Source organism: Lytechinus pictus, chromosome 2 (assembly GCF_037042905.1).
Source record: "Lytechinus pictus isolate F3 Inbred chromosome 2, Lp3.0, whole genome shotgun sequence".
NCBI classification, from domain to species: Eukaryota; Metazoa; Echinodermata; class Echinoidea; order Temnopleuroida; family Toxopneustidae; genus Lytechinus; species Lytechinus pictus.
In genome coordinates, this window is record NC_087246.1 from 27,721,505 (window position 1) to 27,847,230 (window position 125,726).

The 125,726-nt window shown below is 35.9% G+C and overlaps 3 protein-coding genes across 4 annotated transcripts; all 3 read left to right on the forward strand.

The window, feature by feature from the left end:
• Positions 1–6,238: 6,238 nt before the first annotated feature.
• LOC129273165 (insulin receptor-like) lies at positions 6,239–16,616 on the forward strand. The gene is made up of 8 exons (XM_054910204.2): positions 6,239–6,346; positions 7,115–7,250; positions 8,240–8,483; positions 9,415–9,535; positions 10,179–10,335; positions 11,092–11,204; positions 12,043–12,250; positions 12,721–16,616. The coding sequence occupies exons 1-8, from the start codon at positions 6,259–6,261 to the stop codon at positions 13,625–13,627; spliced, it is 1,974 nt and encodes a 657-aa protein (XP_054766179.2). The 5' UTR covers positions 6,239–6,258; the 3' UTR covers positions 13,628–16,616.
• A 13,985-nt stretch (positions 16,617–30,601) lies between these two features.
• Positions 30,602–85,106, forward strand: LOC129254471 (CCR4-NOT transcription complex subunit 1-like). 2 transcript variants are annotated; one of them, XM_064114646.1, is made up of 46 exons: positions 30,602–30,894; positions 33,953–34,057; positions 34,810–34,908; positions 35,550–35,673; positions 36,759–36,815; positions 37,896–38,042; positions 44,132–44,244; positions 45,500–45,682; positions 46,408–46,689; positions 48,156–48,283; positions 48,954–49,086; positions 50,312–50,419; positions 51,684–51,923; positions 52,741–52,904; positions 54,777–54,912; positions 55,623–55,944; positions 56,342–56,356; positions 57,986–58,161; positions 58,945–59,069; positions 59,761–59,950; positions 60,517–60,696; positions 62,315–62,455; positions 63,229–63,408; positions 63,715–63,831; positions 64,610–64,855; positions 65,881–66,082; positions 66,627–66,763; positions 67,137–67,277; positions 67,994–68,149; positions 68,658–68,903; positions 69,543–69,662; positions 70,592–70,780; positions 71,249–71,397; positions 71,887–71,995; positions 72,337–72,503; positions 73,557–73,791; positions 74,308–74,544; positions 75,396–75,559; positions 76,146–76,263; positions 77,393–77,494; positions 78,970–79,143; positions 79,611–79,694; positions 80,342–80,591; positions 81,476–81,608; positions 82,221–82,355; positions 82,742–85,106. In XM_064114646.1, the coding sequence occupies exons 1-46, from the start codon at positions 30,793–30,795 to the stop codon at positions 82,833–82,835; spliced, it is 7,155 nt and encodes a 2,384-aa protein (XP_063970716.1). In that variant the 5' UTR covers positions 30,602–30,792; the 3' UTR covers positions 82,836–85,106. The 2 variants fall into 2 exon arrangements, with proteins under 2 accessions (XP_063970716.1, XP_054748911.2); XM_054892936.2 differs by lacking the exon at positions 56,342–56,356 and adding an exon at positions 56,499–56,573.
• A 1,415-nt stretch (positions 85,107–86,521) lies between these two features.
• On the forward strand, positions 86,522–115,723 carry LOC129254470 (DNA repair-scaffolding protein-like). The gene is made up of 15 exons (XM_064114651.1): positions 86,522–86,715; positions 92,544–92,666; positions 93,586–94,124; positions 94,836–95,176; positions 95,319–95,416; positions 96,019–96,253; positions 98,302–98,446; positions 99,367–99,590; positions 99,923–100,187; positions 102,354–102,488; positions 111,574–111,907; positions 112,539–112,670; positions 113,037–113,127; positions 113,824–113,944; positions 115,190–115,723. The coding sequence occupies exons 2-15, from the start codon at positions 92,549–92,551 to the stop codon at positions 115,364–115,366; spliced, it is 2,955 nt and encodes a 984-aa protein (XP_063970721.1). The 5' UTR covers positions 86,522–86,715; positions 92,544–92,548; the 3' UTR covers positions 115,367–115,723.
• The last annotated feature ends 10,003 nt before the right edge of the window (positions 115,724–125,726 follow it).

Here is a 125,726-nt window from a genome sequence, read left to right on the forward strand (position 1 = left end):
TGGAGAGTTAGATGAATTTGCTTTTTTTTGTTCTTATCTGAACTTTATTTATCTTTTGGAAAATAATCATCAATTTTGATTTATCATACAAAGTCTGAAAAGCAAATCATGTTTGTTTTCTTCAAGCGCTCCATCCGTCCTTTGAATGTGAAGTGTTTATGGTTTCGTTTTAATGAGTTTAGCTGTTCCATGTGCACCAACCCCCTTGTGGGAGGGGGGTTTCAACTGGAATTAATAACAAGCTCCCTCACCCATCCACCAAAGGAGAGGAAACAATCCGCAGTGAGAGCTCCATTGTGCACCTCTAGATTACATGTCACCCGACGTCAGTGTCCAGGGGAACTGATTTGTCATAATTGGATGTGATACATGTCAGGATCGATTTGGAGAATGTTCGCAGATGCGGCGGGAAGTTTGGTTTGAAGCGCAAGATCCATCGGGCGTAGGTGTGTGACTGTGTGTGATAATCCGCGCGTATCAGGTGTTGCCGATGCCCGATGTTTGGGTAATCCCCCCCAACCCCGTCTCGACCTCCCTCTCACTGTCTCTGCAGCAACCGTGGTATTCCCTCAGCCATGGTGGCGCTGGGAGCTTCGGGAATATCGTCAAGCACTTCTCACCTGAGGCTGTCCTATCCATGATCCAAACCACTCCCAAGAAAAGTACACTAGCTGTGATATCTCACAAAGATAACACCGTACCTGATGGAACAAACAAATGTTCATGATCAAGAAAAGTGACGTCTGATTAAAAAGTGCAGTGTCATTCTATATGCTGGAATAAACGTTTACTCAGAAACAATGACTAAACAATTGTCGATAGAAACTCAAAAACCTTGAGAAAGTTTACAAATTTTCCCAGAATAGCTTGTTATACACTTCTTTTGTCCAGTGGGGTCCTAATAAGATTAAAGTAAGAGTGTGCTTCATTTAATCATGTATGTAAGTTGAGCAGAAAAGAAAGTTATTCACTGTAGAAAAAAAATTATACAAGTTATTGTCCTGAGTTTACTATAAGGAAGATAAAATGTGATGAAGATTTAGATTTTAGATATTTTTTTAGCTTTTATTAAGCTAATACAGAGTTTATGAAATACTTTTATGACAGAATGAAATATATATCTGATTTGAATTTGATATATTATAAAAGATTTATTTCAAAGATTTAAAATCCTTAGTTTTTACATGGACTGTCCCTAAAGAAGTCAAAGAGTGTGTTTTTAACTAAACAACATTTTTTTTTTATTATCAAAATGGAGAATCATATTTTTCTTCATGGCAAACTCCTTGATGACTCAAAGATCGAATCAAAATGAACATTCACCAGCCCTATGTCAGATTAAGAAATAGAGTATTTCACAAAAGGCAAGTTGTTTTACAGATGTGATTGAAAATGTCAAAGAGATAATTAATCAAAAGTCTCTTTATTAAGAAAGTAATAACATTACCAGGGGAAGGCACTGGATCCATTAAACAATCAAATTTTCATTTTCACAAAAAATCAGCCAATGAAAAAAAGTGTTATAATTTTGACTAAAATAAGTTTAGAACGTTTTTTTTTGTTGTAAAATAGTAGTCTGTTAATAAGTTCCATTATCAAAGCTTTACAGAAACTTATGATATTTTGACTTTAACAATGTTCATGGGCAAATTGACCCTTTTGATTACAATGACCTACAAAGTGCTGAGATGTTGTCAATGTGTGTTTGTCCAATCTTTAACATCAAAAAGAGGAAAAGGTGAACAGTCTCTTGTGCATGGTTAGATGTAGGAAATTGTAACTTCAGGATAATTCATTATGATTTCAACTACCTGACACGATAAAAAAAAATGGAAATTGAAGAGAACATTATCTGGTCTTAATCAGGGATGAGAGACAGAGTCACTTTTTTGGCCAGGCATCGTGTTTTTGACATTTTCTTGACCATGAACGAGTAAAGGTCAAACCATTCAGGTTTATGGTGTGAGAAATTAACAAAAAAATAATGACAGTAGTGATAATATTCAAACTATTCTTATTATGTTTTTCAGTTTAACACATACGCTGTACATATCTATTAAAGCACTGACAGGTTAGTACCCCAGTCATTTGATTGAATCAGTCATTCCCTTACACATATGCACATCTTTCACTCCCTATGGAGTATTACATTCATTGGCCATGTGGAAAATCCATACATTTATCTTTCACCTGAAAGGTACTGGGTTATTTAGAGGTATAAAATATGGAAGGGGACCCTTGCCTGCCCTACCCTTTAGCTATCTGATCTCTGTCGTTTATTGTATGACCATGCAGAGACTCTTTTCCATATCCTTTTAGTATGAGAAATATTCACCCTGTTTAATGAATTTCAAGACTGAAGCCGTCCTCTATTGTATAGGTACATGAATCACACACACACAAATATCATCATTATTAGTAGGTGTGGTTCTGTGATGCTTCACTGGTATGTCTTGTTGAATTTGGTCTCCAAAGTTGTGCGAGACTTCAAAGGAGAGTTATAAAATTCTCTTGCTATTTCTGTGGACTTGAGAGTATTACTTTTAGGGGGGGGGGGACAATCATGGCATTCAGTCATTTAGAGATAAATCTTTTCTGCAGTGTAAGATTGCTATAGTTTCTTGAACTGCATCTGAAAAGTATGGAGAGTTGTCAATAGATGTAGGAAATAGGTATCTTAAAAGGGAATATGGCATGTTTCCACATTTTTATTTTTCTTGATATTATGCTGCAATCAGTTATGCCATGTTTGAAATTGATGATCAGTGGAGGGGTTGGTATTTAGTAATTCATTTAAAATATATAGTAAGAAAATAATCCCTCCTACAAAACAAATATTTGGAAGAAAGATTTGATGTGTTATAAGAGCATCTTCCCACACACTTCTTTTTGCTCAGTCGGTGAAGGTCAAAGAGAAACAGGCATAATCCACTCCAATCTCTCTCAAAATGATCAACCCCAACATTATCTGATGCGATCACCTTCCCCTATCCAAGCGATGCTTAACGCTTCTGACATCGGCCCTGCCAAGATGGTAACGTCAGCCTATAACCTGCGCTAGTAAAGCGCTGGTCTCGTGAGGGTTAAGAAGGAAGGATGCTGGAAGCTACGGGCCAATGCCTTCTAAATAAAGACAGGGATGTAGCCAGTGACAACATAATTCAAAGAATGTGTGGATGATGCCCAAGTTTTTGATGGGGTGGGTTCACATTCAAGGACGTCAAAGGGAGTTAACCTGTCATGTGTCACTTTGTCTGCCTCTGAGGTACATGTTCACATTAATGGACAGGGCATGACCATGTCATGCATCACGTCTGTGCTATTGAAAGTTGATGTGGGTTCAGATTTATGGATATAACGTGCCTTTCAAGCCTGTCTGTGCCAATAGATGTTACACAGGTGTGTTCACATTTATGGACATCAGAATGTTTCATTCGAGCTGAGGCTGTGCAAATGAATATATTAATGAGGTAAGTAATGTATGGGCATTCAATATTTCTTTTTTACCTAGTCTGTGCCAATGAATATTTGTGAAATGTTTGTGAGGCAAGTTCACATTTATGGATATAAAAGTTTTATTCAAGCCTTCTGTGCCAGTTAAAGTTGATCAGATTGTCCACGTTGAAGAGTGAATATATCCGCAGTCTGCTTTTTACTACTGAGATGAATAGGATGGGTGTAGGCGGTGCAAGGCCAAGTTTTTGAAGATCATTTTGTCACTTTCCAAAAGATGTGACCTACATGTAGGGCTTGAACCTTTGCATCAGATTGTAACTATTAGATAAGCATCTATTTAAACCTGAATACTCATAATTCCATAGTAATTAATTCTGAAGGAAAACATGTTATGGTAATGGTAGAATACTGGGGCAGAATTTGACCATGTATCTTTGGTAAGACTCTTCCCAGTATTTTGCAGCAAAGACTGTTCCAGTTTAGAAAAAGTGATCTGAGTTTCCAGCATAAAGGCCCTGACTGGGACTTGTTTACCAACTCTAGACACCTCAAACTCAGAGATAAGTTCCTATCGCGTTTTGCTCCTACGGACTGTAGTACCCAAGTACTGAACATGCAATATTATCATCATCACCTGATAAATTCAACATTATTTTGATTGACAGGTGAGTCAAACTTACTCATCTCTTCTGTTTCAAATACCAAAATCCCAAGAGTCGAATGTCATGCCATCATCGAGCCAGAAAACCCGATATTCTCCAAAGAATGTCGTGACATCAAGCCTGCATGATGTATGCTAGATTGTGGTATTTCATGAGAATTAATGCCGATGATGCACCAAGAAACAAATATTTCTACTAAGTAAGAAACAGGATATTCCCTCAAAATTACAATACATGACATGAGAAAGTTAGTATCTATGCAAAAGTCTCCTGATACAGTGGTTCTTACTTATTACTAGTGCAGACTTTTCCTCTTGGAATTCAGAACTAAAGATCATGCAAGCTCTGGTAGCCGAGGTCGAGGAGAACATTGTCCGGATAAGCCACTGCCCTATTTGCACCATGTGCATAAAAGCCCCCTCAATGGTAGCCAATGATGTAGCCTAGCCTAAAAATTTCGGAGAGGGGGTCATATATATGTTTAGAGTAGGCGGATGTTTAAAAAGGGACCCATGTACGTTATAGGGCGCGTCGTGGTATAGTGGTTCTGACTCTCGCCTTTCAAACAGAGGGTCGTGGGTTCGAATCCTAGCCATGGCGTGTTCTCCTTCAGCAAGAAATTTATCCACACTGTGCTGCACTCGACCCAGGTGAGGTAAATGGGTACCGGCAGGAAGTAATTCCTCAAAAAGCTGTGCGCACCAGAATCGGTAGACTAGCTTAGCCGGGGTAATATAGGAGCACCTTGAGCACCTAGCAAGGTGGATACGTACGCTATACAAATCCTATATAATTATTTTCTTGTGAAAAAGCAGCCTGTTTGGTCGGCTCATCGATGTAAAGCGTTTCTTTTCAATGGATGAGGTTTATACTTTGGAAATACCTCCCCGATGTATTTCACTCATGGTGGTATTTTCAAGGGTATCATCTGACTCACTGAGAGTTGAGACCTATGTTGAGTCAAGTCATTGTTAATGTTGACTAAGAACAACACATGGTCTGAATATCGTCCATAGGTAAATCACCAATAACACTCGAAACCATCATTCAAACAATAAAATGTGCATTTCCGCTGTCTTTATCTGATCAAATACCTTTCTTTTCTCTCTTCCTGTCGCAATTCCAGTCAATATCAAATAACCGCCAGAATGCCACGAACAATTAACTGTCTGCTTCACAAAATGAGAGGAAGTAGGATTTCAAAATGTTGGTTGTCTGAATCAGGGAGTGTCTGGGATGGGTGGTCACTGATTGAAAGGAAATTTCTCAGTCAGACCATATATATCTAGGTCTTCCTCTTACTACAGGTTTGCATATTTCAGGTGCTTCCTGAGTTTGACCATGAGTTGTTGCTCCACTTTTTGTTGTTGTAGAGATCGTTATCAAGAATGATGCATGATTTCATTTTAAACAGGGTAAAAATATACAGACTTGTGATCATATTTTCTGTTTCCTTTTCTCAGGCTTTTTTTTATCTGTTCATGTCTGTCATTTTCCCCCTTTTTTTTGTCCTCTTTGTTGCCCATCTCTTTTCTTCCTACATGTATGCCCTCTATTCTTTCTGTAATGATATCCTCATTCTTTAACTGATTCTTTCATTCTTGTATTTTCATTCCTGTCTTTCCTTTTGATACTTTCACGATTTACCCTTAATTTGTCTTTATTTTGTAAAATGTATCAGCTACTTCAGATCACCCCTGTTTAGTTAAACCTTCAAGTCTTTGGAAAATGATTATTTTTTAGGAATGCACTTCTTCAGACTTCATACGCCATATTCATCTTTTTGGTTGATGTTCAACTCCCCAAAGCAAAGGGAAATTGAAAAGCATTTCCTTATTAATCATGCTCTCTCTCTCTCTCTGTCTTTTTGCTTATTCACCTTTTTACCCATTCATGATGTACTTTTAACAATTATTATTTTCATTATTTTGTGTAGATCATTAGTACATACAATATTAATGATATGGACAGGGCTCGGAGTAGACTCACTGGAGAAAACAGACTCAAGTAAGCTTGTTGACGACTCAGTGGTGACTCAGAGATGATTTAATGAGGAATCAAAGAAGACTGTCAATTTTCAAATTATTTTGCTCATTTTTGTTTTGTTTTTCTGTAGATCATTGGTACATACATTCCTGATATGGACACTAAGGACCAGGGCTCTTTATCTCTCAATACATCAGGTATCGTGTGGGCCTCTGGTTATCAGCCAACGGATGGGGCTAATGGTAAGTAGTTCAAAGAACTCAAAGAAAATTTGAGAGATTACTCAAAGAAACTTTTTTTAAATCTATAAGGAGATTCTTAAACTTAAAGAAGAAAGAGAACTTAAAGAAGAAATAGAACTTAAAGAAGATCTCTAAGAAACTAAAGAGCAGTCTTAAAGAAACTTAAACTTGAAGAAGACTCAAGAGGAACTCCAAGGAAACCTAAGAAGACTCTGAGAACTGAAGTAGGGATGGGAAACTCAAGGACAGACCAAAAAGACTCAAATAAATGAAAGTTCAAAGAAGGAAAGGAAACTTACGGAGCATTCACAGAAGACTCAAAGAACCTTAACAAAGTGATAACCCAAAGTTGATTAAAAGATGTCTTCAAATAAGCCTACAAATTTGAGACTAGGAGACTAAAAAAACTTAACGAAGATTAAGTGAAAACCCAAAGGTGACACAAAGATGATTTAAAAGAAGCCTCAAGGAATCTTGAGACTAGAAGAAGGTTTGAATAATACTAAAAGAAGACCCAAATAAACTTCATGAAGACTCAAAGGTTACTTAAAGGAGACTTCGAAAAGATTCAATGCAGAATCTGAATAGAGAAGAGAAACATTTATTCTTGAAAATAAGATCAAACAATAAATTTAATTAATCACATTATACTTTGTGTTTCACCTTTCATGTGTTGATGCATTGACCCTTCATAAAGGCCTTAAATTAACCATTACTAATTCTATTTTTAACATGATTTTGAAATTGTGTTTTCTTACAACATTTTAGGTCCAACCTGTATGGTAGAAGGATTAAGGCGAGCTCTGGGATCTGACTGCCGAACAGCTATAGCACTCATGAATACCATTCTCCTCCTTGTCATACTGGTTTCAACCATCATCTTAGCAGTTTTCATCAAAAGAAGGTATAAACCTCAATCAAAACACTGGTATTTGGAAAGGCAAAGTCCACCTCATTGAAAATTTAGTTAAATTAGATTTAAAGATAAAAATCTATAAACAATTCTAGATTTTGAGTGATTAAATCATAAATGAAAGATTGAGACAAGTGTGATAGATAAATTAGATTAAATCTATAAAGAATTCTAAATTTAATCAGAATTTGCTAGAAGAAATGTGTAGCATATTAAATTCTGCATCGTGTCATGGAACAAGAGTAATTTAGGCCTAATGCAGATGAGTGAGTGAGTCGAGATATTATGTAGATATGTTTCAAACTTATTGTTTGGTGCATGTAGTGATATGCAACTGATTTGTTCTTTGTGAGAGATGTTTCATTCAAATTTAGAATATTTCTTTTTTTTTAGCTATAATATTACTTTGAATCTGTAGGTAATAATTCTTGCAGTTTGTCTTGAGAGGGCTGTGTCTGGTAGCACTGCATTTTGAGATATCTTGTCTTTCTTTATTGAAATACCATGCATTTCATCTCCCGATCCGTCAACTCTTGTCCTGTATAACTATTTTTAAATTGTTATAATTATTATTAGAAAGTCATGCCCATAAACAAAATTCCTTGCCTGGAATTTGATTCATGGCCTTTTGCTGCAACTTTCACACATTGTCATTGCTTGGCTATGCTGAAATCAATGAAGATACGTAGAGCAGAATTCCTTGAGCAGAATTTGAAAAACAAAGTTTGGATGTATGTGATTCTGGTTTGTGTGAAGGGCATACGCATCAGTAACCTTAAGTCCAATACTACTCATATCTGGCCAGGTTCGTTACCATGTTTAAAGCAAGGTTTGGATGTTCATAAGGTGCCTTCAATGGCTTAAATAAAGTCAACCATCTCTCAAATCATTGCTACTATTGCTATTTCTTTATCTGACCTCTGCTAGAAATTTTAAATAAAATTCAAAATTTGTATTCCGTCTCTCTCTCCATGAACCAGATACGACAGGAAAGTGAAACGTACCGAACAGCACATCAAACAACTTACCTTGATGGGGCTGGGAGAGGGCGCCCTAATCACTCTTGACGAATGGGAGATGCAGAGAGAGAATGTCGTACTGAATAGGAAGCTTGGCGAAGGAGCGTTCGGTACGGTGTACGGGGGTGAAGCGTTGCTGGATGATAATAAATGGGCAGCAGTCGCTGTTAAGACTCTGAAACTTGGTGCATCAGTTGAGGAGAAGGTAAGAGGGGGATGGCCTACAGAGTACCGAAGTGTGACGTCATCAATTTTCACTTTTTGCATTTCAGCGCTTTATATACCATAATTTGGTATAGCATGATAAAAAAAACCCACAACCCAAATTTGGTGGGATTGGTCCATGTGGGGCCTTAGATATTACCTCATGAATACATAATTAGCCCCATTGAAGTCAAGGTGTTATTTGCCTGGTTCCTAGCTTTAAGAACCAGGCCAAGTATTGACTTCAATGGGGCTAATTATGTATTCATGAGGTCATATTTCAGGCACCCATTTACCGATTCCCACAAAATTTTGGTTGTGGGTTTTTTTCATCATGTGCTACCAAAATATGGTATCAAAAACGCTGAAATGCAAAAAAAAAGTTTTTTTGTGACATCACTTCGGTTTAACTGAAATTAATGCTGTTATGGTCATTTATTTCTACGTTTGGTATTCAAAACCCACAGTGTGAGTAAGCTATCCCTGTCGAAATACTCTTATGATGTATTGATGGAAAAGGTTTGTAAAAGTTTCAAATGACAGATGAAACTACTATTAGAAATTGATATAAAAATATGAAGACCCTGTCACAATATAAGCCATCTAAATCAATGTATGCCTAGCATATATGATACGTTAGCATAAGTTGCCAATAGTTTGTGTTTGGCCTTGGTAGATGACAACAGATCTATTGATACGCTATGTATGTATTGTTTGTTATTGTTTCTCACAGCAATATAGAATTCATTTCTTAGTATTTTGATGATTCCAAGGTTCCACAGCACTTACCTAATCTAAAGGTGAATTGTCATTTACATTTCCCAATCTCTTTGATCCATTTCTTCCACATAACTATTTTAGCAGAACTTATTTTGATTTTCAATTACGATATTGGGTTATTTCTGTAATTTATTTTTCTTTCTTTTTTTCAGCTTGATTTTCTGAGTGAAGCTGAGGTAATGAAGAGATTCAATCACAGGAACATTGTCAATCTTCTTGGAGTTTGTACCAGAGGAGAACCTATGTATGCAGTCATGGAATTCATGCTTTATGGTAAAAAAAAGAAATCTTTAAACCTTTTTCAGTTATTACAGAATTCACTATCCTTTACATTTCCCGTATATAGAAACATGTTTGAAATTATTTTATATGTATTATGGTAATATTTATATATGTGATATGCGATCTTATTTACTGGGTGTAAGCTAGAAATTGTATATACATTATCACACTTTCCCAACAAGCCTTCAGCGTTTGAATCCATTGTTCATGGTGGACTAAGAATGCAAGTTAGGTAAGAAATGAGGGGAGTGTTTCATCAACATTTTCATCCGATAAGTTGTCAGATTTGACATCTTTCCCTGCATGTTGATTGGCTGAGAGGCACTGTTCCTATGGTAACTGTCGGATAAAATGGGACTTGTCGGATAAAACGTCCGACAAGTCCTTTCATGAAACGCCCCCCTGAGATATTGAGGTATTTGTTCTTAGTGTCATCATGACTGTACCACGGACAAGTGATGGCCTGGTGGTTGAGTCGCTGACCCGCAATCAGTAGATGACAGGTTCAAATCCCGCTGGTTCCAACAACAAAAATGTCTGACTTATTTTTCATATCAAATATGCGATCTTATTTAGTGGGTGCAAGAGAGAAATTGTATCTACATTGACTTTGTTTTTATTCCCCTGGTCTTAGGTGACCTGAAAACTTTCCTGCTTGGGCGGCGCCATCTTGTCGGTGAGAATGGATACGCGAGGAACCAACATGTGATGGGTCCGAGTCAACTCACTTCTATGGTGTTAGACATAGCTTCTGGTCTGAGCTACCTAGCCAGTATCAACTATGTGCATAGGTGAGTGATTGGAATGAGATAAAAAAAAATGTCTATCAATGTAGGAAATACTCTTTATCTTCATCAATATGGCCACCATCATCATCATAATCATAATATCCATCATTGTCATTGATATCATCTCCATCGTCAGCATCATCATTACCATCATCCTCATCATCATCATCATCCTCATCCTCATCATCCTCACCATCATCTCCAACACAGCTACACTACATCCTGTACTTTTTATCATTTAGAACTAAATCATGTTTTACTCAAATCTGCTAATACTAAAATGAAGTTTGATTAAATCTGTGACTGTTAAAGCCATTATTAATTCCTAATAAATTTTTTATGAACATAAGCAAGGTTGTTTTTTCTCAGGATTCAACTAAGATCAGGTTACCAGTAACCATTGTTTACAAGCTTTCAGATTAAACATGAATGGCCTGAGCTTTGAGTTATCATGCCTATTGCAATAGCATACTCCATCCCATTCAAATTCTTCATTTAGAACTGGTCTCTGTGTGTCGAAGTGCAACTGTGCTCCTGCTCCCCCCCCCCCCCCGTACTGTCATTCATGGTGTTTAGAGAATCTTGATCATTTGTTGCTTTTAAGATAGTTTATATGTCTAATTTTGTCTGTGACTTTGTCTCTTGATTATACACTAGAAAAAGATACAATTTTAACCGCTTTTGTCAAGGGCCATCCGCATGAATCAATTTGATTTTCAATGTTTTTCATTCATTAGTCTTCATATTTCTTGTATCTAGGGATCTAGCATGCAGAAACTGCTTGGTGGATGCGTCATATACTGTCAAGATTGGGGATTTTGGCATGACACGGGCGCTGTATGACTCGGACTACTATAGACTAGGCAAAAGAAGTAAGTCCTTGTCCTTAGTGATAATTTTTGTCTTTTCTGCCGAGTACAAGACACTTATTTTGCAAGGGTTTTATTCATGTAAGGCTCTTCATAACGCAATAAATAACAATTTTGAATTTGATTGGTTCGATTCATGGCAAATACCAAGTAATCATAGTTACCATTCCACTTAAATTGTAATGTTTACATGTATATATCAACTTATAAACACAAACAGATCATTTTCCTTGAATTGCTTGTGCACTGTAAAAGGCTTGGCGGGCTAAAGCTAATGTAGTAATATCCAAACTATTATGGTAGCGCATAGAGATGTTAATATAATGGTACTTGATGATGTGTGCTATATAAGAACTGGATATAATTATTTTTTAATTTGCCAGGCTTAGAGAATATCACCTAATCTAGTTTGAAATCAATATGTATTTTTTTTAATAATATTTATTTTCTTCCTCTTTCAAATCAATAAGTTTACAATCACAATTCATATAAATCAAGATTTTGTACATGTATACCAAACAAATAAATATATCAATATCAATGAGATTACAAGTTTTCAGAATTATAACAAATGAAGTTAACTGCCCAATTTCTCTTCCATAACAATGTGAAAGCAGAGAGAAAAAAAAAACAATATCAATCGACAAGTAAAAAACAGACTTTGTAAGAAATTACTTTTTTCCCTGAACAGAATAGAAATAAACATTTTTGCACATGATATTGTACAAGAAAAAAAATGGAGAAAAGATTATTTTAAAGGTTAATTAGAGGAAGGTTATTTTGCCTAAATATTTTGCCTAATATTTACACTCTTCTCTAAACTGTATACTGCCCTCTCTAGGCAAACTGCCAGTACGATGGATGGCTCCAGAGTCTTTGACAGAAGGCATCTTTACCACCATGAGTGATGTATGGTCGCTAGGCGTGGTCATCTATGAGGTTGTGACCTTTGGTAGTTTCCCATACCAAGAGCTATCCAATGCTGAGGTGTTAGATTACATCAGGAACGGAAACTCCCTCCGACCTCCTGAGGGGTGCAGCCCTGCACTGTGAGTAGATAGGGCTTCTGTTTTTTTCTTGATGGATGTTATTTATAAAAACAAGATATAAAAAACTATTACGACATAATCAGAACATCTTCTGTATACAAGCATTAAAATTATGCGATAAAAAAACAGTAATTTGTTAGGCAACATAATGTCTTTTTTTTCATTTGAATAAGAATATTTTACTGTTTTTTGTTTTCTTTTTATGAATCCAACTGAATTTCTTTCCAAGTCATTCTGTACAATTTCTAGTGTACCATTTGTATGAGGTTTGATTTCTTATTTTTCATGTGTACCGAGGAATAAAAATGTTGATTCCTTTGATGTTGAATAATGAATTGTTTTTGTGTTTTAAACTATAAATGCCATGGCTGTGATCATTTGGCTGGATTATTTTGCCCATTCTAGATTTCAGCATTATAAATAAAAGATATGCAGTTACATAAAATACTTCTTTCTTTTTTATTTTGCAGAGGAGCGTTGATGATGCAGTGCTGGGCCATCCAACCGCAGCATCGACCAACAGCCAAAGATGTAACAGACATCCTCTGTCAAAGGCCACACCTTATCACCCCGTGTCTTGGTGTCCCTTTAGGCAGCATCCCTCCTGAAGAGATCCACAACACCGGACTACCCTTATCACCCGTCCGCCCCAAACACCCCCTCCCCAAACACAGCACTAGGAGCAATAGCAGCACTGAAATGCAGATGGGACGCGAATTCAGCCGCATACACGAGGAAGAGTTCCTCACGGGTCACCTGGCAAGCGTTGGCCACATTTTCCGTGCCTCCAAACGCAGATCAAGGAACAAACAGAGCTTCAACCGGTGTAGCTTTGAGCTTGCTCCAAGCGGGTCACGGAGACTGAGACACGACTCTGAAACTGAAAGAAACTGCATCTCGATTATCAGCTCCACCGCAAGTGCCCCGTCAACATCCATGTCTAACACAAGCACCCCGTCCACGTCGCAGGACTCCTGCCTTGTGGCCGTAGAGGATCCTCCACCTGTAATTCATAGAGGGCGCTCTAGGACGTCTGCTACCTTAGAACACCACTTTCTCCATAGGTTACCCTCAGGGGGTACCTTCAATAAACTCCTGAAGAAGGCTGCAACAGAGGACAATATTTACACGGAATCCAAGCAGAACTCGTGGTCTCTGTTCAGCTGTATTGACAGTGGAAAATTTGATGGACTACCTCTTCTGCGGTCACAGTCCAGCCGTAGAGGGAGCAAGAGACCGAGGAGTAAATCGCTTGGTAGCAAGTCATCGGGAAGCAAATCACCTTCTAGTAAGCACTCCTTATATGTGACTTTATCAAGAAATGGCTTTGATGATAGTAAGGAAGAAGAGACTATGATATCCTTCGTCTCCACCTAGTTGTTGGTCTTCTCACCTTTGAAAGCAAATGGATCTTATCTTGAATTATATAGTGATATTCTCTCAGTCTTGTCCTAGCTTTCAAACAATATATCACACAATTGACAATTTTGTTACTAGTGCCTTTGAGGAACAGGACCAATCGTGAAATGAAATACTAAATCATACTGTTTTCTTCATTAAATCTTCATTACAATAATCATAACTAGATTGAATGTTATTTATTTGATTCATACTAATCAACACTTGATGAGTTTCAGACACCTATTCCGGAAAGACTTTATTTGAGTGCCTCTTTACGTATATATGTTTATTTATTATTCTTCAAAATGATTTGTTCAAAGATTATGAAGATGAAATTCATATCTCTATAAAAATAATCATTATGTAAACCTAGTTAAGGTTTGATGTTGATGTATAGTGATTTTGGACCTCTTGCCTATGTACTGTATGGTTACTGTATTCAGCGCAATATTGACTCGCTAATAGTACTATCAAGAATATTGTAAATACTTGATTACTCTTCAGAAATGTATGTCATGCTCGATTCTTATTTTATTTAAATCAATATACATGTACATACCTATTTAATTGATGATAATAATGAGATGATTATCATGCATTTATTATTTAGAGTAGATGATTCATCAAGGACTATATCTAAGGGATATATATTTATTTGTTTAATGCCATTATAAAGGTGCAAATTTGATCATGCTAATTTTATCCCAAGTTGTTTGATGTTAAGTGTTATTGATGGAATATATATTTTTTTTTGAGAAATGCTACAGCTATATCTAAAACCTAAATCGATCATAATGATACAATATGTTATATTCTAGAGGTATGTTTGATTAAATGTGTTTATTCCAAATATTTGGCTTTATGGGAACTATTACTGAAAGAGCTGGGATCAAACACAAGTCAAAAAATAAAATGCAATTTGATTTTCAACCAATCTGAAGTGCATATTTAGGACTTTTGAAATTTCCTTTGCTCTCATTGCTTTTTTTTCATTTTACATTCATATATCTCCCATCCATTTAGACCTTCAAAGAAAGTTAAACCTATAACTGCATCTGACATGAGAAAGCTTTTTTTTTAGATCATAAAATTTTACCTGTAAGTTTTCACTTGGGAAGTTGCAAGCTTCTTCAAGTTTTCTCATGTCATCAAACCAAATAGATGAACTTTTTCAGTCATATAGGCCTGAATTCACAAAGGTGGTTTTGAAAACCCTCGGTTGAATCCATGGTTTATGCAGATTTCCTGTATAAATTACGCTTGATTTACCGCGTATATTTGAAAATGTCCAATGTGTTGCTGTGGTTATCCACGCTATTTTATTAATGAGTCCACTGTTTTTAATGAGTCCACTCTTCAAACAGTAGACTCATGAATAAAATAGCTTATCTAACCATGGCAACAGGCGTCAATTTGGCGCACTGCGACAGTAGCGCGCATCAGCATTGGACATTATTTGATATACGCGCTAAATTAAGTGTAATTTATAAAGGAATTCTACATAAACCATGGACTCAACCGTGGGTTTTTCAAAACCACCTTCGTGAATTCGGGCCATAATGACAGATGTCAAATTTATGCCTCCTGTACCCAACCGGTCATTAATTGTGTAAAATTGGTGTTGCTTTGAATTTCTTGTGAATAATGAGGATTTTTCTCTCAAAGAGTGATAAATTTGATGTACATGTAATACTGCCCTATAACCTAACCCAGGGGCCCTTTCATAATTCTGTTCATATAGTTATGCCCTCTGATTACCTTTTTACTAATTGAGCTGCACTCAAATATTCCGTGTAATAGCAACAATGAGAATTTTTATCTACAGAGATTGGATTTCCTGTTTAGCTAATGCGAATTAAAATGATTGAAATTTGTATTTAGCACCGAAATAAAGCCCCTTTCAGTGGTGGTACGTCTGCTTACAACCGTTGCGATTGTGTGCAACATATATTGTGAGAAAATGATCGCAAACGATCGCACGGGCAATTGTGAAAGCCCCTTAAGGGTCGCTTGTCTTGTGTAAAATTGTGTTTAACTTCAAAGATCTTCACGAAACACCACACTAGACATGAGTTTTGTGAAAGTGTTAACTGTCCTGACACAGTAAATCAAAGAGGAGTTCCACTCTAATATAAAATTCATTTGTAAAAAATATGAATGATTGAGGAATTGGTATCAATTGCACAGAGCTGATCAACGATAAATATTGTTAGCATTTTTCAAGTGCCCATCGAATACCAGATTTCTGTGGGAAGTAATCAGTGATCATAAAGGTTATTGTTCATGGATCATTTATTTGCATTTCTGAAACTGACCACCCAATTGCTTTATCAATCTGTCAATAATGTTGGAGAGGGGAACTGAACATGGAAAACAGTACCTTTGTGAAGTTAATCAGGTGTTTTGAAATATTACATGAATAACTTCTAACAAGGTTGTTTCTATTCCATTTTGGTGTGTGTTACTGTGATATTAGTGATTCCACTGTTATGTCACAGGTTTGTCCCTGTTACTAAGGGTGAATTAATTCCAGCGATATAATGATTGATTTTGTTTACAAATGTTGGGAAGCTTTGTTGTGCCATGTAAGAACAGATGTTTTATTTCCATTTTAAGAGTGCAATATTTTCCATTTGCTTTTTCTATTCTATGTTGTGCAATATTTTTGACCATGTCATTTTATCATTTTACAAGTTGTATCATTTTTATCATCAATGCAATGTTTTCTTTATCAGTGCAATAATTGGAATTCAATTTCATCACCAGTGTATTTTTCTTTGATATTTGATAGGATAACAATCCATGCAATTGTCTACCAGCTTGAAGAGTTAATTCATGCAAAATTATGATGATCTTCTATGCTGTTTGTCAAAAAATATACTTGTGCCTTGTTTTATGTCACTTACATCATATATATTTTTTCTCCTTTGAAAATAAATGAACTGTAGTCAAAACTACACTGTAAAACTCAAATGATTTGTTGTGGGTTTTTTTTTGTACAGTTCAGTTTAGAGGGTCTTTTTTTGTTTATGTTTATTTTACTTGTTAGTATAGAAGATTTGATTTGATTTGATTTTATTCACCAACGATAACAACATATTTACAGATGTTTACATATTACATTATTATGTCATGCATATAAATATTACAGAAATGAAACATACATGTATATGTTAAGAGCTGATAAAAGGGACCAGAAAATAGCACAAGTGCTAGTCGAGCCTGGCCCCTACACATATTAGTAATATAGGCGAATATTGAACTTTAAAGTATGTTTTTGTAAAAAACACAACAACTACAAAAAAACAAAATAAAATTATGAGTGTAACATTTTATGTTATATACAGAGCAATATGATAAGTTATTGATTTAATAAATGATTTTGTAATGAATTCCTGAAATCGTTTCTGGATACTTTTAGTTTGATGGCTAATGGTACATTATTCCAGTAATCACTTCCTAAGAAAGATAGAGAGAATTGTCCTTGAGTAGTCCGTAATTTTGGTAAATGTACTTGTCGACCTTCTTTTTGTCTTGTTGGGTATCTATGCTCTATTACATCGCAATAATCTACTAAAGAGTGAGGTAAGTTATTATTACCCAGGTCATACATGTTGGTACATATAGATAAATTGTGCATTTCAAATACATTTAGGATCTTTAAATTCTGAAATAATACACGTGTATGAGCTCGCCACTCACTGAATGTGATGGCACGTACTGCCATTTTTGGGGTGTAAAATATACAATTTAAGCTACTCTTGTAAGTACTCCCCCACACCTCGATTCCATAAGTTATGTGTGGCTCTATGAATGCCTTGTATAATAATACTAATGTATATTTTGGTACAAAATGTCGCAACCGAAATATAATTCCTACTCTTTTACGTATACATGAATTAACTATTCTAATATGGTTCTTCCAAGTTAGATGTTTATCTATTGTTATACCTACAAAAGTTGCTTCATTAACCTCTTCAATCTCCTCTCCGGCTATTTCCAATTTACCAGCTAGTCTAATATTTTTCCTTCTGCTACCAATCAACATGAATTTCGTTTTCATAGAGTTGATAGTAAGCTTGTTTGCAACACACCATTCTTGTATTTTATTTATGTTAATATTGACTTCATTTACATCAATTTCATCTTGTCCAGCTGGGAAGGTATGAAATAGATTAGAATCGTCTGCAAATAATCTGAAATTGAAATAATTAGAAACAGATGGTAGATCGTTTATATACAGTAAAAATAATGTTGGTCCTAGAACCGAACCTTGAGGAACACCGCATGTGATTTCCATTTTCTTAGAGACTGTCTCTTCATATTGAACAAACTGATATCTTCCTCTAAGATAGTCTTCGAACCATTTAAGCGGGAGACCGCGTATTCCATAGTGAGAGAGTTTGTTGATTAAGACATTATGATTGATCGTATCAAATGCTTTTTTGAAGTCAATGAATATCCCAAGTGTAGCTTTACTCTCATCAATTGCTTTTAAGAGAGTGTTGGACAAATTTATTAATGACAACTTAGTACTGTACTTCTTACGAAAACCATACTGGTGGTGGTAAAAAGCATTGTTTGTTTCTAAAAACTGTACTAATCGCCCGTTTGCTACTTTTTCGAAAACCTTTCCGAGCACTGGCAAAACAGATATTGGTCTATAGTTTCCAGGTTCATATTTTGGTCCCTTTTTGTGGATAGGCGTAACTTTTGCTATTTTCATTTCATCTGGTACCCTCCCACATTCTAAAGATAAATTAAAGATATATGCCAGGACACCTGAAATGTAAACAGCACTATCTCTTAACAATCGTGCTGGTAAATTATCATGACCACAAGCTTTCTTTTCATCTAGAGTTATAAGATGATTAAAAACCTCATCCTCAGTCACAGGTTTCCAAAATAAAGAATTGTTAACTCTTGCCCCTAAGTAACGTCTGTGTGACACATTTTCATTTGGCAAAGTATCTGCTAGATTCGGACCAATATTTACAAAGTAGTTATTGAATTCATTGACAATATCATTTATAGATGTAATGAGGTTATTGTCTCCATTGACCTTTTTGATAAGCCTGTCTACTTCAACAACCCTTGAATTTTTTTTTTTCCAACCAATAATTCATTAATGATTTCCCATGTCTTACTCGTGTTACATCGGTTTTCATATAGTAAATTGGTGTAATAAGTACGTTTTGCATTCTTTAAAATCGTAGTGAGCAAGTTTCTATATTTTTTATATTTCTTCACAATATCTTCATTGTAGTTTGTCTTTAGGACTTTTGCATATAACTTCTGTTTAACACGTATTGATTTAATTATTCCTGTAGTTATCCAGACCTTCTTTTTAATATCTTTCTTTTTTCCAATTTGTTTAGTTTTCATAGGTGCATGTTTGTTACATATATATGAGAAAGACTTGCAAAACGTAGAGTATGCAATATTTACATCATGGCAGTTTAATACCTCTTCCCAGTTGAAGACAGAAAGGTCTTCTTTAAACTGTTCAATATTGAATTTTCTGTAGCATCGATAGGTAATTTTCTTTTGATTTGAACATAACTTGGCCATGTTCTTGAATACTACAAACACTGGAAAATGGTCAGAGATATCAGTATGTATGACCCCTGAATGAGTTTCAACAGTATCAACATTTGAATAAATGTGATCTATTAAAGTTGAAGAGTCCTTGGTTACTCTTGTCGGTGATTTTATTAATTGTTCTAAACCCACACATTGTAGAGAAGAAGTGAAGTCATCAGCTATGTCTTCTATACTTAAAATATTCACATTAAAATCACCTAACAGTACACACTTACGTTTATCTACTTTAATTGTTTGTAGTATATCTAACAGACTATCTTGGAATTCTTTTACATTTGTATTTGGTTTTCTATATATCACGGCTATGATTATCTTTAGCTCATCAGTAATATTAACTTGTAACCACAGAGATTCTGCATGGGCAATGTCATAACTTAAGCGAGTATATTTCAAATTTGATTTAATATAGGCTCCGACTCCTCCTCCTCTCAAATCATCCTTGCGACCATTTACTTCAAGAGTATACCCTTGTAAATTTAAAACAGAGGTATTAGACGCATTCCAGACTTCTGATAAGCCAATTATATCAAATTTAGTATTCATACTATCTTCATACAACAGTCTAAGGTTATCAATATTTTTCACTAAAGAGCGTATATTTATGTGGGTTAATTTCAAAGATAGGGATGTCTCAAAATTAAGGACTTTGTCAATATTACATGGTAATAACTCGTAAGAAATATTTGTATCATCCATTATTCATATTTATCAGACATATGCAGGCTAGTCAAGTTATTACTCCATATAATGTAGCTTGAAGTTTTGGTAGTTGATAGTGTCCAAGCCAATATCGAAGAGATCGTCCGGAGAAGCGATCGTCTTGTAACTGTCATCCGTGAGCTTACATACAATGTTCCCGTTTTGCGTACTCACTCTCTTCACAAGAGGACTTGCTTTTGCTGTCTTTAGGACAGCAAATCTCATGGGGGTAATATCCTCATTGATGTATACACCATCCATGCTGCTATCCCCTTTCAGTTTGAAACGGCCAGCATGGATGGCATCTCTCTTGCTCCTTGACACAAGGCGAACCAGAATCTGCCTCACCTTCCCTTCTGATTTTCTCCCTATGCGATGGCAGGTAGAAAGGTCCTCTTTCTTGATGGTTACTCCAACTTTTGCTGCACATTGAATAACTTTGCTCTTAAGCTTCTCCTCACTTTCCTCCTTTTTTGCACCTTGCTCACTCTCCTCTTCTGTCTCCTCTTCCTCCTTCACACCTGTGATGCGGAGATTGTCCCGCCTCAGCTGTTGTGCCAGCTCATCCTGCTTGTATAGCTGTAGGCGAAGGAGGTGGGGGTTGACCTCCTCCTTCACTGCTGAGAGGCAGACATCAAACAGTAAGTGTGTGTGAACTTCACTGTAGCTCTCAAAGTCATTAGTAGTTGAGTAAATTTTGATTGATTGATTGATTTGATTGATTGATCGATAGATTTAATGATCGATCGATCGATTATATTACACTCCACAAAAAAATACATATTGAGCCCAATGAGAAAATGACAATTAATACATGTACAGTTGTACAAAGAAATACATTAACATGAAATATGAAGGACCTATACAGAAGCATAGCTTGTAAATGTAGGTTCTATATTGATTGATAATGTACGTTAAAGAATTATCGATCTACAAAGTGATCATATTATAAGAAACAGAACATTGAATAGATTAAGATATAAATGAAAAAAAACATTCCATTTAAACTTAAGAAAATAGGTGTTGAGATAAAGATCATGCCAATATTTTTTTTTACCTTTCGTGTCTCCTACCTACCCCCCCCCCCCAAAAAAAAAATAGAGAGTAAAATACATAACAAAATAAATGAATAAAAATAGAATCGAGGCATGTATTTAAACTCTTGCATTTTTATTAATTTTGAAGTATGGATCTTGGAAGGTTGTCCATGGAAAGGCAGTCAGTACCAGAGAGAGGGGGGATGAGAGGAAAAATAGCAAGATAAAGAAAGAGGGATACGAGAGGTGAAGGGAGAGGGACAGAAGAGGGGAATCAATAAGCTTGATTGGGATGGTTAAATACAAAATGTTTGTGTAAAAAGAAAATCGAGGTTTCGACTTGTATTGAACCGGATTATGACAGACAATAAAAAACAAGACAATTCAAAATGAGAGGGAATAGGATGTGAACAAAAGACGGGTAATTATAGTCCAAAGGTGAAAGAAGAAAAGCAGAGAGAGCGGGTCAACAGAAGAGGAAGGAGAAGGAGAAGAAAGGAAACCTTAAAAAAGAAAAATAAATGAAAATAGTTTTCCTTCCGAGACGTAAGACCTGATCAAAAGAAAACGCACCGTCCGAAACGTCTTTCAATTAGGGTAATGGATGACAGTGGTATCAAGAAAAACAACGGATGGGTGTATTTTGAGGAACACCGTTTTACTACTTGGTCGAAGCTTCTTTTCACTTTGGCGTTTTCATTTGGAATGGCACACTGGACTCGCACACGCACTGATATTTGAATTTGTAGTATGGCCATTTATATCTATATGAGATATGAAGTTATTGGTTTTAACTGTTTGTGAGCTAACCAACGGTTGTCAACGCAATATTCATGCCTTCTTGTTTGATATAGCTCGTTATGCTTGCATTGTTTCACATGTGATAAACATAATGCTTAATGTTGAAGAATGTATGCTAGTGGAAAGTGTTTGAGATGCCTCCCTTGCAGCGACCGGTAGTCTTTTTTTTCTTCATCTGGGAACACCGGTCCGAGAACTCGAGGTGCGTTTTATGTTCCGAAATGGGGAGGTTAGCAAGGGGCGCAGAGCGGTGGGCATACACGTACGTGCATCTAAATCGATTAAAGGAGAGAGTAGGAAAGGGAGGTGGACTCAGAGGGGGAGAGAGAGGGGGAGGGTCAGATGAAGAGGGATAGAAGGCCGAGGGGGGGGGGGGTAAGGAGATGGGAGGGGTGAGAGATGGGGGTAACAGAGGAGAGGTGAGACTGGCGCATTGAAATGCGATAGACAGGAAGATAGCTCAGGAAGTCGTGTCAACTATGGTGAATAGACAGTATAATTATGAAAGGAAGAAAAGGAGGGAGGGGAGGGAAAGAGAGGGGAAAAGATATGGATAGAAGGATAGGCCTATATTTCAGGTGGGAATGAAAAGGAAGGAGAAATTCAAAGAAATATAAGAGAGTAAAAAGAAAAATACCAGTGCTCTCTTAATGAGGATGAGGTAGAAAGAAAGAAAGAGAGAGAGAGAGAGAAAGAAAGAAAGAAAGAAAGAAAGAAAGAAAGAAAGAAAGAAAGAAAGAAAGAAAGAAAGAAAGAAAGAAAGAAAGAAAGAAAGAAAGAAAGAAAGAAAGAAAGAAAGAAAGAAAGAAAGAAAGAAAGAAAGAAAGAAAGGAAGGAAGGAAGGAAGGAAGGAAGGAAGGAAGGAAGGAAGGAAGGAAGGAAGAAAGAAAGAAAGAATAATAGAGATAGACAGAGGAGAGGATAGGGTGAGGGGTGGGGTGCACGGGAGAATGAGAAAGGGGGTAGAGCTCGAGTGAAAAAATGAATAGTGATAGGGGTGAAAGGGTTTCTATAATAGCTAAAGAGATAGGAAGGAAGAGAAAAGGGGAGGGATGATCAGGAAGAGATATACTAATCATCTTGATAAAGATGAAGTGGGAATGCAACAGGGCCCTGGGAACGATTTCTTTGCAGGGGGTCCCAAAATAATTTGACAAGCAAAAAAATAAAATGGTTTTAACACTAAATGTTGATCATTTCCATATATTTCTCAAATTTTACACATCTACCGGAATTCCAGGGGTGCTGCCTATGCTATGGAAAATAATACACGCAGCATCTCCCTGGGAAATTCATGGGGGTGCTTCAGCACCCCCGCTTCCAAGGGCCATGGAATGCAAGGCAAGTAATATATTTGGGTACCTTTTCAGCTCCACGCATCAACGATGTTAAAAGTATCATCAACTCTATAAGTGGTGCATCGTTACCATCCTAAATACAGTAAAGAGCAAAATACACATTGAGTGACATATAACGGGAACGGGGTATAGAGAGAATTCCCTTATATATATAATATCTTACAGATCTAACACTGTAGGCCTACTTGTCTCTATCTCTCGAATTTCCCTGTCCCTCTTTTCATGTATTAACCTCCTGAGCGCCCTCCTCGGCCAGGCCCATAGGAGGGGGTGGGGTCAACTCATGAGGGCCGGGATTTTAATTTTGTTACTTATTTCGATATCTTTTTCGGTATTTTTTAGATCAAGGAACTCATTTTGCACTTGATAGGCATAGAAAAGAATAACTTTATCGTTTTGTTTTAATTCATTTTTTCAATTTATTTTTGCTGATGGCCAACAACCCCTCCCCCTAGTTACAGGCCAGCAATTTCTGTGTACATAGATATCTACATAGACCAAAATAAACGATGTTTATCTTGATTCTAGGACATCTACCCCATGGATATCCACCCCCGGACGTCCACTCCAGGACAACTACCCTCTAGGACATCCACCCCGATAGGTCTAGTACTCTCTAGACCAAATTCTCATTTGGTCTAATGACCACATGGTCTAATACCCAATTAGTCTAATGACCACTTGGTCTAATAGCCAATTGGTCTAATTACCACTTGGTCTAATAGCCAATTGGTCTAATGACCTCTTGGTCTAATAGCCAATTTGTCTAATGACCTCTTGTTCTAATAGCCATTTGGTGTAATGCCCAGTTGGGCTTATCATTACTTGGTCTAACTTTCATTTGGAGTAATTGCAATTTCGTCTAATGTATTTCATTGTCAGTTGGTCTAATTGCATTCGGTCTAATACTAGATCATCTAATTGTTGGTTAGTCTTATACTAGTTGGTCTAATACCAGCTTGTCTAATCCTCACTTGGTCTATTATTCATTTGATCTATTGCAGTTGGTCTAATGTGCAGTTGGTCTAATTTCCATTTCAGCTCATTTCCACTTGGTCTAATTTCCACTTCGGTTAATTTCCACTTCGTCTAATTTCCAGATAGTCTAACATTCATTTCGTCTACATGTCACTTGGTCTAATTTCCAATTTGTCAAATTTCCATTAGGGATAATGGTTTGTTGGGCTATTCCCATTAGGCCAACACACATACAGTTTATTAATGTTATTTGTGTTTTTGTTTTTCATTGTTGAACCTGACCACTGTAGAAATTGAACATTGCATTACATGTTGTCCGCTCTAGGCCTTATATTAGGCCTATCAGGGGATGGGGAAGGAATAAAAAATAAGAACAAGCGAAAATTAATCAAGTGGAAATGATAATGATAAAGAAGAATGAAGAAGCCCAGTACATTTAAAACAAAAGTTGATGAAGAAGAAGGAGAAGAAAAAGAAGAAAAGAGAGAAAAGAAGGAAAAGAATGAAAGGAAGGGTGAAAGAGATAGAGAAAAGAAGAAATTGAAGGGAGAGGGGAGAGAAGGGAAGAGAAAAGAAAAAAAGAAGGAAAACAAAGGAGAGGGGACGAAAAGGAAGGGGAAAGGGAGAAAGAAACAGTGAAATGGAGAGAGAGAAAAAAAATTAAGGAAAGAACAAAAAAGAGAAGGGAGCATTGGCGTAGCTAGGATTTTTTTCCTGGAGGTCACTGGGGGGTCCTTGCTTTTTCAGGGGGGGCACCATTTTTTCCGTTGTGTGTGTATGTGTCACAAGGGCGGATCCGACTTTCGCCAATAGGGGACGGGGCCCGAAATTATCTTCACCTATAGTTCCCCCGATCAGTCACTTCTTAGTTTTATTCTTATAGAACAACATAAACATGAAATAATCTCATAAGCCTTATAAAAAGTGCGAGCGCGAAGCGCGAGCGATTTTTTTGGGTTACTTTCATGTATTTTGTCCTGAAAATGTAATATTCTGTGGAATGTTATGTGTGATCCTGAACAAGATTCGTATGTAACTAGATGGTTACTGCGAAGGCCAAGCGCAAGCAGAAATTTTTATTAACTGTTCTAGCATTATCGAAAAGGGACCTGTTAAGGACTGCTTACAGTTACTCACGAAGACGGTATATATTTCAATAATGCGAGCGCGAAGCGCGAGCAAATTTTTTTGACATTCCGACCTAAAAAATTGTCATTCTAAGCACTTTTTGTATTAATAAATGGGATAGGTATGTAACTAAACAATTGATGCGAGCGCGAAGCGCGAGAGGAAGAAAATTGAGATTTTAGACATATATAAAAGCGGGACACTCTATTCATATTTTGTAAATCATAAATAGGATATAGTTAATTGGGTATCATTAATAATGCGATCGTGAAGCGTGAGCAGACAATTATTGATATTCTTATGTGAAACTGGATAATTTAAGTATATTTAATATAAAGAACATGCAGGCTATCGCGCATGACCTAGATTTAGACCTAGAATCTGGGCAGTCTGAATACATTTGTTTAATGGAACATTATGAAATACACGTAGACAATAGGAACTTGGCAAATCAAACAATTTGACCACGCAGCGTGAGCTTAAAAATGCTGATATGTAGACTATAAAAGGGACATTTTACAGCTAGAACACTTAAATTTGTTAATGAAAAAAAATTGATGAGAGCTCGATGTCCGAGCTAAAATATATTTTGTATATTGACTTCAAAACTTGCTCCATATCAGCCTATTGAGCAAGATATGAATTTCATCGAACAGGCAATTCTGGCGCGAAGCGCAAGCAAAAGTTTGGTTTTTTTTGCAAGTCTTCCCTTCACATTATTTCATTCACTCGTCTTCCTCCTCTTATTTTCCTCTTCTTTTTTCTTCTGTTTTTCATTTTCATTTTTTGGATTTTTCCTTTTTTTTTTCTTTCTCCTTTTTTTTTTTTTGCTCTGCCAATTTTTTTCAGGGGGGAACCTGGGGGGCACACCAAATCTCAGGGGGGGGGCACGTGCCCCCAGGCCCCCCGTAGCTACGCCACTGGAAGGGAGGGAGGGAAAATGAGAGAGAAAACAATTTAGTGAGAGGGGAGAAGAAAGGAAGGGGGAAAGAGAAGGGAAAAAGGTAAAAGGGGGAGAAAGAAAACGGAAAAATATAGGGAAAGGAAACGAAAAGAAAAGGGTGGAAAAAACATACGACATCGACAACAAATTTATTTTGCTACCACATACAAAACTGCAAATTCTTTCAAATATTTTGTTGGGGACAACATTCATATGTTAGGGATCGTGCGCCCGTTGCCCCCCCCCCCCCCCCATCCATTTTAAGTAGGATGAGGCGAAGAGGTAGAAAAAAAAAACAGAATGAGAAAATAAGATGAATGACTTCTAACAAAATATTCAAAACAAAATTAAATGATCTAATGTCTTATTTGTAACTTTTGGAATTCCCCAAACTGCATAACTTTTTAAAAAATTAAACCAAGTGGAAATTAGCCGAAGTGGAAATTAGACCAAGTGCTGTTAGACCAGCTGGAAATTAGACTAAATGGTTTTAGCCCAACTGTTCATTAGACGAATTGAATATTAGACCAAGTGGGAATTAGACGAACTGGTTATAGAAGAAATGGGTTTAAAATATATTTAGACTAAGTTGGACGAACTGATAAGTAGACCAAGTGGTATTAGACCATCCGATATTTCACCCTTTGATTCGTTTATGATTAAAGTTATAATTACATTTAAAATTCATTTGAATCATGTATTCATAAATGGACTGATTATAACCATACATCCATGATGTAAGAATATATTGAGCGCGGGAGCGGAGCAGCCGCGCGAGAATTTTTAGAATGCAAAATTAGGCCAGTTTAAACACTTAGTTAGTACAGTATTTGTGATTTAAACAAAAATATCACTTCTGTCTTGAAAAGTGTGGGGATGATTGAACATGCTACCCCGAGCCCTCTCTCCGAAAAGTGGGGGGTATTTATCACCTGACATTAAGTTATGCTCTACACTTTATTCTCTCAATGCTGTTTTGAAGAGAAATACACTGTTAATATATATAATACCTAAAATCTCTGTGTGTTTCGTACCAACCGATATTACAACCCCCCCCCCGCACTTGCACTCTCGCACACTTGCACTTTCACTTTTATCAACATGATTATAACTTTCTCATTTGAATTTTTCTTTCCCTATCTACTTTTTTGTAATATTCCTATTATTTTGTGCAATAATATATAAGTCTCTTTTATTGCACTGTTTGTCTGGTTTTCCCCTTTCCCTTTGAGGCCTTTATCAATTTCAAGCTCTAAGCTTAAGATGGAGGTCTCCCACATTTCAAAATGAATTATTTATTTTTTCTGCTATTTGTTTTAATGATAATTAAAAAAAATCATCAGGTATAAATATATTCAAATTAGATTGTTTGAATTATTCAATTCAATTCAATTCAATTGAATATATATATGCATATGTTATTCATTATGTCATTTGCTTATTGTTATGTTATGCTAAGAAAAAGTGATTACACTTGTGTATATATACTTTTGTTATTGGAATGTGGAAATAAATAAATCAAATCAATCAAATCATATATCCCCAAGCCCAATTGCCTATTATACTGACCTATAATAAATACATTTCAAGGACAAGGACCCGATATGTATCTCACTGATCAGATAATGCGAGCGCGAAGCGCGAACTGAAAAGTTTTGATATATTCGGACCTAAAAAGGGGACATTTAAGGACTATCTTTTAGGAATTCATGAGAGCATACATATCTCACCATAGTCATCTAATGCGAGCGCCAAGCACTTGCTGAGTTTTGTTAGAATTACACCTAAACCAAAGACCTAAACACATGAAGCACTTTTTGTAGTCATTGTAATCATGAACATGAACATTTTTGAAAGGACTGTTTTTAGGAATTCATATAATGATCAGATCTCACCAATCCACTAATGCGAACGCAAGCACGAACTGGAAATGTTTTATATTCAGACCTTAAAAGGAGGAAATCACTTAAATAAGTCATGAAAAAGAAGAATATGTCACTATATAAAACAATAATAACTCGAAGTGCGAGGAAATATTGTGTATATTAACTAGAAAACGGGATGCTTTAGTATAAACAGTATTATAAATCTCATTAAACAGATAATGCAAGCACCAGGAATGATGAACACATAGGCCCAAAGCAAATTACGTTTCATAAAGTTATGAAGAAAAAAATCTTATGCAATATAATATAATATAATACAATACAATACAATACAATACAATACAATACAATACAATACAATACAATACAATACAATACAATATAATATAATATAATATAATATAATATAATATAATATAATATAATATAATATAATATAATATAATATAATATAATATAATATAATATGATATGATATGATATGATATGATATGATAATAATAATAATAAGACATTTATAATGCGCAAAACATATCCACCCTATTAGGGGTGCTCAATGCGCTTACAATAAACTTAACTCACTACTGGTACAACTTACAATTTGGCCATTAGATAAGTTTTCAAACTGGCCTTGAAATGTTCTACTGATCTACAGTCTTTTAGTTTAGTTGGAAGATTGTTCCATAGACGGGGAGCTGCTGATGCAAATGCACGATCTCCCCATGACCGTCTGGTTTTGGGAATAGAGAGATCAAAAGAAGTCTTAGAAGAGCGAAGACCAGAGCGACCAGGTTTGCGAAAATCAAGAAGAGATGAGATGTATTCTGGTGAAGAGAAGGTCAGCGCACGATATGCTATCAGAAGAATTTTATAGGTTATGATAATGATATGATATAATATAGATATATGGCTTTGAGAGGCATGGTTGTTTCTAGAGGCTCAAGGGGACCGCAACGCGACTATGCCCGAGGGCATGGTCTGGCCGAGTGCGGTACCCGCGAGCCGAATTGAAACAACCAACATGTCTCGAATATAAAAGCAGTCCATATATATTTTATGAACCGAATTATTAAACATAAACGTTAGGGCCTGGTCTAGGTTTAGATCTAGTAAAACTAAAACAAAAAAGCCTGCCCCTGGCCTAGGCCCAAAGCTAACGTAAGGTCTAGGCCCTTACTTAGCCCTGCCCTGAAGTTAGGTCTCAAAATCGAATATCAAAGCAGTTCCCGAGCAGTTCATACCGATAGTCCCTACTAGGCCTAGGCTAGATATTTTTAGGAACCAAATTAGGGTCTGATTCTGAATAGGGTCTAGGGCCTACAGTGCATGTAGCTAGATCTAAAGTTCAGTCTTAAAATTTAGACTAGAGTATAATCTAACGTTAGATCTAGTCGACTAAACCTACGTCCTAACGTTAGATCTAGAGTCTACTCTTAACTTCTAAGCTAACGACAATTGTCCCAGGCTAAGGTTAAGTAACGACATGAACGAGTTAAACGTTTATTGTTAGAAAGTGCAGTGACCGTCTAATCTTTTCACCTGACTCACTATTTGCGAGCATGCATTTGAGCGAACTTCCCCAAGACTTGATGATTGATATACATCCGTTATGTCCTTAATAAGCTAGTTTTATTTTCAATAAATGCCATATATTTTAACAGGAATTAACAAGCAAAAGTCAAAGATCGGCATCGTTCCATCGATATGTCATATCCGTTGCGCGCACTTGCGCAATAAGCGCGTAAATGCGCGAATTGTCTAAAACTTTCGATCAAATCGCGCGGATATTTATGGTATCCGTAATCACCGCAGAAAGCAACATTTTGCATGCAATCAAATGGGGATTTCAGCCAAATTTTGCTATGCCCGTCGTTAAGGGGCGGATCAGGGGGCAACGGGCAGTATTCTTGTTAACTATGCCCGTTGCCCTTGGTTACCACCTTAGTTTGTTGTTTTGAAGGCATGGTCGTTTACATGACCTCCGTTTTGACCAATCAGAGGAACGGATTATTCGACATTGAGGTTTATAAAAAATAATATAATATAAATTTCTTCTTTCCCCACTATACGTTTCTCTTTTTCTCCCCCCCCCGTTTTTTTTTTTGGGGGGCAGCCGATTGTTGGGGGGGGGGTCCCCCATGTAGTTACGCCACTGATTTGAACTGAACTCTAATCAATTCAAATTATACATCTCTAACTATGACTCAGCCCTTTACTGACATTACTGCCACTCTGCTGCACGTTGAGATCATGTAGATGAGTAAACCGAAACCATTGAGTGATTGTGACCGATTAACGAAACGCGAACCGAACCGAACAGAAAGACGTATTCGTAGGCCTAATTTAAAACTATTATTGGTATTATTTTTATATGTTGAATTAATCATTTGAATAGTCACTTAATTGCAATTTATTAAAAATTAAGCTTAATTTAATTTAAAGCTTAAAATTCATGTCTTATAAAATATAACATAAGCTTGATGTCAAAATGTTTACGAGTATTTCAAATTGGCAACTTCTTTGACCTGAAACAGCAATATGGCACCGGAAAAGGTGTCCTAGATATCGTCAAAAACCACCAAATATTTTACCGAACAAAATTACTGATCGGAATTTTCACTTGCTTATAGTTTTCTACAGTATCTACGGGATCAGCGGGGGGACATTTCAGCCCACTTGATGATCTACAACTTGAAAGAATGAAATAATGAATCTGGATTCCCTGTCGCTGGCCTTTTCTCAGATTACCAATCTTGTGGCCAATCTCAACAAAAAGAATTACAAGCAAAGTGTCGGGGAAATCTCTCGCGTAAGTAAAGTAACGTTTATAGATGTCGTTGGTTGAGTAAAAAAAAATTATGTAATTTTTGTTTGTCTTAAAAATATTCATGAAGTTAGAACGCTTCAGGATTAATTTTGGTCTTCATTTGGATTTTAAAATGACAACAAAAAAATTCATTTTTCATGACACTGTCAGCTGGTCAGTGTCACTGATCATGGATTCATTAATATCGCGACGCTCAGAACAGAGACAGAGGCGGATTGCGTTTTGGGATCGAAAAGGGGGCAAGCAAGCTTGCTCCGCGCACTCGAGACTGCGGTGCGCGGAGCTACATGTAGCTTGCTTGCCCCCGGCCCCCTTTTCAATCCCATACAAAAGAATCAATGCAAGGATCCGATGACCGGGCCGGGGTAATAATATATCTGTAAAGCGCTTAGAGACGTCGTTCCGATGTGTTAAGCGCTATATAAATGCGGAATATTATTATTGCGGTTCTGATTAGCCATAAATCTATTCATCAATTTGATTTAGGATGATGACAAAGTACCGACTACCGGTAAGTGTTGAAAACAACATAATAAAAAAAAGAATCAAGTTGACTGTCGACTGCCATATCTTCATTTGCAATTCCTCATTTGCTATGACTGCAGAGTGTAAAAAAATAGGATGAAAACCAATTTATTTACTCTGGCCAATGTACATGTAAATCATCGTTCTGAATTCTGAGTTCTGACCATCACCCGGGGCCGAAGGCCGAAAGAATGAAACAAGAACAGGTCTGATTTTGCTTTGGCATGCATTGACATTGTTGTTTCATTTATAATTATACGGCGCATATCATTCAGCAGTGATTATTTGCGCTAGCATAATTTGCATGTTTTAGAAGAAGAGTAGTCTCAGCCAGGCATTTGGAGAATTAATCGTTTGCTAATGTGAGAATATCTCTTCTAATTTTAGACTCCTGGCGCTTGTTTGTAATCGATCAAAGAGCGCAGGTCACAAAAAATACTGTTCTACATAAGCATGACAAGGCCTAAGAATTTCCCGCCAGCAGATGAAAAAATGAAACTTGTAAAATTATATTAATTCTGCCTGCTTTAAAGGTCAAGTCCACCCCAGAAAAATGTAGATTTGAATAAATAGAGAAAAATCAAACTAGCATAACGCTGAAAATTTCATCAAAATCGGATGTAAAATAAGAAAGTTATGACATTTTAAAGTTTCGCTTATTTTTCACAAAACAGTGATAAGTATGCACAACTTAGTGACATGCAAATGAGACAGTCAATGATGTCCATCACTCGCTATTTCTTTTGTTTTTGTCTCACCTGCATAGCAGAGTGAGACTATAGGCGCCGCTTTTCCGACGGCGGCGGCGGCGTCAACACCAAATCTTAACCTGAGGTTAAGTTTTTGAAATGAAAGCATAACTTAGAAAGTATATGGACCTAGTTCATGAAACTTGGCCATAAGGTTAATCAAGTATTACTGAACATCCTCCCTGAGTTTCATGTCACATGACCAAGGTCAAAGGTCATTTAGGGTCAATGAACTTAGACCATGTTGGGGGAATCAACATCAAAATCTTAACCTAAGGTTAAGTTTTTGAAATGTCATCATAACTTAGAAAATGTATGGACCTAGTTCATGAAACTTATACATAGGGTTAATCAAGTATCACTGAACATCCTGCATGAGTTTCACATCACATGACCAAGGTCAAAGGTCATTTAGGGTCAATGAACTTTGGCCGAATTGGGGGTATCTGTTGAATTACCATCATAACTTTGAAAGTTTATGGATCTGATTCATGAAACTTGGACATAATAGTAATCAAGTATTACTGAACATCCTGTGCAAGTTTCAGGTCACATGATCAAGGTCAAAGGTCATTTAGGGCCAATGAACTTTGGCCAAATTGGGGTATTTGTTGAATTACAGCCATAAATTTGAAAGTGTGTTGGTCTAGTTCATAAAACTTGGACATAATAGTAATCAAGTATCACTGAATATCCTGTGCGAGTTTCAGGTCACATGATCAAGGTCAAAGGTCATGTAAGGTCAAAGAACTTTGGCCACGTTGGGGGTATTTGTTGAATTGCCATCATATCTCTGTAAGTGTATTGGTCTAGTTCATAAAACGTGGAAATAAGAGTAACCAAGTATCACTGAACATCTTGTGCGAGTTATAGTAGTTTTCAAAATCAGCACTGCTGCTATATTGAATCGCGTGATGCAGGTGAGACGGCCAGAGGCATTCCACTTGTTTATTGTTTGAATTATACAATATTTCATTTTTTACAGGTTTGACAATAGGGACTAATTCGACTGAATCATATAGTTTTAAGCAATGCTAGTTCCAACTGTTCATGGTGGAATCAAGCGTTGTTTCACTTGACAATGAGGAGAAAATTAGAATATTTAATGTAATAGAATACAAAAGAAATAGTGAGTGGATGATGTCATCAGTCTCCTCATTTGCATACCGACCAGGATGTGTGTATAACTGTTTTGTGAAAATTAAGCGAAACCTTAAAATGTCATAACTTTCTTATTTTAGGTTCGATTTTGATGAAGTTTTCAGTGTTTTGGATTTTTCTCTTTTTATTCAAATCAACTTTTTATTGAGGTGGACTTGTCCTTTAAGTTAACAAAATGATATCAAAATCTGACTTTCCTTTGCAAAATGCTAGACCTTTTAGGAACCGAAAGAAAATTTTGCCAATGGTTACACCGCCATCTTGGCTATCATGGAAAGCACATGCTCAATGTCAAAGGGCCAATCACTCAGTAGGACACTCATATCACTGCATGCTTGGTTTCAATTGTTTATATCATTTCTTTTCAAAAAGTTTGATACAGCATCAGATTTCTTGGAATTTATTCCAGATATCTTTGTCACCCACACCAAAGTTGTTGAGGATGGTTTAATAGACAAAACTGGAAATTAGAGAATGGAATCCACTGCTCACGATCAAGAAAGAATATTTAGACAACTGCTTAAAGCACTAATGCTGTTGCACCTTGGTGTATAATGCAAATAATGATTTTAAAAAAATGGTTTTTGTTCTTGATTTTCTTCCAGCTCGTTTCTCACAACGGGCCAGAGGCAGACAGGCACCTGCTGCGCTGCCTCTTCTCCTACATTGACTTTTGTGATGGTAAGAGCAGCGGCAAAGACTTTTATGAGGTGAGAGAAAAGAAAAATCTTTCATTTATAACAATGCAAAGCTTACTGGATGTATATAAAAAAAGGAAACACATGTTTTCATATAAGGAAAATTGTTATTGTAGTGACAACATGAAATTAATCTTGCTGAAAGTACATTTTATTAGCATTGGAATGGTACATACATAAGCATCTCTGAAGAAAAAAAATATATATAATTGTGCAATACTCAACCCATGAACCCAGTGGACTCAGTCTTATTAATTGGGGAAATTTAACATTTATTGTTGCATCATCTATTTTGGTTTTTTTATCTGTTGTAAACATTCTCCTTTTTACATATTGATTAAATTGAATTTTAGCTATTTGTAATTAAGAATTATTAAGTCGACAAAGCAAATGGCCAAATACTCATTTATATTATTTGTAGACACAAAAGTGCCTATTCAATATGCAGTAGAAGGGAAACACTTTGTCTTTGCCCATTATTTTTTTAGAACATTTGTGTTCAGTGTTTCTTGGTCATACAATTTACCCGATTCAGTTATTTTAGAATTATAATGATTCATACTTGAGCTGCTTTGTAGAACACTTTATATACATATAGGCTTCTGATAAAGAAATTTTGTTTTATTGTTTACAAATTTCTGACATCCCTCTATTGATGGTATAACTCATCAGTAAGATGCCATCAGAATCCAGAAAGAAAAATTTTGGACATGACTCCATCCCCCTTATTTACAATTTTCCTTTGTACATAATTATTTCAACAGACGCAGCTGCTGATACAGGAGTGCTCTTTACTTATCACCAAACCTAATTTTGTTTCAACTTTGTGCTTTGCTATCGACAACCCTCTGCACCAGCAGAAGGTGAGTTGAATACTATGTGCATAACCTTTGAACTTAATAGAATGTAATGTTTTTAACTGTACATGGAGGCATGGCATACATGTAAGCCATGGTGAGATGCTCTGGAGATATTCTTTTCTTCATTTGTTAAACTGTTAGTGGAGCTTGCATGCAGATGACACTAAACAACAGGCCAACTTCTCTTGTTCCCATTTTGAGCTTGCAGATCTCAGTAAGAGGTCACAGCTCAGTACATGTATGTGAATTGGCCGCTTTACAATAATTTACATGTACACTGTAAGCTTCACACTGTAACCAACACAATTTAATTTTTATTTTTAAAAAAGGTACATGTACATCATATATATCAAAATAAAATGCAGGTGCAATGAAGAAGATTTGCAGTGAATATCGATAGAATTCATGTACCGGTAATTGTTGCTGCTATCCCTTAAAAAATTTAGAGATTGATAGAATTCCTGCTAAGCATTCATTTTGTATTGTATTTTTTTTTATTTACGAGTTTGTTTCCTTGTTATATAGATTTAAAAAAGATAGATGTAAATGTACATTTATACTGTTATACAATTCCCTATTACAGCTGTACAGCATTGCATGTATGTACCCACCTATCTCTTTTTTTTTCAAATTCATAATTTCAGAGTCTAAAGCCAAGCCAGCAGTTCTTCACCCAACTGAGCAAAATCTTAAAGCTCACTTCAGTTCAAGAAGTTGTCTTTGGGCTTGCTCTGACACACTCAGTTAAATCTGAAACCAGGTCACTAGGTAAGTCAACTTATCCCATTATCCTTGCATAATATTCCCCATTTTCCAATCATGTTTACAGTGTTCAAAAGAAATGAAATCATGGGATTGATCTTTCTCTGATGATATTCTTGCATCTTTTTAGCCTGAATTTGTCGTAACTCCACATGGATCGCAAGACTTTGAAACCCATGCATCTTTTTAGACTGCATTTGTCATACTTTACATTGCAGTTTCACAGCGGAATATAATTTTTGCATTTGCAATATGGACCGAGAATTGCTCAAAGATGCGTTTTCATGCTGGTAGGAAAATATATACAGAATCATTTGTTCAGTCAAAATGATAATATACTCCCTCACAATGGACATTTATAAATAAAATTTTTACTTTGATAGATAATTTGTCCTATGATGTATTACTGAGAAAATTCAGGTGAAATAAAAATATTTTATAAGAGTACATGTACATAGCAGGTTAAGGTAATATTAGCATGTATAAAATTTTGTGGATACCACATTACTTTTTTTTTAAGATTGCATTTGCAAAGAATATCTAGACCAAACTTTGATATATATGAACTAAAATTTGAACTGCAATGTAAAAAAAAGAGTAATCAGTAGAATTATACATGTGCATTTTTTCATGATTGGTCATGCAGGCTTTGAAAAAAAATAAACTTGCTAAGAAAACATGATAAATGGTTACCTACATATAAATTTGATAGCATCCTAACTCATGGTTACCATTTTCCTGTATTTCATGATGTTGCTTCCCAAGTTACATATATATTTCCTCTCTCTATATGAAGATGTGGCTTTTTTTCATTTCTTCAGATTGATTTTTAATTCAGCTATTGTTAATTTTTCTCTGTCTAGTCCTTTTTCATTTAACCTTTCACTTCCACCTACATGTGAACATAACTCCCATTTTTCTTCTACACATCCGATCTATCAATCATATCTTTCATCATTATCCAAGTTTCTTAGCAATACACTGCAACACATACATGTACATGTAGATTGCTGTGAACAATTTTTCTTAGTTTTTAATTTTGACTACCAAGCCTTCTTATTGATTTATCTTTATTTTTTGTGTGTCAACAGCTCTCCAGTTTGTAAAGCAGAAGTTGCCTGATCTTGTCCGTGCCTACATAGATGCTGGTGAGAGATATTACTATTCTTCATTTATTTCTTCATGCACTTTGTTAATTTAAATCAATTTAATCATGTCTATGGGCAAATCCTCAACATACGTGTTTTACATCCTTTTTTCATTTTAATAATTTATATTACCATAACAAATTCTGAGTAGTTATTTGATAAAGCCAACGTGGAAATATTTTACCAGGCCTTGGAAAACCCACAAAAAGTCACCAGAAATGAAATTTTAGTTAAATAACCCTCACAGAAGGAGACTCTCAGCTTTGAAGTGATATGTAACTCAAAACTATTAGACGATCGATGATCCTAACTCTCATTCCAAAGAAAAAAAATGTTCATTTCCACAGAATGTTACTGTTGAGATAAGAGTGATGGAAGTAGACAAGTCTATTGAAGTACAGTTACCCTTGCACTCTAGAGTGTTCATATATGTCACAAGCAGTCATATTGGAGGACAAAACAATAAGGAATCTGTGCACCATACTATAAAAACAATGATTTGTCATGGTTTGATGAACAGGTTTCTTTTGTTAAGCTTCCCAGTGTGGATGAAGGATGAAGTCACTGTGTATGCTCTATTGTGTAAAGGTGACAAAAAGAGGATTAGAACTCATTAACATCTTTTCAAAAGGAGTCATTAATTTAGCTCCAAAGTTATCACACCCTGATTCGACACATCCTGTTTATAATTTCAGAGAGGTATTGAAGCAAGAGTTTATCCAGTTTTTAATTTAATTAAAGGAGTTCAAAATAAGGATATTTTGCAACATATAGACAAAAAATATGGGTCTAATTAAAACTATCAAAACAGCAGCTTGGTTTTACATAAATATTTTATGTTCAGTTCCAAACTTGGCATGCAATCTGGATTGAAAAAATATTTATTTAACTGGTAATGATATCATTATAGCATTACCAGCAGCTTTCCCTCATCTTTTCTTCTTTTCGTAATGCGCATTGAGACCTTTGTAAGGCGTAAGGCGCTACACAAAAACTGTTCTTTAATATTATTATTATACTAATGGAAAGAAATCCATATCATAGCTGATATTCATTCAAATTACCGTTTTGCCTGAATAGACATACGTAACCAGCAAGAGAGTGGATTAGCAGACTTTTCTGTGGAGATACTCCAACTGCTCTTGAGCCATCTACTTTACAGATCGCCTGATCAGCTAGGACTTGGAACTGTACAGCTAGAGGCCTTCACCAAGACTCTCAAGAAAGGTAAGGAATGATTTTACGATGAGGATGATAATGGTGATGAGGGTAATGAGGAGGATGAGGAAGAAGAAGATGGTGGTGTTACTAGTGATGATGATGATGATGGTGGCGGTGGTAGTGGTGGTGGTGATGATGGTGATGATGAATGATGATGTCATGATGATGATGATGATGATGATGGTGATGATGATGGTGATGATGATGGTGATGATGGTGGTGGTGGTGTTGATGGTGATGATGATGATGATAATGGTGATGATGGTGATGATGGTGATGATGATGATGATGATGGTGATGATGATGTTGAGGATAGTTGTTAGATGGTAGTTGTTATATAGTGATGGGTGTTAAACTGTCAAGTAAAATAAGTACACATAGTAATTTGTAGAGATGGTGATAATGATAATGTTCTTGATTATTGTGAGCAAAATTAATTAAGAGATAATCATTACATACATGGTAATGATAATGATGGTGTTCATGAATATGATGGTTTCATGTATAATGATGATAATGATCACAATGATGACAAAGATGATGAAAATGATGGTGATGTAGGCCCTGAAGTTCTTAATTTATAGGAAAAAGTCAGTTTGGCCTTAAAGGGATACTCTAGGCTGAAAATAATATGTTTTGTTGAACAGATAAAGAAAAAGACAAAATTTCATCAAATTCGGACAAGGACTATGGCATTCTAAATAATTCTTGTAATAACATAAGAAAAAGGAAAGTAGGGATGTGACATCATCAACCCACCTAATGAATATCCATGATAACATGCTTGTAACTCTTTTCACAAAATATTGCTAAACTTTAAAATTCAATAATTTCACTAAATTTTTTTCTGATTTTGATGAAATTTTTAGCATTTTACTCTATTTATTTAGATATAAACATTTTCAGCCCAGAGCATCCCTTTAAAGTACCTACATATATAATATGTTTAGGGAACTGTGACCATGACTAAGGGCACCACCAAGGTCTACATCTTTATTTAAAAAGGATTTTTTTTACCTTGATATCCAATAGCAAGTTATCACATTAATTGTGCATGTTCAAGAGGGCTAGCAATAAGAACTATTCAAATATTTGCCAGATGAATAGGATTTTAGAAAGTACAGTACTTATAGAATTAATTCAGTATATGAAAAAACAGATGGATTCTTGACTGTGCGTAGGCAAACTATATTCTTCCGCCATTGCCTGACCAAGAATATACATGTATGAGACACCCATCTTCTGAAATCATCAAATTATGAGCTGTAGGTGGTTTCAGACCACCTTGATGTTCGTCAGTTCCAGGTATTTTCTGATCGGGAAATTTACCCCGATCAGAAAATACCAGGTAATATTGGCAATGTGAAAGCAAATTACGCCTCTCCCCGAAAAAAAATACCCACTAAATAGTAGGTAGGCCTACTTGTCAAAATTACGAGAAATTTCGCGGGGATTTTTCAAAGGTCGCAGGTATTTTGACAATGTGAAAGCAATTTACGGGAACTTTTAGCCCAGCGTGTAGTTGGTTGTGGGCGCCGTGGGTGGCTGCTGAGCTAGCGATTTTGAATCATGCGCCTTGCTTGCTTCTCAGACCATACTGCGCATGCTCGTAACTTCAGGAACTTATTCCGAAGGGTATGTTTCGGGGTGGTGTGAATGCAGGAATAATTAATGGGTATTTTTTTAGCCTAAAAATGTTCTCGTAATTTAACGGGGATTCTTATGATCGAGGCGGTTTGAAACTACTTTGTTTGAAACCACCTTAAAAATCAATGGATCGTTGTTAGTCTTATAAAGTACATGAGCCAGTTTGGAAGATGAACCATCAAACTGTTCTGTAAATGTGGAGTGAACAAATGTTTTGGTATAACCTTTGCTCTTTGACCTCATGACCCCTAAAACTCATTGGATCATTGTCATACCTACATGCATACATGAACCAAGTTTGAAATTGAACCTTCAAACTGTTCTTTAATTTTGACAGTGTTTTGGGGTATATGAAATCTGTAACATTTGACCTTTGATCTTGATACCCTGAAAACTAATCAGGGGTGGTATTCTGAGATCCATTTTATCTCAGATAATATAAAATATTTTATCTCCGTTAAAATCAGTGAGATAAAATACCCTTGAAATCTTTCCGAATTGGTATTCTGAGAACAATTTTATCTTTATTTTATCTCAGTAAGACACACCTATTTTTTAATCAATATCCAATGAGAAACACGCTTTTAAGTTCTCTCATCTTACTCAACCAATGGAAATCCATTCCGCTAGGAGGTGTGGCAGAGGAGTGAGATTGTGTCAATTTATTGACTTCAAATACGCTTGCACTATATGCTTAAACGTCTTTACAGAGATTTCTTTTATAAAATAATGACAATACTCTCATCTTTTTTTTTTCGAAGTCTATATTGCATCTTTTCAAGCATCATGTCAAAGACAATATCAGTCGAGAAAGTCTTATGAAATAATTCCTGATTGTACAGGAATAACGTTAAGGTGTTATTCTCAATAGATATATAATTTTTCTTTATTTCATGTCAACAATTGCAGTTACATGTAATTCACCTAGAAATATTGATGAAATCAACCGTCAATGTCACGGAGATAAAGTAGCCCCTACCCTCTTTTAAGTTTTTTTTTTTTTTTTTTCAAAGTAACATGGGCGCAAGCACATCATCATTGCAATGGTAAAATACGCAATTGGCAAGTCTACGCAGGCACTGCTAGATATGCAAGATAAAATTTGAAATTTTATGTGAGATAAAATGTCATCTCAGAATACCAATTTCATTTTGAGAGATAAAATAAAATAGTTTGAAGATAAAATGACCTCAGAATACCGCCCCAGATCATTGCCACTCGTACCTACATACATGTGCATACTGGACCCAGTTTGAAATTGATCCATCAAACGGTTGTTTGGTCATTGTGAGAATGCAAACGGAATGGATAGAATGATAGATGACTTGAATACACAAGGACTGTGTGGTTTGCTTTAAAAAGGGACAGAAAATTCTGACAGTACATGTATTTTTGAATGGGAATGAATGATAAAATGCTAGCAAATTTGACAAGAATCATTGCTTCAAAAGACTTTGATTTTGTGTTGATTTTTTATTACATGTACTGTGAACACAAAACTGCCTGGTACTGGTTGGGTTCAGTAAAGTTGCTGTTTCTTTCAATAAAAGGAACATAACTCTTGAATGAAGGGGTGTAGCCTATAATGTGTGATTCATGTTGTATGCAAATCCATCTTGAACTTGTAATTATCTTTATTTTAATTTTTCGCTTGAAGCATTTGGATATTGGTAAGGCCATTTAAAATGTCCCAGCCTGCATCCATTTTGTAGGTTGCCTATTTTTTAAGGTAATATATTTGTGGGGGGGGGGGTAAAACCCCAAAAATGTAACTACATTTTTTTCTCAGGTAAAATTATTTCAATGATTTCCTTAAGTCTAACTTAAGTCTAACCATTTTGGAAAATTAGTCTGGCCAGGTTTTAAAGAATAGATTATACATGTAGGTTTGTCGGCTAATTTTGAAAGAAAAAAAAGGGGGGGCCTTCTTCTTGGCCTTTTTTTTCAAAGAAGCTGGACACTAAACATGTTATGAAGGTTGGGCCTACATGTACATGTATTGAAGAATGTGTGTTATTCCATGTGAGAATGTTATGCATTGTCAATAACCTTTTCATGTCTTGCACAATCTCTGTTTTGAGAGGTACTTGCATCAGCTGGTCTTATTGTTTGTTGTCTCATTATCATAATTTGTAAACATGAATGGTGGAATAATCACTGTCCAGTCTGGGTACCTATAAAGAAAATATGCTTGAACCGGGGAATTGTGCACTTTGGACTGTGATCAAAGTATGTGTTTTCAGTCAAAGTACACAGCTGCAAAACAGGGAATGTATGTTCTAGATGCTTGCATGTAAACAGCCATTTCACTCTTGAATTGCTGCTCGGATGTACATGTAACACTTCATGTACATTTCTACAAAGCTGTATTTTTGGTGCTTATCCCTTTGCTTTTATAAGGAATTATGTATCAGCAGAAACAAATTTATGCTTTCCATGGCGGAGGTGGATTTTTATCATGCTATATGAATCCCTTGGGCATAGGGATGATAACAGGTATCTATCAAATTTATCAGAAATGTACTCTAAATTGTGTTTGTAAAATTTTGCAATATCATAGTCATTCTATCAGTTATGCATTTTAAACATCCATTCATGTCCCTTTACCTACCATTGAAAATTAATCTGTGATTTCAAGGCTGATAAGGATCAAATGTTAATCCTAGGTCACCCAAGGGTTCATTTCATGCCGCCGCGCACAGAAAAATCAAGCCATAGAAGTCGTGGATGCCAGAAGTGGCGTCGCAGCATGCGCGACCCACTAGTTAGAAATCCACTGCCAAACGCGGTTCTTGGTGCGAGCTTTACTACAACTGTAATACTAATCTCGCACTAGTGTGAGTGATCCTAGGTACTCTGACTTGGTCCAGTCACTCTAGTGTAAAAATACATTTTGTTATGTGCACTGTCATTTGTATGTCCCATTGTCCACATACAATGCAAGTAGCTTGGAGTTTTCAGGAAATTAGAATTCATTATGCTTCTGAGAACGTGTATACATACATGTACATGTATGTATTCTCCATGATGCCTGATATGACGGTGTCTTTAGTTTTGTATTCAAGCCGACAGAACAATGGGCACTTATCATATACGTACAAAGTTTTATTGTTTGTTACCTTGGACCCCTTGCATGAAAGGGTCTTTTGTAGAACCAGTCTTTGTAAAATATCGCAAGGGGCTATAAATCAATATCACAAGGTCTTTTCTAAAAAACAAAATCATGAACATTAATGTGAATGTATACTGTATACGTAATTGATGTATTAAATATGGATCAAAGAAACAATGGGAAGAAACAAAAATCAAAATCGTGCATAAATTCTAGAGATATCTGTGATGAAAAATTGCCATTTTGTTTGTCTCCTGGGGAATTGAATGTTTAATACAATGCAGTATATGGCATAAAATTTGGATGGTGTTTCTGCTCACTTCATTTCTCACCTTTTTTTATTAAAGCACCAAGTAATGATTTTTGAGTGATTTTCGAATAGTTTTCGGGGCTTTTTTTACAACATATCACAGACATATTATAGGATGTTGCAGCTCAGATTTTTAAGAGTCAAATCAATGTTAGCTGGTCCCTTTAATCTTCCAGAAGAATAAAGTCACAATTTTAAAGAATAATGTCATATTAAAGATAAAGAGTTTTTAAATAAAAAAAGGCTCTCCCAGACTGTGAAGCAATCTAAACATAGTATTTAACAATTATTCATCCATAGTGTCAGGTTTTAAGATTAAAATCACTATGGCTCTACAGCGCCAATTATCTCGGGGCTAGTATTACATGTACCTGGCTCAGCTATTTCATTTGCCAACACAGACCAGGCCACAAACCCCCAGCTCTTTTATTGTTTGTTTATTGATTAAAAAAAACCTGCTCTTCAAAGGATTTCCCCCAGTATCACTGCAATTTTCAATCTGGTTTTTATCAATAGACAAACGAAATGAATGCTTAATTTTTTAAAACAAATAGTGATATGGTTCACATAAGAGTGAAGTAAAGAAATGAAGCAAAAATCAGGCCAATATTTGTTGGTACATGTATGTTACAGGCTGTAGATTTGTCTACTTTAACACTTGTATATTACCGTGTATGTGTTTGCTGAATTTCCTCTGTGTCAACACAGACAGGAACCTTATACTGTACATGCATAGTATCCTACATGTACATGTATGTACATGCCTGGAAGGTCCTGGGTAGTTGGTAATCAAATGCATGTACATACAGTCCTACAGTCCGGCTTGCACATGTATTATGTATCTTCCACACTGCATGTGTTTGATAATGATATGATCAATCTTTCATTGAATTGAAAGTGTTAAAATGAATGATCTTTAGATTAACTCAAACTGAATTAAGGGCTTCAATATTAATACTACTTCATTCTTAATAGTGTTTGATACATGCGCTTATCTATATAAATTATTATTTTTCCTTCCTGCAGAATTTCCGCCCGAGCGAGTACCAGTGGTACTTGCTCCTCTGTTATATGGTGACAAACAAGATATTCATATGGACAGAGTGATTTCTGACAGCATTGCAATACCTAAAGGAGTGGTGAGTATATCATGCACCTTTATCGATTAAAATACGGTAGATTTCAGGTGTAGCCCTTGGTTTGCTGGAGAATTTAAAGTGGTCTGAATTTTCAGACAACTAGGTTTAAGTGGGACAGTGTATTGTTCCTGGCTCAAGCCCAAGTTGAAACTTGTGTTAGCCTATCTGAAGACCCACTTGTTGAATGCAGTGATTTTAAGGGTATGTGCCTGCATCAGAGCTGCCAACCATTACGTTTTTGATGTATTTAGAACATTTTTGCAACCAAATTAAGCACTGTTTTTTTTTCTTCCTAAAATTATTTCATATTGAAAATGATATTAAAAAAATTGAAAACAGAAAATTATATTTTTGAGAAAAATCATTTATTTACATGTATGTCAAAACTTACAGAAGTGTAGGTTATTTGAAGAATGTAATTTCAGGTAACTTTCAAGTAACAAAAAATATATGTATAATTATTAATTTTGTAATCACATCAACTAAAAGCAATCTCTTAAACCATTTTGTTAAAAGCAGGGTGAGGTAAATGTGTGTTTTTAATGTGTTTTTTGTTTTCCATCTGCAAGAGCAGTGCACATTTTATCAAAGAATATAGTATACTTTGGGGTAAGAAAATACAGTTTGGGATCAAAGAAAACAATTTTTCATTCCCAGAGGTTGGAAGTTCTTCTGCATACTATCAGTCATTGATATTTTTCAGTCTGTCAGAAGTGCATGTTGCATTTATTGACCTCGAAACTATCCCACATTGGGCTGCAATTTCCTGTAAAAAAAATTTTGGGGGGCCATTCCGCTTTGTACTTTATCCCGCAAAATTGACATTCCAATACAATGTACATGTATGGACATAGCTCAATGTCCCTGTGTATGGTGCAATACCTTACACTTATCTATGACTGAATTGTTGGCACACAAAATTCATGTTCAACATATGTACTCGTGTTTACCATTTGTATTTATGAATGTTATGATCTATTACAAGCTTCCTCATTTACTCTGTTGCTCCCCATGTGTGTAATGAACATTGTTTTCGAAGGAAGCTCTAGTGTAAAAAAAAAAACTACACAAAATACAATTTTTGTAGCATTTCTAAAACAATAAATAAAAAGAGGGGTATTGCATATTGCAATTCAATGCCATTAAACGTTTCCTTAAGAATAATCGAATGTTGAATTAGTAGAAAAGCATGACATACATACATGTATGTCCGATAAACTTCCAATCAATTGCCTGTATGTTTTTTTCTCCTCAGATGGATGGCTCTCTGGCAGAGCTTATGCAGGAGATGGGGTACAGCTGTTGTGCCACGGTGGAGGAATGCCACAAGACCCTTGTCCAGTTCGGCATCAATGGATTGACGGCTGGCAATGTAGCCAAGGTCATCGGTATGATGGCCAGGACCCATACAGGCCTTATGGATAACCTTCCTCTGCAGGTCAGTTAGTTTAAAGACATTGAAGTTAGGGGGGAAAAAATTCCATGGGGGCTTGGGGGCAATTTTTCCCCAAAACGCTCCAAAGAGCCCAGGAAATTAAAAAAGGAGCCCTGGAAAATATCCCAATTCATTGCAATGTTAAAGCTTATCAGATGTTGCAGAATTAGGTAGTAAGTTGTGAAAAGTAGCCCCTGAAATAAAAAATAATTATTTTATGTTATTTTTTTTGCCTGATTCAGGTACATGACAGAACTAGTTTCTGGAATATGGGCCAAATGCAGTAAATATATGTTCTGCGAGCAGTACATTCTGCTGACCAAGAACAAGAAGTCTTCACTATCATTAATGATACATGTATCCCCCAATCTTTGTGCTTGAAGCTTACGTTTTGTTCCTTATGTTGCAGCCATGGTTATTCCATTGAGGTGTTTCATAGAGCTATTTGTATAGTTTCAAAAGTCTCTTTAGATGGCTGCGATTTGGAAAGCCATTACGGTTTCCTCAATATTTTTCAATCCAATTAGCTTAAGTTTAAGTATGCATAAGTCAATTCACATTCATAGCGTAAACATTAATTTAGTACAAAGTATGTTATTTGCCTCAATTTATGTGGAGTCATTTGAGATGAACTTTGGTCTCACAGTGTGTAACTCCATATTCCTGTCTTTCATAGTCCTAAGGCTTTTAAGTTTCATTTGTTGCTATTTGTATTTTCTCCTGCACAGTCGGTGTCTGGGGCTAGTGTCTGGAGCGATGGCAAGGACAAACAAGACCAGTCTGGCCAGCTCTCCACCTGGGACGTTGACACCTTCATCAAGGTGGTAAGAGAGCTTGCCCCACACATCAACTTCAAGGAGGTTGTGTTTGAACTGGATCATCCAGGATTCTACATCGGGGACAGCCAATCACTGAGGCTCGTGAAGACGGCATTGATCAGAGGTCTTCAGCAGGAGGTCTTCCCTGTTGAAGCCCTCTACACTAGAGTATGGAAGAATTTTGAAGGACAGGTGAGTCTGTGAGAATAGATACCTTGGTCCCATAACACAAAGCTTAGCAGTGATCATACAACAATTTTCTACGATTGATTCCATTGACTACAACGTACAATCAATTGTGAAAATCAAGCGTACGATCAATTGCTAACCTTTGTGTTACTGGACCCTGGGGCGTTTCACAAAGAGTTAAGTATGACTTAGGGGGTGTTGCAAGAAAATATTTGCGATCAATTGCGAATATTCAATTGCAATTTTACAACTGATAGATCAGCGTTAGCTGTAGCAGATCAGATTAACAGACCTGCCAACCAGTACGTTTTAGCCGTATTAAGTACGTTTTTGCAACCAAAATACGGCAGTACGTTTTTTCTTCAAAAAATACGTTTTTTGTAAAAAAAACGATTTTTTTTTTTTTTTTTTTTTTTTTTTTTTTTTTTTTTACAAAATCGTAATTTATTGAGAAAAATCATCTCTATTTCATAAAACGTACACAAATATGGTCATTAGATCAATGTAATTTCAGGTAACTTGTTTTTTTTTTCAATCATTTTGTAAAAACCAGGGTGAGATATACACAAGTTTCATTGGTTTTTTTTTTCATCTGCAAGAGCAGTGCGCATTTTAGCTTCCATGCAGCTTGAGCGCCGTGATGGGCGAGTGCGCCAAGCATTTTATTATGAAATACACTTTTTTTGGGGAAAATACAGTTTTTTGTATCACAGAATACAGTTTTTCATTCCCAGAGGTTGGCAGGTCTGGATTAAACTTCTTGTTTCAAGGAGCATATTAGCAATCAATCACTAATCAAAAATTGACTTGCAATTGATCGCAAGTTTCTTGCAACACCCCATTAGAGTCGCACTTAAATGCCTAGTTGCGTGCGTTATAGAAGGCATGGCCGCATTGGTCAGATCATGCTAACAGGACGCGCGCTACTGCGTATTAACAATAAGATTGCGTGTTGCATATCGTATACATGTCGGCATTTACGTGCGACTCATTATTAAAACTTTGTGAAACACCCTTGGTAGTTCAGAAAAGGAAATGTTACAATCATTACAAGTTTTTATTGACCGGCCCGCCATAGGGGGCAGTGTCCAAAGAAATTTTTCAGGCCTTTGACTCTTCCATCCTGTTAGCATTTAATTTCAAACTTTTAGAAGTTAAAAGTATCTAACATTAGATCAGGAGGCATAAGTTGTGATTGAGTGCAGTTGAGAATCCTAGTTGACGAAGGGGGAAAAACTGGTTAAAATACTATGGAATCACAGTAGTCATTTAGTAAAGAGAGATGGAGAGAAATTTTAATCCTAACTAGGCTTGGCTAGATTGTTAGTGTCATTTGAAAGCCTGTGTCACTCTTGTAATTAAAACATTAATCAACTATAGTTCTCAGTTTGAAGAGCAATCATTAATTTTTGTATATTCATATTTTTGTGTGTGTGAATAATGAAGGAACAACGTTTATTTTGTTCTAGTTATCATGGATCCAACAAGCCCTATCACAGCCTGATATCTTCTGCTTTGCTGACTATCCTTGTCATCCAGTTGTCATTGACATTCTCAAGGCACCACCGGAAGAAGAGAACAGAAAAATTGCTACATGGTATGTGAAAGCTGGAAAATTAGAACATAGTTTTAAATTCATTCAAATTTTACCATGACATTTGTTCCTGCAACAGTGGTTCCTGTGGAAAATAACACTTTGAGCCAAACATAAGCCCTAACCTCAAACCTAACCCAAATCCTAATCCTCACGTCACTTTGAGTCGAAAACCCAATATGACAACCGAACCATGTATCTTCAGGGAAATGAGTAAAGGAGCCATTGTTGTAGAAGCAAATGTCACATGATCGCTAGTTTTATCATATTCAGCAAGTATAGGGCATAAATGATACAATTGATATAAAAGTTATAATAAGATGATGGAGGTAACTATCAGTTTGTCATCATCATCATCATTGATGAGAGTAGTAGAAATAATATCAATAACAGCAACAGAAGCAAAATGAATGATTCCTATTGTTGTTTTAGAAAAAAATCCTTTTAAAGTGAGGACACCATTTAATGATAAACAGGTCCCAGAAGATGTTAAAAACACAATCATTCTAAACACTAGTCTAGTTGATAGTTCTCAATCATAAGCCATTTTAACTTTGGCATGATCTTTCGCTTGATCTCTGAAAGCAACCTTGGAAAAAAGATCAACACAAACATGAACAGAGGTCTGATGTGCTCATATTATTTTCTTATTCTTCTCTCTTTATGTTCACAGGAAATCCCTTGAGCTGGTTGAAGTGTTGCTGAAGCTCTCAGAGACTGGGAAGTATGAACAAGTCAAGAACCTTTTTAGCTTTCCCATCAAACATTGTCCCGATATGCTGCTTCTTGCTTTACTACAAGTACAGGTGAGTAGTAATGCCTGAACATGATTATGATAGTGGTAACAATCGTTATTGTGTGAACATATCTAGATAGTATTTAGCTTCCCCATACCATAAGATAATTTACATCAATAAATTGATATTTGTGAATTCACTGCTGCTCTGAATGAAGTAACTTAGTTTTCATGCAGCATATATGAAGATCTATTATTGAAGCAGTCATGTTTTGATGGAAGAGAGTTTTTATTATTATCATTTTTTTGTATTTCCCAACTTGAGTAGGCAGTTTTCTTAGCTAATTTGTAATATGAAAATACTTTACACTGTACATCTCCTTTCTTGTTTGTTAAATGTTCAATTATATTAATGTATGCTACTTAATCGTTTTGTAAAGCGCTTAGAAACACCATGTTTTAAGCGCTATATAAATACAATTTATTATTGTTATCATTAGTTAAGTCTTATGGGTCTGGTTTACCATAAACTCTGATCACATATAAACTCGTCAATAGTTTGTAACTTGTGCTGCTTATTGAGTCATTTAAATATGGCATTGTTGTTGGTGCTCAGATTGTAAATTAAGGTGTCTCAACTATCTGACACCAAATTTTACAGCTACAAAGTTCTATCAGAGATATTTTGTATTGCTTAACACCTTGTCACCCCAATTCCTGCAGATCCATTTCAAGTTTGGTGTTTTGTCTAATATTGCCTAAACACCAGCACCCACTTCAATACCATCACCATCTTTCAAGTTATAATAATAATAATAATAATAAGTATTTATAATGCGCACTTTCTAATGGATCATTACTCAAGGCGCTACATATTAGATAAACAAAAACATTGGAAATAATCACAATTAAAATCATCAAACATAACATTCATATGAGGAAAAGACATGGCCTTCACTAATATGATTGTAAAAATAGGTAATATTTGACACTTGATTGGAATGTCTTCAGAGTGTTCATATACCTGATAGTACTTGGCAGTCTATTCCACATAACTGGGGCCACATAGCTAAAAGCCCGATCTCCATAATGCTTGGTCCTGCTACGCGGAATCACAAGGGTGGTAGATGTGGAAGATCGTAAAGAATAGTTCAATCGTAAATAGTAGTTCAATGCATTGTCTAATGCAAATTTTGCATGAACACAATCACTCATTTTCAACACAGAACTTGAAATCAGTGAGTTATTGAGGTCACTAACAAATTATTTTGTATATATTGTGTATCTCCCTGCAGCCGACAATGACTCCATTACGGTTAGAGCTGATAGCAGTTCTCATGCCAATATTCCTTGGGAATCATCCAAACTCTGGCATCGTACTACACTATGCGTGGCATGGACAGGTAAGTTGTGGGTGTGGTAGAAAGTCATTGTTACAATTATTCAATTTCAATTCATTTATTTTCCACTATGAAATTACATCAAAATTGCACATTCATCAATCCAAGAAACAATGAAACAATAAATAGAATGCTTACAATAACTATAGATAAACAAAGTATGCAACCTTAACAAAATTTTAAAAAGTGGAGGGACAAACAATGGCTAGGTGCATATCAATGGCTTGTCCCCAACATATAAAGATAACATTTAACTGATCATAAACAAACAAACAAATACACAAACAGTAAAAAGTTATTAAAATATTAAAAATAGAATCAGAGAGTATAGGACTCAATCAGATTACTTACATACCTCTTTTTAAACATACACATTGTAGGGCAATTTTAAATGAATAATAATTAAACAAATAATTATCATCATTAGTATTATCATCATAATCAATAGTGTCAATGGTATAATCATTAGTATTATCATTAGTACATGTACCTTTATTACAATTTTATTATAATTGCTACTAATTCTCTGAAAGTTGTATCTTAAAGGAGAATGAAACCCTTGAAACCAGCTGAATCCATATCAAAGAGAAAAATCAAAGAAACATATTGTTGAAATTTTGAGGAAGATTGAATGAATAATAAGAAAGTTATGAGCATTTGAATATTGAGATCACTAATGCCATGTAGATCTTCCCATTGGCAATGCGACCAAGATCTGTGATGTCACACACGTACAACTCCCTCATTACTTTAGTACTTATTTCACTTATATTCTCACTTTTATAGAGTCTATCACAAGGTGAGGTGTTCTCTTTATATGAGAGGACAAGTACAGAGGTTTCACAACATTATATCATTGATGAATCGTTTGTCATATCATTAGAATGAGCAAAAAGAGATGTTTTGGGGTATATTTTCAGTGTCCAAAACGGGAGAGTTGTTCATCTGTGACATCATAGATCTTGGTCGCATTGCCAATGGGAGGATCTCCATAGCATTAGTGATCTCGACATTCAAATGCTCATAACTCTTCTATTGCTAGTCCTATTTTACTCAAACTTTTGTTGATCTTATTCTTTGATTTTTCTGCTTTCACAAAAGCTAACTTGCTCCAAGAGTTTCATTCTCCTTTAAATTTTTCTCAGAGCACATTTTCCTGTGAGGTATAAATCTGATGGCACCTACGTATATTATGTCCCATTGAAAGATTGTTTGCAAAATCAGTTTTGGTCATACCAGAAGAATTCTTTTTTTTTCTGTGTTTCAGGGGCAGTCACCCACCATTCGTCAGATTGTGATGCACTCCATGGCTGATTGGTACATGCGGGGCGACAGCGACCAGACTCGGCTGTCAAGAATCCTTGATGTGGCCCAGGATCTCAAAGCCCTCTCTCTCCTCCTCAACGCAACACCGTTCCTCTTTGTGATTGACCTAGCCTGCCTGGCATCGCGCAGGGAGTACCTCAAGCTCGACAAGTGGATGACAGACAAGATCAGAGAACATGGAGTAAGATGATTTATTTAGAAGTAGTTAGTACTTGACAAAGTCCAGAGACCAATTAGGCCAGAACTTATGGCCCGAATTCACAAAGGTGGTTTTGAAAACCCACGGTTGAATCCATCGTTCATGCAGATTTCCTGTATAAATTACGCTTAATTTAGCGTGTATCGGGCGGGCGCGTTTATAAAAAATGTCCAATGCTGATGCGCGCTTTTGGCACAGTGCGCCAAATTGACGCCTGTTACCATGGTTAGATACGCTATTTTATTCATGAGTCCACTGTTTGAAAAGTGGACTCATTAATTCAAAACAGTAGACTGATGAATAAAATAGCATGGGTACCCACAGCAACAGGCGTCAATTTGGCGCTCTGTGACAATAGCGCGCATCAGCAATGGACATTTTTTAATATACGCCGTAAAATAAGGGTAATTTATACAGGAAATCTGCATAAACCATGGACTCAACCGTGGCTTTTCAAAACCACCTTTGTGAATTCGGGCCAATGGGTCTTTCTTCTTGTCACCCATGGATTTTGTAGTTGATATAATCCAAATAGAAGTTATACTACAGATGATAGCAAATGAAATATTAAGAACTCTTTAATATAAAGACTGGGCTCTTGAGTTTTTCATTAACTATTTGCTGGCCCTCTGATAAAAGTTAAAATCTCTTTTGCATCATTTGAGTCTCTATTTATCTCATCTTAAGTGTGTTTTTATTGTGGACCCACTGCAAACTTGGCTTGTTATTTTGAAGATCAAACCACAAATACCCTGCATGGTCTTTAATGAAACATTTTGCTCTATTTTTTGTAAAACAGGAGTCCTTTGTTCAGACATGCGTGAAGTTTCTGAAGAGACGTGCCCCTCAGGTAATGGGAGGGATGCCCCCAGAGCCCAGGGAGTTGCCAGGAGGGGGTAAGACAGGCGTGTTACCACCTGAAACCATTGGGACAATGTTAGCCTGTCTACAAGCATGTGTCAGGTGAGTTTACAAATGATGTCAATGATGCATGTTCAAAGGTGATATTGTAAAGAAAATCATTTTGCACTTGCATGTAATATATTGTTTGCACTTTGCCATAGTGTCGTTCTCTTCTACTATCAAAAAATTATTTTCCACTTCATATTTCTTGTGATATTTCTATATTTTTAAGTGATGAAGTCTTCTTTTACATTTTGTAAATCTTAAGGTGACTCATCTTTTAAGTTTGTATTCCTTATCAGATGAAATGAGAGATAGTATCTTAGAACACGTGTAGATTGATAGATTTAGTCTAAAATCTAATATATGGGAGTGTAATTTGCAAAGGATATATATATTTTTCAAGTCCCGAATGATAAGTTTATTTTTTAATCTATTTTTGGTATAACACCTTGTCCCATACATGGAGTGGGGGGGAAATATCAGGATACAATTTTCATACATCATCAATTGCAGGAAATAAGTGTTAAAATAATAACATTGCCGATAAAGAGTGCTTAATCGAATTTAATGCTAAATTTTAAGAATTGATGAAAAGTAAAATGAGAAAGTCACTAGTTTTTGTTACATTTTGATACAAGTTAAATATAATTCACATTGTTGAAACTATCCAATTTTTTTTAAGGCTTTAATACGATAATTGGCTCAAAGTTAGATAAATGGTGAAATGGTTGTGGGAATAATGAGCTGAAAGTAAAATATCAGGAACTTTATTATGATCAGGAAGTGAAACATCATATGATTCAGTCTTTCCTGTTAATCTGACATACAATATACTGTAATTGCATTGTTGTCAAAAGGTCAGAAGAGTGGTAATTCCCTAGATCATTGTACTTGATCTTGTGGATGCAATTTCTATGTAGAAAATATTTTGAAAAGGTACTCCTGTCTGCAGACTAATTTATCAAGTTAAACATTAGTTTCTCTTCTTGTCATTTGATCGCTAATCAACAGTAAGATTTTTGGGATTGCCAAGAAGACACCAGAATTTTTCTGTATGGAGATCAGTTCATCTTTATTGGTAGTGTGTTATTATTGGTAGTGTGTTCTTTAAAGGAGCTTCAAGGTTATTGCATTTGAATTATGTGATCACATTTTATGTGCATGATCTGTTTATTATTACATAATCATTTCCTTTGTGATCCATCCATATTTTATTGTTTGAAATAGACGTAAGAAATGAAATACTCCGAAAATTTATTTACCCAATTGTTTGTGGGCCCGGCAGCCACTCTGCAGCGCCAGATCGACGAGGCTCTATCCCTTTAATCGTTTAACGCCAAACAGGGTAGCACCAACTTCCATCTTTTAACGTCTTTTGGTCTGACGCGGCCGGGGTTTGAACTCTCGGTTATGAGACGGACACTGTACCAACTGAGCCAACACACCGGTAGATGAATGATGCACTACTTTGAAGAGATGTGACCATCGACTGAGTTGATTACGACATAGCATTTTAGCTGACCCCTGATCACATACACCTCAGTCAAAATAGTGAAATATTTATGGCAATTTTCTGAGGTGTATAGGAGTGAACAGGGGTTTTGATAAAGTGCCGACTGATGTGCATTAGTAATATTATGGTTCCATGACAATTTCTCTGGTGACAATTGCTCCTGTGTAAAATCTACATGTTAAGCCAAACATAAAGCCTGACCTCCAAAACTAAATGAACCCTAATCATTATCTTCACATTATTCTGAACTAAAAACTCTATTGCGATCCTAACTCTGACCCCATGCCCTCTGATCTATTAAGACCAGAGCAAGTGTCGCAGGAGCATTTGTCGTGTCACCAGAATTTCTGTACAATTGATGTATACCAAATTGATTAATAACAATGTATTTTTGTTTTGTTTTATCGATTGGTCAGTTCTGTGTCACCTGAGCTTGCTGAAACCATCATGAACATGGTGGCTAACTGTGGTAACCTGCTCAAGTCTCGTCCCCCACCAGGAGTAATGAACAACCAGGGGATTCCCCCAATCTCCCCGGGACCAGGCACGCCAGTAAGTGTCTTTACATTCTTCTTTAGCTTCAATAAACAAAATGGAAATAGGGTTTAGTGTTTGTTTAAATGATTGTAAACATCTCTATGGCTTTGTTTTAAAGTGTCAAGGTTTATGTTTCTTAAAGGAAAAATTCAGTGTTCCTTGGTGTTCCAAAATCCCATTTCCACTTACAGATACTGCTATTACCCATTATATGTCACCTAGGTAGATCCTTTTCATTTGATTGGTGATTTGATAGTGATCATTCATGATGCAATTTTGGATCCATACGATTTTGTCCATTGCTCGTACATGCTTAGACCACTGGCACTACACGTGTACTACTGTTAAGCATGTATGCGACAGTCAACAGACTGCACTCGGTAGCATGCCCTCACATGTACTTGTGCACTTAATTCATAATGGTAAATAACAAGGATCTTTTTCTAGGTGTCATATAACACAAAAGAATGTATATTTTTCATCCGTGCAGTGGACAGAATACTTCATTAGGTGAAAGATAAAAATGATCCATTCAACTTGGCTATGCCTCGTTGTTTGGGATATCCATGATCATTTCATCTTTTATCTCATGAAATATTCTGTCCATTGAACATTCATTATTTGCTAATTAGATTCATACTTGGCCAGTAGACAGTCTTCACATTCCAGCCTGGATATCTTAGCCATCCCTAATGATCTATTCCACTTGTCTCAATTCATCACAGATTGACTCGCTACCAGGCATGCCTCCTCTAGGCTCTACAATGGGAACATCCATGGGCTCCACCATGGCCTCAAACATGGGCTCCACGATGGCCTCAAATATGGGCTCCACGATGGGGTCCACCTTGGGCTCCACGATGGGCTCGACAATGGGATCGTCTGCACCGTCCATGACCACGCCCAACCTACACCCCTTCAGCTCAAACCCTCTGGGGTCCAGCTTCGGCCAGCCTCCTCAGTCGCCACAGAAAACATTTCCAATGCTGTCAGGACCTGGTCCCAACCTAGGTGGACTCATCAATCCGTCCCAGTCTACCAGTCATCGTAAGAAATGTGCTCATATTCAGGAATTTGCTCTAAGCCAATCAGATATAAATATTTCAGTAGTTTATAACAGTTCTGTTTGAAAAAATCACAGAAAAAAGACTTCAGAAATGCTCCGGTATCTTGTAAAACAAAGATAAACTTCTTGTAAATGCTCTTCCTGTTATTGGTATTATATTTTTTCATCATGAGCAGCATGAAATTAATTGATTTTTATCAGTAAAAATTCAAAAGAAAGATATTTTTACCGTGTGGCTTAATTTGGAAAGTTTATACATTCTATTTTACTTTTATTTAGTTCATAATTCAAAGAAAATACAATTCAATTTGCAACCTTTGGAATTAGTATTTGTAAGTATTAATGTTTACATTGTTTTCCTATTTCCATCATGAATAGCGTCTTCTGAAAAAAGTAAGTACTAAAAAGAAATGAAGTTACTAATGAGTGTGTGCTTCTGGTTTTTTGTTTTTGAGTAATTGCAGTTTGGAAAGTGGGTTTTCATTCTTCTTGCCTTTTCTTGTTTCCTCCTTGTTTCACTCTCTCTCCGAACCAGAATCTTCATTGCACACTAACAGTCAATCAACAATGAGCCAACCCCCTAAAAGTGGTGCCGGTGCTATAAGACCAGGTATTGTCATACATGTATTTCCAATTTTCCTCTTGAGTCTTTTTGAAACCCACTCCACCTTCAGACATTGTCTGCGGGGAGGGGATTTTTATGCACCTCTGAGAAATCTTGTCTGAATGGTCACCCTCTCCTTTCAGACATGGGAGGTAGAAACAAAATATGAGAAAAACGACTTTGGGTGCAAATTGATAGGACACAATTGTTTCCATTGAACGTGCGCTTGTGTGAATTGGGACCCCAGGCATACAGATTTCTTTGTTAGGAAAGATAATGCTTCTTTGCCATGACTTTTGTGATGTGAGAGCAAGAACTAAATATGAATATTACATTTATAGTACGCACATGTCTCCTGTATTTCTGTTTTACCAAGGAACATCTTATACCAAATCATCTGTATGTGTTTATCTTTGTGTTTACATTGAATGTTGAATTTACTTGGTTCTTTATGGTGAGGGAAGAAAATCTGGATCAAAGGCTCCAGATATGGTATTATGCACATGCTCTTAACTTTATAATATTATTCTTTAGTTGAAATGCCCAAAATTGTAATACTGCAGTCTTTAAAGGTTTTACATTACATTTTTTATACCCTCTTACTCCATTACAATAGCAATGTTATTCTGGAGTGTGCAATGTCATTTTTGTCTTGGATTCTAATGTGTGGGGAACAAGCTATGGTACTGAAGATAATGACTCTACCGAAGTGTTCATCCATTGTCATAGGTTGTTTTTTTATACCCCCGCCTAACAAAGTATAAAGGGGGTATATAGGAATCGGCAGGCGTTGGTCCGTTGCAAATCTTGCCCATCGAAGTACTTCCTCAGGTTTTGACCAATTCTCATGAAACTTGGAACACATATTGGTGTTGGGGTGTAAGACACCTTTTTTGCATTGGTCGGAAATTGTATTGCCATGGTAATGGTATATTTTGGCAAAAATAAGGTAAAAATCGTGCAGTTTTCGAGGTAAAGATGTGCGAGACACATATTTTGTGTGTATGTCGGAAATTGTGTTGCCATGGTAACCACATAATGCCCCAAATTAGGTAAAATCTTTCAGTTTAACCGTCTTGGATCAGTTTTCAACCAATTCTCATGAAAATCGGCTCACACACTGGTCTCGAGGTAAAGATGTGCAGGAAATATTTTTTGTATGTGTTGGAATTTGTGTTGCCATGGCAACAATGTATCATATGTCAAAAATTAGCAAAAATCTTGCAGTTCGAACTATTTCATAATTAATTCTCATATTTTGCTCACACGTAGGTCTTGGGGTAAGGATGGGCAAGACATGATTTTTTCCATGTGTTGGAAACTGTTGCCATGGCAATGGCATTGGGCGGGGGTATTAATCAACTTCAGTGGTAGTTCTAGTTTTATTTGGCTCTAACTTTTTTTCATTTCTATGTAAGGTGATATATCAAATATATGGCCCGAGTTGAACCAGTCTTTTTCACCGGAGATTGACGAGGAAGCAAACAGCTACTTTCAACAGATATACAACCAGCCTCCAAACCCTATCATGTCAGTGGATGATGTTCTTCAAATGCTTAAACAATTCAAAGATTCACAAGTCACCAGGGAAAGGGTAAGTTAAACAATAGTTGTGTAAATTTTTGTTAAATAAGTGTGTGTTGCGTATTCATACTGTCACAGAGGTGTATGCTTTGGTATCTGAACTTTGTGTGATATTTTTTACCTTCTGATGTTCATATGACCTTCAAATGCCTTAAACAGTTAAGAGTTTCAAATTTCAGCATGGAGCAGGGAAATTAAATGAAAGTTGTTGTAATGGTAACATTACCTTCCGATGGTTACTTTCTTGGAAACAATGATTTTTCATTTGCTCTCAAGTATATTTATCATGCCATTTACCATTGAATTGCAGTGAGGCCTTTTCATTATACAAGAGTGAGTTGAAAACTTGCATTCTTTCAGACATTGTATGTAAACTTTACATTTCCCATTATTTCTTTCGATTTCTAAAATTTGCATTTCAGTATGTATTATGTAATGCTTGTTCCAACTGCTGTAATTCTTGTATTTTTACTTTATGATGATAAGAAGGCTGTCCTTTGTAAAATAGACAATCAATGGATAAATATACTCTAATATAAATGTCGGAGAAGGTCTGGTGTTGGTGCTTAGGCGGTATCTAGGTCCCGTAACACAAAGGTTAGCAATTAATCGTACGCTCAATTTTCACGACTGATTGTACATTGTAGTCAATATAATCAATGTTCTACGATCATTGCTAAGCTTTGTGTTATGGGCAAAAGGGCATCGCCATGATGGACAGCTCTTCGCCTTCTCATGCCGGTCATTTCTCCTGATTCATTCATTTGTTATATTCTTATATCTTAAAATTCAGGAGGTGTTCATGTGTATGTTGAGGAATTTATTTGAGGAATACAAGTTCTTTCCCCAGTATCCAGAGAGAGAACTCTTGATTACTGCATGTCTGTTTGGAGGCGTCATTGAACAAGGTTTAGTCACGTGAGTAGTAATCAACCTTTACCGATTCTTATACAGGGGAAAAAAATTATTTATTTCCTATTCTTTCTATCATTTATTTTCTGCAACTTTAGATAAGCTTGAATTTTTCAGTGAATTGAGATTTTTCAGTGCTCTTTAGAACATTTTGAGGTTGAAATTACTCAAGCTCCTGTGTAACTTTTTTCCCTGCTCGAATTACTGGCATCATATGTCACATTATTTTATACAATTTTCTATGAAGAAAAGGTTACTTTATTTATAATGAGCCCCCTTGTTGAAACAGAGATCTGAAATTCAAGTAGTTAACATTGGACCAGGAAGGGAGGCAGTTCACTTGTGCCGTAAAAACAAACAAGTGTGTAAAAAGAATGATGATTTTGTTAGCTTTTTATGGATTTGATTATGTGCCTTTCATAAATGAATGCCAATAATGCAGACTTCCACTTTATCAGGGTATTCCTACCCCCTGTTTGCTTAACTTTTCAAGTGACATCAATCAATATTCTTGCAGGGTTTGCTGCTTTAAGAATGGCTCTGTACGGTGTTCTAGAAGCCTTTGGGATGTCTCATTTTTAATATGCATTTGTTACAACCAGCGGTAAATTATGGTGGTCTTACCCTTTAACTGTCCCTTCCCTCTTTTTGCATATATCTTTTCAAGTGACTATGTGTGTTCATATATTTTTTTCAGGTTTATGGCTCTAGGAATGGCTCTGCGCTATGTGCTGGAAGCCCTAAGGAAGTCTCACAACAGCAAGATGTACATGTTTGGTATAGCAGCACTAGATAAGTTCAAGCTACGTCTCAAAGACTTTGCCCAGTACTGTACCCATGTTGCTTCCATCCCTCACTTCAAACAGTTCCCAGAGCATCTTATTGAGGTGAGAAATCATTTTCTTCTCATCTCACTATTAAAGATTAAAGCTAAACTTATGTTGTTGCAATAAACGATCTGTTACATTTCCACCAATCTAACTGTGTGACATCATGAAATTTGAAAACGATCACATTGAAGATTGCCAACGCAGTTATCATATTCACATGTGGGACACTGTATTGTTATTACGTGGAAAAAGTCCATACACCTGGATGGAATTCCATGTTTATTTCACTCATTTTTCAGCTGCCACATATTGTTGCCAAATCATTTAGCACTATTGATGTCTATACATATAAACAGCTGGGTGATCATTTTATTTGAATCTGGTTACACTCACACTGATGTTTGTGCTCAAAAGTGATAACCCAATGAATGGAGTTATCACTTCTTGAGGATGAATTGCATGAAACTGATTAATATGATTGTGATTGTTCCACTTCCAATAAAATGTCCATTGAATATATTCTGATATTCATATAACATTTTCTTCTGACTCAGTGAGTTTGGTTAATAATTCAAATGAAAACATATCAAGTGTCACTCTCTATTTTTGAATAATATCTGCAGTATGTGACGTACGGTCAACAATCCATGGAACCACCGGTAGCAAGCAGACCACAACCCACACCCACAACTACTACAGCAACAGTTACAACAACAGCTTCATCTATACTGTCAACAACAAAGCCTACAACAGCAACTACCACCGTGTCAGCCATCAAACCCATTGCCAAAGCAGCTCCCAAGGTGAGAGAAATTTGCTAATTTAGTTATCTTGAATGTCAAGGCTTTTCTTGCAAAATTTAGTCATACAGCTTGTTGTTGCATAATTATTAGACCATACGGTATGTGAGAATAGTAGGAAAGTGGTCTAATAGTTATTTCCCAAACTGTATGTTTGAAATTTGAATTGTATCAAATATAGGGGATACATTTGAAGCAATCTTTTTTATGAGATTTTGGAATGTGAGGGGAGGAGGGGGGGGGGGGGTTGAACAATAAAGCCCGTGAAGCAACTTCCTTTAATTAGATTTTAAAAGATGAGATATTCCACTTTTTTTAAATGGATAACTGTATTGATATTCCCAATTTGCTAATCCCAATGCAAGCGAAATAATTAGGATGGATGGAGAGATATATTTGAGTGATTTTTGTCTCACCTGCATAGCAGAGTGAGACTATAGGCGCCGCTTTTCCGACGGCGGCGGCGGCGGCGTCAACACCAAATCTTAACCTGAGGTTAAGTTTTTGAAATGACAGCATAACTTAATATGTATATGGACCTAGTTCATGAAACTTGGCCATAAGGTTAATCAAGTATTACTGAACATCCTGCATGAGTTTCACGTCACATGACCAAGGTCAATGGTCATTTAGGGTCAATGAACTTAGACCATGTTGGGGGAATCAACATCAAAATCTTAACCTAAGGTTAAGTTTTTGAAATGTCATCATAACTTAGAAAATATATGGACCTAGTTCATGAAACTTATACATAAGGTTAATCAAGTATCACTGAACATCCTGCATGAGTTTCACGTCACATGACCAAGGTCAATGGTCATTTAGGGTCAATGAACTTTGGCCGAATTGGGGGTATCTGTAGATTTACCATCATAACTTTAAAAGTTTATGGATCTGATTCATGAAACTTTGACATAATAGTAATCAAGTATTACTGAACATCCTGTGCAAGTTTCAGGTCACATGATCAAGGTCAAAGGTCATTTAGGGTCAATGAACTTTGGTCAAATTGGGGTATTTGTTGAATTACCGCCATAACTTTGAAAGTGTGTTGGTCTAGTTCATAAAACTTGGACATAAGAGTAATCAAGTATCACTGAACATCCTTTGCGCATTTTAGGTCACATGACCAAGGTCAAAGGTCAATGAACTTTGGCTTAATGGGGGTATCTGTTGAATTACCATCATAACTTGGAAAGTTGATGGATCTTTCTCTTGAAACTTGGACATAAGAGTAATCAAGTATCACTGAACATCCTGTACGAGTTTCAGGTCACATGATCAAGGTCAAAGGTCATGTAAGGTCAATGAACTTTGGCCACGTTGGGGGTATTTGTTGAATTACCATCATATCTCTATAAGTGTATGGGTCTAGTTCATAAAACGTAGAAATAAGAGTAACCAAGTATCACTGAACATCTTGTGCGAGTTATAGTAGTTTTCAAAATCAGCACTGCTGCTATATTGAATCGCGTGATGCAGGTGAGACGGCCAGAGGCATTCATCTTGTTTTATTTACGATTCGAACCAGGGCAGAGCATTGTCACCTGTAAAATTCATAGACTTCAATAGATAAACAATACTTGATCGTCATTCTTAATGTGTGTTTTGTTTGATTCAGCCTTCCATTGCTAATACCACCAACATTGATACACTCCTGGTGGCTACACCTAAGGAAGAGATCAAAGAACCTTCAGAACAAGTCCAGGACAAGATTGCTTTCATCTTCAACAACCTCTCTCAGGTCAACCTAGTGCAGAAGGTGAGTCCACTCAAGTATGTGACCACTTGGATGAAGCATCACCCTTTCAAAAGCTTACATACAAAAGACAAGAATGAAAACCTATGCTTGAACGACAATAAAAAAAGCTGTTAAATATCAAAGCAATGGTGCATGCATTTTCCAATCATCAGTTCAATCATCAATGTTTGAGCTTTCGTGGTTTTATATAAGTTGACTCGCAAACACTAGACTTCATTCCCATGAAACAATGATTTATGAAGACTGATTTACTCTAATAGCTTTGGGGTATTTTTTTTTATTCTTGTCAGTCCCGGGTGATGCAAAACCCCAAGATCTTGGCTGTGGATTGGATGATTATAACAAAAATTTATATGCCAGGAGAAAATGATGTGATCTGCAGGGATGCGTAGTCAAATTTCACTATCGTTAGATTCAATAAGTATGTACATCCAACTCGTGTGTATGTTGAAAAGGGGGACGGGGTCTAATAATTTTTCTCTGTTTTCTAGCTTATATGAAGAGTTGTAATGCCTACATATTATAATGGCTTTTGGAAGTAAAATTGGCAAAAATGGAAATCAACAAAAGTTGATTATTTTCTGAAATTAGCCATACACAGCAAGTTTTGGGTATAAGAACACCTGAAAGAACAAACAAATACAAGCAAAGGGATTGGTCACTGTTTGGGATAATGGATGGTTTGAGAAGAAGAACAAGACTTAGTTGTTGATCTGTATTTGATTTTACTAAATGCATTCTTTCTTGAATTTTTATTTTTTTCATGTTTGCAGTGTGAAGAAATGAAGGAGCTTTGTTTGGAGGAACATCTGGAGTGGATATCTCGTTACCTGGTCCTGAAGAGGGCTAGCATCGAGACAAACTTCCACACACTCTACTCTAACTTTGTAGATCAGATCAAACTCGCTAAGCTCGCAGACCTGGTGCTAAAGGAAACCTACAGGAATATCGGGGTGAGGCTCAAGTCTGGTTTTGTCATCTGATATATATTTTGAATTGCAAATCAGTTGAACTTGGAAGCTGTTTAGTATTTTATTTTGATTACTATGGTACAAAATGCAGACATACATGTAAACTAATGTGCTTTTAAACGTGGTATTCATTGAAAGGCACTCAGAATTAAGATTTGTTGTTTACTTTATACTTTGGTGATGATGTTAGTGGCGTAATTGTGTGGGTTTTTTTTTTATAGAATGTATACCATGGGAAACTTCAAAGATTTTATGTATTTTAATTGGTATTGTATATCTGAATTTCAGGTGCTGCTAGCATCCAGTAAAAGTGATTCAAACTTCTCAGATAGGACCCTATTGAAGAATCTTGGACACTGGCTTGGAAAACTCACTTTAGCAAAGAACAAACCTATCTTACAAGTGGTAAGTACAGTCTCATTGTTGTATCTTCTAACAAACATAAGAATGTCAATGTTGTATTCTTTTAACTTTCCCAATCTTGTCTCTTATTATATGTGTAATTTGAAATATCGAGGATTGGTTTGTACATAACTTAACAGAACAGTTTGGATGAATTTGTGTGTTTAGTATCTCTCTAAATCAGGGGTGTAAGAGTTCAGATTTTTATCTGATTTCAGATTTTTTTTTTTTTTTTTTCAGCTTAATTTCAGCTTATTTTTGGCCTTCCTCTGTACAAAAAGTATGGGAGCTCTTTCTATTTCAGACTTTTTCAACACTTCAGCTTTTTTCAGATCTTTTTATTTGTGACCACTCACACCCCTGCTATAAATGAAAATACTCTTATTATAAAAGATTTACCTTTTTCTCATGATATACTAATGGTCAATGTGGACATCTTTAAACTTTTACTGTAAATCATAATATAACTTAGAATTATGTATATATGTGTAGAAAACTAAATGTTTCTGTTCAATCTTTCAACTTGATGTCTTTGGAATGGAGGTATTTATTTCATGATATACTCCTGTATAATTGATTTTTTTCTTTCGTATGGCTGTTTGATTTATATAATTTTGTCCCGCGATGGTGAATTCAGCAACTTGCAAAATGTCTTGATCCCAGTCATTTGCGAAACATATGTGAAAATAACAGCTTGTACAGTACACTGTCAAGAATGTTACAAATACTTATACTTCTTGCTGTGTAATATCACAATCCTGCCATCATCTCTTTCTCCCAGGATCTGGATATGAAAGCCCTAATCCTAGAGGCCTACCACAAGGGCCAGGCTGAACTCTTGTACGTGGTACCCTTTGTGGCCAAAGTGATCGAGTCTTGCACAAAGAGTCGCATCTTCAAGCCTCCTAACCCCTGGACCATGGCCATCATGAATGTCCTGGCAGAGCTTCACCAGGAACCCAACCTCAAGCTCAACCTCAAGTTTGAAGTAGAAGTCCTCTGCAAAGCCTTCAGTATCACCATGGATGTAAGTTTCCCACATCAACCCTTCCTAGTCCTGGGCCCTGTTGCATATAATTTACTATTATGATAACTTTGCCAGCCAATGGTAACTACCATAGTTACAGTGCTAAATATCCAATCAGAATAAAAGATTTCATGGAAGTTACCATCAGTTGGCAAAGGTACCATAATAGTGAACTTTATGCAATGGTTCACTGCATATAAAAGAGTGACACCTTGACACAATCGGAGCATTTTATCAATATTGTTATTGTTTATTCAAGTTGTTAGATCTGACAACTTTTTGTGATTTAATTGGCCGAGAAGCACCATTACTATGGGGACTGTCGGATAAATGGGACTTGTCGGACGAAACATCTGACAAGTCTTTTCATGAAACGTTCCCTGACATTTTTTCATTGCATGGTAGAGTTTGGGTTTTGTTGTTTCCTAAAAACATCTACTTACAACAATAAACATAATAAAGAAATTTTTCGTATCTATTATTCTAGTTTTTCTAACTTCCAAATATTTGAGATATTAAAGGGGGAATTCACCGTGACGTCGTGTTTGTTCTCTGAAAAAATAAAATCGGGTATGATTTATCTGATTTCTGAGAAAATTTACAGTGATTTTATCTGTTCATTCAATGTAATACCTCGTACATTATTTCAAACTTGTTTGTATTATACAATATCTTATGTCTTCATGAATCAGTAAAAAATTGAAAATTACATGTGACACCACAAACCCTAAACTTTAAAATGTCATGAAATCAATGAAAAATCAATCAAATCATCATCTATGGTTTATAGCCAAAACCTCAGTAATATGTTTCTGTAAGTGTCCTTGATCGATTGATTGCTCATAATTTTTAATGGAATCAATTTCCAAATTGAGTCCTCTGATCATTTGTGAACCTTTGTATTACAAACCATCAAAGTTGCTCAGTAAACTTTTTTTCTAATTTCCTCAGCTGCATAATTATGCACTGTGCATTATTTGTAAACACTTAGAATAAAAACATGTTCATTTTGTCATAAATCTCAGGACTTGAAGCCTGGTATGTACCTGAAGGATCTGGAGATGGTCGGTCTTATCCCTCACAAATTGACGACTTCCAAGAAGTTCATGGAGGGTGGGGCGTTTGGTATCTCTGTCGGTATGGGTCAGGACAACCCCCCTTCATCAGTAGGTGGCTTGGCTGTGCCCCTTCCTACCGTACCTAATAGTTCACTTGTTGGTGATCAAGGTAAGAAACACTATCCTTCAGTCACTTCATTAGGCACTCTGTGAGATAATTGATTATTTGGGTTTATTTTGTATAAAGAACAGGTGAGTATACAGTGTAATATGTGATGTGTATAATGCAATTGTGAACAGTTACCTCTCTTGGAATAAACAGCTTTAAACAGCAATTCCTATGAGGAGAATCCCAAATAGGCCAATAAAAGTGGTTTGCTGCAGTTCAGATCAACTAAAAAGAGCATTTATCTATACTTAACTAAAAGAAGCAATGCTAACACAGCACATAACATGAAGGTCAAAGCATATTCCGACATGAAAGAAAGCAAGTGCATGAAGAAACAACTAAATAAGACCTAAATGAAAATTATAGGCATATATTGCCAAGTATTACTGCATTATTCTCTGGTAGAATATTAAGCCAACTCATAAGTCACAAGAGCTCTAGTAAATCAGGTGATGCATTGCCTTACAAATACATCATTTAAGTAGTACTTTATTATATTGTACTGTACTATCTTTCTGATATACGATAAATTTCTTTCTGATAGGGATTGCGTCAGCTGTTCCTACACCGCCTACTCCATCATTGCCTGCCACACCTGCACCTGTTCCTCAGTTTAGCTTCCAAGATCTTAACACGTCAGCCTTGACAGGAATCGCTCCTCTTACATCCGTCAATGCGCAGGTCAGTCATCACTGCTCATCATTTGTATTCTCCCATATTCCCATGTTTTGTTGTAGTCTACCATCATTTCAGAATGTTTTCTTCCATTTCTTATCACACATTTTTACACCTTCACTCACCTTAGGTGGTGCTGGAGGGATCATGTTTTCGGGTTGTCCATCCTTCCCGTTTCTGTTCTCTCGACAACTAAAGAACCATTGAAGGGACAATGATCTGATTCAGTTTGGGATATAAAGGTCAAATGTCACAGAAGTCATGATACACCTGAAAATATATTGCTGTTACGAGAACTAAAGAGCCTTTTTAAACATAACTCATGTATGTCTGTTGTATTGACTTTGTATTTAACTTTCCTTTTCATCACCATTGACAGTTGGCGATCTTCCAGGCCCACCCTCAGTTGCGTAACTGTGTACGCCCAGCCGTTGAGAGGGCAGTCCAGGAGCTAGTACATCCTGTGGTTGATAGATCCATTAAGATAGCTCTCAGCACCTGTGAACAAATCGTCAAGAAGGTCAGTTCTTAACACCTTAATTGTCTTGGAATTCATGTAGTAATAATTCACAAATTTAAAGACTATTAAATTATAGTTAATCTATAGATTATTTATTTTCAAAGTTGTATTCATTTTCAAATAAAATGAATGATCATATGATAAATCATATATCATGTGAAAGATGCTTTCTGTGGGGGTGTTGTGGTCTAGTGGTTAAGACTCTCGTCTTTCAATCTGAAGGACGTAGGTTCAATTCCAAGCCATGGCGTGTTTTCCTTCAGTAAGAAATTAATCCACTTTGTGCTGCACTCAACCCAGGTGAGGTAAATGGGTAAAGACAGGAAGTAATTCCTCAAAAAGCTGTGAGCATTGGTAGACTAGCTTAGCCGGGTAATATAGAGCACCTTGAGCACCTAGCAAGGTAGATACGTGCACTATACAAATTCTACATTATTATTCTTTATATTATTTCTTGAATCTTGTATAAGCTGCTGAAATTTACTATAGAAATGTCCAAAAAGCATTAGAAAAAATGTTGTCTTGATAAATTTACTTATTTTTTTTCAATTTTAATTTAAGTTTTCTTCTACAGCATGGAATGGATGAAAAAAAATTGAAGATCCCATCACTGTAATTTGCCTTTTGAAATACAACAACTAAAGGGCCTAAATGAGAGTATGCACTAAATCTGTCTTAAATTCCAAAATGATTCTCATTCTTGTTTGTTCTTCTAGGACTTTGCCCTAGATCCTGAGGAGAATCGTATGCGTCTTGCTGCTCACCACATGGTGCGGAACTTGACGGCTGGTATGGCCATGATCACCTGCCATGAACCACTCATCTTCAGTATCATCAACAACTTCAAACTATCCTGTATAGCAGCTCTCAAGGTAAACTGATTCTTCTATATGCAAATGGTGACAGCTTATGAAAGAAAATATATCTATAATTGATGTGCAGGCATTTCGATGGGATGCACCCATCATTATTGCACTTTAATTCGGGCTGAATGAATGATAGTTTTACATAACTTGTATTGTAACGTAAAAATTTCATGATTGACATAAACTAAGAGTAGTATGATTGATAATTTACTAAGAGAATTATCAATATTTATGATTGATAAAAACTTAAGTACATTGTCTTCCATAGACTTATGATTCAATTAGATTGTACTAATGATTGTTTGTGTTACTGGGCCCTTGTCTTAGACTTTTCTTCATCCTGGGATGCATCATGTCAGACAATAAAAAGTCATTAACTTCATCCTATTTTTTAGCAATTGAAAACAATTTTATGGATACAAAAAGGCTCACTTTAGATGGTTTTCCTCTTTATTCACACATTTTTTGTGGCATGATTGATCACTCATCCAACATCTTGTGTTGTTTTCCTCAGGGTGGTACTCCACAGCAGAAGGAGCTGATAGAACAGGCAGCATCCGTGGTTGCCAATGACAACGTAGAACTGGCCTGTTGCTTCATTCAGAAGTGTGCTGTAGAGAAGGCCATCCCTGAGATGGACCGAAGACTTGCCACAGAGATTGAGCTGAGGAAGCATGCAAGGAATGAGAATCGTCGCTACTGTGATCCAGTGGTTCTTACCTATCAGGCTGAAAGGATGCCAGAACAGATTAGACTAAAAGTGAGAAATATAAACATCTGTAGTATGTTTTCCCCTGTCTTTTTTCATAGGACAAGGGAGGATCCTTGTAGGGAGGAACCTTGTATTCATTAAATTGATGCTCATTGAAGATGATAGTCATTTTCCCTCACAAAAAGCAATATGCTGTATCATCTTGTTAATATTGGAAACAAATTTATAAAGCCAAGGGCATGTTGGAAAAACTTGGAGACTGGAGCAACTGTCCAGTTGAGTAATTACAAGTTGCAAACAAACAATAAATATGGACGTGTCATACATAATGCAATGATATAAACTTACAGGCTGATAAGTTGAAGCAAGAAAGTTGAGAAATCCTGCTTGGTTATTGAGTTTCCAATGTTCTACTCGGTTGATTAAAGGTTTGAAGTGTAATATCATGTTAAAAGTATTAGTTCTTAAAGATAAATTGGTTAATTTTCACAGTCTTTGGTGACACTTATTTATTATGTATTTCTTTATTTCATCAGTCTACAGTTTTTTGTTGAAAAATCAATGGCAGGCACTGGTGATAAAAGTTATGACTCCGGCCTAGGTGCCTGTCAGTTTATTTGCATTGATGATTGTTAAGGTATCTTTGTGAAATTCTTGATGAATTCTATGTTTATTTGTGTTGTTCAGGTTGGAGGAGTCCCTCAAGGTCAGATAGCTGTCTATGAAGAGTTTGCTCGTAGCATTCCAGGATTCCTTCCTACACCAGAAGCAAACCAACCACCGGGTTTTTTAGCCAAGCTCACCCAGGTATCTATCTCATTTATTCTTTGGATAAAGAATATCAACTTTGTTTTCATTAGGAGATTACAAGAAGTTCTAGTCTATAAAATGTCAATACCTGTCATGTTTTCTTTTTTGTTTGTTTGTTTTGTTTCACATGAATATTAACCAATAAAAAAATATGCAACCTCATTTCTGCACATGTATTTATACTGTGGAAATGACATTAATATAACAATTAAATTTACATAACTAACGAATTTGTGTTTATCATTTATCTCATTTCCTGATCTCAAATACACCCATATCTTGTATATAGGTGGGGGAAAAGGCTTTTCTGAACAACAAGCTCATTACAATCTGACCTCATTCTGGGCAGGTTAAAAATATTACTGGTTCCAATTCAGTGGTCAACAACAAAAATTAACCATGCATTACTTTGGTCAGTTGAAGAAATAATTCAATCGTGAGCAATTTGGGAAATCAGGGGAGCATTTCATCAACGTTTTTCATCTGACAAGTTGTCAGATCTCACAACTTTCCTTGATTTTGATTGGCTGATAACCACTGTTACTAGGGCAACTGTCGGATAAAACCTCTGACGAGTCCTTTCATGAAGCGATCCTCTGATGAATAGAATCTGGATTTCGTCAATTGTGATTACAGTTGCGTCCGCCTCATGAACGGGAGGTCGTGGGTTCGATCCTCGGCCGAGTCATACCAAAGACTTATAAAAATGGGACCTTCTGCCTTCTTGCTAGGCGCTCAGCATTTAGGTTAGAGATGGGTAATAATAACATATTATGTTATGCAGGGCCCGCTGGTAGAGCAGTTTCCTAACTCAAGTGGCTACCCTGGGTAAATAAAACATTATTATCACAGTTTAGGTAACAGCATTGTGTCCTTTGATTTGAAATATTTGATATTCTTTTATCATTTTTTTCTTCTAATTGCAGTCCTACGCAGTTGACGAGATCACACAGATCTATGATAAATGCATCACGGAGATTGATCAACATCTTCAGTTTATCAACCAAGTGATGCCTCAATCCCAGCATGTACAGATCTTACATGCCCTGTTAGAATCAGTCATGGTAGCCAGGAACTCACGGGAGATTGTCACAGCTCTTGCCTGCCTCCAAAAGGTGAGGAATTCTGTTCAGATTATAACATGCATTCATTATTTATTTCATTATAATTTGATGACAGAATCGATGACATCATCTAATCTCTATTTTATATTAAATATGAAATATTTTGTTTTTTATTCCTATTTGACCTAGTAATCAAAATAATGTTCTTGAGGAAATTCCACACTATTGAGATCTAGAATACTCTGTTCAGCCAATTTATTTAGTATTTATTCTACATTTCACTCTCCTAATTTCATGGAAAGAGAGCTAAATAATATACAATTTGCAAAGAAATAGGAAATTTCATCAGCCAGTAACTTTAATAAGGGAAGCTAGAATGAACAACAGAGTTAGTTAATGTCAAGTGTAAGTGCTTTGTCATTTTAAACAAAGAGCATTTTTAAAAACTTGTGGAATTGGTTCCAAGGATATACTTTAAACTGACTTGTCACTGCATATTTTGTTTTCTGATCTCCCTAGGCTGTTGAAGGTCTTCTAGAAGGCTACACAGTAAGTTCTCTGGACCCCAATGCAGCCTTGCGCTACCGAGATGCACATATTCTAGTTCTCAAGTCTCTACAAGATCAGAGGGCCTATGGTCCACAGTGGACAAACAAACAGGTCACTAGGTATGTCGCAATCTTTCTTGATATTATCAATACTCTTAACATTTATTCAAACATATTTGTTCTCATGGAAATTCTTATCATTAACCCAAACTTAAAACAAACCTCAAATGTAACTAGGTCCCATAGTCATTACATATTCTTTTGATGTAAATGTTTCTAAATTTGCGGTCATAATTAACCAGCAATGTGGGAGGGGGCATTACAAAAAGATGCTAAAAGTCACATTTCACACCTTTAATCAGAAAGATTATTTCTTGTAAATTTCAGTCATTGTTAGACTACAAACATCAATTTGTACATTGAGGGACTAAGTCATTCTGGCTAAACCAACAAAAAATTGTGATTGGTATATGTATAAAAACACATATTTTGCCAACACATAATAATTCATGAAGTGGAACAACAGCAGACACTTGGGAGGAGGGGGTATTTACTAAAGCTTAGGAGAGGTTTTAAATTAAGCATTTTTATTCTTTGCTATCAATACAGAGTTGTCTGCGAGACGAATAGCGAGAGGAAGTACAACCTTGATGCCATTGAACAGCTGCTGAGGACGCACCTTGTCAACCTACAAACTATTGATATGCATATTGCCACCGTAAGTCATTCTACATTCATTATAAATTACCCCCCCCCCCTTCCCCAAAGAGAAAATCTTTTACAACCATATATTGTTATCCTTTCACCTACAATTTTACAAAGAAACTGTATGAGATTCCTTTTTACAAGGGTAGGCTATGATTCACCTCCATAAAACTTGGTAGACTTGCTATCTAATGAAAAAAAATATTATCTGGTATTTGGTATACATGAAAGTAACTGAGTAAAATTTAGTGATGAAATTATAACATTTCAATGAACTTTTATAATTGTGAAGACACAGGAGAGTGACTCCCCTTTATTTTCATAAATAAATTTCCATTCAATTCTTCCTTACAGTCGATGGAGAATGGCCTTAACTACGGTGCTGTTGGTTTTGCCATGAGCGTAGTCAAGCGATTCCTCATCGATGAGAAACAAAGCAACGTGCTGAATGAAGCCGATCTCTACAACACACTACATGTTCTGGCTAGGATTGCTACACAGAGTCCTAATCCACCAGAGGGGTAAGTAGCCAGGGGGATGAATGAAAGTTAAAGAGCAGAAAAGAGAGAGGCAGACAGAAGGGGGATAGGGAGATAAGAAACGTCAGACCTTCACGTTTATAATTTTGTGGAGCTCAATAAATCGCTCTCCTTATTTTTCTGAGGAGCTCAATTGAGCTCAGAATCGCTCTCCTTTAGGAGCTCAAATCAATTCAATACAATACATGTATGATAAATTGTAGATTTTTCTTAACATCGTATATGCAATAGCTGTGTAGCTAATCTGTGGTGAAACTAGGCCTGGGTCAATACGTTTACAAAATACCGCGCTCCTGCTCACAAAAAAAAAATTGCTAAAATTTCACATTTTACATCTTTAAATCCAAGAAATGGCCATCTATTTTCCATAATTCCTTAAAATTATTTTGATTTAGTTGAAAACTATCAGAAAAATGAAGAATATTCACCTCTTTCCCGACTCTGATTTGAACTTACACTCGGTAAATATTGTAGTCCCACATGCAGACTTCCATGGTGTTGCCATGAAAATCTTTTCATCATTTTTTTTTAGGAGCGCGATTTTTTGTTCTGATTTTTTTTTAGGAGCGCGGTAGGAGCGCCGGCGCGATCCGCTCCTCAAAAATGAAGGTCTGAAACGTACATTGGGAACTTAAAGATTAGGAAAGAGAATAGGAAGGAGAAATAGATAGATGGAGAACAAGATGGACATCCAGATTGGGGGGAGGGTGGAAACAACACACAGACACACTTCTAAAGAAGCAATTTTTCTAGCTTTTAAATTTTGACTGCCATACACAACTATACCTATGCCTCAGTCATCTATATTTTCTCCTACCTCTCTTTCTCTTCATCTTTCATCTTGGATATCTAGATGAGACATCTTTTATTTGTGGTTGACTAGGTAAATACCACACAACGGATGTCTTGGTCTTGATATAATTATGTCACTTCATTGCAATGAAATGATTTTTCTAGCTGCCATCATCATTGCTATATTACTCTTTAATGGAGATAAAGTAGACTTATAAAAGAATCAAACCTCTCTTTTACCAGCTTGCCTCAGTTGATTGAGCTTGTAAGACAGAACCACGACCCTGCCTTTCTTGACAAAGCACCCGGTGGCCCAACCTCCATGATGCACTCCGGTATCTCCCAGGCTCGCGAGTTTGATGATCCACCGGGCCTCAGGGAGAAGACAGAGTACCTCCTGAGGGAGTGGGTCAACATGTACTACTCACCGGCCGGTGGTAAGGACAGCACCAAAGCTTTCTCGGCATTTGTCAATCAGGTGAGTCGATGTATTGTACTTTCCCCATGAGTTGGTATGTCCATGTTTTATGTTATAGTTCATGAGCAATATGTGCAAACTTTTGCTATTTCCAGAGATGCCAACCTTTCTGTAATGCACTATATACAGATGTCAATTGTTCTTTAATTCTCAAATTCTTTATACTTTTGTCTTTGATAAATATACTTCAGGTTTCATTAACAAAGAAATTTTCTTATATTGTATTATTCACATGTCTATTGCTAAAAAGTTGATATACCATTTTTCCACCCAAAATACTGCAACTTTTTTTTTACAAAGCTTGGATCACTGAGTATTTCGAATTGTTCTTTTGTTGAAAAAATTGCAAGTTTCTAAGTTGATACATTTTTTTTTAAATATACGTTGAGTACAAAATCTATTGCATATGGGTGGAATGATAGAAACATATAGTGCTTCCATTGCATTCATGATATAAATGTACACCTCTGTCTCTGACCTTAACTCTGTATTCTTACTTTCTTTCATGCAACACAGATGCACCAACAGGGTATCCTGAAGACGGACGACCTGATCACACGATTCTTCCGGCTCTCCATTGAGCTGTGCGTGGATGTTTGCTACCGGGCCTTGGCGGAACAGGTCCACAGCCAGGCCCTGACCAGAGCCAAGTGCTTCCAGACCCTGGATGCCTTTGTCCGTCTCATTGCTCTTCTCGTCAAGCACTCCGGAGACGCCACGAACCCAGTCACCAAGATCAATCTTCTCAATAAGGTGAGAGGTCAGAGGTTATCGCCCAAAAACATGAAGGGGCTATCATGAATAGCCGTTGAAAGTTTTAAGGAAAGTTTGCCGTAGAATAAATATCATCAATAGCCCTTTGAAGTTAATTTTAGGTGAATTTGCCCAAGAAATATCATACATAGCTCCTGTAAGTTGACTGAGGGTGATCCATACACTTGTTTCCTCTGATCGGCTTTGTATTTGAATATACTTGTTTCCTCTGGTTGGCTCCCTATTTGAATATACTTGTTTCCTCTGGTTGGCTCCCTATTTGAATATACTTGTTTCCTCTGGTTGGCTCCCTATTTGAATATACTTGTTTCCTCTGGTTGGCTCCCTATTTAAATATACTTGTTTCCTCTGGTTGGCTCCCTATTTAAATATTTTGTATTCCCCGTAAGATTTTTTGCTAGAGAAATATCTACTGATACGTACAGATGATCTATCTGGTCTGCAGCCATAATGATTTCAATCTTCAGTGCGTAAAGTAAACATGTGTAGTCAGCAGGCATGAAGTATTTCTGTGTTTCTGCCTGTTTCCGCCTTATCTCTGATTTTAAGGTCTTTTTCTGCAGTTGCAAGCAGTGGAAATTTCCCAAATATCTACCCTTTCAGTTAAAAAAAGTATATTTAGCGTTACCTTAGACATTGCTATAAAACATGGCTGACCTCTTTTTTTTTCTCAACTATGTCCTTCAAAATATAAATTATGAGCCTATCGCATTGTAGGGATTTTATCATTTTATACACATTACCTGGTAATTATATGTGCATAAATATTTCATTCTGCTGCTGTTTTCATTTGCTAATTTGTTTGGTGCACTTTATTATCTCTTATTCAGGTGTTGGGTATCGTAGCAGGTGTGTTGCTTCAGGATCACGAAGTTCGTCAGACGGAGTTTCATCAGTTAGCCTACCATCGTATCTTTAGTATGCTTCTCCTGGAACTCAATGCTCCCGAGCAGATCCTAGAGGCCATCAACTTCCAAGTCATGTCAGCTTTCTGGTAAGTCCCTGACCTAATAATAATGATAATAATAGGCATTGTATGGCGCCATCTATCTAGAAACAATCTATTTCGAGGCGCATTGTTATTATTACCCCGGCTTGAGCTCGACCATCCTTTCAGCGCTTGTGCATTCAAGGAATTAATCCTGCCGGGTACCCATTCACCTCACCTGGGTCGAGTGCAGCACAGTGTGCATAAATTTCTGGCTGAAGGAAAACACGGTATGGCTAGGATTTAACCCTAGGTTTTGAAACAGTGCAGGGAGGTGATTCATAAATAAAGTTTGCTCAAATTGGCATTAAACAAATTAAAATTGGTCTTGTAGAAATTCCACGAAAACATCCATTTGAAATGTTTGATGTTCCACTCAAGTAATAAAATAATCTGTCACAATTAGACTTTGGTTATTCTTTTCAGCAATGCTCTTCATGTACTGAGACCATCTAAAGCACCAGGTTTTGTATATGCTTGGTTAGAACTGATCTCACATCGTATATTTTTATGTAAAGGTTTTACTGAGAGAATAAAACAATTTGAATTTGAATTTGAATATTCATGTATCTATTTTCTTTATTCTTTTCAGCAATGCTCTTCATGTACTGAGACCATCTAAAGCACCAGGTTTTGTATATGCTTGGTTAGAACTGATCTCACATCGTATCTTTATTGCTAGGATGTTGGGCATGCTTCCACAACAGAAGGTAAAAATCACACATTAGTATCTAATGTTTTCTCTTTTTGTTTTGCTAATTGTCGTAACTATAAATTTCAATTAAATTTAATCATAAAATCATATGTGTACTGTATCTATTAAAGTATTTTATGATTGTGGGCCAATTATAGCCTTATTGTTCTATTAAAAATTTCATTTGAAACAACAGTCTACCAAAAGAATGACATGATAGTGTGAATGAAAAAAGATTAAAAAGAACATTTTTAATAAGAGAATATGTTTAGAAATGAACACATTTCATCTTCAGCCTGAAAATCATTCACTCAAAGGTATTCATACGCTTAAGATATCCAAGTAGTTAATGTGTTCATTTTGAAACATGTCCAGTTCACAATAATGTTATATTTTTCCTGTATGTGATACTCTAAATGCACTGATGAGAGTCTTCCTTGCAATTTTGAGTATCTAAATTCAGATGGTTAGCTATATGTACAGTGCAGAAGATGTGTACTTGTTTTGACCAGCTTCTTAGTTGACCCATTAGAACAGTCTGAATGGTGAAGTTTATCCTGCCAAGTGGCTTGTATCTCATCCAACATCATACAGTATCAGCTATAACCTATGATACATCAGGGCCCAGTCTTACAAAGAGCTGCATTGATCCAATCAACCACAACTAAGGATGGCCAGCAACATCAAAAATATATGTGTTCAAAATATTTTCTAGATATGCATACATTCATCATTCTCTTGAAAATTCAGTGTGATTCTCTTTGTTTGATAAGGTGATTGTACAAATCTCCTGTAGAAAAAAATATTGTATGGATGGATTTCCATGCATTTGAGATTGATTGGATCAATCGTAACTCTTTGTAAGACGGGGCCAAGGAATGCATATTACTTCCTATTTTCTTGTGTTCTCACAGTTCAATCTTTCCTGATCCCGGAAGCAGCTAGAGCTTTAGAGACATCATTAAAACTTTTTTTCATAGGACTGTGATTCATTTTTCAAACAGATTTTTCTATTATAGATTGTTACTAGAAATCCTTTGAAGACTTGCAAAATATTGTGCGATTTTTGAACATGTTTGATTAACAGGTAAGTTTGCAGGTGAAGGTGTGAATTATCATTGATATATATTTTTATTGATGCATAGGGATGGCCGATGTATGCTGGCCTACTAACAGGTCTCTTCAAGTTCATGACACCATTCATGCGCAATGCAGAACTTCCAAAGCACCTAGCTCTACTTTACAAGGTAATTATCCAACATGGAAATCACTTCTTTCTAAATGCTTTGTATGCATCCTACCATCTAACATTACCATCGGCCTCTTCCTAGAATATTTTGTCAGATGGTCTTTGATGGCTGCAATTTCAATTTTAAAATGTCAAAGATTGAAACAGCTAGTACTGTCTGGTCAGCAGGCAGAGCTGCCAACCAGTACTGACTTTTACTATTACCGACTTGTTCTAGTTCATGTTGGCAGCTCTGAGCATGGGCTGCAGATTTTGGTGGATTCACAGTATGGTGCGCCATCTATCGGTTGCAGCGAACAGACCAAATTTCTAACTTCAGGGTCGACATCGAGCGCAGACAGCCCACTGTGATAGTGTACTGTAATGTGACTGTGATGCTTAACCCTAAAAAGACTGGGGGGGCTGATTCAGCCCCCCCTCAACATTTTTCGCGATAAATCCGCCACGCGAATTTTTTTTACCGCGTCACTCGCTGACTTTTTACTTTCAAGTCTCGCGCAACTTTTGAGACCAAAATTGTGACCCCTGGGTACGCGGTTCCGAAATTACACAACATTTCGTAAGTGCATGCAGACCCAAAATTACTCAAAAACGTGAATTTGTGTACAAAACCAATGCAAATGGTGTTTTTAGCCAAAATTCATAAATGTATCATTATTTTTACTTTTACTGCTTAAAATCAATTAATTTTATCTTTTTTATGGTCAAAATAAAGTCCCTGACGATTTCCATTGAAAAAACAATAAAAAACAAAAAGTCGAAAAACAAGGAAATACATAAGAAATTTAGAAAACAATAGAATACACAAGAAAATAAATGTGATGTTGAAAATTTTGAAAAATAAATTTGATCAGATGCCTATCTAGAGTATGTGAAACCAAAAGTAGCATTTTAGGGGCATTATTTTATTAATTAGAGCAAACTTACGATTTTACGCATAAATTAGCATAATTAATGAGCAATGAGATTTTTCGCAGAATTTAATATTATAGTTTTGTAGATAATGCCATGGGTAACACGCGTGCCAATTTTCGTCGCGATCGACGGCCGAGATCATAAGGGGGGGCTGAATCAGCCCCCCCCCCCCCCAGTCTTCTTAGGCGTCGAAATAGCCCAGTCTATTTAGGGTTAAACCATATGGCAAGAATTTACAAAAAACGGTCTTAATTTCCCAAAGAAATATGCGGGCAAATTTCTGTCCCACCTCTGGGACCCTGGTAAACAGCATATCCGGTCGAGCCGCCTAGGCCAGCGCTGAATAATCGCATGCTTTCAATTCATACACTTTAATATTAGCGCATGCAGCAGATGACAACTTTTTCCCATGAGGCATTGTGAATTTCGGCCTGTCTGCTGCAACCGATAGATGGCGTACCGTATTCTGAATCCACCGAATTGTGGTTCAGCAGAAACTATTGTCCGGTTTGTAACATATTAGCTTTGTTTCTTTTCCTTTTTTCATGCATTTTGTAGGGAACTCTGAGAGTGCTGCTAGTGCTTCTACACGATTTCCCAGAGTTCCTTTGCGATTACCATTACGGCTTCTGTGACGTCATCCCACCAAACTGTATCCAGATGCGTAACCTGATCCTATCGGCATTCCCTCGTAACATGAGACTACCTGACCCATTCACACCTAACCTCAAGGTATGTATGTGTATGCTAGCTGTAATCCTTCAATCCCTGAATGCTCCCCAGACTACCTCTCCCCTTATTTGTTGCTTTTATCCTTGGTATGTTTTGTGCACCTTTTGAGACCAAATTTTGTAATATCGCAATGGTACCAAATTTATTATGAAACATTTGGATGCCCAAAAATAATTCTTTCGCAATTATGATGAAGCCCAGCCCCCCCCCCCAAAAAAAAAAAATATATATGATAGTCAATATGAGATATATATCTTTTCTGGCTATCTAAATGGAGCTAATATAATGACTGAATTACATTGTATCATGAAATCTATTTTTAAAAAACAGCAATTGAATGATGTGTAGGGAAATACTTTTATGATCACCAAGTTGGACAATTGATAATAATTGTAAAGTTATACATGATCGACCTAGATTTGATGAATAAGTGACTGAACTTTCTCTAATGAATGATTGTTATTCAGGTTGACATGTTAGCAGACATTGCTCATCATCCCCGCATCCTGACCAACTATGTTACTGTCATCCAGCCTGCCTCATTTAAGAAGGTAAGTTTCTTACATTTTAAACATCTGGGTCCCGAAACAAAAAGGTTAGCGATTAATAGTATGCTTGATTTTCATGATTAATTGTACATTGACATTGTAGCCAATGCAATCATGCGTAATTAAAACATGTTCTACAATGATTACTAAGCTTTGTGCTACGGGCCCCTACTGCCTGTCTCATTCACAAGGTGTTCAAATCCCATGCATTTACCAGAAGACAACTTTCATTTTCAGATCTGTGTTGAATGTCTTTCAATTTTGCCACCATCCAAAGTCACTGTGCATTATTCACAATTGAAAGAGAGACTTTAAAAGCCCATTCATTGTGATTTTTCAGGTTTTGCTCCAGATTTTGTAAATTTACCATGTGAGAAATCTGTATATGTTTGATTGTCAAGTCATATATACCTCTTTTACTTATACCACTAGAATAAATTGAAGAACAGATACATTGCCAACTATCGAGTAACTATAACCCCACATTTAATGAGATCATGTTATCAAATCTATGGGCAAAATGTAAGGTAGATTGCCATTGGTCTGCACCCACTTTGCTTACTCTCCATTTGGTTTTTCCCCTCATATCCTCAAGTTAATCCACCTTAATTTTTAATTGCCCACATTCACTGAACCCTCCTCGCACTCAGGATCTGGACTCCTACATCAAGACCCGTAGCCCTGTCACCTTCCTCTCTGAGCTACGCAGTCATATCCAGGTCTCGCAGGAACCGGGTCAACGTTACAACGTATCCCTGATGAATGCCTTGGTGCTGTACGTGGGCATGCAAGCCATCAACTACATCCAGAGCAAGGGAAGCACGCCCTCTATGAGTACCATCACGCATTCCTCCCATATGGACATCTACCAGAACCTCGTCGTGGATCTGGATACAGAAGGTTAGTCAGGGGCACAAGCGCAGATACCCCCTCTTCCCCTTACTTAAAGAGAAATGCCAGTAGTTGCAGTAAACACTGATTTCATGAGAAAGTCTGTAAAACCAGGCTTAATTGTCAGTATATCATCGAGGATCTAGATCTGGTACAGTTACATAAACTGAACTTTGTGAAATCTTGAAATCTACGCTGAAAAATGTTCACACTGAAGATCACCAACACAGATACGCCCACACGTGGGACAGTGTATTATTATTGCTGGAATAAAGAACCGACGGAAGTGACAGAATCCGCGCTTATTTTGCTTATTTCTCAGCAATTACACAATTTCTTCCAGAATCCTTTGGCACATATTTTTTATTCATACAAATAGACACTTGGGTGGTCATTATATTAGATTCTGTAAAAGTCATTTTGAGATCGTTACCAGAACTGGAATTTATCTTTAACCCTTGATATTGAGGAGACTCGCCTAACTGCATTGAAGTACTATACCAACATCAATTTTGTTAACACATGTTTATGTGATTTTTTAGAAGTTCACAATGATTTAATTTCACGATTTCTTTTGTTGCTTACACTGAGATGTGTGGGGACATGATATTGAAGTTGACATTTTTGCAAATACTTTGAAAAATAAAACCCCCTTGAAAATAACCACTCATATAGGACTTAGTATTGATCTTCATTGCTTTCCATTATAGATAATTGCTTACTTTAAACTCACTGAGTGACTTATTTGCAAAGTTTAAAATAATTGAGTGAGTTTTAAGCAAGAGCCTGTTGACTTTGTATCTATATCCATTGGATGTATAAGTTGAAAAGTTAACATCTAAATTTCATATCCAAGTTAAAAATTGATGGATTACTATATTTTTTTTTTGCAGGTCGTTACTTGTTCTTGAATGCCATTGCCAATCAGCTACGGTACCCTAACAGCCATACTCACTACTTCAGCTGTACACTACTCTACCTATTTGCTGAGGCTAACACTGAGGCTATTCAGGAGCAGATCACAAGGTTAGTACCATATTTCCTAACAAATATCTTGAAATATATCAGAAAACTATTGCATTCTCTTACCCCTCGTCTAGTTTTACTTTACCCCAGCAAAACAAAGTTTGGTGGGGGTATGAGATATTACAGATTAAACAACTTCTTCAGTTCTTTCCAATGCTCTTGGTACACAATTGACCTTGGAGTGAAGACATTCAAGACATAATTTTCAAATTATGTCTTTAATCTTTAATAATTGCCATAGCAATAAATCAGGAAATTCTTGCAGAGCAAACTACTTCCTCTTTTTTCGACCCAATGCTCTTGAGTCTTGGTATACACATTAGTATTAGAGTGAAGAGTGTAAGACATATTTGAGTTTGTCAGAAGCTGTGCTGTTATGATATATAGTCCTTACACAAGACCATCATGTATTAATCACTGTCAGTGATATTTCTTGTTTTAAATTGATAATGAATTCATTGCAAATGCTCATGTCTGTAAGCTGAAAGACAATGCAGCTCAATTAGGTTCATTAAAGGAGAAGTCCTTTAATCAGGAAATTATTGCAGAGCAAACTACTTTCTCCTATTTTGACCCAATGCTCTTTGTCTTCTTTTCCTATACCTATTGCAGAGTGCTACTGGAGCGTTTGATCGTGAACAGGCCCCACCCATGGGGACTTCTCATCACATTCATTGAGCTTATCCGTAACCATCACTTCAAGTTCTGGAGCCATGAGTTTGTCCATTGTGCCCCCGAAATCAAGAAGTAAGTCTAGTGAGCATGGCATGTCATAGTTCAGCTCAATGATTTCAAATGAGAAAAGTAATCACTTCATTTTATATTTAAAGTAGAAAAAAATATAATAAAAATCAATAATTTCAGAAAAAGAGATCACAGAATTCTGATTTCATGCAATAGTTCTATATAAATTAGAATAATCAGTGATCAGATGATTTTTGAAAAATCGTCATATGCAATTTCATATATTATGCCATAGGTAACAAATGTGTCAATTTTGCTGTTGAAAGTCAAGATCCTGAAGGGGGCTGCCCCTTCCAGACGGGATGATCTACCAAAATTGCCCGACGTAGATACGGTTGATATAACACAATTAGTATTAATGGAAATCGATCTGTTTTCATTCTTCACAGGCTGTTTGAGTCTGTGGCTCGTAGCTGTATGCAACAGAAGGGCTCTGCTCAACCAGGCATAGCCAGAGATAATGCAGAAGTACATGAAACGTAACCAAACCCTTCAAGGAATACACTACAAGATATCCTGAATTCTTGTCATCAAAGATTCCGCTCAAGCAGTCATGGTTAGATATCAAAGCTCATGAAAACCCTATCAAACCCTTATCAGGAATACATTGAAAGATATGTAGTCATGTCATTTAATCCTCAACATGGTTGTCTCCATAAAACCTCATTTGATGTATATCATATAAACTTGGCATACATGTGTGACAAGGAGTGTATGAAAATTCTCCATATGAAAGGCTATATAAAATAAAACATTTGTATCTTTTGTATGTGTCTTTACAACATATTGATGTAAACCTTTGTATCAATTTTTTTTTGACCTATTTATTCAGACAGGAAAATCAGTATTAATTTTATCTTACCCAAGTGTTCCTTAGTTTGAAACTACAAGATTTAATTTCTCCTCACTTTAACCATGAAGCTGATTTTTTTTTCAAGAACTCTTGAGATGTATAAAGAGTGATTTTAATGAGCACATTTTTTTTATTTCATACATGGAACTGCAAAGATGAATAATGTTCATTTGATGTCAATGCTGCACAAGTGCTGTACTTGTTTCTCTGTGATTAATCTTGTTTTAAGTCAATCATGGGAATGTAATATTCATAGTTTGTCTCAGTTTCTTTGACTTCATTTCACTTCTGTTTATTTCAGAAGATCAAATTTGACTGGATATGACCAATTAATAAGCATTCCCTTGTCGTACTTTGACAAGAAGAATAGATCATGATGATTACTACGAACATACTTGATTCTATTTCAACAATAGATAAGTGAGGCACATTCATTATTGAATTGTTTATTTTCTCCTGAGCCAGATGTGTTATGTTGTGCCTTATTTATTCACATATGTTTATTATATCAAATCAGTGATACACACTAAATAAGACAAGAATATTATCTTGATATGCACTCCTTCACAGTATTCCATTTGCTACGTGCATTCAGGAACAACAAAATGTCTTCTATGGTTTTCATTAGATTTGAATAATCATTCATGATCAATTTGATGATTTTTTAAGAATTGCAACTTGTGGCACTGTAGAAATCATTTTTTATTGTGTTCAATTTCTTTGGGTCTCTTTTAAAACCATATTAGTTTTGTAACAGCTCCCAATCATTTCAAGGCAATCAACTTAAGAGTAGTTATGAAATGCTTGAAAGAATCGTGACATTGAACATTCACTTGTTGCTGCCACTTTTCTTGTGTCAACAATGTTGTTGATTCCAGCTGTGCTGGTCAGCAACCCATGTTACTGGCAACATCAGATTCCTCACTGAATTCAAAACACAATTGAAAAAAATAAAAATGATTACCAAAATAAAAAAACATGTTTAGGTAATCCGTACACATTTGATTTCTCCGTAACCATCCTCTCTCTAATAGTTTGAAAATTCTGACAGCATCACATATGTTGTTTGAAAATGCATTGATTTGTGTTTTTTCCTTAACCACTCCTGTGAATTTACACTGTATGTGTGTGAATTACAATTTAGATAAGGCTAGAGCCTATGACCTCCAAATTGAGCATTTCCATTGCTGAATAATGATACAAAATACTGGGGACATGCATTTTCAAACAATTGTTTAATGGTCAGAAAAAATGATGTTATGGCAAAGTTGTTTATCTCTGTCTTTATTTAAATTTCAGAGAAATAAGTTTAAACCGTAAGTATTGAAATGTAATGTTATTTTTCTTAGGGAAATAAATCATTTCTGCAATACTAACTATATTAATCTAAAGTATTTTACATGCTTAATCTGCACACTTGTACGCATTATGCCAAGAAATATGCCCCAAAAATAGAGAAAAGGGAATAGGATGGGAGATTCTGAGCTTTTCATTCACACTTGTGCATTATGGAGATTGTATATACTAATATGTATGTAGCCAATATTCAGGACAGAATAAAAAAATCAGTGTTTCTAAAGCATACAGCAACTCATCCTGCCGACTTGGTCTCGGTTGCAGTAGTAGTTATGTACAGTGATATACCTCTGTGGTGTATATAGTATTTCTAGTAGTATTTAGACTGTTATTTGAAACCAATTTGGCTGGATGAGTAGCCAAGATTTGAACTATTTTATGTAATTATTTGTAGTTAGGTATAATGGATATTGAGGCGAAGAAGCCGAGGAGTTGTTATGATGAATGTATTGTAATTAAAAGTGCTTGTACTGATGTCTTATCTGTGTTTTCTGCAAATATTTGAATAAAAATGAAGGCATGTATATGAAACATGTAAGAGAAAATTTTGTCTTTTACTCTCTTATTCTTTTCTCTAATTTTCTATGTGTCCTTACCTATGCTCTACACAGTGCAAGAATTGATAAAACATTTCAGGAAACTTTATTTAAAAAAATGGTAACAATGAGACTGAGCTGATCTTGTGATGTTATGTAGTTTGGGTGCATAATTTGGACCTTCTCAAAAAATAAATAATTTAGGGTTCAAAAATTTATAGGGGCAGTTGCTGTTCTGGCATCCATCTGCCATAATATATTATAACAAGAAATACACTACCTAAGGTTTTGCACACTGGAAGGCCTTTATTCCAAATCTAAATGTCAAGTCAACCCCAACCTAAAAGTTGATCTGAATAATGAAAAGGAGAAAAATATAACAAGCGTGACACTGAAAATTTCCTCAAAATCGGATGTAAAATAAGAAAGTTATGACAGTTTAAATTCCACTATTTTTCACAAAATTGGGACAAAAGGCAAATGAGTGTGATGTCTGCCACTCGCTATTTTATTTGTATTTTGTTTTCATTGAATCCCAAGAGGTTTCTCCTATGGCAATTCCACATGTTCAAAGAGAAATCAACATTATGAGGAGAAAATTAAAAATATTTCATGTAACGAAATACAAAAGAAATAGTATGTGACGTCTTCTCTCATTTTGCGAAGCAACTCTGATGTGCTTATATTAACTGTTTTGTGAATGAATACAAAATTTTTGAATTTCATTACTTTATTAATTTACATATACATATATGTGGGAGCAAACCGAAGCCCCCATATAGGAACATTTTTTTTTTTTTGGGGGGGGACATTTCAACACGACAAACACGAAACTGATTACCTCTATACGTATCATTATAAAGGTATGCACCGTAATGATTATTCATAAAGATGTATTGAGAGCGATCGCTCACAGTGACTCGCCTGCAATGAAGCTGTGAGGAAATGAACACGCAGCTGCATATCTTAATCAGGGCAAAACGTTAGTGTATAGCATATGTGACTCCTACAGGCCAAAGTTGCATGTTTTCATTTTTTTCAACCATTTCTTCGGATTTTCATGCCATGTGTGACTAAAAATTAACGATAACATGACAGCTTATTTTTATGATTGCTAGATGATTTGCTGGACACTAATAGGGTCCACGGCAGCTAGTAAAGGGGGGGGGGGTAGTCATCCCATTTGTGCTGCGCTAGAATCCGGGGCTAGAATATAAAATGTGTGATGAGCTTATATCCCATTTTGTTGAAAGAGAAAAAAATAATTTAATAGATAATGCATGAACATGGGATGGAACATAGCCTTTTAATTAATAGCTCCTTTGTGTTCATTCATGTAATTTTACTGTGATGGATATGGGTGCCCCGATGGATGCATTGCTTTTGTCCTTCATTTGATTATTAAATCGTTATAATAATACCGTACAGACCCCACTACTTTTACACCAAGCTAGGTCCATCGCGAATTTGTCCGGAGTGGTTCCCTAACTTCCTAAGCCAGCTTGCCGCCGACCGACGCGACCGGCCCCCGCCGGCCTACCGCGCGCGCGGGTACGGTGCATAGAGATTTTCAGGCCCTGTGATGCTGTGTGGTGGTGATGCTGCGACCGTGATGAAGGTAAGGTTAATATTATTAGTGTAGATTCTATGTTTAGTGTGATTTTGTTAAAAACATAGTTTAACATAGAAAACTATGATGCTGATCTCTCGCTTGAACCAAATGATGAAATTCATTGTGATTTTGGACTTATTCACTGTTGGCTAAAGTCAAGATGCGGGAAAGCGGAGGAAATTTCACCGGACCCTGGCAAGCATTTCTCCCAGAGTGCTGGGGAACAAGCACACAAAATAAAGGGTCAAACTCACTCACGGCACAAAGTGAAAGTATAGTGTTGTAATAAAAAACGTTTTTTATTAAAAAAAACAAATAAAACGTTTTTTATTGTTTTAAAACGTTTTAAATCGTTTTAAAACGTTTTTTTTTCCAATGAACGATGTAATTTTCCTGTAAATCAATTAAATTATACACTTAAATTGATTTAAGCTCTTGATGTTTTTAATTACATTTTTGGAGTATTAAGAGATGACTACAATTTTTGTTACTGAATTTTCAACAGAAAAGTTCATATTTTTCCCAAAATTACTAAATCAAGGAAATTGAATGCCAAAAAATTAAGTTGACATTTTATAAGTTTATTCCTCATACATGTAGTCTCAGGTTTTTTTTAGTCTTATCAATCTATAGGGGTAAGAAGAAGTTGCACTATGTAAGAAAACAACAAAAATCTATAGACTATAGGCTTTCAAAGCTTAATTTCATTTACTCAATATGCTTTATTTCATTTGTATCAATTATACAAATTTTAAGTAATAATAATGATAATAATAGTCCGCTTTTATATAGCGCTTAATACATTGGAACGACGTGTCTAAGCGCTTTACAGATATATTATTAACCCAGTCATCGGATTCAATCAGTCATTCCCGCACACAATGTATGCACATCCTCCACTCCCTGGGTAGTATTCCAGTCAGTCGCTAGTGAGGCGCACACAGTACTGGACAAGCTACAATGACTTTCACATCCTACCGGGTACCCACAAGTGCATGAAATATAAGTTTGGGTTTAAATCTATAAATATTAGGCCCTTGAACTGCTTATTTCTTTAATTGAGGAATTTTAATCAAATTGTTTTTTTCAATGTTTGTTTTAACTGTTTTTTTTTTAATTTTTTATGTACAGTTTTGTGGTTACTTTTGGGTTTTTTTTATCGTTTTTTAATGGAAATTATTGGCAATAATTTTCCAATCATTAACAAAAAGTACAAATATTGATACAGATAAAATGTTGGCGAAAAATTTGCATTGGCTTTACTTGTGTAATATCATGGAGCTATCAATGTGTTGATAGCTCCATGGTAATATTATAACCGCATATCCATGCATGTATCCAAAAAATAGTCTTGAACAATATGGCGTGGCCCTGCTGTTCTTATGGATTTATCATAGAAATTTTTAAGGGGGCCATTACAGTCCCCTGGGATTGTTAGGGTTAAAGGTCAAATCCACCCCAGAAAAATGCTGATTTGAATCAGTAGAGAAAATTCAAACAAGCATAATGCTGAAAATTTCATCGAAATCGGATGTAAAATAAGAAAGTTATGACATTTTAAAGTTTCGCTTATTTTTCACAAAACATTTATAACAACTCAGTGATGTGCAAATGAGGGAGTTGATGATGTCCCTCACTCACTATTTCTTTTGTTTTTTTAATTGTTTGAACAATAAAATATTTCAATTTATACAGATTTGATAATAATGACCAACTTAACTGAACCAAAAAATGTTAAAACAATGGTAGTTCCACTCATGTTCAGGGAGGAAAAAAAATATATTTCACATGACAATGAGAAAATAACGACGTACAAAATAAATAGTGAGTGATGTCATCAGTCCCCTCATTTGCATACCAACCAGGATGCGCATATAACTGTTTTGTGAAATTAAGCGAAACTTTAAAATGTCATCACTTTATTATTTTACATCCGATTTTGATGAAATTTTCAGCATAATACCTTTTTCTTGGGGTGGACTTGTCCTTTAAGGTTTGCTAGCTGATTATCTTATTCTGAATTAAACTACTTTTCTTCATCTTTACAAAGCGCAAAGTTTCACCTACTTTCGTGTGTACCTCAAGGTTATAATGTCAGTTATACTGTCTATTTGCAAAATATTATTGTGCTTGTGCAACACTTCCATTTCATTCAAGTACTACTTTTACATATTTGAGCTTATTTTAAATAGTGTTTCTTTCCCTGTCTAAAAGTGAGCACAACACTCAAATGCTTGTTAAAATGAGAATATATAGATTGATCTACATAATTGAACAGGAGGAAAGGAACATGACAAAGCAATGGAAAAGGGGAGAATAAGGGGGGAAAGAGAGAGGAGAAAAAGAGTGGTGGTGAGAAAGAGATTTAGTTAGAAGAAAATAATATACCACTTAAGAAAAAAAGTAAAAAAAATATATTCATGTAAAATCACATCCATGCATATTTATAACACACAAGTCTATGAGGTGTTTTAAAACACGTTTTTTTTTGTAAAAAAAACGGGTGTTTTAAATCGCGTTTTAAAACATGTTTTAAAACACACCGTTTAAAACGTGCCAACCCTACTGAGACCACCACAGATCGACCACCTCTTTTGAAACCTACCAGCTTGCGCGCATTAAAATTATTGCGTATTACAAACGATCCGCACGGGAGAGTAGGCGCAGTGTCCATAGGAACGGTAAGAATAGATTTTAACATGTTTAAGAGAGAAAAAGAAGGGGAAAAAGGTAAAAATTTAAAGTATTTATTTAGGCCTAGTAGAATTTATCGAATTGTTTTGATGGGAAACGGCTTTAGAACAAATATCCGTCGTCAATTGTCGAATCATGTGCCAGAGCTCGCAGTGGAAGTACCGTAGTGAGACGATCATTTAGCATGTTGACATAGAACTGATTTGGAATCTGAGTCAAAATATTTCACCACCGCGACAAGAATCGGCCGTAAACTTAGTGTATCGCGGGTGGTCGGTTTCAAAAGAAAGGTGCAAATGAGCATATGTGAAATCGTCGTATTCGTTGTTCGCCGATATATATGCGAATTGAATCGGAGTCGCCGATCGAAACAATCTGATCAGCTCAATTTTTTGCACAAATGAGAGGAAAATTAGGTAAAACTGATAAATATTTTTGCAGATACGATGCTTAGAAAATGAGGTGGTAAATAAGGGGTAGTTCCTAAGAAGTGTGTTGTCTTGTTCCCGGGTATTTGCCTAACCTTCATTAATTCAATCATATCGAACACATTACCTGAATGAGGCATTTTGGAGACAAGAAGGCAAGACATAAACGCATATTTTGTCTGTCTAACTCTAACGTCAACAAGTAACGGTAATTGATAGGCCTTAGCCCGGGGGGGGGGGGGGGAGGGCACTTCCATTGACGAGTGGATATTATGCACGACCACAAAAAACACGTAAATGGAGGTCTTTTTCAAGATAGGGTGATAATAATAAGGGTGTCAAAAACACCCAAAAAAAGTAAAATAATGAAAAAAAGGGTATCTATTTCGCTAGGAAAGCTACATGTTTAGGGTCAAATTTGTGAGGGTAAAAAGACTAAAAAAACAAAGGATGTACTTTGTGCCCCAACAGACAACGCTATAGTATACAGTATGTGCTTCGAGTCCGACTTGCGCGAGGTGTGGGAGGTGGGGTCGTACTAAACCCAATGATGTAGGTAAAGGTAAAACCGACGTCCGTGACATATATAACAATTAAAATATCGCTGTACTTGTTTAGGGGTTCTTTTCAGGGAATACTTGCCAAGGGTATCGTTTTGTTTGCAATACTTGTTAAGGGTAGGGTTTCACGTGCCAATACTTGTTAAGGGGTGCATTTTCAGAATATGGAAAATACTTGTTTAGGGTGCTTTTCGAGACCCCATGGTTGCGCATGGTATCCACTCGTAAATGGAAGTGCCCCCACCCCCCCCCCCCCCCCGGGTCATTAGCCTAGCCCTAGGCCCTATAGATCTAACGTTAGACTCGATAGATTCTAACTCAATTGCTCAAGAGTCAACAGAAAATATGTCACAATGGTCCACCATATATATATATATACAATGTATCAAGCCTCCTAGCCCGGGGGGCCAGTCAAATGTATTGCTGTACACACGCGTGGCCAAATTATTTCCAAACACCCCCTAAACGAGTTTTTCTCTGTGTGCAAAATAATCCCTTAAACAGGTTTGTTGCAGGCTTTATTTACACATTTTGGCCCCTAAACAAGTTGTCGCCAGAATATGACCCCGGGGAAAAAGCTTGGGGGAAAAAAAACATACCCTAAACACGTTTGGCTAGTCTTTAAAAAAATCTTAGGAAAAAAACATGCCCCAAATACGTTTGACCCTGCGATTTACCATTGACCAGTCTTTCAAAACTACCCCTTTTTTTTAAATGGGTGTTTTTGATACCCTTAACGAGTGCACGCGCGGCCCGCAGCCAAAACTGAAAAAAATCCCCTTTAAACGCATTTTTTGGTCACGCGTGTGTACAGAAATATATTTGACTGGCCCCCTCCCGGGCCTCCTATCCATGGCTCAGGCTTAGCTGAATTATAAGATCTAACGTTAAGTCACTAACAACAATAAGGACCATATCTGTTTTCCCATTTCATCAAACCTAAGTGCAAAAAATAGATCTACAACATTTATCTCAACAACAGGCAAATAGACATAAATTGCTACAAATCATACTAGCTTGAATTAACCACACATACAGCTGTGTAGGCCCATAGCCATAGGTAATAATAATAATGATAATATTGACTGGCTTAAATTTTCGGGAGATCACTACATTTATATTTCCCGCAGTAGACCCAATATGAGACTAGGCCTACTTTGGGAAATATATGGTAGTCTATCTCCCTCAAATCAAAGCCAGTCAATATTATATATGTATTTATATTTTCTCATCACCAAGTTGATGGCTGTGATCTACAAGTGTTTCTGCACTTGTTCGGTTGTTCTGACCTGAATGATATTTAATGACTTAAATTTTAAATCAGCCATAACTTTCTTATTGCTTGTCTGATTTCTTTCAAATTATGACCTTTCTGTTCTCCTTATTTTTCTTCTTTCTCACAAGATTTCATGACCAAGATGTGAATCACTTGAAATTCTAGCATTTCAGTTTTTATCTTGCACTATGTCAAAGATACATGATCTAGCCATGCATAGCAGGTCTAACTTTACTCAAAATGATCCAATGTCTCCAAATCAGTAATCAACATCTGGCAAACATTCAATTAGTTTAAGAAGTAGTATTTGGTTTCCGTTTGTTGGTATACTGATTGAATGCATTATTTTTTTTTTAGTTTGATCACCACAATGTCTAATAATTACACATCATTGTATCATACAGCATGATGTGTTTGACAAAGATAGATGATCAGATACAATATAAAACTACTTACTAAATGGATGCCTGACATTTACTACTGTTAGCTTGACTTTATCATCAAAGACTAAAAAATTTGTGGCACAGGGTACAAAATGAATTTGAAAGTGGGGAAGGAACTGAACATCCATAAAATCACACTTGAGGCCAGCAGGCAGCATCTCTTCTCTTTCTTTCAGTAAGAATAATTCTTTTAAATTGAGTTCTGGTTGGTCATTGTATTTGAGGCACTAGATATCCTTGAGTATGTCTCAATTATCACGTGTGATCAGTCTAATAGCAAAAATCAACTTTGAAATATAATGAAGGACTATCAAATGTTGCCAATTTGAGAAGTAAAACAGATTAATCTTGGCTTTATGATAGCTTTGTACCTGGAAAACTTTGATTCAATTTACAGCTAACCATGTATAATAAAATTAAAACTGTTTTCCAGGCACCATGAATCCAAAGAAAAAACCGAGAACATCTTTGTACTCCGACAAACTTCACAAACACTGGTCCAACTGTAATGCTGGCTTTGACGATCTTCCAAGTTGTACCAAGGAGTCACTGAAAAGTAAGTTATTCTTTAAACTTTTATATTGAGGATTGATGCAATAATCAATTCAAAACTCGTTTGAATTTATGACCAGTAGCTTTATAGAGAAGATTGATATGAAACTGATTTAATGCAGTGTCAAACTGATTGATTTGCACAGATGATCATGCAAGCAGTATTATATCATTTTACCTCTTTTATGTTTCGATTCCTTTATTTTCTTCACTGCCCCATGAACATTTACACATGACTGATACTGAAACATTATGAATACTCCTCTCACAGTGAATACAATCGGCCATTCACCTGAATTTTTCCACATAAGTTTTATCAATTCAGCCCAATCCAATATAGGAATGTGTAGAGTACTAATTATCTATTTGCCTGATCAAAGGCATTGATGCAACTGAAAAGAAACTTGAACAAAAAATCTTGATTCTGAACAAGATTATCAAAATAATTACTAATTATAGGCATCTGGAAAAGGTATGTCTTCAGTCTAGATCTTCAGGTTAAAAGATGATCACAAGTGAGAAGGGCAATTCAAAAACCTTGATACAAACATTTTCTTGCAGATGGTATATCTACAATGTATACTGGGGCCAATTTGTGAATTGATTTCCATGTCATCAAGATTTTACTACGATCAATTCTCTGTTTTCCTGGAAGCCGGTGAAGTGCAACAAGTGAAAGAGTTACATGTGACCAGGATTTCTACCTCATGATAGAATACTCGCAGTTAAATTTTGAGCATATATGCTCATGTTATTGGAAAAGTTAATTTACTGGTAGTTAAATTCTTTGGAAAAGTGCATTCTATATATGCTTTTATAAATTTTTGCTATCATGCCATGCTTTCATTTTCTATTTTTTTTCTCTTTCACTCTTTCTGTCCCTATCTCTTTCTTTTTCTTTATTCGGTATTCATTTTCTTTAGATTTCAAACATGGAAGATGGGGTGATCAGTGGGAAGAGGAGGAAGAGGAGAACGGAGATGTAGACATCATTTGGTCTTCATCCAGTGAAGATGAGGACAAAAAGGTCAAGAAAAACATCGGAACATCGGACACCTTGTCGACCAACAGGAGGAGAGTGGTAACCTTGGAAGGAAGAACTGGAGAGCACCGCAAGAAAAAGAGGAGGCCTTCGCTTGGTAGGAATGCACCGATGGCTTTCCAGAGGAGGAAATCTCCAGGAAATGAAGATGGAAACTTGGAAGATTCTATAATAAGTGACTCTGAAAGTGACCGTGATGATAGAGATCTTCCCTGTGGGAGTGATGTCCCTTCACGGAGAGACAAATCTTTTGATAGAACTGACCCTGGGATTGCCAGGATGAAAGTTGCAGGAGTTCGGGAAGGACCACCAAGGGACGAGGATATTTCATCTACAACTGTGGCAACTAGAAGTTTTAAAACTGTAACGACCAGTCACTTTGTCGATAAAGGAAAGAGGAAATATGTGCAGGGGAAAAAGGTCTGTGTTCAATGGTATCTGCTTTAATTTTAGGATTTATTTTAACATGTTTATTCAGAATGATTGTTTATCTAGTTCATCAGATTGATTTAATACATAATGTAAACACTAACCTTATAATTGTACATAGGAGGCCCAGCATTTATCCTTGACTAACCCTGGCTCATTTGTGGGGGAACTGGAAGTCTCCCTCTCTCAGTCTAGTTAGGGATGGCCTGATCTGTCTCCCCCATATTCATTGTATTGTTTTATGTAATTTAACACTTTGAAGAAAGTGAATATTTACAATAATCAAACATATAATTTCAATAAAGATGCTATTTCAATAACATGTGCCCAATCCAACTCCCTTCCATCTTTTGATTTAAGAAAGTTTGGCTTCATGTTATAGCAATTATAAGATCAATGTATCTCGTGCCCATTTGTGTTAATCCAATCTTTCAAATCACTTGCTACATAGTTGTAGAATCACCTATAAAACAGAAATATTACAATAATCAGATATGTTGCTATAGTAGGTTAAAGGCCAAGTCTACCCCCCCCCCACAAAAAAATGGTTTGTATTTATAGAGGAAGATAAAACATTGAAAATTTTATCAAAGATGTGAAATAAGAAAGTTATTGTATTTTGTATTTGATATTGTTGTAGTGTGATTATATATATTTCTCAAATTTTAAAAGCTTGTAACTGCAATTTTTTTTCCCAAACAGGACTCGTTTGATCCTGAAATCCTAGACTACGACTCCCCATCAGAAGAAGAGAATAAATCCATCTCAGATGTAACATCCTCTGAACAGTCCTGGGCAAGAGACTCACCAAAGATCACCTCCACATCTCCAAGACCCAAGGATGTAGGTAGCAGCGTCATGTCCACCCCGAAGACTAGTCCTAAGACTGGTAGTGATTGGGTGAAGAAATTTAAGCTACAGTCATCCATCACCCCAGACAGGAGATTGGGTCGGTCAAGAGACGGTGAAGTTAAAGGAGCAGGAGGATCCACTTCTGGGCCAGGCCTCATGGATTCAGCAAGAAAGAAGAAGAAATTTGTCAGGTAGTAGATATCTTCAATTCAGTATTTAAGTTAATTTCCAGAAATCCTGTATTCTGATTGAATTCCTTTTGAAAAGGTTGTTGGTCTTTTTTTTCTCTTTGGTGCGTTTTTGGAAAGTTTTTTTTTTCTTGTGTATTTTCAGCTGTGGCCTCGCTGAACGTCTGCAGAAGTTAGTGAGCAGAGAGAAGTCATCCATTGCTATGTGGTATCACAATCGGGCTGATTCACAGCATTCGCAAGGTATGAAGTGCAGAGGCCCTAATTAACTCGAGGCCACCCAAGGCCATGGCCTCCAATGCCCTCAGAAAGACTTTTATGCTCTTGCAAATATTGGTAGACTTACAGCTAAACTTAGGTGCTCTTTTTTGCCTGAGGACTTGGTGCCCTTTGATAATCCATTGCATGTGTCTTATTTAAAATTACATATTACGTTTGATGCCCTTTTTTAATGGCCTTGGATGCCCCAAAAGTAAGCACCGCATTCACTTTCCTTTAAGCACCCTTTGAATTCTTAATTCAAAGGGGCAAGGCAGAAATGGGGGCAGAAATGCTCTTGATAAATTAGAGTAGATATTGTGAGATTAGATCAGATTATGTTTTATTACAAGCAGGTGCATTCACAGAGTATGAAATGCTCTCTATGGATTATATATATTAGATTGGATTAGAACACATATAATAAGATAAGAAAAAATATTATTGATGATGATGATGATGATGATGATGATGATGGTGATGATGATGATGGTGATGATTTTGATGATTATTATATTAATCAAAAACATGAACATGACAATCATGATAATGATAAAAAAAACAGTCATCTTTAATTATATCCACAGATAATACCAAATCAAGATTTGTTGTCAAAGTCCTCTCCTGCGACACACACAGGGGATTGTACCTGACCCACTGCGTAACCCAGGTTAGCTGTAGGTCAAAGGTCAATGATGAATTAAGACTCAAGGATGAAGGAGATGAGAGTCTGGGTGAGGAGGTATATGTGTTCTTCACCAGGAGTACAGGAGATCAGCTTGGCCTTGCTGCAGGTATGCTGATCAGCATCAATACACCATGGTGAGTTTTCTGAGATTCTTCAGTATTTTGACTTTTTTCGACTTTTATTAAGTGCTTTATGGTAATTTTGCCATTAATAATTATAATGATAATTTTATCACTTTTATCACAAGTCTGAATTAATGATAATACTCTGGTTATTTATAAGGCGCTTAAAGGTAAAAGAAAGTAGTTGCAGCAAACAATTATTTCATGAAAAAGTCTTTAAAATCAAGGTTAAATGCAACCATATTATCATAGATCTAGTTCTCGTACATTAGAATAAACTTATCTTTGTGAAATCATGAAATCTTAGCTGAAAACCGATAATTCTGATTATCACTAACACAGAAAGACATACGTGGGACAGTGTATTATGGATTGCTGTTCTTATTTTGCCAGAGCTTCCAAGTCTCCCAGATCCTGCGGGAGAATACTGGATTGCGATCCAATCTCCTGTTCTCCCGACCCCATGCCAAAATCTCCCGGATAATCAGGATTTTTAGCTGTTAAATTGTAAAATTCATACAAACGACTGTTTAACGAGTCTAGCATGTTCAATTCCCTAACACCCACGTGGAACCTCCTTATCACATTTTCATTTTACCCAGTAACTTCTACCAGTTTTTGTATAATCGTACATTGATTTCCCATGTAAATGAAGATAATTTTACTGAACGACTGGTGAAGTAGTCTAACAAGCCATTTTATTTCCGGGTTCTGCAATGTGTGATGAAAACTATTCAGCGGTACTCCATGCACATGGCTCCCGATGCGCCCCGGCGGGGCTCCAGCCGGCCGCGCTGCGCCAGGAAGCTCCGAGAAGGAAAGTTCAAGAGCACTGCGAGGCATTTTTTGTAAGCTTGCTTGCGCCTTATTTGAGCTGAAACTGTTGTTCAACGATGGGATTAACAAGTGGATTACTTTTACACCTCGACTTTCAGTTTCAGGAATAATTTCATTGACAATCCTGAAAAATTAGAAGCAAAGTGGAGATTTTTTCGCCTACTTTCACTTGGGTTGATCGGATTCGAACATTTTCTCTTTCGTGAGTGAGCTAGCCTGGCGCTGGCTCAGTGGCTGGCTGAGCTGTGCGAAGCACGCCCCGTCCCGATTTATCCACACTACAATCGCATCGCCAGTGACCATGGAGATCATGGAGATGGAGTCATCCAAGACCAAGACGACAAAATACTTGTCGAAGTATAAAGATACTTTTCAAGCAGAATGGGACTGTGTGACAGTTTTCACAGGAATCCCTCAGAGACTTTAAACAGTCCACATAATGACATATAAAGCTCATTTACCATGTTTACCACTACTGCACTCTGCAGCCCCTTCCCCCTCTGGCCAATTAAAGGTATTTTAATGTTGAATGCATTCTTTTATGAATTATTTAAAAAATCTACTGTATTGCCTGAAGTGTATATTTAGTCAATGACAATTCATGAATTCTCTCTAATGTGCATTTCATCTATCGGAATTTTTTTTGATGGTTTAGACAGCTGTCGGTTACTATCAAATGTTGTTTCTTAATGTGTTTTGCTACCCAAAACTCCCATCCGTGGGACAACGTTCCGCCGCTCCCTCACAAAATCATACCTCCGCGAAATCTACTGGATTCTATCATCCCAATGTTGGCAGCTCTGTTTTGCTAATTTCTCAGCAATTACTCATTTTTTTCCAGAGCCATTTGGCACAAATTTTTTGTTTATAAATAAGCACACTTTGGTCATCATTATATTGGATTCTGTTCAAACTCATTTTAAGATCGTTATACCATAAGAAATACATGTATGTATCTTTATAAGTGCTTAGAGATTTATTTTTATCCCGGTCATCAGATTTATTCAGTCATTCACTTACACAATACATGCACATCGTATATTCCCTGGGGAGTGTTCCAGCAAGTTGCCATTTGAGGTGCAAACAATACAGGACAAGCTACTATTACTTATCCTACCGGGTAATCATTTAGCACCTTGATGAAGAGTGGCAATGTGTGAATTGGTGCCTCGCCGAAGCTGATCCTCAAAACCACCACATATTTTGTATTCTCTATTTCTCAGGCAGAAGCTTTCTATACCACATGTTAGCAAACCTGTAGTTCTGTGTACCTACTACTGTCGACCTTTGAACCTTGACCCTGATAATGTGGTTCAAGATCAACCAGTTGTCACTGCGTACCCAACAGAAAACAGCAAATCTCCAAAGGTGAGTATAGCATTGTAAAGTGTGCTCAGATTTTTGCATCATAAATATTATTCAGGAGATGCTTCTTTTTCTTTTTGTTGACCCATCATGCCCTTTGTCCAAGATAACTCTGGTTTGGGTCTATGGAAAATGTGTATCTTGTGAACAATGGAGTGAATAATAAACATCACAATTATGTGTAACCTGGTTCATGGAAAATGATTATCTTACACAGTAAATTGGTAGTCAATACTTGATATTTTAGGATAAAATTTGAATGTATGTAGTTTTATATTGTGGGAAGATGACATTATCAGCTCACTTATTGCATATCCATCAGGACAAGGATAGAACTGTTTCACTGAAATAATGCAAAATTTGGAATTGTCATAACTATTTCTTGTCCAATTTTGATAAAATTTTCATTGTTATGTTTATCTGTTCAAATCTCATAAGTTAGGCATGGGGTACCTTTGAGGTTTAGATTCAGAAAAGTAAGATTTTTAATTTTCAAGTTAGTTTTAAAATTTCACATCTCTCCTATTTTGTGAATCTGGGTGAAACTTTATCTATCTAAAAGTGTTAAAAGACATCTATTTTATTCATATCCACCTTCAATTAAAATTGAGACATGGAGGATGAGAAAAATAGTTTAGGCCAATAGAGTCATGTCTCTATTGGACTAAACAGGGCACAACAGGAATTTTTGACCTTGGATAATTATATTGCCTATTCAAAAGATGAATTAGAAAGAGAAATTGTTTGATATTTCAACTTGACAAAGTCACCACAGCTCCTGTATTGGATTGTATACTGCAGGTGAGACTGCCAGGGGTGTTTCACTGTACACTTTAGGTATATGTTACCCAGTTCCTCTGGCTATTCTGAGAAGTGAAGACATTGATAATGGTTTCCTTACATGATTAACGACTCTATTCCAGGTTCTTACTCCTATGAGGCTATTTCCTGGTGTATCAAGCAATCGTTCTCCTGGAGCTGAGGTTGCCATCGGCCAAGGGAATAGTTCCAAGAATATCCATTCATCCATCATGCAAAGTGTGAGTGAGAGTGGTGCATGCTCATCTTCTGGTGTCAGCTTCAAAGCTAAAGTTCAAAGGATCGTGACACGGAGGCAGCAAACTGGGGTACCATACCAATCTGCTAGGTGAGTATATTGTAGTCTTCACATTTTCTTTTTTTTCCCCTCAAGTCGTAAAAGTATTTTGGTTTTAACCCTAATAGTCCCCCCCCCCCCTCCCGAACACATTTTGTGTAATAAATCTGGTAAGATCCTATAAAACCCTACTGTTATATTTATTTAAGTCTTTTGTAACTTTTTATCTCTAAACGTTAGTTCTTTCTGGGGATGCTCATTAGATTTAGAATTTGATTTTACCAAGGTTAATTTTATTTTAGGTTATCGAATTCTGTCACAATGTTGCATCATTGGTCATTTACCTTTAATTTGTATTTTCTTCATAATTTTTCTTTTTTTAGAATACCAGGTCGAACTTCACACCACACTCAATCAAGCCCATCTCTCATCAAATCACTCCTTCTTCAAGACAGCGAGGGTGTGGTCTGTGAAGTCCAATTGACCAATCAGATAGCAGAAAGCAGTACCTGGCAACAGGTCCTCCAATCAGGAGAGGGCAGATCATGCATATTCATGAACCTGAGAGTGGCCCAGAGACTGACCTTATCAAGAGCACCAGGGCTTTTGTCCATGATCCAATCGCTGCAACGTCATCCCAATCAAATTGTGAGTAGGATATGTCACACTGCAAGCAGCCAAGCTTCAATCCTTTATGGCATTATCTGTGCACTGCATCCCAAGATTTTTTTTCAATGTGATCATTTATTTTTACAGTCGCAGATCAGTATTTGAATTATGATGTTGCTTGAAATATAAGTCGCTGTTTCTGTTTGATTGGTGAGTGTTTAGGTCTGTTTAACACATCTGATGTTTGTATAATATCTAGCCTTAGTTTTCAATGAAACATCTTGTCGATCGCCCAGGTGGTTCGATTGATCCCATGCACTTTGATTCGCTGCAATCCCCCCAGTCTCTACCCAGCGCTCGCTCCAAATGATACCAGGCCAGCAGTGACTCCATTTTGTCTCCCCCGTTGTCTGCCCCACAAAGAGAAGTCATGCTAAATGTCACAAAAGCTAATGATTGGAACAAAACAATGATGAATTAAGCCGCTGTAGAATATGAGCAGAAAATGAAATTTTGTTGCCTGTAATGTCAATTAAAACCAGCCAGAAGTTGGGAAGAAGGACGTGATTTCGTCATTGTGGAGTGTGCAGCGTAAATTCAAGAACCTGTGAATATGTTGTGAAGCCGCCCAGCGCAAAAAATTAATCACGTGAAAATAACAGCGTTTACAGTATTTACCTTTACATGAAGCTTCAATGTATTTCTTTGGAATAATCAAGATGATATTAAATGGTAAATAGTCCTATCTTAAAATAATATTTCAATTTTATTCAAAATATTTGTTGAGAGTTCAAAAAAAAAAACTAAAAGCAAAATTTCTAAATTAAAATTGAACTCACTCAGTTGTTCATTTAGTGTTTCAAGACACACAATAAAAAGATATGCATAAAATATCATAATGAGGTAGTTTGAAAATTAGATATGATAGTATTTGGAAACACCAACTGCACATCTCTGAAGATTTCACAGTAGATGGCATGTAAAGAATAAACACAATATATAAGATGATCATATCTTATGTCTGCGTGATGGAAATGTCCATCCATAACACCCTATTAAATGTCAGTCAATGTCTGGAGAGGATTGTCCCTGTATATTACTCTTATCTCTGGTCAGGTCAAGGTCAAAGTGTGTTCCATGTTATCAGTAGCTCCATGGATGTGGTGAACCAAGTTAGCAGATTTTATGATGGAAAGGAATATCGGACTTTGAAGGTGTATCAACATGGATGTTAAAGTATATTAGGAGAAGACCTGGCCAAGAAAATCTTGATATCTCAGCAGAAAGATCGTCAAGTTCTCAAAAAAAGAGTGATGTTCAAAGCTGATTCTGCACGGAAGGTGGTGGTCAAAAGATTACCAGGAAATGTACAGGATCTGAATTAGGTACATGAGTGAGTTCAAAAGCAGATAAAGTCGGTCACTAACTTTAATCAGCGTGTTAATGGATCAAAAGAAAGATTGAGATGGATGGATGACATTGAATAATCAATTACACTGGAAAAACAACAACAACAATGTATAGCAATCTCCCAATCTCAATATTTGTCTAGCAGCTTCTACATGTACATGTATGACATATGCATACTCAAATATATATAAAACAAGGTAACAGAAAAAAAAATATCACCAATAATCCGAAAGCATAAAAAAGAGGCAAAAAAGTCATCTGCTTTAATAGTACACACCTCTTTTCTTATTGGCTCTCTTGATATGGTAGGAGCTTAGATTATACTATGCATATGTCAAGGGTAGGAAGCACTCCTATGTAACCTACGTTGGGTTTTTTTTTACAAGTACCAAGAACTCTTAGAAAGAAATATCAAAGGAGTACTGAGAGGTATTAGAAGCTTATTTTATGCACAGAACATTGAATCTAGCTCAACTATTCATGAAGCTTCCATGTTAATAATCTAGACAGCTCTAATACACCAGTGGATTGAGCCTGAAGGATGTCACTATGACGCATGCGTTTTCCATATACTCCAGCCTGGATATATGTGGGCTCAGTCTACAATGGGGTTAATGTTACTGGAGCAAATGTTTTTGTTTAATATGAAGTCATAATATCTGGAGATGGAATAAATCTTTCATCTTTTTTTTTTTGGGGGGGGTCATATTTCAGGACTTCTTTTGGCAATTAGTATCCCCACTATTCAGTACATGGTAGATCTCATGAGTCCATCACTGTTTTTTGTTATTACAGAATGGTCAGAGTGTATGCTATGTGCTGACAAGTGAGATTGGAATGACAGAAGTGGAATCATTAGATGATTGTGGATCCATGGATCTACCTCTGTTTAGACCCCCTGATGTTATGGATATCAGTGATGTCATCAAGGTGAGATCACTTACTGTATAACAAGCTTTGAGAAAGTACTGTATAGTGTACAAATGGTACCAGGCTTTGAGAAGGTATGCAGGGACTTTGGTGGATTCACAATACTGTGCGGGAGGCCAAAATTCGCAATGCACCATGGTAAAAAGTCGACATCTGTTGCGCATGCCAGTACTAAAGTGAATGCATGCATGGGATTATTCAACGCAGGCCGACGCAGCACGACTGGATATCCTCTTTACAAGGGTCCAGGAGGTAGGAGAGAAATTTGCCTGCAATTCCCTCTTTACTAGCTCTGTGCGCTGCCTACGCCTGAGCGCGATGTTGACCCCAAAGTTAGAAATTTGGCCTGTTCGCTGCAACCGATAGATGGCGCACCATATTGTGAATCCATTGAATTGTTTGTCAGAGATAGGACTTGCAAATTTGTAATTATTAATTTTGCCGATATTGCCAGTCCAATCGAGGATGAATTATTCCCTCTTTACTTTCAACAGAAATGTTTGCTATCTTGATTTTACGCATGTGTTTTTAAAAGCAAAATTTTCCACCTCTAATGACACATTTTTTCTTCCACAACCATTCCGAATGTTGAGCTCACTCTAGTGGATGCCTGCTTTGAGTGGTCATCATCATAGGATCATTGGAAGATTTTATTTTGAGTGGGAATAGAAACTACAACTTGTAACATGTCTTTGAGGAAAATTCAAAGTATTATCATTGGATAATTGCATAGCCAAGTGTTTTTGTGCTAGATTGATGGATATGAAAGTAAATGGAGTATGTTATTTTGGGCTACGTTGCTTTCTATGTGGTGGGATGTTTTGGTTCCTTATTATTGGTTTGTACAGGATTTGAAAGTCAAGTACCATCATTAGGGGGACACATGTATCTTATATTACATGTGATATTGTAAGCAACACTTTTGTTGTTGTTTTTTTTCTTCTGTTTGTTGTCAATAGTAATTGTGACTTCATGCATACCTGTACATGTACATACATTGTATGTAATACATAATACATAGCTACATGCATACACACACATACCTCTGGGAAAAAAAACCAATGAATTTGTGTTCATGTTGACTATTTTCTTCTGTGTAGTCGTAAATACAATTTAAAACCACTCTGCCCCAATAGCAACATTCAGTGTTTTGTTTTTTAATTAACTGACAAGAGCTCTATTTTAGGGTTAGTGGCAAAAATCCCTTTATCCCCATATATTTACATTGTATATTTCCTGGTAACTACACTCTTAATATTGAATCTTGATATAGGTCAATAATCATCATGCCCTTTAATTTGAATTAAATATCTGTTTCACCAATTGTATGTAAATGCTCAATTTAATTCATGTGTGTATGTTTTAGTTGAAAATTTGGGTGACACAACATTTACTCCTGCGACAATTGCTCCTGGCTTTATTTCGTCTAAGATATAGGGTTAGGGTTGCAATATGGGTTTTTTTTTTTTTTTTTGGGGGGGGGGGGGGGTTATAGCTAGGCTTCGGATAGGGTATAAACCCAGGGTTGAAGTTGGCGATTCCATTAGTTTGTGGAACTCACAGCAGAGCAATTGTCGCAGAACTGAAAATTGGTAATACTGATTTGATTTTAGTGGGTCATGAAATAATTTGTGTCATGAATATAATTTTCAAATGCTTCTTTAAAGATTGGTGGAATTATGGCTGAGTTGAAGCGACCATTCCACTAGTAAAAAAAATAACTCGTCCTGTCTCGAAGGAATTATAAATCATCCAATTGTTGACTCCCTTGATTGTATTTGAAAATATTGTGTGTGACATCTCAAAATTGTTTTGGAGGATTTTGCCTCTACCTTGTCAGTTTATGGGGGATTTTTTTAGTCCAGTTAGCCATTCATAGGGATGCCTTGACCTTTTTTTTTCAAGCTACCAGTATCATTCTATAAAATTATATGACTTAATAAACAGATTAAAGTCTCTTATTGGCAGGACATGCCACAAATTAAGAAGAAATCAACCTTCCCAAATGGATGTGTTTCCTGTATATCTAAATAAGGTGCAAACACTTGAATATATTTTTCTTCTCCTATCTGCCAGTCAGTCATTATAAACCACATTGAGCTAACCACCTTCCACTCGGTTTAGTCTAGTCACTGACTTCTCTCTTTTAGAAGCAAGGGGAATCCCCAGGTATCGCATCATGGGGAAAGTTCAAATCTAAGGGGATTCCCCCTTTTTGTTGGCAGCTTGCCAGTAATAATGTGCATTATCACAGTGTAATCATGCATGTCTTGCATGCTCTCCAACAGTCCATGTTTTGGATGACTTCATTTATGCGCATTCCCCGCTTATGGCCGACAGTGATTTACCAAAAAAAAAACATTTATGTAATTAAACTATGGAAAAGCAAGCATGATATATAAAAGAATTAGAACTTAGTTATCCTTTGGTTATTTTCTTTGATTTTGGTATCAAATCAAAGAACAGATATTAAACTTTTTAGACAGGTGATTTATTTTTAAAATTCAGATACAGTCTGTCAATTTACTTTTTGTTTTGCTCTCTCATGCATGAATGAATGATTAATCTAAATTATACTGGATGAAAAAGGAGACTGAACTTTGTTATGTACATGTAGGTCATATTTGTGATTAAGTCATTATAAATCATTGATTATTCTCTGATGCATTTACTCTGGGATGTATTATATTATATCGTGAATTTTTTAATTGTCAAAATGTTAACCTGTTTGATGCATGGGAGGTTTACTATTGTTGATGAGATTGTGAGATTCATTGCTTTAAAGTGACCAAGTAAATATAACCTCCCCCCCCAAAAAAAAAAAAAAGTATGCCATAGGTTTTACACAAAACATATTTTAGCAAAATAATTTGGAAGGAATGATCTTAGTATTTATAAGGTAATTCTCATTACCACATTTCTGTATTTTTTAAATGTCATATCACGTAATTTACAATAGAAAAGCATTTTTTGCGTTATTCATTATGTGTGCTCAGTCAACCATGAAGGCCCGAAAATCACAAAAGTGATTTTTTAAACCATCGGTTAAACCCATGGTTTATGCAGATTGCCTATATAAATTACGCCAAATTAACGCCTGTTGCCATGGTTATCCACGTAATTTTATTCATGAGTCCACTCTTCACACTGTGGACTCATGAATAAAGTAAGTAACGTTCTAAAAAGTTTACGACCTACATGTAGTACATGTATGTTTGGACAGAGGAGAATCTCCCGTGGTTTTGCACATGGAAGGGAGACGGTGTGACACTTTTTTATTCAATCTGTTTCATATCAATTTTCACTTTATTACAAGATTTCAAGATGAGCTTTTATGTCAGAAGCTGCCGAGTAATCTAACAATACAAATTGTTTCGAAAGAAAAAAATCATTCTGAGCCCAGATGTCATATATATATTTAAAAAAACTACTGTAAGCCTTATTGTTGGAGTTACATGTACTTCTACAACCAAAGCTTGTTTACTAATGATATTCAACACTGTTCCTGAAAATTTCAACAATGAACAACACACATTGTTCTGTTTTTGTGTTTGACTTTCACTTTTCTAAATGATATGCATTTTCTCCAAAAAGGACCTTTTGAAGTTAAATTAATGTATGATGATTGGATAGGATTGCATTGGATGGAACAAAATCACTCTTAACTTTTTTTTAAAGTTAATTTTAATTATACAACTCCCAAGAATGTTCTGTAATCTGATTGGTCCAAATCGGATCACATGATATTCAGCGAATCGCACTATTGCATCGAAAATGCACTATCCTGCACTCTGACGTCATACCAAAAGTACTATCCTGCACTCATCCTGACGTCAGAGTGAAGGATAGTGCGAGGTCTGGAATTATCTAGAATTCCTTCGATGTAAAACATGATTTGACCCCAAATCACCATGTATTCTTATGATTCAATAGCTCCATGATTCAATCAAGAAGTTCTTTATTATCAAATCTACAAAAGGATACAAACAAAAAGTTAATGTGTGTCATCATCAACTCTCTCATTTGCATATTACCTGTGTCGTGCATATAAAACTTTAAAAACAAAACTTATTTCCAATATCTGTTTTAATTATTTGTTTATTCTTATTTAATTCTTTTGCGTTACAATGTGTACACTTTTCCTTTGAATTTGAACATGAAATTGAAAATTTTGTTGAAATAATCTTGCCATTATCAGTCTAGAATAGATATTTCAATGTTGTTGCTGACTATGGCGATTCGAACTATTAAAAAGCTTTTAAAATCTTTTATCAACCTTTCCCTCTTGTTAATCTTGTCATTATACAGGGCTCCACACTAACTTTTTTTTTCTCTACTGGTCCATGTGGGACCGTTAGATACCCAGTTTTTCCATTTTTTACTGTTCCGAACCTCAAATTTACTGGTCTCCAAAATAAAGAAAAATATAAAAAAGACTAGTTTATTTTGCTGTCTTTTACTGCTTTTATTCCCCCCCCCCAAAAAAAAAAAACATACAACAAACAGTTAACACACACACACAACATAATTCATGAGAGGCATTAATTTCGGAGAGCCATTTTTATAATTTACAAAATATGAGAAATATCATTTGTATCGGTTTGATATATTTTTTTACTAGTCATGTCGGACAAGTAAATCTGGCTTTTTCTGAAAAGTTAATGGCCCGACAGCATTTTTTACAGGTCTGGGACCATCGGACCAGTGCCAGTGTCGTGCGCTGTATTATTTACCCCCCCCCCCCTTTTCTTTCCTATGTTAAAAAATTAATTTCCTCCCATTTTCAAAAACTTATCCTTTGTCTTCCTATGAAACCTAGATCTCAATCTCTCATGTATCTTTGTCTATACACTCCTGTTTCTGTCAATTGTTTTGTCATTGTCGGGGAAAGGGTTTCCTGTTGTTATGACAGGATAAGCGTTATAATCATCACCAGGAACCTCAATTTGAGTTTCATTTTTTCCTTCAAATCACACCTCCCACTTTCCTGAATTTATTTCTGCTCCTAAAACAGAACAAACTAAATACAGTAACCCATGTTCATACACATTTGTTACATTTGCAATGCATCATTTGTTTTTTAGTTGTTACTTGTTGTGATAGTCATTGATATCATCATTATCAATGATATTGTTATTACTAGAACTATTATCATTAATGTTATTGTTATTGCTATCAATAAACAGGATTCGGTGGCAAAATATTTCTATTTCTAATGTTACCTCTTTGGCAGCCCTGTTTAATGAGCTCCATACAATCTATTTTCTGGAAGCTTGCTGCAGTGGGGCACTGTGCCGTGAATGCAATTGAGATCTTCTTTACATTCACGCTGTTGTAATGGTGATTCTGGTCAAAATCAGATTTTTTCCCTCCATTTTAGATTGACTTTCTAAAAGGAAAAATTACTTGAGCCACTTGTATTGTTTTTTATTTTGTTCTCTTTTTTTGGGGGGGGTGTTTTTTTAATTATATACAAGAGTGTCTAATGGTTTCATGGTACCGTGAAACCACTACACTCCTCTTCTTCATCATGGAAACTTCACAAGTTGCATAATTTTATACAAATTATAATTATAGGTGGAAAATTATCAAACAAATTCTTCTTTACATTCAAGCTGTTTTTAATGGTGAATCTGGTCAAAATCAGATTTTTTTTCTCCATTTTTTAAATTAATTATATACAAGAGCGTCTAATGGTTTCATGGTACACCATGTAATGCATGGTGTACCGTAAAACCACTACACTCCTCTTCTTCTGCCATGGAAACTTCACAAGTTGCATAATTATATACAAATTATTATTATGGGTGGAAAACTATCAAACAAATTCTTTATAGTGAGAATAGGGCCTAAGAGGATGTCATGCATTTGAACTTTCCAGAGTGGCCTTATTTACCAGGGTCCACGCTCGTCCTAGACAATGAGTTCCAAATGTTACATGGGAGCTTAATTTTTTATCCGGATTGTTGTGGTAATTTGCCCTTACTCATGAGGTTGTGCCGGAAAGTTAGTGAACGTGAGTTTGGTGAGCTGCCCATGTTAGGTATTGTTTCTAAATGTTATGCCTTTGTCCTTGTTTTTAAAGTAGGTGTATAGGCCAGCTAGCACTTTCCCAGCTGCATGTATTCATTAGTGATATTTCCTTGTCTCTATTGATTCTTTTATGAAGTGTTTGTTATGTGGACCTGGTTTGTTAAACCAGGGAAGTGGGAGGTTAGAACATGGACCTACTAGTAGGTCCATGGTTAGAATGAGCCTTATCATTTGTGTTGACTGTCGATCTAGATTAAGATGCAATTATTTCAGCCGTATTGTCCAAACCCATTCCAATGCTGCTTATCTGCATCTGCATAAGAATATACTCAACATACTGTAATGAAACCATGTCTCCTAAAGCTAGGCAATTTCATATCGGGGGGGGGGGCAGCTTTTCAGAAATTATTTCCTAAATCTGAACATTGGATAAGCTTTAATATTGCCATGAATGGGGATTTCCAGGGCTCCTTTCTTTTTACATTTTTTTTCCTGCTCCAAGCTTACTTTCAAGAATGATAAATGCTACAATGATTTCCTATAAGAAATGGTGAGATCTATTGGATGAGTGTTACCATCTAATTTCTGGAATTATTTCCTGGGGCTGTAACATAAAAGTAAGCCAAAATGTTTACATACCTGAAAGTCAATGGCAAACCATATTTAAAAAATTACAATTAATTACAAATAAAGAGCTCACTTGCAAAAGGGATTAGGTCTATTTTTCATCAAATTTGATTTTTTGGTCTCAATGTATAGATTTTTAGTAGCTCTATAAGATGATACCAAAGAAAAGTTGAAATTCCTATTTCAAAATGATCAAAAATGGCAAAGAAAAATCCCTTTTTTTTTCAAAAGGGGTTAGGTCCATTTCAGTTTAGTTGCAAAAGGGATTAGGTCCACACCAAATTTTTTTGGAAAAGAATATTTTAAAAAATATGAAGAAAGGTAGATTTCTTTTATACCCAATTTTATGTTGTCATGGTAGGGAATCTTGAAAATTTAGTTTCGCATAAGAATATGCAATATAGCAGAATTAAAAAAAAATGATTTTCTTGGCGTGGACCTAAGCCCTTTTGCAAACAAACTCTTCTGAAGAGCTCATTTGTCAAAAGAGGTTGGGTCCATTGTTCATAAATTTTATTGTTTTCTGTCTCAAAACCTCTAAATTTTTAGTCGCTTTGATGAAAACAAAGAAAATTTGAAATTTACATGAAAACGTGAAAAAAGTGGCAAAGAAAAATCACTTTTTTAATCAAAATAGATTGGATTCATTTCAGTTTACTTGCAAAAGGGCTTAGGTCCACAATTATAATTTTTAAAAGAATTTATAGAAAAAAATTGAAGACAGGTAGATTTCTTTTATACCCAATTTTATGTTCACATGATAGGGTAGTACATCATGACAATTTAGTTTCTCATAAGAATATTGCAGTAAGTGAGAACAAAAAAACATGGTTTTTCTCAGAATGGTCCAAAGTGGACCTAAGCCCTTTTGCAACTAAACTCTTCAAATATAAAGCATATAAGCCTCGACTTGCCTCAGAGGCCAAGGGCATTAAGAATTGCTGGAATATCATAATTATACAATACATAATACCACAGGGAATAATTTTGCTTTACACATTTGAATAGCATTTTTGGTCATAAGAGAAAAGCTCTCAACTAAGTAATGTACAGTCCTATGTAAAAATATGCTATACAAAAGACTTTATGCGTAGCAGTCTTTCAAAAATGTGGAGCAAATCGCGATGCGATACCAGGAAAATTATTCCCTGTACCATCTGTGTGGGTTCTTATGTTCTAGCCGAGTTATGGGGTGTTCTCCAATGTAATATATCCTGAATATATGAAGTAGGAGGGGCATGTTAGCACACAACACAGGCTCCATCCATTCCAACCCATTAAAAAATGATAACACATCAGAGTTAATGAGTTTTGTAAACACAATAGAGAGTAAAAAACAGAAAAAAATTGTATTTGTCATGATATGCTTATAAAAATTGAAGGATTATAATACCTTATGTTCTTGTAGGTTTCAGCTAAAAGTAACTTTGTTTTTTTAAGAGTTTAACAACAAACATTAGACAGAAAACTTTTAAAGCAGTGGATAATTTAAATGGAAATGGTTTACAATTTACCACAGTTGGTATTAGTTTAGGCTGTTGTGGTTTTATAGTGACTAGGTGTTTTGTGAACTAGTCTTCCTCTTCATTTACAACTTATGTATGCTTGATGGGTGCTGCCATCCAATAACAAAAGGAATCAACTCTGTGGAATGAGTTTTCTAGTAATTGAGGAAAATGTGTGATTGTTTCAAGTGGAAATATATGGAGTTACTTCCTTTGGAAATGCATATATTTCCATCAGGCTATTTTGACTACAATTCCTATACTTTAGAGCATACAGAAAATATTCCAAATAAAAAGAAAACTTAATTTTGATAAAAATCGGAGTTGCTTCCTTTTGTCATGGGATGACAGAGTGGGTGTGCATGCAGCATACTGATTTTTGTGGTAATGTATATTAGAAAGATATACATGTAGATATATTGTGACATTTGCCTCATACAGGTGCGTTAAACATACAGTGAGTGATGTAGAATTGACAGTATTGAGTTTACCAATATTGTTTACATTACTTATCATTTGCAGTGTTGAGTGTATTAGTGTAATGTTTGCCACACAATAGTTCCAGAACCTGAAATATATATAGTAAATGTATGCGGTCTGTGACATTTAGTGCAGTATTTATTTTTTTTTTCATGTAATTTTATAGAAGAATGTGCAGCTTCAAGCTCCCTGCAGTTTAAAAGATTTTAACCCCCCCCCCCCCCTCTCTTTCTCTACCCCCTAAAAAAATGAAGGTCTTCCAAAATATACAAATCAGTCGTCTTAATTGTCTGGTTGCCCCTCCCCCTTTTTAACACAGACATGTATCTTTAACAAAATCTCTGTGAAAAATTGTCATGGCTAGACCTCTTTAAGTGAATGAAGTTAATGAACCCCTCAATCCAATAGAGTCTGTCTCTTTCTTTTTAATACTATTTAAGAATGCCAAGTGTCCATCGAAACGGACAAGCTTTCTTGCCACACCCCTCCTCCTCACCTCAACCAACTCGCCATCCTTGCACCCTAAAGATAGCTCCAAATCCTCTGGGAGCTGGTTCCTGTTCCTTTCTACATACACCAGTCAACATCAACAGCAATCATCCATTCAGAGAGAAGAGATCAGCACCGGTCATAACAGATCAGACCAGGATCAGTATGTGTGTTTACATGTGCATCAATCTCACGTTTTAAACCAAGAGGTCCAGACGAGATGTAGGAGTAGTGGAAAAAGGAAAATACTGTGCAGAGATGTTCTCATTGCATCTACAGAACAAGGTCAGTCAATATTTATATTTTTTCTTTCATTTATGTCCTTAGCTGGCTAAGAAAAGTCATTAAAAATCACTGCAATTTAATTTGAGATCATCAAAATTTGTGGTGATTTGTCATTGAGTGATTATATAAAAATGATATATTTTGTTTCTAAACTTCTATCCTAACCTGTGTTCCATGATAATGCTCTTTACAAGAAATAATTTATTTAATAATAAAAATCACGAAATGGTTTGAGTATATGGCCCGTATTCTGAAGTCAGGTTTAACTTAAACCATGGTCTAAGTCTGGTTTAGAATTATGGGGAGCCAAAAACTCGAAAATTCTGCTTATATTGTATATGTTTCTCTTTGCTTTTATAATGAAGAAAATATTTCAGTTATCATTCTGAGACAATTATAAATGATTTAAGTGTCATAGGAGTTAATAAATTGAACATGTACTAATAGAGACTTGTGCCCCAATTGGCTCACCATAGTTAAACGACAACTAAACCAGGGTTTGATTTAATTCCGAGTTTCAGAATACGGGCCTATGTGTTTTCCAGCATTAGGAACTAACACACACAAAGAATTTAATAACAGTTATCAGAAAGTAATCTCGATAAACATTTTTTTTTTTTCATTCATGTAGGAGTGCAGTTGAACGCGGATGGTTTCAGTCAGATTAGTGTTGTTGATGAGTTAGACAATGAGAGACTATCGAGCCTTTCACTTTCATCTCTGAAAGTCGATACAAGGTTACATTCATTGGTTAGTGTCACAGGTAAGATGTTCCTCCAATTTTTTATTTCCTTCTTTTCTATCTTTTTGGTCAGGTGTTCTATTTTCAATTTAAAAAAAAATTATGGTGACAGTGATAACTTAGATACTTGTCCAATTCAAATGTTATAAGAATATTTTTTTTTCAAGTTGCAGAAAAGAAAGTTTGATCCTGTGACATTTTTCTTCATGGGTTTACTGTAGGTATTATGGCAAAGTTTAATAAATTGTCAAAGATTATTAAAGAGAATCAACTAAGTGCTACTGTAATTTTAATTCTAATCTGAGCCCATGTGGATATTGATTTCTTTCAAATGATTGTGTTCATACTCAAATAATTCTTAGTGTTCTGGTCATTTATATGTACTAGGTAATATTTGTGGAATTGAAGAAGAGTCTGCTTGTAGGTGGCCATCTTGCCCTCTTTGTGGAAACAACCATTTAGATGGAGGGGAAGGCAGGTATGGATCTCACATTGTCATATTTTAGTGATGGTAAAGGTGATGATGATGGTGGTGGTGGTGGTGATTAAGGATGATGGTGGAGAATGAAGGTGATGCAGATGATGATGACGACGACAATGATGATGATGTAGATGTTTATAATGGTGATAGTGATGATGATGATGGTGATGATAATGGTGACAATAATGATGATGCTGGTGATGATGATGATGGGGATGATGATAATGTTGATGATGGTGACTATGAGGAGGAGGAGGAGGAGGAAGACAATAATGATAATGGTGATGACTGATGCAGATGATGATGATGATGATGATGATGCAGTTGATGATGATGGTTCTGGCTTTAACTGTGGTAGTGGTGGTGTTGATCAGGAATCATGATGATGATGATGATGATGAATGTGATGGCGATTGTGGTGCTGTCATCCAAGACTTGTTGTAGAGACATCAAATGATGTCACTAATCATAAAACTGCAACCGTAAACATGTATTTATCTAAATAAGGAGGGGAAAATTACAGCCATAATAATTACTTTCAAAAAGATAGAAAATAGGGAGAACATTTAACTGATTTTTTGATACTGTATGCAATGTATAGCTGTATAATTGTGTAATTGCTTTATTTCTAAATGGACTTGCTAAAGCAATTGTCTTGTATTTTATCATTTCCTTCCTTGACTTCCTCCCTAGTGGCTTTATGCTTCATTGCCATGAATGTAATAAGAATGTCAGCTCACCGGTTATTAGAATGCATCTCGTTGTCTTACTCGCCTGCCCCAATCTGCCAACAACTCATGCAATAAAAATAAAGGTAAATCACTTCATTCATTATACTTTTATACTTACAAAAGCGATGGTGAAAATGAAGATGAGAACATTTCCCAATAAAAGATTTAAAACTGTTGAGCATTTATTATTTATTTGCTCAAGTAAAGAGGTTTTATTTTGTTGTCAGGGTTTTTATACCTCCACCCACCCCGTCCAATTTTTGTTCTTTGATAAACTAAAGAATCGTTTGATGGATCAACACCAATCTTTTTTCAAGTATACAAACATTAATCTGGAAGATCTTTAGAGATCATTACATGCATTTGAATATCTTGTTTTGGTGATAACTGAAGAACTGTTTGAGAGATCAAGTTCAAACTTCATTCACACTTGCAAAGTGGAGGGACGATGATCTGATTGTCTTGTAGGGACATGAAGTCAAGGGTCACAATAGTCATTATAAACCTGAAAATATGTCCTTTCTTTCGATAACTGAAGAGCAGTTTATTGGTTCAACTTCAGACTTGGCTCATCTATGGATATGTTAGTGAGGATGATTGGATTAGGTTGTTGGTTGTGTAAAGATGGTTGTGTAAAATATATCCTTCATCTGGCAATGGCATAGGCATAAATTCCAGCAGCCGAGAATGTATTCTATCTAGGTTTAAAATCTCCCTTCATCAGATTCTTCAATTTTTTCTGTAAAAATGACCAAATGCTCCTGTAATCAGCTCCCTCACAAGTTTGGTGAACATTTTTCAAATTACCGCTCCAAGAAAAAGTTCCTCCCTACAGCTCAAATTCATATCATACTTCCCTCATATCATATTTTCAAATCTTCTCTTTTAGAATTGAGTTTTTGATTTTTATTGATTAAAGGTAAAAGACAGTAGTTGCAGCAAACAATTATTTCATGAGAAAGTCTTTTAAATCAAGGTTACTTGTCAAAATATTATAATACATCTAGATATGGTACATTAATATAAAATTATCTTTGTAAATCATGAAATCTTAGCTAAAAATAGATAATTCTGATGATCACTAACACAGAAAAGCATATGTGGACAGTGTATTAATATTGCTTTGAAAATACCTGACATTTGATGGAATTCCTTGCTTATTTTGCTCATTTCTCATCAATTACGCATTTTCTTCCAGAGCTATTTGGCACTTATTTTTTAATCTATAAATACATACAAACACTTTGGTGTGATTTCATTGGATTCTGTTCGAACTCAGTTTGAGATCGTTACCACAACTGGTATCTTTAATCTTTAATCTTTATTAGTTGCTCCAGCCAACTATCGAGTCCGTCTTGCCTTCTTCATCTCAAACCAGCGGAGGTCATGATTTGCAAAGCATTCTGGGAGTACTTGTAGGACCAATCAACTGCCTTGTTAACTCAGTCAATGAATTATCACAAAGAAAGGAATTTCGTTTGGAAGAAGTTTTACTATGCAACTGAGGACCTTTATGCAAAAAAATAGTTTTATGTTAATAGAAAAAGGGGAAGTCAGCATTCAAAAGGAAATTTACTCTAGATTGTTACTGAAGTTGTAACACATTTGGATTTCAAATAACATGTCATGAATTCGCTGTGACATAACTTTCTCAAAAATTGTAATTTGATATGAATTGCATAATTTGATCAACCTTTTACTACGTTGTTCCTCATATCTTAGTTTTCAGAGTTGACTTCCCCAAAATGTGATCTGCCTTTGATAATGTCTTTCCTTTACTCTATAGTACTATGATGCTAAGTAATGATGCCAAAGTTTTCATATTGTGTATATTATTTCTATGTTTGGTTAGTGTGTAATGGTACACATTAATAAATCTCATAAAGAGAGAAGGGTGAACCTTCATTCTATTCAAATTGTATTGTACATGTAGTTCAAATATAATTACAAAGCTTTATGAATATTGATTCTTCAGAAAAAGATATATAGATACTGCCCATACACTGAGTAAGGTGTCCAGGGGGCCGTTTCATAAAGCTGTTCTTAAGTTAACGACTTTAGAAATGACTGGTGAACCCTTATACGTGCTAAACAATCGCCAATTCAATACCATTTACCACAAGAAAGGATCAGGAGTCGTTCTTAAAGTTGCTCTGAACAGCTTTATGAAACACCCACCTGATAATAATGTGTGCAATAAATCTAAACACAAAAAATGACCCCCCCCCCCCCCCTTTCAAAAGGTGAGGTTGTACAATAAGCGACAAAAAAAAGAAGAAAACATGGACCCAAATTATAATGGAGGAGGCAGGAATAATAACTTTTTCATGAAACAAGGGCTATAGTAGTGCTCAAAAGTTAGTGAACCCTACCAGAAAATGAACATAATTAAAGTGTTCTAAGTTCTGCCATGTTTTAGATATTTAATTGTGAAGTCAGGTGATAAAATATTGCATTCAATAAAGTTTGTTTCTCTGGGCTCGCCGAGCATTGTAGTGTTGTCTACATTAAACATGTAGCATAAATGAGTGCATTTTGTGCTGTGGTTCACTAACTTTTGAGCACAATAAGATAGAAATAGCCAAGAGATAAGAGTAAGAAAGACAGAGAGTACAATTAAGATTTAATTACAACTTAGTTTACTAGCTCACTATCAGGGATATTTCTGTGAATGTTTCCCCACCCACCCTTTTCAAGTAAGGTGTAGGAGGCTTTTAGTTTTGATTCACAGATGGTTTCATATCAAGTGTATCTATATGTAAAAGAGTATTGTATAGTTAGCGTGTCCATATACACATGTATGTTTCCCGCAAGAGAGTCGTACTCAAAGGTATTGAACGAAATGGAAAATGTGAGTGCAGTCAGGCAAATGTTAAAATAAATGTGATTATCATTAGTAATTAGACATTCAATTCACCACAAGGGTACCATTGTTCAATAGGGTACCAAAATATAATGTGTGAGCTTGTGTCCAATAGAAATACATGTAACTGCATTTATGTGATGTAATTTTTTTTATGTCACAATTAGCAAACATGTTTTAAAAGGTGATTTTAAAAAAACTTCATTTAGGATTGAATATATTCACAAGAGAATGTCTTGAATCCAATCTCTAAGATAATTTGTTTCATGTGCTCTTTTTATCTCTTCTCTGCTACTTAGGTAACAGAAGGAGGAAAAAATTATGCAAAATAATGAATTTGTAGTTACTTCTGAACAAATGGCCTGAACATCCCCCCCCTATAATATTTATAACAGTTATTATGATAATGTCATATGAATTCCTCTTTGAATACTATAAAGATGTTTAAGTTGGCTTGACTTTATCTTATAAAAAGGCAAATGCTCCCACTCCTCTCAGTCACTACAATCTTTCTCTTCCACTTACCCCAAGAACTTGGCTGTATCATTCACCTGTCAAATTCCTACACATGAGCTTTATATAATCTACTGCTGCATGAGAGTATAGTTAGTTTAGGTACATATAATTATTTTTAATTGCGTAACTACATCAAGTTTTACTGTTACTTGAAACTTTAATTACAACAATCAAAACATGTTGCAAGTACACTGTCATAAATTGGGGGGGGGGGTATATGTCCTATTCTGCCACCTTTAGCATGTTAGATAGAAATATGATGAGTTGATGATGACATTTATCAAATCAACCTAACGGAAACAAAAAGGATAGTTATCTTCCATGATTCTGTTAAAGGGGTGGTCCAGGCTGAGATATTTGTATTTCAATAAATAGAGTAAAATTCACAAAGCAAAATGCTGAAAATTTGATGAAAATCGGATAATAACGAAGTTATTGAATTTTAAAGATTTGCATTATTCCTGTGAAACAGTTCTAGGCATGTCTTTTATGAATATTCATTAGGTGGGCTGATGATGTCATATCCGCACTTGTTCTTTTGTATTTTATTATACGAAATAAGGTTTATTCAAAAAATTTCTGCCAAGAACTAAAATAATTGGATTGACAACTGATTAAGTGCATTAGTTATTTACTGCCGCAACTTATTTCATCATAATAGAGACATATCATTAGCTCTTGTATGAAAATATGAAACATTTATGATTTCATGTAATAACATAAGAAAAAGTCACATCAGCCCACCTAATGAATATTCATGATGATGTGCATATAACTGTTTTCAGAAAAAATTGATAAACTTTAAAATTCAATAACTTCATTATTTGCTATCCGATCTTGATGAAATTTTCAACATTTTGCTCTGTGAATTTTACACTATTTATTTAGATATAAACATTTTCAGCTCAGACCATCCCTTTATTGTTGTATCTGTCTGATTATCTGGAAACCTGTAGTGCCCAGTAATTTATGTAATAAAGACATTTTTATTATTGATGTTAAGTTTCCCCCGTCTACATGTATTTCAAACCAATGAAACTTTCATTATCATTTTGCCTCTGAGTTTGGTACTTTTCATTCGCTCATTTCAATTTAACATGTTTTCATTCCTTTTCTATTTTGAAGTGTTATTTATTTTTATCATAAGTTCCCCTTCCCTTCTTTAAATCTATACCCCTAGATTTTAATGACTGAAGGAAATAAAAAGGCTCACTCTCTTCACTTGCTCTACAATATTTTTTAATAGATGAAGTATTATGTAGAGGCCTCTCCAATCTCATATTTACCTTGTGTAAAACACATTATTGGACTCTATGTAATATCCAATTCTACTGAAAATCTGCTTGCTCACTTTGCTCTCTTGCATCTTTGATTCATTATTAGCCCCAGCGAAGGATCAATCAGTGAAAACACACAGGCTTATTGTCATAATGAAAAGAGAGACTTTGAGTACAGTACCTCTTCTTTTTGAGAAATAGCGCTTGATTTTCTTTGGGCCCTATGTTTTTACATATCAACTCCAAATATTGCTATCACCCCCCCCCCCCTGCTTAGACCAGATTTACACTGATGGTCTTTGTTTTCTATCCCTTATATTAGCTTTGTTTTTCATTTATGGTGTAATGTTTTAAGAATTCATTAAAATCTGACGGCCCTTATAAAGTGAATTTTTTTTTTCAAATGACAGCCAGTATTTTGTCTGGGAAATAGTGTTGATGTCACACGACTGTCTATTATACACATTTGTTTTAGTTACATGTATAGATATATAAACATGGGCTAATGTGAGAATAACAAATTCTTGTGACTAAATGGAAACCTTTAAAGACGTTATGTCATTGTTATCAAAGTGGATATGACGTCCTCATTCACTCAAGAGTAGGCGATTCCAGTCCTCCAGCTCTTTGAATAATAAATTTTCTTTTTCTTTTTATAAAGAAAGAAAACACTTAAAAATCATCACCTTACGTTGATTAATTATTATGCAGTTATGGTACAAATGAGCCATTAACAGTCAGTATAGCCTCACCATATCGTACCAACTGTTAGAAGGCACAAACAAATACTTGAGATAATGTGGATTTAGTTTTGATTGTAGTTTTGGTTTTTGTATGTTAGTGCCTCAAAAGCACGTGATCTTTTCTCAGGTTCAATTTATGTGTTATTCACATGATGCTTTGCGGAAAAAAAAGAGTGTCGTTGTTATACGTGTACATTACATGAGACTTTCTATGTATTTCCTGTGTGACGTCATGCAAGCACGCTTGTAGTAAGGGATAATGTATTCATTTCAGTTAATGATGTAATTTTCAAATTCCATTATCACGTCAACTTTCACATTGTGGTGAGGACTAAAACTTTAAATACTTGTATGTTGTTGTCAAGAAAGAAACGTAATAAAACTGATACTTTGAAAGTATACTATGATGTCATGTGCATATGTTATTCTGTTTCCTAGTAAAAGGTCAGTGGGAGAAATATACAGATACTATTTATACAGATTGGTTCATTCTTGGTGTGGAAGATAAACTTTTTTCTAATTAAACATAATGGCCTGAATTCACAAAGGTGGTTTTGAAAACCATTGGTTTAACCCACAGTTTATGCAGATTTCCTGTATAAATTATACTTATTTACCGCGTACCAAATTGACGCCTGTTGCCATGGTTATCCATGCTATTTTATTCATGAGTCCACTCTTCAAACAGTGAATTCATGAATAAAATGGCGTACTTAATCATGGCAATAGTCGTCAGTTTGGCGCACTGTGACAAAAGCGCGCATTAGCATTGGACATTTTTTTAAAATATAAGTGGTAAATAAGCGTAATTTATACAGGAAATCTGCATGAACCATGGGTTCAACCGATGGTTTTTAAAACCACCTTTGTAAATCCGGACCAATGGCTTGAATTCACAAAGGTTGTTTAAATTGTACCATGCATGGCACAAATGTCAAAACCACTGATGTTGCAGATTTCTTGTATGATTGGTATCATGCTTCATTCAAGCATGAATTTAATAACCCTTTGCCAAAAGTGTACATGTGTCATTGAACTTTTCTTAGCGTATGCAATGAAATGAGCGTAGAAATGTAATAATGTACACAAAATCTGCATAGTCCATACTTTTGTACAATTGAAACAACCTTTGTGAATTCAGAATTTTGCATGAAGTGATATTTGATATCATGTCATGTGCATATTTCTAATTCCAAATTTAAGGTGTGCAGGGAAGTTTAACATAAAAGATGAAAATATATAGACTTATTGATGTATTCTTTGTCAAGAAGAGATATTCTGTTCAGAGGTAGTGGGTCCCTTGGGAGTTGGGGGCACTCAAATAGGTGTATATTGCAGTATACGCGCAAGTTTGGGGGATGCATACTGTAGATTTTACTGGTTAATAAACGATTCAAATTCTTGCTCTAAAGTCTTAGCATTTAGGATTATCTGAAACAAGCTATACTATGTGATCGATGCGAAAACGACCCATTAATGTTTGTTGGAAAAACTGTACATTTTTTATGTTAAAAGTTACAAAAAGAGAGAAATCAGACCCATTTCCAAATAGAATAACCCAGGATTCTCTGACATTTGAAGCATGTTTTGTAGGGGTTCACTAGCTTAGATTATGACGAAACCATGTAGAAAAATTGAATATAGTGTAAATCTGACCAATAAAAAATGTTACATGTGGATGTCTGTGCGCCCAATCAATGTACAGATATTTCAGAGTGCCTCCCCCATTACCTTTCATAAGAACCAGTTGATCCCTTGCACAACTTCTATGTGAATAACAATATTCACTAATCAAATTAATGAAACTATATTTTTAGAGGAAAAACTAAATCATTGTTATAAAGGTCATAAACTGCATCGAAATTCCTGTACTACATTTTATCTTTTTACGTATCTAGTTTGTGTATGCTCAATTTTTTTTGGGTGTATTCTATTCAACATTTTGAATTTCGTTGTGTTAAAAAGAAGGAATGAGGGAATTCCCCTTATCGGTTTATCGGGGAATCCCCGGATAGTGGTTTACATAAAGGTATGTAAGGTCGCACAATCACGAAACGGGTATTCTCACTCACCAGTGGTTTTGTTGTGTTTGTTTTTCCATTCCACTTCTGGTTGCGATAACAATTTCAAAGTTATATGACGAATATCTTGTGAATCGTTTCCAATAAAAAAACGTAATATTTAATACGTTCTCTTTCCTTCTTCTTTTTCTTCTTCTTTTTCTTCTTCTTTTTCTTCTTCTTCTTCTTCTCCTCCTCCTTCTCTTCCTTATCCGTCTCCTTTTTTCTTCTTCTATGTTATGCTTCTCCTCCTCCTCATTCTTCTTCTTTTACTTCCTTCAGTCTATAAGATATTCCAGATTTTCGCTCTTCAAAATGATAGGAAAGTGCTTTCTTAGAAAACGATTGTCGTTCCCTTGGTGACATGTGTCATTAAATTGAGGGGAAATTGGTACAACCGCTGTCTTCAGAAGCAGGCAAACCTTACAGTGACGTCACGATCGTGCCGAGTAGTAACAGAGAATTACCGGTATCATGGGTAAGTCCATGCCGGTATCAAGCAATTAATTTCAAAGTTTTTTTTTAATTCATTTATTTACCACTCGTGGAATGGAACACCCAATCAGCAAATGATGTTTTTCGTAGGGGTCCATACACACAAACATAAAAAATACAATATACAATAAAACATGGTAATGACAAAAGCACAAAATCATATGACAAATCAGAAAAGCATACAATATTGGTGAAATAAACAAAATACAATATGATAATACAATCAAAATGTAATTAAAAGCAATAGGGGGACTAAAAGAAAAACTAAAAAAATGTAAACAATATGAGAAATAACTCAAAGATAACCTAAACTCAAGCAGGGGCTAAGGGATTGATCGAGGAGGGAAATGATGCAGGCGTTGCTAACAACAATAATCAGGATGAGGGGGGATGAGCATGTTTTTAAGATGTGTTTTTAAGGAATATATATAAAGTGATACAAGGGGGAATTTTTTTTCCAATTGAGTTCCATATTTGGGCACCTCGGTAGACAAAGCATCTTTTACCATAATTCGTCTTTGAATGCGTTAACCTCAATTGGGTTTTTCCAGATCTGGATCTGGTATTATAGGGTGTATTACGAATGGAAAATGTATTGCAAATCAGGAGCAAGTTTGTAGACGGCACGATACATAGAAAGAGCCAACTGTTTTTATCAACGGTCTTCAAGATTATCAAATTTTAGGGTATTATACAAATTTGGTGGGATACATATGGACTGACCGAAGGGACCTATTTTTCAAAATTTGCAGTTGTTTAGTATTGTTTTTACTCGTATTACCCCAAACCATGCTACAGTAATCAAATTGAGACTGGATGATACTTTTATAATATAAGAGAGCAGTTTTTTATCAATGTAGTGACGAATTCTTCTAAGGAGATTTATAAGCTTTTAATAACTTTCTTGCGTAGAGTCTGGATATGATCATTCCAGAGTAGAGACTCGTCAATATATGCCTAAATATTTACAAACATGAACTCATTTTATTTCAGTCATCAATACATACTTTGTGATGGTCTAGATACTCTGTGGATGTCGCTAAACATTCAATGACATGTTTTTATCGTTTTGTGCTTTGATTAAATCCAGATTGATATTTATTCAATATTGGAAGAGGCACGGAAGCCCACGGAAGCGATGAAGTCGATGTACGTTCCGTGAATTCTCATTTCATGATCATAGAGAGCAAAACCTAAAACCAGGGGGCGTTGACAGCTAGTAGGGGATGGAGATTGATCCCAAAGTTTCCAAAGGGGATACGATCACCCCGAGCTTTCAAAGTAAAAAAAAATAAAGTTAAAAAAAAATGTATTTATATGATAGTTATCATTCAGGGGCTGCGGAAGCGGGGGGGGGGGGCTTGGGGGCTTCAGCCCCCCCCCACTTTTTTCCAAAACAAAAACGTAAAAATGACCATACGATTGTAATTTTTTTGCATTGCCAGCCCCCCCCCCCCCCCTTTGAAAACCGTTCCGCGGCCCCTGTCATTATCATCATCATCTTCACCATTATGGGATGAAATTAATCTATTAAAAGTTTATTTTTTCGTCGCCCGCTTTACCGGCTGGTGGTATTCTCTGACAAAGTTTTTTTTTAAACAAACACCTCCCACCCCCCCACACACACAAATATAAGATGAGGGCAGGGGACTTAATTGTCCCCGAACAAATTTTCACAACCAATGAAAAAGAGTACACTGATTATAAAAAAAATGATGATAGGGCCTAACAAAAAATTATTTTAATGAAATAATGTACACATATATCCCTCATAAACGACACCCCCACGTTTTGGTTTTATTTGGGGGTGTAAGTATATAGGCCTATATTTATTCATGTCAGCCACTTCACTCCCTGGCTTGTATATTAATTTCATCGATTTCATTGCACCCTCCCCGAAAAAGTCCAGTTTAAATAGTTGAGACCCCCACCCCATCTCTCTCTCTTTCTCTCAATTCATGGATCTACAGGTTAGATCGGCAAACTTTTTACCCTCCCTTTTTCCATTTAAAGACTTCTCGCATAGGATATCGCTATATGCGATATACATATATAATGATCATGGAGGAATATCTCCATTTATGTGATGTATTCAATTATTCATGCAGCGAGCTTCTTTTTTTTAATGGAACCAAATATGGGTGAGTGTTTGATAGGAGGGGAGGAACCACGCGAGAATCTTGTTAGGCGACTCGGGGGGAAATGACGTCATTAATGCAAATATCCTCTCAACCAGTTTCAACCTGTCCAGAGTGATTACCCTGTCCTATCGATGTCACTTCTATTGCTATTCATCAGTTGCGTACAGATGGGGGGGGGGGGGGCGCTTAGCTCCCCCCCCCCCAATAAAATGAATAAGTGAATTAATAAAAATGACGATCAAGTAAAACAATGTGAAAAAGAAGGAGAGAAGGGTGAAATATGATTTTATTTTCTTAGCATAATGTCAAAATCTATCACAAATTTTGATTTTTGCAAACAATGTCAAAATTTGTGCTCACGCGCTCAATTTTTTTTTATAAAGTTTGCCCGATACGCCACATCTGGCCCCCTCAAAATGTTTGGCTATCTCATTTTGGGGGTTGATCAGATTGTCACAGAAAGACAGTTGAACAATTTTGAAAGTTTGCAGGCCTTCATGATAATTATGTCTTTGGTCGTCTATGTTTCACCATGGAGGGTACCAGAGCATAAAGAAGGCGCAAAATGATATTGAAATTTGGTTGGGATGGTTACCAACTTCTGATAGACTCCGTGACATTTAACGTCAGCGGACGATATTTTTTTTTCATCTAAAGTAAAAAAAAAAAAAAAATAGGTTTGCCATCTAAAATCTTTAAAACTTTTCTGTGAAAAGACAAATATTATTTCAAATATTAGTCAAGTTCGTGTTCTTCCATGCTTACCAAAAAATTATTTTAATCTAAGCTCAAGTCTTCAACAAAAAAATAAAATATTTTGTCACTGACGATTTTTTTTTTAAATGTCAGTCACGTACGGAATGGGAAATAAACATCGTATAGCTTCGAATGTACGAAACAGATTGTAAATGTTAGAAATGGAAATAAATGAAATGAAGTGAAAGAAATGAAATCCTTTAGCCACAACCTTAATTTCCTTATTGAAAAAGGGGGTTCACCCTGACGAAAAATTTGTTATAAAAATACCAAAAAAGAAAATGAATTTTTAATGGTTCGTGATGACTAAATTTTTTCCCTTTTCAGATTCGTATATTGATATACTGATGGTACAATCAATTTTTTTTATTTCTTCCTTAGAAAGTGACATTATATATTACTGGGGGATTAGCTACTTAGAATATGACATCAGATTATTATTTAAAAAAAATTGTTTATCATTCATGGATTTTCCTCAAACCTTAACCAATATTTTTTTTCTTCTGTTGAACTTCCCCTTTAAACAAGAAATCTAACCTCATCGAGCTGCACACGTTAGCGGGATAGTACCGGCAGGAAGGAATTCTGGAGAGAAAAAATAACACAAAAAGGGAAACTGTGGACTTACCAAAATGGACAGGTGGATATCTGAACAATATAGATATCATATATTATTTCTAGAAAAACTCTTTTTTGCACATTTCATAAGATTAAATCTAAAATCTGTTAATTTCTTCCAAGATACCCGCATCTAATATAGGGCCCTGCAAGATAATATCAACCTTTCTGCTCGAAAACACGTATAGGGAATGGTAATATTTTGATTTATGGACTCCTCCGTGCAAACAATCTTTCAAGGAATTTTTCTGTGGCCAAAATGTCGCTTCAAAAATGAAACTAAAGAGTGAAGCTACGTCTCACTCGTTATCATCTCGCCTTTTTCGAAGTATATGCAAGTACATGCCCCGGCATGCCCTTCAGCGGCTTATCCAGGATTTTCCAAAAGGGGGGCAA

Excerpts from the sequence above, each read along its gene's own strand:
- LOC129273165 (XM_054910204.2), top strand. The coding sequence starts at position 6,259 with ATGGACACTAAGGACCAGGGCTCTTTATCTCTCAATACATCAGGTATC. Across the intron at positions 10,336-11,091 it reads AGTATCAACTATGTGCATAG|GGATCTAGCATGCAGAAACT; the intron begins GTGAGTGATTGG and ends TCTTGTATCTAG. Across the intron at positions 11,205-12,042 it reads CTATAGACTAGGCAAAAGAA|GCAAACTGCCAGTACGATGG; the intron begins GTAAGTCCTTGT and ends TGCCCTCTCTAG.
- LOC129254471 (XM_054892936.2), top strand. The coding sequence starts at position 30,793 with ATGAATCTGGATTCCCTGTCGCTGGCCTTTTCTCAGATTACCAATCTT. Across the intron at positions 52,905-54,776 it reads TGTCTACAAGCATGTGTCAG|TTCTGTGTCACCTGAGCTTG; the intron begins GTGAGTTTACAA and ends TCGATTGGTCAG. Across the intron at positions 58,162-58,944 it reads CACAAGTCACCAGGGAAAGG|GAGGTGTTCATGTGTATGTT; the intron begins GTAAGTTAAACA and ends CTTAAAATTCAG.
- LOC129254470 (XM_064114651.1), top strand. The coding sequence starts at position 92,549 with ATGAATCCAAAGAAAAAACCGAGAACATCTTTGTACTCCGACAAACTT. Across the intron at positions 94,125-94,835 it reads AATATGTGCAGGGGAAAAAG|GACTCGTTTGATCCTGAAAT; the intron begins GTCTGTGTTCAA and ends TTTCCCAAACAG. Across the intron at positions 95,177-95,318 it reads AAGAAGAAGAAATTTGTCAG|CTGTGGCCTCGCTGAACGTC; the intron begins GTAGTAGATATC and ends GTGTATTTTCAG.